The sequence below is a fragment of the Apodemus sylvaticus genome, chromosome 1 (assembly GCF_947179515.1).
Source record: "Apodemus sylvaticus chromosome 1, mApoSyl1.1, whole genome shotgun sequence".
Lineage (NCBI taxonomy): Eukaryota > Metazoa > Chordata > Mammalia > Rodentia > Muridae > Apodemus > Apodemus sylvaticus.
In genome coordinates, this window is record NC_067472.1 from 20,656,115 (window position 1) to 20,800,293 (window position 144,179).

General features: G+C 42.5%; 2 protein-coding genes and 2 pseudogenes across 9 annotated transcripts; 1 reads left to right on the top strand and 3 right to left on the bottom strand.

The window, feature by feature from the left end:
• Nucleotides 1–9,044: 9,044 nt before the first annotated feature.
• Nucleotides 9,045–78,339, top strand: Blnk (B cell linker). 3 transcript variants are annotated; one of them, XM_052186114.1, is made up of 17 exons: nucleotides 9,045–9,305; nucleotides 31,482–31,547; nucleotides 35,833–35,882; nucleotides 40,353–40,393; nucleotides 42,158–42,314; nucleotides 44,799–44,962; nucleotides 50,219–50,300; nucleotides 51,190–51,261; nucleotides 58,206–58,275; nucleotides 59,420–59,447; nucleotides 60,229–60,271; nucleotides 63,353–63,437; nucleotides 64,240–64,271; nucleotides 68,148–68,224; nucleotides 69,494–69,577; nucleotides 71,277–71,432; nucleotides 72,132–73,191. In XM_052186114.1, the coding sequence occupies exons 1-17, from the start codon at nucleotides 9,259–9,261 to the stop codon at nucleotides 72,192–72,194; spliced, it is 1,317 nt and encodes a 438-aa protein (XP_052042074.1). In that variant the 5' UTR covers nucleotides 9,045–9,258; the 3' UTR covers nucleotides 72,195–73,191. The 3 variants fall into 3 exon arrangements, with proteins under 3 accessions (XP_052042074.1, XP_052042064.1, XP_052042083.1); XM_052186104.1 differs by lacking the exon at nucleotides 72,132–73,191 and adding an exon at nucleotides 77,963–78,339 and having other exon boundaries at nucleotides 9,049–9,305; XM_052186123.1 differs by lacking the exons at nucleotides 9,045–9,305; nucleotides 31,482–31,547; nucleotides 35,833–35,882; nucleotides 40,353–40,393; nucleotides 72,132–73,191 and adding exons at nucleotides 40,931–41,383; nucleotides 77,963–78,339.
• Nucleotides 78,340–86,421: 8,082 nt separating this feature from the next.
• On the bottom strand, nucleotides 86,422–111,677 carry Znf518a (zinc finger protein 518A). Of its 6 annotated transcripts, none has more exons than XM_052186153.1 (6): nucleotides 111,564–111,677; nucleotides 110,350–110,415; nucleotides 109,030–109,107; nucleotides 96,118–96,262; nucleotides 93,255–93,336; nucleotides 86,422–92,880 (listed from the first exon to the last, which is right to left on the bottom strand). In XM_052186153.1, exon 6 carries the CDS (start codon nucleotides 92,748–92,750, stop codon nucleotides 88,293–88,295), a length of 4,458 nt encoding a protein of 1,485 aa, XP_052042113.1. In that variant the 5' UTR covers nucleotides 92,751–92,880; nucleotides 93,255–93,336; nucleotides 96,118–96,262; nucleotides 109,030–109,107; nucleotides 110,350–110,415; nucleotides 111,564–111,677; the 3' UTR covers nucleotides 86,422–88,292. The 6 variants fall into 6 exon arrangements, with proteins under 6 accessions (XP_052042113.1, XP_052042105.1, XP_052042097.1 ...); XM_052186145.1 differs by lacking the exon at nucleotides 111,564–111,677 and adding an exon at nucleotides 111,286–111,487; XM_052186137.1 differs by lacking the exon at nucleotides 110,350–110,415.
• Nucleotides 94,867–95,509, bottom strand: LOC127687499 (60S ribosomal protein L17-like; annotated as a pseudogene).
• Nucleotides 111,678–113,225: 1,548 nt separating the features above from the next.
• Nucleotides 113,226–113,585, bottom strand: LOC127676751 (ATP synthase subunit g, mitochondrial-like; annotated as a pseudogene).
• Between the last annotated feature and the right edge of the window lie 30,594 nt (nucleotides 113,586–144,179).

The window sequence follows — 144,179 nt, forward strand, 5'->3', positions numbered from 1 at the left end:
AGATGGGAGATAAAAATGTCTTTAGAACATCTTCATCTCTGCCAGGCCAGTCAGACTAGCAGTGACCTCCTGGACTCATTTTGAGAAGGACAGATTACCTCATGTGCAGACGCAGTTCGTGGACCAGTTTTCCTGGCCACACAGTTCCCCATGCTGTAAACTATTAGGATTTCAAGCTAGGTGGTACTGGCATAGGCTTTAAATCCCAGCACTCAGGAGGCAGAGGCAGGTGGATCTCTGTGAGTTTGAGGCTAATCTGGTCTACAGATCCAAAAATGGTCTAGGAAGAATCTTCTACCCCACCATGCAAATCATACCTAACCAACAAACAATTCCTGAATTACTAAGATCATCTAAATTGTTTTTTTAAACTATTTATTGTTATATGTAAGTACACTGTAACTGTCTTCAGACACACCAGAGGAGGGTGTCAGATCTCATTATGGATGGTTGTGAGCCTCCATGTGGTTGCTGGGATTTGAACTCAGGACCTTTAGAAGAGCAGTCAGTGTTCTTAACTGCTGAGCTATCTCAGCAGCCCATCTAAATTGTTAATACCACTTAATATCCGGATCACTATAAAATCTCTGCAGTTCTCTCGAGTGCTCTCGCTAGCTGATTTCCTCGAGCCAACACCCAGATTAGTTCACTGCGATGATTGTACTTGATTGTCATGGCTCTGAGTTTGGTGTAACTTTGAACATTTCCTCTTGGTTTTTTCCTTTCCTCCTTCCCTCCTTTCTTTCTTTATGACCAAGTAGTTGCCTTGTAGAATTTCTACATCTGGATTAAAAACAAAAACAAAAAAACACAACAAAACAATACAATACAAAACAAAACAAAATACCCCTACCACCATTATTGTTTTCTTTTAATGCTACAAGTTTTTCTTCTATACTCTTTATTTCATAAGGATCTCATTTCCTGAGTTGTCTTATATACTGCGTGCGGTCTTAGAGTACTGGTTAATTGCAACCCTTACACTCTCCGGATGCCCTCAATTTGGATTATTAACTAAGGGTTCACTCCTTGGGAACTGGAAGGTTAGATCTGAGCATTAACCGGCCTGAGAGTGAGTCCCCCACTTACCGCCAGGCTTGGTTACATGATTTAACCCATCAGTTCTCTGCTCTGTAAACCTCTGCTCTGCAACCGGCCAGAAGCCTCTGGGATGCGACTCTGATATGTTGTGCTGTTGTTGGGTTATGGTGTCTTCCCAAATATTTCACATTCTGGCTTTGGCATTAATTGCTGGTCTTTAACTTAATCTGTTTTTCATTTAAGGTTGTGCAATGGTGGTTTTACTGGAAAGTGAATTCAAGGGCTTTGTGCATGCTAGGCACACGTGCATGCTACTGAGTCATATTCCTAGCCCCCTCTTTTTTTTCTCCCCCCTCTTTATTATTTATTTTTTCTTCTCCTTTTTAAATTCCTTTAAAGATTTATTTGTTTTCTTTTTACCTGTATGAGTGCTTTGTTTCTGTGTATATGTGCACACCACGCACATACATTGCTGTCAGAGGCCAAAAGAAAACATCACATCCCTTAAAACTGCGAGCTGCTGTGCTGGGAACCCAACCTGGGTCCTGTGCAAGAGTAACAAGTGCGCTCAACTGCTGAGCCCTCTCCAGCCCTCTTCTTTGTCTTCTTTTGAATCAGATTATTACAATAAAGGAAATTGCTGTCTGGAAATTGCTCTGTAGAGCAGACTGGCCTTGAACTCAGAGAGATCCACCTGCCTCTGCGCCCTGAGTGCTCACATTAAAGGCGTGTGCCACCATGCTGGCACCTCGGCCTTCTTTTTATTTTCCATTCTCATACAATTCATTGGTTTGCCCAGGCTAGCTCAGAACTCTGTAGCCCAGTTATGTCTTAAACTTATTGTCTTGCCTCAGTCTCCCAAGTATGAAAGATTACAGGCCTGCACCGCCAAGCCTCTCCGTGATCTCCTTATTCCCTCGCTCATTTTATATTTATTTATTAGCTTTCTTTTTCTGTTAAGAATTGGGGAGGACTTTTAGGTCCTTCTTAAAGTGCTAGAACAAAAGCTGTATCCTTTTCAAAGTTCTAAATAATCCAACTTTATAAATTTCTAGCTATTGGAGTAAATGAAACAATTATCTCTAATATTAGCAACTTTTAAACTTTTATTATTCTGGGCTAGTGGATTATTGATTGTCTAAAATAGTCATTTATTCCTTTTGACATCCAAATTGTCCCCAGACCTCCTTCAGTGTGTCCTCACTGGGGAGTTCTGTGAGGGAAAAGAAAAAACAAGATGGCTGCACTTCCCTTCCTCCCCGCCCTAGCCTGAAGCCGGCCTTCGCTTCAGCCTGAGTCCCGGCCTCTCTCTAATAGGGAGTCTGCCTTCTTCTTAGTGTGATTGGAATTGAGATTTTTTTCATGTGTCTGACATTTGGAATAACCTTGCCTCTAAAGCCGCTTAATGCTTTATGCAGGCTGATCATTTTTTTTTTTATTAAATTATAATTCTAAAGGCTTATGTTCTTTGGGGTTTTTTTTTTTTTTTGCTTTTATACTCTAAATATTAATTTCTACCAATTTTTATGCCAGCCATATATTAAAACTTTCACTTCTAAAGTCACAACAGTAGGCCAGCACACACACACACACACACACACACACACACACACCTAGGCCTTTTCAATCAAGAAGGATGGCTTGGGTAAGAAGTCCAGGGGACGAGTCAAGTGCCATCAGATAAAGGTAACAGAACACTAATCAAAGCTGTAGCACCTGCTGCTGATGCCTTCTCCTGGCAGACAGAGCCTCAGTTCTTAGAGGACCCTATATTATCTCAGCTCCCCAAGTCTTTCATGTATCCACCCCATGGCCAAAGGACTCTGCCTCCCCACCCTTGCCTGCTATCTGATGCTGGGAACCACCTTGCTTGCCTGGGGCTCCAAAGTATCTGTACCCCACTGTTTCTAGTTTGCTAGTTTGGGATAGTGACTGGACCACATGACTGTTGAAAGTCAGTGGGTATGGTATTTGGTCAAAGAGATGGTCACTTGCTGACCAGTAGTGAGGCATAAGATGGGTCGTCAGGGAGAGCATCCTAGAGGGCTGAGAAAGGCCTGCGTCCTAAAGAAGGGCCTGCTGAGGGAAGCCAGAATGTAAAGGTGAAGCTAGCTATAGGAAGTAGCAAGGATCTATAACCCAGTGAATGCTTACCCCGGAGGGGAAGCAGGCCAAGGCAGACCTGTGTCACCAGAGACTCTTGACAAAGTGTCTGAGTGCAGAAGGCAAGAGTCTAAAAGTTCTCCAGGGCAACATCAGGCTAGTACAATGCTCTTTCCAACATGATCTTGGACCGACGCAATGGATAGAACCTGGGGGTTTGTCTTAACTAATTAGATGCTACCCTAGGTCAGTCAGAGACAGAATGCTGAGCTTTCTGAGCAGATACAATAGAGGACCCACTTGTTGACAGAAAGTCAAGCTTGAGCTTCAAGGAGCCTCGCTCTTCTGCTCAAGCCACACACATTGTGTCCTTCTTCCTCTTCCTCTTTCTTCTCCCACAACAGATGTGAAGAGGCCGCCAGCCCTCAGCATCTGCCGCTCTTCCTTTCCCGTCGGTGCCCTTCCTGTTCTTTTCCAACCTCTACTTCCACTGTCTCACCCAGGGTTGCTTAGCTGCCTCCATTATCTCTCACACCCTTGGTTGGAACTAGTTGAGAAGGCCAGGTATGGCTGACCAGCGGAAGTTCCTGCCACAGGAGCCTGTGTAGTCAGAATGCAGCCATGGCTGCTGCTGCTGCGGGCTGACAATGACCTTCAGGAGTGATACTCTCCTTCCTGAAGAGCAGTCTCAGTCACACAAGAGGAAGGACAATGGCCTTAATGAGGTTGTTGAAGCCCAGCAACCAGACTGCACAGTGCCAACAGCGTGCCTTGCCTGCTCTGTTGGTCTGTTTGCCTAAACTGGTTCAGGCAAGGAAGTTCAGTCAGAGGGCATGCGCCAGAGCAGATAAATGGAGCTCACCTGCCAGGCCCTCTGAGGACTTGGGCTCTCTCTGAAATTCCCACCTAGCCTCTCTTTAAGATGTCTGAGAAAAGAGAACCAGGGACCTCTCTTCCTAAACTAAAGGAGTGTTCCCCAGGTGCTAACTAGGTTTTAGATGCCTCACCAATGTTCAGGTGTCTGGGCTCTCCTTGAATCCCTGTCCTCTAAAAGAGAATAGATGACATCAAGGACAGTAGTAAGTGACAGTAAGCTCTCAAGTCTGTGGTTAAGTTGGTGCTAGGACAAAACCTTCTATCTGCATCACAGATCTATCTTGCAATGGGAAAAGCTCTTTGATGGGCAGTTTAGACTGTACACAGGCTTGGATTGAGTCCCAGCTCCTCTGTGGACAAAGGATAGCACTTTGAACCTGTTCTTTAGCTTAAGAATTGACTCTTCATATGTAAAACCAATGTGACTGTAGTACAGGAAACACAGAAAGTGCTTAATAGACACACTGCTGTAGTTGTTACCACAGAGGAAAAAAAAAATCACCCAGGACTGACTGGAGCTGACGGGAGCTGTCTGGGCCGCACCCTCGGGCTCCCACAAAGCCTGCCTTCTTATTCGCAGGCTTAACTCTCTCCTGGAGCTCATTGGCGTTCTGTCTAAGCTCCACCCCACACTTACCTGGCCACAGCCAGGTATGCCCCGCCCCATAGACCTGGCCCACTATAAAAGGGGCTACTTGCCCCTCCTCTCTCTCTCTCCACCCCCCTCATCCCACTCTCACCTCTCTGCCCCTTGGGCTCTCCTCCCCTCCCCCTCTCTCCACATGGTCATGGCTGGCCTCCACTACTCTCTCTCTCTCTCTCTACCTTTCTCTACTTTCACTATACCACTAACTCCCAACCTCTACCCTGAATAAACTCTATTCTATACCATGTCTGTGTGGGTGTGGTCCCTCAGGGGGAAGAGGTGCTGGGGCAAGGGCCCACCTGGGCACCCCCTTCCCCCACACCACCGTGCCACACTCCCTTAACCCCCCATTCTCTCTTCTTAAGCCCCCTTCATTGATGCATTGGCCTTTCAGAGCTACTTTGTGTTTAAGCATGCTGTCTTGTCTTTCCTCAATAATTCCAGGTCTGTATTATTTGTGTTAAATATTTAATGGCCATGAATCAGATTAAATAATAACAGTAAAACAGATACTAATGTCCAACACTTGACTTGAGAAATAGGATGTGGGGTCTGGGAAGATAGCTCAGTTGGTAAGATGCTTGCTGTGGAGGCGTGAAGGCCCAAGTATGGCTTCCCAGGACCTAGATAAAAAAATTCAGATCTGGTGGCACACTTGCTATCCTAGCTGTGGGGAAATAAGCAAGCAGAGGAGGTTCTGGGGTTCCATGACCGGCCACCCTCATGTAATTGACTCAAGGCTTGGGGAAGGACACAGTTCATATCTTGGTAAGGGACCTTGTTCAAAAAGTAAGGTGGACGGTACCTGAGGAACAGTGCCTCATGTCCTTGGTCTCCACACACACACTCACCCTCCAACCCCAAATACACACAAAACCAAGGAAGATGCTCCCATTGTCTGGCAGGCCCGTGGGCTCCTGAGCCCCAAACCTATTCTCTGGAAGTCGTTCACCTGAATTTTCCTTATTCCCTTCAATTATTTTATCATATATGTATATATATTCAATATAATTTGTTAAGTGTCTGACCTTAATGTAAATAGAACCATGCGACATTAGCCTTTTATTTTTATTTAATTTTTAAAATTAAAATAAAATATAATTTTAATTAAAATATAATTTTTAATTAAAATATAATTTTTAATTAAAATATAATTTTTAATTAAAATATAATCTCTTCCTTCTCTTCCTCCCATTTCCTCTAACCCCTCCCATTTTCCTCCAGTCTTCCTCTTATATCTATAGCCTCCTTTTCTTTGATTATTGCTATTACACACACACACACACACACACACACACACATATATATATGCAGTTATATAAATGCAACTCGCTGAGTCTGTTTGTGTTGCTTGTGCATAAATGATTGCAGCATTGACCGCTTTGCATTGGATACCCAGTGGAGAGGCGTATCCTTAGGAAAGGATAACGCGCCCTCTCTCAGAAGTCACCTACTGAACTCCATGAGCTTTTCTCCCTAATGCATTTAGAATGTTTACTGATATTTCCACTGTATGGTCTTGTTTAGACAGTCATTTCTAGGAGGCATTAACTTCTTTTGAAAAGTTTTGCTTCAATGTTCCGTGTATGTGTGCTCACATGTTCCACCTGAAGGTCACAGGTGACTCAGAGTTCTTTCTATCATGTGAGACCTGAATAAATTCTGGAGTCAGTCTTAAGGCACGTGCCCTTACCCACTGAGCCGTCTTGCAGGCTTGTACATTTGCTTCTTCAGTTTATCTTTATTGCTTAAATTACGTTTTAAAAACTGGGGCTGGAGAGGAAGCTCAGTGGTTAAGTTTAAGGGCATCTGTGTTCTTCCAGAGGACCTGGATCTGATCCGCAGCACCCACATGGAGGCTTACAACTGAACTGTTTGTACCTAAAGTTCCAGGAAATCTAGTGCTTTCTGTTCTACCCCCCTTCCCCAGAAGTATTCAAGCAGATGCATAGACATACATTCAGGCGAAGCACTAATACACATAAAAAATAGTAATAAAATACTTTTAAAGAGAAAAATATTATTTTTGCTCTTTACCCACAGTGATACAACTGGAGCTCACTGGTTTCCAGTTAAACAGTGTTTGTTTATGTGGATATGGCGCCAATTATTCACTGTTGTTCTGTGGATGGACAACTACCCGGGGCATTTCCGGGACTGGGTTTTTGTTTTTCCAGTTAGGAACTGGAAATTGAGCTGGCGTTCGGTGGTGCAGCACTTGCAATGGCTTGCCCAAGGCCCTGAAGGAGGGAGCAGTGGCACTTCACTGAACGCTCTGGCATGTGACCTTGGTTTATCAGCTTAGAAATGCCTTACAGACCCTATGACCTACCTTCGCAAATATGTGCACCATATAACACTAAACGCTATCCAAAGTCATTGTGCTTTGTGGCCCTCTCGGTGGTGTACGGGAATCATGGTTGTTAAAAGGCTGTGTCTGGGCATTTGTGTTAAGTTGGTGATTCAGTCATCTCTGTACGTGCTATTGTAAACTGGGCCTGGCTTCAAGGCCTAGGCTATGGAGTCACCCTGTGTGGTCTCACGCCATTAACAAGTCAGCAGCTGAGATTTGGTAACGTTGGTTCCCATTCATGCTCAGGTCTTCTTGGCAAGCAGTGGCAGCAGGAAAGCCGCTGGCTCAGGCCTGGATCGTTGGGCTGAGAGACGCCACACACTCCACACCACCCGGGGCAGGCCTGCACACACCAGCCTGGAAAAGCACTTTCTCGTTTTCATCGGTGTTGGGCTGAATACAGTAAAAAGAAGAAAGACAAGCGGCTGTAAAAAGAAAAAGCAGAAGTATAGCCCTCGCCCCTCTCTTCTTTCTCTGGGGAAATAAGACGTTGCCAGGCCAGGTGCTAAGCAGAGTTGGTGGAAAGGAAAGTCAGCAGGTCAGCTGGGAGCATTTTACCATAATTCAGAAGGAACAAAAGGCTCTTATCATCCCCCTGGCCAGACTCTCCTGACCCTTGATGATGTCATACAGGTTTTTCATGTTCTTTTCTGCTAAGAGCTGAGAGGGGCGGGACAGGGAACTAGATCTCCTTCAGGATATATTGCAAGAAAACCGTGCAGCCTGATTAGAGAAGGCCAGCAGCTACAGGAAGCAGGTGGTCGCATTTTTCTCATGATGACCTACTCTCCTGAAAAAGGACCTCCTCACCCTTCAACCATTCTGAAGCATCAGCTCCTGGACATCCTGAAGAATGGGAAACTCAGATATAGTGCATGAATGTGAGCAGTCAAGGAGCCAGGAGGACAGGAGGACTTCTGATTGAACGAAGAACAGGAGGAGGGGGAGGAGGCGGGGTTGGGGGAGGAGGGAGAAATCCATTTTTGCTCTCCATCTCTTGTCCTCCCTTCTCTGCCTGGTCCTCCTTCCCGCTCTCTATTCAGTCAGGCCTTGGAGCTCTAACAGGAGAGAGAACTGAAATCTCTCCAATTTGTCCCCCCCAACCCCCATGCGTTCTTTAGACCCAGATCCACGGCCCTTTGATAATGTTCAAAACATAATCTCCTTTCACAGAGATGACTAGGACTTGCCAGGTGGCAGGAGTAGGGGTATTCAGGTACAAGGGGAAGAAAGAACACCCCCTCTCATTTTTTTTTAAATTCTTAACCCTAGCCTGCCTTCTGCTCTTTAACTCACAGATAAATCAGAAGGCAGAAGAGTTGGGGGGAGGGGGTCTCCAGGACTGTAGCAGAGCTGTCCGGATAGGGTCAGTGGCAGGTGCGGGACCTCACTGTGCTTGGGATACCCCAACACCTGACAAACCACATTGGGTCCGATGAGGGGCCAAAGACACAGAGGGTCGGAGGGTCGTTAGGAGGCCTCAGGCAGATGCTGCGTGTAGGGAAGTCGCTGGGCTCCTTCTCAGCCGACTTTTTAGTACATCCTGTCTTTATTTGGAAACGTCAACCTTTGGCAAGGCAGCTCCACACTGTCACCTTTCTCTACCCTGAGTGACCTTAACCTCTCGCAAAGAGTCACCCATCCCATTTTAAATGACCACTGCTGTGACCTCGGAACCATAGACTGTCCATTTCTTGTCTTAGTTCTCTAAGAAGAAAAGGCTAATCCATGACTTTATGCAAATGAGCAGAAAGCCCCTAAGAGTCATCCAGATCTAATTGATTATTCAGCTTTTCCTCCTACCTGAGAAGTGGCCAGGTGACTCTGGCCATCGACTGAAAGCACGGACTACCTAAGGTTTGGGACAAACCGGAAGTAGTGCTCAGCCAGGAGCTTATTCCAACCTGGCAACAAACCTGGTCGTAAAAGAACTGCTGGGAAGGGATTTGCATGCCCAATAAGGTTTCACTACCGAAGTTTACACAACGCGCGGTAATCAGCCAGGCCGGCTGACTCCCTGGATCACGTGACCACGTAGAAACAAGAAACTTGGCGATGCGCTCCGGCGAGTTTTACTTCCCCTGTGTAGGGGTGTTTGCCAGCAGCCTGTGGTTGCTCTCAGAAGTCAGTTCCAGGGGCATGAGCTCTTGAGGCCAGAGCCTTACCATGCTGCTCTGCAGGAAGTCCAGGAACTGCTGACATCCCCCTGGACAGCGACTCACGTCCCCTCTCAAGAAAAATGGACAAGCTGAATAAGATAACTGTCCCTGCCAGCCAGAAGCTGAGGTAAGATTTTCCCTTCGGATCCTTATTTCTCTTCTTTCCCCCTTGACGGCTCCTCCAGCGCTCAGAGGCACCAAAACCATGGAATACTTGACCAGTTCTAATTGGTTAGCAGTGGCTATGGGGAAGTAGATGGGGTTTTTAAAGAACTGTGTAGGAGGAGTGAAGGGACCTGCTTTGGCTGGTTTTTGCCAGGGCTAGGACAAAGAGTGAAGCTCTGGAAAGGCAAGAAGATAGAAAATTTGATGGCCCACCTGCGACCAACAGCCAGCTTTCTGAGTCTGAATAAGACACTGCTGAGGAGGGGCTTGTCCCCTGCGTGGAGAGCGTTCATGGTCACTGACAGTTATTCTTGTTTGTTTCGTGGGTGTTTGTCCTAAGTTTATTGGGGGAACTACGTGTCTTTCCAATGTCCTCATGATTATGTATTTTAAAAAGTGCTTAAGGGCCAGTCCGATGGTTCACTGGATAGAGTGCTGACTGTGCAGGCCCGATGACCTAAGTTCCATGCCCACAACCCAGATAAAAACGGAAAGAGAGAAGCAACTCCACGAAGCTGTCCTTTGGCTCCACAGTCACTGCCCTGCACATGCGTGCCCTGACACATCATGCCCACACACACTTCACACATGCACACGCACACAAAATAATAACAATTTTTAAAACAGCTTTGGCAATTTAAAAAAATTATATTTTTTTCTTAGTATATATACTAAGAAAGAAGCCAGCAGAGGCCTAAGGCATAAGTCAAGAGACTGTGCAAAGATGACTCCCGAGTTTTTGAATTTGAAGAGCTTTGCCTTTTGTAGTGTTGCTGATGACTTTCAGAGGCTGGAACTCCTAAATGTTCAAGGGTATATTATATTCCATGTGCAGACTGGAACTTTGGCCTTTCATGAGGTCATACTTAGGAGCTGGAGAATGGGAGATTCTGAGACAAATGACGAGAAAAGACGTGGAGTCGGTAGAAGGACAGTCTTTCACAGTGTCACATGGGTCTTCTCGCTCTGAGAGGTTTGGTAAGAGGCAGACTGAGATGTACTAAGGGGTCCAGACCAGCAGGCAGCATCTGCTGGTCAGCCATTTTACAGAGCATGCCCAAGAGAGCCACAGAGCGTGTAACATGGAAGTCAGAAGGTCCCACAGGGACCCTACGTCTTTTGCTGGGCGTCTCATGGAGGGGAGGGGTGGAGCGGAGTCTGTGGAGACAAGAAGGTGCCACAAACAAGATGATGCTTCGAGGATTCAGCCTTTGAGAGGCAGCTGAGGAAAAACAGGTGGGGAACTGAGGGAATAGGTTATGTGCTGAATGGGCTATTACCTCACACGTACAGGCCGATGTGAGCGCTGCCTCAAATGTGGGCTGGTGAGGAAAGTCCTGCCCAGCAGAGGCTACGGAGTGGAAGGTGGACTCCGGGAAGTTGTTCCTGTCTGGTGGGGCCAGCTGGAAAAGAGCCAGTGGTGGGTCCAACCATACAGAGTTGGGCAGCGGCTGTGCTATTAGAGAGTGACCAGGATGGATTGCATAGGGGAAGCTGAAGGCACGGATTCTGGGGGTGCTGGGAACTTAAGGATCCCAAGTATCTAGAGTTAAAGGCCCAGCGGTGAGAAGGGACAAGCAGAGAGAAGTCAGCAGCTGGTAGAGAACTGACAAGGTCCTGTGTCGGTCGGTCGGGGCTGCTTCAAGCAGAGGCCCAACGGGCTCTAACCTAAAGCCGCCCAAAGGCTCAGAACGTGCTCCGGGGAACCGAGATGAGAATCGAAATAGAGCAATAGAATTTTAATCACTTTATGATCCCTCCCCCTGGGACGAAGTCCAGTCTAATCATGGAGTGGGTGGCGGACATTATGTAATTATATTATAGGCTAGAAGGCCACAATTATCTTGCAGTTAATCACATGCTATGTCCATCTGCTGAGAGCAAAGCATTGTACTAAGTTGTCTGCACGGGCTTAGCCCGCAGTCAGCCTGGACCTTTGCAAAGAAATGCGACTGTAAACAAAACAATTCAAAACATCATCTAAAATATTTTCTGTAAATACGTGACACGGCGAGACGTTGTCAGGGGAGAGCAGTGGTCATGCTGTTAGAGGGCGAACAGAATGGATTGTATAGAGGAGACTGAAGGCATAGACTGTTGGGGTGCTGGGATCTTAAGGATCTCAAGCATCTAGAGTTACAGGTACCACAGTGAAAAGGGAGATTGTGTGCACTCTCCTGACTGGTCAATAGCAGTATAGAAGGTTGCCTAGAGACTTAATGTGGCTCCAGATTGCAATGTAAATGTGGAATGATGTTTGGATTTTTTCAAACTCATCGGATCTTATAAAGGAATGCAATCAAAGCAAAGCCAAGCAGACAGGAGTGATACAACAAAACCACACAGTGAGTATTCTAGTCACGAAAGGGGATCAGTGGCGTGACTGGGATCCAGGGGCCACATGTCCAGGTCTGGAGGGAGACTAAGAGAGGAAGGGATACGTAGGAAGAGAAACAGTGAACCAAGGAAACAAAGACAGGTGGGATGGAGGGTGTGTGTAGGGGATCCTCAGTGAGAAAGATGGAAGTCTCCCAAGGAACCCCAGGAGGTGCTCACTGACAGATCTTGCATGTACCGGAACGGAGGCAATAGAGGTGACCAGGAAGGCATGCAGCCATGTCTTTGTTAACATAAATCTCCAGACTTTCATTCCTTTGTACTTGGGTCTTAGCCATGATTTCCCTTGGAGTTTTAGAAGATAATGACATCATCACAAACTCCTCTGAGGCCTGGGTTCTCAATTCTTCAACATCAAACATCCCTAGCGGCACACAAGTACCACGTCGCTGTGTGCGCATTTGGGAATCTACAGCCCTGAAGAGCTCTCTGGCAGCCATTCTCTTCCGGTTACCGTTACTAACCTGAAAATGAAATTTTACATTTTAAACAGCTTCCCCGCTGGCGGGTCGTTTGTGCTTGCGTAGTTCCCTCTGTAGCACACATGAACGCATGCGCATTTGTTTGTATCGGTGGAGAATGTCTTTGACAGAAGGCTGATCAAGACACCAGCTGTCAGTCTTTCTCTTATTGGTCAGAGGATATAGTGTTGGTTTTGGTCAGACAAACCAAGGTTCTTTGTGACTGTAGGCCAGTGTACTTAATTTCCTTGGCCCCTGTTTCTTCCCCTGTGAGATGACAAAGGCTATAATAATAGCACCAATGCCACCGAGCTATTGAGGGAATTAAATCAATTGTCGCATGAAGCAACTGACACATGACCCCAGCACCATAATTACTGGGTCCAAAAAAAATAATAGTTATTAATATAGCCATCATGATCATGCTTATTAATTTTATAACTTACAATTGACTTTCTGGATATAAACAGAAAATTTTATGCTGGTCCTTGGCACATCTCCTGTGGGTTTCATTTCTTCTTTCTATTTAGGACATTTTTTGTTATTGAGTCTGGCATCTGTAACATTTAGCTTTGCGTGGATTGTAGACATGACAGACATGTCTCTCAGGCCTCTGTCTGAGTGGCCAGTGAAACTGCTCAGGACAGCAGGCTCTGTCACAGGTGTCCAGGCCTTGCTGGCTGGGGTCTTACCTTGGGATTTTTCTCTGACAGACTCTGGGACAGTGCTCTCCCTTCATGTCCTGAAGTTTTCCATTAGGGTTTTCAGTTCCTTGATTTTCCACATTAAGTTCTTTAGAAACCACTTCAGCCTTCTTTCACCCGTCCGCACCTTCCTCCCTCCTCTTGGGCCCTCCCTGTTTCTGACAATGGTTTCGAGAGCAGCCCTAATTCTGACTCATCCTCCTTGCACTGTCCTCATGCCTACTCACCTGCCACACCCTGCAGTCTTCCTTTATTCCACTTCTATCTGGGTTCCCAGCTTCCACACCATCCAAGGAAGGTCCTCACCATCCCATGCGTCCCAAAGTGTCTGGTCTACATCCCTCCATAAAGCAGGTGATTTGGTTTAACAACTCCCCAGTCTCCCCATAACCCTGACCTCTTATGACCCTGTATGGGTGGCTGGAGGGGGCAATTTCTGAGACACACCTTACATTTTTTCTAAGCTACTGTGTTCTCCTTTGAGCCTCGACAAATACTTCTAACGTATTCAGAAGAAGGATGGGGCTGACTCCAAAACTCTGCTTTCAATTTCCAGTTACCAGCCTTGGGTCCCAGAGAAGTGAGGTGTTTTGTCTCAAGGATGAAAAGACCAGGCTAAGGAGATGCGGGGCTGATCTCATACACTCGTTATCTATCCTTTAATACCTTAGTCACTTATGCAAATCTCCAGCAGTGTTTTGGAGACAGATTTGCAGGGATCCTCCCTCAGTCAGCGTGGCACTCCCAAAGCTATCATCTTCCTCAGGAGCACCCACCAGGCTATAGGAGTAGATTTTGAGAGTGCAATTTTTTTTCTGTCAGATTTTTACCTGGCACTCGGATATTTCCCTCCCCCTATAAAATGGCTCGTTGCTTTGCTCTTATTAAGGTCTCTTGAAACGGTTTATCTGGTTTTATGTGAAGGATTCAGGTCTACCTTGTGTTAAGTGGGGTGTTCAGGGCTGGTGGCTGATCCTAGATCCTACCTCTAAACTCCAGAAGCTTCAAGGCTCCTGCCCTCTGTAATCAGAGCCTCAATAGAGCCTTTAAGCCTGCTCCACCAGACCGTCACAGGTGCCTCTCTCAGACACCTGTGACTCTAGGCTTACGATTATCCCTCAGTAGCTCCTCCTCATGTTTCTGCATTTCCCCCTTTACATTCTGACAAAATGCATGAAATGTAAAAGTCACCATCTGAACCCTTTACAAGTGTACAGTTCAGTAGCATTGGGTGCGTGCGTACATAATCTTGTGCAACTGCCGACGTCGCCATCCGTCCCCAGGACTCTTCGGTTTGCAAAACTAGAACTTTGTGCTCACTAAGCAGTAGGCTCCCACTGCCCTCCCACTCGGGAACCACGGTCTACTTTATGTCTCCTCAGGGAACCGCAGACACCTGGAATCATGCCGTGTTGTCTTTCTGCACTCACTTGCTCTGCTTAGTTTAATGCTCACGGTTCACACGTGCTACAGTGGGGACATCATGTCTTAATTACCCTCGTTGGTGGGCAAGTAGCACTTGGGGTAGCCTTGCTTCCCCAAGTTTTTGCCATGTTGGATGATGATGCTTACAGACTCAGGGATGGATTACTTTTCTCATCCTACAACCTTGCTGGATTTCCTAAGTCCCCAGGGACTCAGGATCCTAGGGACCAGTACACATTTGGTGTAGGGGGTTGGGGTTGGAGTGAGAGAATGATAGCTATCACTCCAGAACTGTAACCTGAGAGGGGGTGAAATTCCATCCCTCCTCTCAAGGGTCCCTCCAAGAGAGTGGGAACACCTGGGAGGTGACACTGGGGCTGTCTTCTAGGTCTCACGTGCCCTTTAAGCTCCCCAACTCCATTGTGAGACAGCAGCCTATGTGCTGGCTGATGTTGGGTCTCAGGTATGTGCAGCTACTAAGAACCTTCTTTTGGGGAATGCTGTCTCTTGACAGTGTATGAGACTCTTTATTCGTGGCACATCTTCTGTCCCCAGGTCTCCACCAGTGTATTAGTCACTTCTCGCATCATTATGACAAAAATACCTGACAGAACAACTTAGGTGAGATCTGGTTGCTTTTGTTCACAACCCAATCATGGTGGGAGGGTATCGCTTGGCCAACGCTTCGTCAACAACATTGGGCACCTGCAGTGTGGCTTGGATACATCTTGGAAGATCAGGAAGCAACAGGTTTGGGATAGAACCAAGAATAGATATTACCTTCGAGGTCTGCCCCAGTATAACCACTTCTGCTGGCTAGGCCATGGTTCCAAAAAGTTCCACAGCCTTCAAAGACATCATCAAACACATGAGCCTATGGGTCATTTAACATGTAAAGTGTGATAACTGGAGTACATTTGTCTTTCTCCCTTCTTTCCCAAGTTTTTCCACAGCTGAGAGGTGTTTGCTTCCTGAAGGTGTCCTCCTCCAGGTCCCTGTCCCATTCACCTGACCCACCCTGTTGGCCTGTCTTCACCTCCTCTCTGAAACAGAACACTGGCAGCTATGCCTGCAGCCTTAGTTTTCATTCTGGTGTTCTCACAACTCTCCAGGACTGTGGAGTAGGCCTTTAAAATGCCATTTCCCTCAGACCAACATGTGCTCACCAATGCCCATTCCAAAAGCAAAGAAGCCAGGGTAAGAACACTGGGCGTGCCCCTTCTTGGGCTACACTTCTCTGTTGACCACTTGCCTGATGAAGGGACCTCAGTAACCCAGGAGCATCTCTGCCGCCAGGAAACTTATCTGGGGCCCCCAGACCTTCTTCAGCCTTCTCTCCCTCATATAAAGAAGGCAGGATACATGCAGCCAGGCTACTGATCTTCCTTGGGTGCATGGCTACATACACTGAAAGACCTGAATGTAGGTTAACATGTTGTCACAGGCTCTAATAACTGCAAGTGAGAGGTCTTGTCATTTTATGCTGGACCCTGGCAATATGAGCCAATGCTGGTCAAAGTGTCTATGTAGTGGCATACCTGCTTGCCTATGTAAAGATGTGGTGTCTACAAAGAAGCAGTGAGGCCCGCCTTTCCAGGACATGAGAGGCATCTCTCAAGCCCCTTTATATCTCAGGTAGGACAGCTGAGACCAGAAAGACAATGTCATGCATGTGTGCAAGTTAGAGCTAACAAACCCACCTCTAACACATACACCTCCGTGCTGCCATTGATGAAGAGGAGACATAGGCTACCCACCATCCTTTTTCTCCTTCCCTTTCCCTGAGCCATGTACTGACCCACAGAATGTTCTGGCTTAGTCGGTGTTCTATATATACCCTAGACAGATGTTTTAAGAAGCTAAAAGGGATGGGCTGGACAATCAGCTCAGTGGTTAAGAGTACTTGTGGTTGTAAAGGACTGGGGTTTGATGCCCACCACCTACATGGAGACTTACCACCTCCTCAGGCACGAGGCACACATGTAGTGTACAGACATACAGATGTACATGCAGGCAAAACACTCACACACATAAAGTAATAAAAATAAAACTAAATTAAAAGGATCCTGCTAATTTTCAGAAATCTCCAGGGAGCTAGACTTGGGTGTAGTTACAGTTATCACAAACTTTCAAGCCTAAACTTGAATTCCACTGACTCAGGTTGAGTGGTATCACACACCGATGTGTTTTACAGTGACTGAGCCTGCAGTGGTTCCCATTGTCTGTGGGTAAGTTATAATTACAAAGAGCATAGCTGGCCTTACTTGCAGGCCAGGCATGCATCACCAGTGCAGTATAATTTAGGAGGCGCCCTGGGAAAGTGTCTTTGCTGTGATGGAAAGAGAGTTCACATTGGTTGGAATCAGGCAGACCCAGGACTGTCTGTCTGCTCTGTACTAATTAACTCACAGTCTTTGAAAATAGCACTAAATCCATTTAACCTTGGCTCATCTGTCTGGAAAATAAAAGTAATACTGTGTACTAATAATATACAGTTTATAACCGGGCACTGTAACAGTGAATAAAAAAACCAATTGTGGGAATATCTTCTTCCTCCAAATAAACACCAACCTCAACTTCCCTATTGCATCAAATTAAGTCCATAGAGCTGTCCACAGTACACATCACTAAGTATAGAAGCTACGGATTCTCACTGTTCGATACCAGCACCAGCCAGGAGCCATTTCTCTGATAGCTAGCTTGGACCCAGAAGCAGATGCTATGCCCCTGCCTCAGGCACAGAGATTATTTAGTAAACAACGATTATGAGTTGAATGAACAGAACACTGCTGTGGATAAGGAGGTCAGAGGTGAAGACAGAGTTCCCTGGTAGAAGGCTATGCCTATGGATGTTAGAACAGAAATTGAGGCATCTAGGCTTAGACATAGAATGAATATTTTCCCATGTCCCCACACATACTTTAAGCCAGTGGTTCCTCAACCTGTGGGTTGTGACCCCTTCGGGGATTGAATGGTCCTGTTGCAGGGGTTGCCTAGACCATTGGGAAACAGGGATATTTACATTATGATTTAGAGCAGTAGCAACAAAAGTAACTATATGGCTGAGGGTCATCATAGCATGAAAAACTGTATTAAAGGGTTGTAGCATTAGGAAGATTAAGAACCACTGTTTTAAGCTATCTGAGAGCTGTAACCCTCTATACTCAAAAGGTCAAGGCAAAAGAGTCACAGGTACAAGGCCTTGTTTCAAAATAAAAAATGAAAGGAGGACCTGGGGCTATAGCTTAATGATAGAGTACTTACCTAGCATGAATGACCTTTGACCCTTGATCCTTGACCCAATCTCCACTCCTGAAAACATCAATAAAAGCGAAATCCATACTTGGTTTAGGTATAAAAAAATATGTAGTAAGAAGAATAAGGTTTGTATGTATATACAAACACATATGTATATACATATACACATCCATATATACATACACACAAACACACATACACACCAGGAGACAAGAAATAATTTCTTTCTATGTATGTGTGTATGGTAGAGTCAAGCACATATAGGAGAATATACTTTCTTTCATAAATTATTATTTTATGCATGTGTTTTGCCTCCATGTATGTCTGTGTCTTACTTGCATGCCTAGTGCCGAAGGAGGCAAGAGAAGGTATCAGATCCAATGGAGCTGGAACTACAGATAGTTGTGGGCATCCATGTGGGTACGGAAATTGAACCTGGGTCTTAAAGAAGAGTAGCCAGTGCTCTTTACCATGGAGTCATCTCTCGACCCCTGATAACTATATTTTCAAAGGAGAAATGGAAAGCCGAACATGGCGATACATGCCTGTAGTGCCAATACTGGACAAGGTGAGGCACTGAGGCAGACAGAGAGTTCAAGGCCATCATGACCTACATAGTCAATTCCAGGCCAGCTTGGGTTTTATGAGCTCTTGTCTCAACAAAGCTAAACAAAACAACCAAAATACAGAAAAGAAAATGGAAAGTGGAATGCTAAATTGGTAGAAAACTAAACTCTACATACATGTGATTTGTAAAGGTTTTAGTTTAAGCATGTATTAATTGTATTAAGTAAAGGGAAGACTTCTGGCTCTATAGCATATCCCCATTCAAGGATCTCAAAGTTGCCATGCCAACCACGGATGGCTGGGCCTGTATGCCTAGTGCTGTATTTTAAGGTGAATGTTGTCATTTCTTAGAATGATAATAGCACTGCTGGGGGGTGAGCTCTGTGGGAGAGCCTTGCCTGGAAAGTTCTAGACCCTGTATTCAGTCCCCTATCACACAATCACACAACTCTTGTACAATCACATACAATATCATACAATCACACAGTCACACACACACACACACACACACACACACACACACACACACAAAGCTATTCATTAAATACCTCAAAAGTAAATTGAAGAAAGTATTATGCTTTAAAGCTGTTACTGACTGCTCTGTGCATCTGGATGGCGGCAGTGGTTGTAAGACCTTGTGAGTTTACTAAACATTGCCATATAAATGGTGATATCGGCATTGCCTGTGTTTTGCTACAATCAAAAGCTTGTTTGAGCCAGAGAGACAGAGAGTGATTAAAGGAACTTGCCAAGCTGATTGAGGTCCATTCCCTGGACCACATGGTAGAAGGAGAGAACTGATTCCCAGAGTTGTACTCTAATCTTTACACAGCACCATAGAACACATGAACATTAATATGTGTGTGTGTGCATAGATAGATAGATAGATAGATAGATAGATAGATAGATAGATAGATAGATTTTTAAAAATTGATAATGCAGTCTATTTAAGGGGTCATGGTCAAAGTTTTCTTTGACCAGTTAGATATTACTTCATTTTCTTTAAATGTATTCCTTTGTCTTGTGTTGTGTGTGCATATGTGTGAGTTTATTGAAGCATATATGACTTAACATGTGTTTGTACATGTGTGCACATGTGTTTGGAGGCCAGAGACCCAAAGCCCCAAAGACCAATGTTTCATGTTTTCAATTGCTTTCTATTTTTACTGTGAGTCTGGGTTCTCACTAAACCTGGTACTCAAAGATTGAGTTAGACCAGGTCGACTAGCCAGCTCCAGGGCCATCCAGTCTCTGCCTCTGTAGTTCTGGGATGACAGGCACACCCACTGTACCTGCCTTTGTTACATAGATTCTCACAGGTCATACTCAGGTCCCCTTGCCTGAGCAGCAATAACTTTATGGAGTGAGCCTTGTCCACAACCCTAATGGTATTCTTGATGGACGTTTCTTCAGGCTTTTTGAGAATTGCAAAGTTTCTTTTCAACCTTCTACTCCCCGCAAACACATAAGATGTTCCACAGTGTCTCTCTTTTTAAGTCAGATCCCAGAAAGAAAAGCTTAACTGGGTCAAATGTTTTCAGGACATAGGAAACTTATTATTCAAACTCGATCTTTACTCTAAACAGCGCTTTGAGGGTTAGCTGCAGGAATGAATGCTCGTCAAGCAGGTGGCAAAACTGTGCAATGCCGTGTGCTCACAGGCAAGATTCTTTTTCTGCGGTTGAGTCAATAAAATTTGTTTATGTTAGCATTCATTAACCACATGCAATGGGTTTTGTTATGAGATTCACACACGCACAGACACACAGCATTTTGATAAGTATACTTAAATATTTTTGTTAACACATAATAATTATATAAAATGACAGGATTTATTCTGAGGTGTTCACACATGTATCTAATGTACTTTGATCATAGGAAGGGTGAATTGAATGAATATCATCCCTCTGTTACCCATTAAGATAGCTTTAAAAAGGACACACTCAAATTCTTTGAGTATATTCATTTCCTAGAAAAATACTTCTAGAATATTCTAGAAGCAGGTTTGAATGACTACTTGGCCACCTGCTTTTACAAACAAACAAACAAACAAAAAAAAAAAAAAAAAAAAACACCAAAATTCTAGCTACTTTGATTTAGAAACTCTGTTTTGTTGTTGGTGATGGTGATGGTGGTGGTGGTTCTGAGGTGGTAGTGGTGGTGGAGGTGGTGGTGGTGGTGGTGGTGGTGTGTGTGTGTGTGTATGTGTATACTTCTAGAATATTCTAGAAGCAGGTTTGAATGACTACTTGGCCACCTGCTTTTACAAAAAAAAATAAAAAATAAAAAAAAAAAATAAAAAAAACACCAAAATTCTAGCTACTTTGATTTAGAAACTCTGTTTTGTTGTTGGTGATGGTGATGGTGGTGGTGGTTCTGAGGTGGTAGTGGTGGTGGAGGTGGAGGTGGTGGTGATGGTGGTGGTGGTTGTGGTGGTGGTAGTGGTGGTGGAGGTGGTGGTGGTGGTGGTGGTGGTGTGTGTGTGTGTGTGTGTGAGTGTGGTTGTTTTTGCTGGTAATGGAGTGTTCTAAGCTTCATTAGATAGCACCTGGTAGAAACAGTGAGTATATGAGAATTAATTAACAGGTGTGGCCTCCCTCTCTATGGACGCTGTAGCCCTGAAGTCACCAAGGGCTTCTAGCCACTGAAGTCAGGAAGAGGAAGAACCGTGCCAATTTTTGTGGTCATATCAAGTAGAAAATTTTCCAAGAACATGTTGAAGACAGGATAGCACAGGTTTTTGGTCAGCCTCTCTCTCGATGAGGAGAGTCCCCCAGCCAATCTGCTCCTGACAGGGTAAATGGGATCAGAACTTTAAATAAGATACTTGATATTGGTAGAATCCTCTCTGTTCCTGATTGTACCAAGTGCCCAATTTCTGTCTGTTTATAACCCGGCTCAGCAGTGCAGACACACCAGCCACCAGAAGCAAATTGTTGTAGATGTCCGTGGGAAAACAGAGAAGGGGAAGGGTGCTAGAAACATTTGTGATCTACTTTTCATGGTTAGTGGCTGTTAGCTGTGAGGTATGGTCAGGCTGACAGGGGCTTTATGCTCCAGACACCACGGGGTCTTTCTGCCCAGGCTATTAAGTAATGGTGCTTCTTCCAGCTTCTGTGCTCAATCACTATCAACATGTTCCAGACCTGGAGAGCCCCACAACATCCGTCTCTCACACACTTCCCTCTCTCCTGACCTCCCACTGTCATCTGCCTCTTCCTCTTTTCTTCCTGCCCCTCCCCAAAGGCTGAGATGCACTAAGAATTCACACTCCCCTCCAGCAAAAATGCTTGACCTTGGGAGCCAATAACTGGCGGGGGGAGGGGGGGAGGCGACACATGCATCCCCAGTATGACTGCTGGGCAGGTAGGGAGACTCTATGCCATCTTCAAAGATAGAATGGAGGCTGGCCACAGAGGCTCACAGTGAGGCTGGTCACCTCCCCAGAAAAGGGCCCAAGTAGAAATAAATTGGGGTGCCGTCCAGTGCGGGCACGGGCTACACACTTTGAGGTCACATTTCAGTGTGTAATCACGTCTTACTAGCAATAGGACTACGTGAATCCTTCAACTTCCCTGATTACATGTTCTCATCTCTAACAATGGGGATCCCATGGCAGTGTGAATATGTTTTACCCTACTGTAGATGTATAAGATGGTGAAGAATGTTCCTGTCGCTGGACAGTTATGGCACATGCCTTTAACCCCAGCACTTGGGAGGCAGAGGCAGGCAGATTTCTGAGTTCGAGGCCAGTCTGGTCTACAGAGTGAGTTCCAGGACAGCCAGGGCTACACAGAGAAACCCTGTCTTGACAAAAACAAACAAACAAACAAACAAACAAACAAAAGAATGTTCTTGTTATGACAGACAAAGGGATAAAACCAGGAGCTACACATTGAGGTTTCAACACAACACCTGGTGCATGATACAGAATGGATGCCAAGGGTTCCTTCGGTTCTGGTTCCTTCTCTGAGGCTCTGGGTTGGCCTGAGGGTGGGTCAGTCTTTTAGCCTTGTCTTGCCCGGTCTATGCTTTAGTCAGAGTTCTGGGTTGGAGGCCAGGTTGGAGAAGCCGCCTCATTCCCACAGGACAGCACATATCCCAGCAGGGGGCCTGAGCCAGGTGGGAAGGAGTAGGGAGAGCATTTACACAAGAGAAACACAGCAATGTTCTGCTAAGCTAACCCTGGGACTCCCTTGTTTTTTTGTTTTTTTCAAGATCTCCCTAGGGCTTAACTCTCTCCCTTGGGGCAAAAGGAGATTGACCAGGAACATGGCAAGGTCTCTACTGCTTCTAAACTTCTATGACTTCATAGACCAAATAAAAAGCCTGAGTTTCAAAGCTAGACAGTCTGGAACAGCACCCGACTCCATCTAGGCCTCAGTATTTGCATCAATAAAATGGAATGAGAACCCTAAAGGTCTACTATGGCTACCCTGCCTTAGAAGAAACCACCAAAATGTCCCAGTAATTACACCCCATTGTTTAAAAGGAAGCAACCGTGGGTGCTGAGTTCACAACCCTAAATATAACACCATCGATGCCAGAGGAAGGTCAGGCTGGAGGAGGTGGGCATGGGGAAGTTGAGGCCAGAATATGGAGGAAGGAGGTTAGACATCAAGGGGGAGAAGTCCGTTGAGGGATGTCTGCGGCATGCAAATAGCAGAGCAGTCTGTTTCAGGATGGAGGGTCAGGAGCCAGTGATGTCTCCTTTGAGTCAGAAGTCATCCGAGAGGAATTTGTGTAGGACTCAGAATCCTTGGCTTTTCTCTGTGTCTCTGCTCTGAGTTTTCCTAGGCCAGAGGATTTGGGCAAGCCTGGGGAGTGACCCCTGTCCTGCACCACAGAGGACAGGATCTGTATTCAGTTTAATTCTGGATTCCAAGCTTGGCCAGTTCCTTGAACTGTGGAATAAATAAGATGAGCAAACAACAGCAACAAATCGTGACACCAAACCTCAAGGAGTGGGTCTGGAAAAGGAAATAAATCAAGGTAAATGGTATTTTGAGCAAAATAAAAAACAACAACACACACACAAACCTCACTAAGAACGAAATATTGAAAATTGAAATGTGAGGCCAGAGAGATAACTCACCAGTTAAAGCACCTGCGTGCAAGCATAAGGACCGGAGTTCAGATCCCCAGAGCCCGTGAGAATACCCAGGGGGCACTGCGGCCCAGCTGTAATCCCAGCCTCGGAAGGCAGCAGCAGGGGATCCTCAGAGCAAGTCTGTTGCAAGAGCAGCCATATTGATGAGTTCTAGCTTTGAGGGACACTCCTCAGTGAAGAAGTTGAAAGAGAGAGAGAGGATGATCCTTTCCACATGCAACAACATGCATGTACACACAAGTTAAGTGCATGCATCACACACAGAAAAAAAAAAACTAAATGACGGCAGAGAGTTCCTCTTGTCAGTCTTTCTGCCTCAGACTCCAACACGGCACACTGAGCAGAACTTTAACACCAGAGATGTTTTTTTCTCTTTCTGTGACAGAACTAAAGCCATGGCCTTGTGTTTCACACGCTCTACCTCTGAGCTCCCTCCCCAGGGTTTGTTTTTCTGAGACCAGCTGGGCAGCAATGTTACATTTGAAAGTTGTCAGCCTGAATTCCTAGGAGGAAACCTCACAGCCTCCTTGTGCCTCCAGTGTGTTCACTATTCTGGGTGCAGGCTCAGCAGAGAGAGATCCGACTGGCCACCAGTGTCCCCTGCACATAATGTCCCCGTTGTCCACGTCCCCCCCCCCCCCCCCCATCATGGCACACCCCAGGAAAGGTCTCTGAGCACTTCCTTCTGCCTGGGACTCTTCTCAGCATGAGCCTGTAGGAAGGTGTCCCGCCGCTGGTTAGCCTCACTCTTGACTGCCCCCATTTCCGGTTAGCCTCACTCTTGACTGCCCCCATTTCCGGTAAGCCTCACTTACATCCCTCTTACAGCAGCCCCTGTCCTTGTTGCTGCTCTGAGTTTCCCACCAGGCCCCAAAGGTCCCAGAATGATCCCACCTCTGAGCCTTTGCACTTCCTGTTCCTCCGAGTGTCTGGCGTTTCTGTTCATATGACTGGTGACAAAGCATCAGCAAGCACAGAGAGAACGCAGAAGCTTCAAGCCTGAAGATCCTAGCAGATTACAAGCTCCATTGTTTCCCTTTTCTATGGCTTCCTGGAAGATTTTTTTTTCTAAATTAAATGTGTATTACAATTTAATTAAAAACTAAAATGTGAGCTGGGGATATAGCGCATGCCTAGTATATGTGGGCCCCATGTTCAGTTTCCTCCCGCCCCCACATTGAAAAATGGAAGTTCTATGAAAATGATAAGTAACATCTTAAAAAAAGAATCTGGAGTCAAAAATATTAAGCCATGTAAACACTCATATGGGAGCAGAGATGCTGTCTCAAAACAAAGGCCGGGACGATGGCTGAGCAGGTACATTTGTTTCTTACCAAGTCCTGGGACTTACAGGTGGGAAGGGAGAACCAACACACCGAAACTCCGACAGACCTTTTAATTTAAAATGTAAGCTTAAACCAGGCTATGGTGTGCATACCTTTAACCTTGGCACTTGGAAGGCAGAGGCATGTGAATCTCTTTGAGTTAGAGAGGTCTACAGAACAAGTTCCAGGATAGTCAGGGCTATACAGAGTAAACCCCCCCCCTCTCTCTCTCTTACACACACACACACACACACACACCTTTTTTTTTTTTAAAGATTTATTTGTTATTATATGTAAGCACACTGTAGTTGTCTTCAGACACTCCAGAAGAGAGCATTACAGATGGTTGTGAGCCACCATGTGGTTGTGAGATTTGAACTCAGGACCTTCAGAAGAGCAGTCAGTACTCTTAACCACTGAGCCATCTCTCCAGCCTCGAGACACACAAAACTTTAAACAAATATACACAAAAGCAGTTTGAAACATACATTTGTAGTAAAAAGTAGTAAAGAGATTGGATATGCCTTTTACACACAGAGACAGAGAGACAGAGACAGAGAGGACCACAGAGAAAATATTACTCCAAATTAATCTTAGAAACAAGTAGCTAGAGACACCCCACCCCCACTTGTATCAGCACAGAGGTTCTAAGGACACTTGAGATGGCAGCTTCTACAGAGATCATGGTGAGCTCCAGTAATGATCAGTCAAGCTAACCGTGTCCAGCTAGGTTCCGTGGACACCGGGGAGCTACTGCAGACTCACGAGGAAGGGAATACTAGCCAGGTGGAGTTTGTTTGAGATTTAGAAACACAGACTTTGAAGACAGAGTGCAGGGGGCCCTGGATCCTGGCACAGCACTTCCCAGGTAGGGAGGGGCACTTAGGCCCAGATCGGCTCAGGTGGCAGGGCAAACCTGAAGCTGTGACATCTAAGAACTGGAGCTGAGGCTGAAATGGATGAAAGGAAATGAATATATCTGCTCTTAGCAGGATTTGCTCTCATTTGAGACTCTTAATCCAAAGACCAGACCGCAAGGGGATTTTCTCTGATCTGGTTGCTTTGCATTCAGTCTTCTCTGGGAGAGAGAAGTGGAGCAAATACCAGCATGTGGTGTCCCCTCTCCATGGTCCAGTGACTACAGTGTGAGCTGAAAGGAAAGCAAGAGACCACACACACACACACACACACACACACACACACCACCTTTGATAGGCTTAAAAATATGCTTGGGGCAGATACTACTGTCCTTTTGAATCCTCTTCTATATTTAATAAAAAGATAATGGGTCATGAATCTTGTAAAATGTGAGCTCTCTTGGACTCCTGTTTGGTGACTGGCTGTATCTCAGTACAGCTGCTCTCCTCAGAGCCCCTCACCTTGGCGTCCCATAAACTATCTTTCCAGAATTTGTTCCACCCTTGAATGTCTAGGGATGTTCTGGTGGTCAGTTGGCTCTGTGTGGTCCTCCCCAGTGTGTTTTCTCAGACCCGATCCCCAGAGTGGAGGAGGGGTGGGGTGCACAAAGCTCTTCTACCCTGATAATGTTGTCTGAGGTTCTCAGCTTCAGCAGCACACTGGAAACACTTGAGGGTCAATGACTCTGGGTTCAGTGGTCTGGAGCGAGGCCGAGGTATCAGGATGATTACAAACTCTGCATGACTCCACTCCCAAGCTTAGTCAAGTCCCCTTCTTTAGCTTAGCCTATCTTCCCTGGAGAAGTTGTAATGAGATCAATTGCCCATGCACTCACCAAGGAAGACAAGATGGTATACAATGTCGGTGGGCTTTGTGGCTTGTGGGGTTGACCTTGCTGCTCTGGGACCCAGCATTACCTGTTGAGCTTAGGTAACGGAAGACTGCAGGCCACCAGCGGCCAGAGCTCTCCCCTCCTGTTCTTCACACATTTAAGATAGACAGGGGTGGTGTGCTGTTGACTGAAACAGGAAGCTGTACGCTTTCTGTCTCCTGGGCAATGAAGTATCACCTCACTTCAGCTAGAATGGCCACTAACAAATTGCCAATAATCAGCTTTGGTGTCCTTGGGGTGGTTAAACTGAGGCAGGCAGCAGATGTGGGTTAGTGCTTAGAGCTGCTGACAGGGCTTGGTCCAGATAAGGATGGGACCTGCTGCCTAGAGCAGCCAGTGATTAGAGAAATTACTCAGCAGACTTTTCTCTGAGGGAAGAAAGCTTAATTTACTGGCCGGGCACTCCCTACAGCCAGTGAGAAACTGAACTTAACTCCTCGGGGCCGGTAAGAAAGAAAAGGAAAGAGAATTCATGTACACATATACATATATACACATACATTGAGTAAATGAAGCAAAGGCATATCTAATAAACTCACATATAGAATTACATACATATATGCATACATACATATAGACAGACAGACAAGCACATATACACTCATACATAGAACGAATGGAGCAAAGCACCAACTTTCAGGCTCCAAGCATCTCTCTCTCTCTCTCTCTCTCTCTCTCTCTCTCTCTCTCTCACACACACACACACACACACACACACACACACACACACAATTGGCGAATGGAACAAGCTCCAAGACACACCCAGACAAGCTTGACATACATACACACATACATACACACACACACACACACACACACATTTGATGGATGGAACAATGTTTCAACAACTTTATTCTTTCTCCTATGGTCTATATATCCAAGCAAAGTCTTTCAAACAATATAAAATTACAATGTGATTACATCCTAGTTTTCTTTTTTTTCAAGATATTAATGTTTTCAATGTTTGCTTTAAGAAATCAAGATTTCCATAGATGGGAGATTGCTACATGTTATAAGGCCAACTCAAAGAGCAAATAATAGAAAACATAATTGGCATAGAGCAGAAGTGACAATAAGTTTGTAGAGACCAGCTAAATGACTATTGCCGAATTTTTAGAACACCTTCCCCACTGGTACATAAACACTTCAAACTCTCAATCATTCCACAGAGATCATATGGCTGGCTTCAACTTGACTAACTTAATAATTACAAAACATATATCAAGAAATTCCCCCCTCCCAACGTGTTCGAGTTTCTTTCTCACTTTTTTTTTTTGCCTGCTTTTTTCTTTTTTTTTATATTCGATATATTTTTTATTTACATTTCAAATGATTTCCCCTTTACTGGCCCCCCACTCCCCGAAAGTCCCATAGGCCCCCTTCCCTCCCCCTGTTCTTCCACCCACAACATCCTAGTTTTCTTCTAGTGACTATGAAAAAGAAAACAATGTGCTTCCCCAAAACCCTTACAAGAAATAACATTACATAGTACAGGTAAAGAAAACATATTATTCCCCAAACTCACGTACAAGCTAAGCAACTTGTTACAGATTAACAGTGTGAGCAGGCAAGTGACTTTTCCTAGCCAGTTGCTCTTAGTGGCAGGCAGCAGCTGTGGTTACAGAAAAAGGATTGGTTTATCATCTATCTTTAAAGCTAATCTTAAAAGAATCACAAATCTAAACTTATACATAAAAATCAGTCCTACCTACTTTAAATCCCCAGAATGCCTATCTACTCATCAGAAATTCTTATTAAATCATATCAAGAAGATGAGGGCAAATATGGGTATTAGAAATCAGTTGTCACCTGTCCAGCCTCAGTGAGAGTCACATCAGCCAGGGCTGCCATTGTCCTTGTTCCCTGACCATAAAAGGTCCCAAGATTAACTAATAAGAGTGTGACTTTCTTTTCTGATCTCCAAATTATTCCCTAAGATTTTCTATATCAGAGCCAGTGTCAAAAACAGCTTAACTTAGCTTTACTAACAATTTTTTCCCCAAATGTTTTCTAAGTGTGGCTAGAAATCTATACATCTCTAAGTTCTTTCCTAGGGTGGTAAATGAGTCATAAATCTGCTCCAGCAGCAATGCTGAAAGAGATCAAGGCCTATTGTGAGTGCCAGAGATGCTGCCCAGTGAGGGGCTGGAGGCCTCCTTTGAGTTTTCATACAATTCTTAGATGAAGAGGGATGTGAGGGCAGCGAGCAGAGCAGAACACCATGGAGTCAGCCTGGAGTCCTCAGGACACGGGCCCCTCAGGGTCATGCCACAATAGAGGTGAGCCCGTTGAGGCTATGCTAACCAGCAGGCCAGATCCCATGAGTTCAAAGCCATCCGTCGTTCCTCCTGCATGGCCCTCACCATCCAATGAAATGGGATTGCAAGGGTGTGGAGCAAAGGGAACACAGTATGGTGGGAATAGACTGTGGGAGTTAGTATTGTGGAAAGTAGTATGGAAATCCCCCCCCCCATATTATATCAGAGAAATAAAACTACCGTACGATCCAGTGATCCCACTTTCTTGACGTATGCTGAAGGAAATGAAGTCATTTGTTGAAGAAACAGCTGGGTTCTCATGCCTACTGCCCATCTCCATTGGAGCAAAGAAACAGCAACCGGAGTGCCCACAACCAATGAGCAGAAAAACAACATTTGATGATACAAGTTATAGAATATTATTCAGTCATCAAAAATGTAACAGGGATGGGCAAGGAAGTGGAGAAAAGGGGCTGGAGAAAGGCTGATCAATAATTAATAAAATTATAGGGATTTTTCCTTTTTTCTTATTGAAAATAGATTTTGTCCATGCAATATATTCTGATTATGATCTCTCTCCCACATCTCCTCCCAGACCCTCTCCACCTCCCCACCCACCCAAATCTGCACCCCGTCTTTCTCTCTGTCACTGTAAGAAAGACCTAAACTCATCTAAAAAAAAAAAAAAAGAAAGAAAATAAATAAAATAAAAGCCAGAATAGGAAGGAAAAAGAAAAAGAGCATAAAGCATACATAGACAGGGACACACACATTTGCACACACAGAAACCCCATAAAACACAAAATCAGAAACCATAATATATGAGCAAAGACCTATAAGGTAGGTATAAAAGTGCCCAGACAAAGCATTATGAGACAAAAACCTCCCAAAATATCAAGTTTGTTTTTTGTGTTGGCCATCTACTGTTGGGCATGAGGTCAGCCCTTAAGTGTGGATAATTAGTCTGATAGTACAAATAAGTTCTGATATTCTAGGAAAAGGGGAATTTTGTTCCTACCATAGTGAAATGATAACTGTTTAAGGAGATCTGTAACATATGGCCTAATGTGAACCCCTGCACAATGCATACGTGTATTGAAATGCTGCATGGGCCCCATACATACATTCAACCTTCATGTGTCAGTTGAAATAAAAATACATGATATTCATTTTTAATTGACTCAAAATTGAACGTACTTCTGGGGCATCATCCCTAGACATACGTATATGAAGTAGAAAATACAAGGCCAAGATGGCCTCAACCGTGTAAATTAGATGTTTCTCTGTGCATCAGCCTTGGAAGCTTGGGCAGGTGTTCAAAGGAATGCTACTAGTGAAGACTGGAATTAAGACAAGCGTTTTTAGTATTGCTTCCACAGTACGGTCCGTGGGATCATTACACAGCCACACGTACTAAACGGGTCTACTATTACAGAACCTTGCTGATGTTTCTTTCACGCTGCACCCTTTCCGACCTTCAAGCCTGCAGATACCATTGCTTTTTTATCTTCCATGTAGTGTTCCCTTCTCCCCAATGTCAGGTACACACTTGGAATCAGGTAGCACATAAACTCTTTGAAATGGCTTTTCTTTTTCACTTGGCATATATTTTAATGTAAAATAGTCATAGGTCACACTCCATCACGAGGGAAGTCAGGACAGAAACTCAAGGCTATGGTGGTATGCTACGTACAGGCTTGCTCTGCATGGCAAGCTCAGCCTGCTTTCTTAGAGCAGCCAGGATCACCTGCCAGTGAGCTGGGCCTTCCCACATCAGTTATCAACAAGGAAAATACTCCCAGGCTTGCCCACTGGCCAATGTGGTAGCCATTTTCTCAGCTGAGGTTCCCTCTTCCCAGATGACTGACTCTATCTTGCTTCATGAAGCCCTTGAGCACACTAGGCAAGGGTTCTACTATTGAGCTACATTCACAGACCCAGAATTGTCTATCCAGTGATGGGTGTGGAACCAGCATGTGCCTTACTACCAAACAGCATCTCCAGCTTCAGCCGTTCAAGTTACAGTGCCCAATGTCATTATCTCCTTAGTGATTTCTAGCACACCCATTAGAAATGACAAAGTTGCCCTGGTGGTAAGTTGTAGTGAGAATTTTGGTTTCTTAAAAACCCCAGTTATGTTATTTGAACATGTTTTTATCTTAATCCCGGGTGTGAGGTATGGGACTGCTTCAGATTATCCACTGCAGCTGACTATCTGCCTTGTGTGTGCTCCGGCAGGGGTGTGATTGTGCTGCATGCAGATAGTTTAATTCTGAGGACTCTGGAGACGGCATAAATGCCAGAGACCAGAGAGGGACAGGAGGGTTGTTCTAAAGGAGGAGAAGGAAGAGAAGGAGGAGAAAGAGGAGGAAGGGGAGGAGGAAGGAGGGAAGAAGGCAGAAGGAAGAAGAAAAAAGGAAGAAAGTTGCCGCTTCCCCTCTGGGGCTCCGGGTTGGTGGTGTCATGGTTCATGAGTGATCAGAAGCAAACAGCAAAGTGGCAAGAAGAAGCTGGAGATATCCTGACTATGAAGATTAGACTTGTCCCACAAAACCCAATGTCCCTCGTCAGCAGGAAGTAGTTTAAAGACACCTACGTTCCCCTCCCCCTTCTAACTTTCTTTCTCTCCTACCTAATGTTGGGGAAGAGGGTTGGAAGAGAGGAAGAAATAAAAGAAACTAAATAAAATAGCTTAAAAAAATATTCACACAGCAGTTTGTGATTCAAATAGGACCAGCACCTTTTATTGATAAATGTATAAATTATACTGCTAAACTTAGCCTAGATGTTAATATTTTTATGCTTGTGATTTCCTTTTTACAGACAGCTTCAAAAGATGGTTCACGATATTAAGAACAACGAGGGTGGAATAATGGACAAGATCAAAAAGTAAGTTGGTCGTTATTATTTCCATGTAATAAGTCAGTCGGTGCTGAGTGGAGAGCCAAGCTCTGTCAGCCAGTGGAGACTATGCTACCTCTCCCCTTCTTACTAGGAAGTGAAGTGGAACTCAGAGCTCTACCATCCGCATCTCCCGGAGGAGGGATGCTGGGTCCACACAAGGTGCCTAGCAGAAGAACCACTTGGATGAGTATTGAGCTGAGGCTGGGGGAATAAAACTGGACAGAGCAGGAAGAGCCCAGGCGCCTCAGCCTGGCTTCTTTGGTTCAGCGTTATCTAGAAGCTGCTGAAGCAAGCACGCCTGGCTTTTTGGTGGCGCCATGTCACTGGTCTATAGTTTGGTTTCTGCTTTGTTAATTGTTGCCCTTAAAATCACGTTTCATCAAGCTCTTGAAAAAGCAAAGACACAATCCTGAGTTTTCAAGTGCAAAAAACAAACACCCCCACCCCCACACCCCCACCACGCAAAAAACAATACAAGTTAGGCTGGGTATAATGTCACTCAATTGAAATCCCAATTATTTGAGAATTTAACTCAGTTTTAAAACACAGGGTCCTAGCATGTATAGGACCCAGGTTTCATCCCCCTCCTCAAGTGTGTGTGCACATAAACACACACACACACCACAGAAATTGTATATATTTCTTGCATTCACTATTCAAAGTCTAAATCAAGATGAAAAGAGAAATAGCATTTAGTTTAGTTTGTTTTTTGAGATAGGGTCTCACTATGTAGCCCGGGATGGCTCTTCAACTTATAGACCAGGATGGCCTCAAATTCAAACAGAGGCACCCATCTTTGCCTCCTGGGCAAGTGCCATGATTAAAAGTATTCGATATCACATTCTGCCTAACGTTCAACTCTTAAATTCACCTTTTATTTTATTTAAATTAATGTAATACAAATTGACCATGAAAAAAGTTCACGGAATTTGAAATGTCTCAGGACTGCTCACTTTCTCACAGCCCCTCTCTGAGCCCCTCACCCCAAACGAGCACCATCCAATGTGCTATCCCAGGGGATCGTGCACACTTACCTCTCTGCACTTAGGCAGGCATGCACATGCCAACACCGCGAGTGCTTACACACAGGCATTTCCATCTCAAGTAGCACCATGGTGCATATTTGGCTCTCCTAGCTGGTGGTGGTGGTGACGCCATGGCCCTCCTCATTAGCATGAGACGATAAACTATAGTTTTTCTAAGTACAGCCTAGTAGTCTACTATAACTGTGTTAGGATTAAGCAAACCAACTACAGATCGGTGTGTGTGTTAAAGGGGAGGGTGTGAGTTCTAACTGATAACGTCTCTGCAGTGATAGTTTCCTATCAGTCAAAATTCCCTAGCCATTCTTTTCCATTCCGCTGTCAGAGATAATACTCCCATGTGAGTTTTCTCAGGCTTCAAGTGCTCCATTAATCTGAACTCTTGAAATAAAATGTCTAAGTAGTGTTAAAGTTTTAGCACTATTGCCAAATTTCCCTCCCCCCCCCCCAATTTTATGCCAACAGCAGTATAGACCTTTCATTTTTCCGTGTCTGTAGGACAGTGTGTTCAGTCTTCTTTGATCGTTTTTAGAACCTAACCTGTACAGGAGTCTCAGCATGCATGGGCATTGGAAGGCAGAGGCTGTGGTCCTCTGTGAGGGGAAGGGGTTGTCTTCTAAAAGAGGACAGTCTCTGTCCTGGGGCTGGCAGATGTGTGAGGTCATTTCTGTTTATCTTTCCACAGTGGAATCTCTTTCCCCACACCAGCCACTGTCAGAGTCGCTAGCAATTGTGGCTTGCTCCAGCGGCCAGATTTGCAACTCCAACATTCTCAGTGGTGTGAGGTTTCTCTCTTGTGTTCAGTCATATGACAGAAGCCATGGGCAGCTCATGATCCTGACAGTTTCTATTTCAAACATTCTTTCTACAATCCCTAGTGTGTGTGTGTGTGTGTGTGTATGTGTGTGTGTGTGTGTGTGTTATGTGCACACATGCACAGGCACGCAGAAACAAGTCCTGGATTTGGGGTGCCCCCCTCTATTGCTCTCCATTTATTACCTTGAGACAGGGAATGTTACTGAACTGGAAACTCACTGCTTTTGCTAGGCTTGGCTGGCCAGAGAGCTCTCAAGATGTGCCTCTCTCTCTGTTACCAAATTCTGTGGTTACAGAGATACACAGCCATGCCTGGCTTCTTATGTGGGTAACAGAGACATGATTTCAGGTTGCCACGGTTGCAGGGTAAATGTTCTTACCCTGACTCCCGAAGCTTCTCCCTAGCCTCTAGAGTGCTTTCCTTGATGAGCTACATTTCCAGATGGTGGAAAATCTGGCCCCCACAGCCATTACCATGGAACTCAAGGACTCCTTGCCTCAAGGGAACTGCAGTTGGGCTCCCTTGTGACACTGGCCAACATTCTCTCTTGAGAGGCGGAAGCATGGTTGAGCACACTGTTTCCTCTATCACAAAGACTGAGACACCAACTGCTGGGTTTAGTGTATAGCTGCCCAGCTACTCATAACTGTTAAAATACACCTTTTATTCCTGGCTTGTGGTCTGCACTGTTTTTTTATTCCCTCTGTCTGTCTGTCTATCTTTCTGTGTGTGTTGGATGTACATGTTTGTATGGGTGTGTGCACATATGCAATGAAGGTGCATATGCATGTGTGTGCATGTGTATGTGTGTGTGCGTGTATGTGTGTGTGTGTGTGTGTGTGTGTGTGTGTGTGTGTGTAGGTTAGAATCCCATGTTCCTCTCCCTTAGTTTTCTGAGACAGGGTCTCTCACTGAACCGCTGAACCAACTAGACTGACCAGCAACTCCCTGAATCTTCCCCTGCCCAGCCACCAGCCCTGGATTCACAGGCAGGCACACCACACCCATATTTTATGTGGGTGGATGCCACATCCAAACACAGTCCTCACACTTGTGCAGCACGCTCTTACTGACCAATCTCTCCATCCTTTTTCTTTTTAAAGATTTATTTATTTATTTATTTATTTATTTATTTATTTATTTATTTATTATATGTAAGTACACTGTAGCTATTTTCAGAAACAGCAGAAGAGGGCATCGGATCTCATTACAGATGGTTGTGAGCCACCATGTGGTTGCTGGGATTTGAACTCAGAACCTTCAGAAGAACAGTCAGTGCTGTTAACTGCTGGGCCATCTCTCCAGCCCCCAATCTCTCCATTTCTTAACTTTGCCTTTCATTCCCAGATGAGTTGAGCTGTTAAAACAGTCTCCTCTTCTGACTCGGGGATGGCAGTGGATGGTAGCTGGCTGGAGCATTTTGAAATTTTGCTCTTCTTGGACATCACACCTCCTTTTGTTCCTGTTTCTCTTCCCTTTGATTCCTTTGATGATCTCTTTGTAGACTTCATCACAAGTTTATTTCTGTGAGAGTTGTTAGCTTGTGAGGAGAATGGAAGCAAAAATAGATACTAAAGCCTGCAGTGAGCAAGGGAGGGTTCCAGATGAAACCAAATACTGTTATTTTTACAATCTGCAATTTTGGTTTGTAAGGAATTTTTTGTATTTCTAAAATACACAATTATTTTTTTTAAAAAATGCAGTAGATACATAATTACTACCATATATACTGCTTCTATAAAGGAAATAATATTTTAGTAATTAAAGGCCACTGGATAAAAGTTTTATATGAGGTGCTTTAAATTTCATTCAAGAAATCACTCTCTTAAGTAACATGGGTAATTATTATTAATTGGTAATTTACTATAAACCTTCCATCTTGAGATGATACTTGCCTATTTGTCATGGTTTTGTTTTGTTTTGTTCCATTGTTGTGACTAGAACCCAGGGTCTTTCACATGCTAGGCAAGTACTCTACTACTAGGCCATAGCCTAATTCCCACTTGTCATGTTTTGAAATGGTGAAAATGATTTTTGTTCAACCTATGAGTGAAGTAGTTATTATTGATGATTTTTTCCCTTTTAAAAAAAGTATTTATGAATCATTAAAACACAGTTCATCTTCTCTTATTGCCCTGTCATCCAATGAGAACTGATCTTCCTTTAAAGATCACTGAATCAGTGTTAACTAGTCCTTGGCCTCACAGAGCCCTTCCATGTCTCAGCCTGACTTAGGCCAAGTCATAAGCTTCCTGTGCACTGTGGAGAATATTGGCTTCAATAGATTACTAAACTCAATGTAAAGGGTGCAAAAATATGTTCAGGTAGTTGTCTATCTCTTATCTCTATGTTGACTTGTGCCCTGAGCCTTGGCAACACTGACCCTTGTTCTACCGGTTCTCATCCACAGGCTAAAAGTCAAAGGACCTCCAAGTGTTCCTCGAAGGGACTACGCACTAGGTAAGACTACTTCTAAAACATATTAGCTGGCTTTTGTCTAGTACTTATATGAATTCCTTGTGGAGGGAATTACGCTGTACTCATTTGAAAGCAAAGGATGCTCAGCCTGATTTTAATAACAACTATATCAATGGGGCCTTTAACTACAGTGTAAATGAACTCTGCCCATTCATCCACTCACACATTCACCTATCCATCTACCCATCCACCCCTTCACCTGTCCATCCAACTACTCACCCATCCATCCACCTACTAATCCATCCATCCACCTCCCATCCATCCACTCACCTACCCATCCATTCATCCACCATTCATTCTCCTATCCATCCATCTATATGTCTATGCAGCTATTTATCAAACACATCCTATGTGCCAGGCATATATAAGGTATTAAGTAGGAGCCATACTTATAAGTGACTTATAGTTTCCCCTGCCACAGAATTGATAGCCCTAAAGGGAAGATGGATAATGATAGAAATATCTACAATTTCATGTAGTATGGAAAGTGCAGTCCTGTGCAGTACATAACAGTGAGAACTAATCTATCCTGCACAAAAAGCTATGTAAGGAGTCAGATGGCTCAGTCAGTACAGTGCTTGATATGCAAGCACGAAGACCCAAATTTGACCCTCAGAAACCACATAAAAAGCTGCGCATGGTGGCATTTATGTGTGGTCCCAAGACTAAGGATATGGAGATAGGCAGTGCTTGGGGCTTGCTAGGTAGCCATTCCCTGTGAGAGACCCTGTCAAAAGCAGCAGAGGGATCCTGAGAAATGATACTTAAGACTGAGCTCTGAGCACTCCCACACCTGCACGTACACAACTCCACTTCAACCAGAATCAACTTTGGTTGCAAAAAGACTCCTCTTGAGATTAGATCTGCAGCAATGGTGATCAAAGTCACGTCTCCACAACTTTGTCTAGAAGAGACAGAAGCTCACACTCTCAAGCATTTAGCAAGTTTATATAGCTAGCCATGGAATTCCTGTAAAGCATGAAAAAAAGAAATGGGGATTTTGTCTAAGAATTCAAAAATCTACCTAATCCATAAGTCCAGGAAACCTTGGCTTCCTAACCATGGTTAAGTAAGAATAAACCATTCTCCTCTTCAAAGATGGGGAAAGGAAACAATTCTGACCTTTTTAGTATCCAAACAGGAATGGTGGGGAAATCATGGAATGGTGGATTCTTGTGTGTAAGAGGTGATTCAGGCCAATATCTAGCCTGGACGTATTTCCACCCCCACCATTGGTACCCTCACAAATAAGATCACCTCCCAGGATGGTTTCCAGACTTTACTTGATCCCTGAGAAATGGACAGCCCTTACAGGATGTAGGTATTACTCCTCTCCAATGTCTCCTAATGGCCACCCAGTACAAGCTCTGAAGCCTCAAAAGGCAGTAACAGAGCTGGCCTGTGTAGCGTCAAAGCAGACAATTCAGAAGTGACGTCACTTGAACAGTTTATTCTGTAGAATAAACATCTGCAGGTGCTGCAGGTTGACCCACTCAACAAATAGTTTGTCCTGGGTGGCAGTGGGCAAAGTGCTTGCCATAAAAGTATAAAGATCTGGGTTTGGGTCCCCAGAGACCACAGAAGGCTAAATAGTGAAGCAGTCTGTGACCCCAGCACTCATAGGACAGGATAGGAGCAGGGACAGAATTCCCAGAAGTTCCTAGGACAACTAGCTCAACACGTACACACATGCACACGCACATACACATGAATGCACACATTTTTAAAGATAAGTAATTTCCCAAGCATCATGGCTGCTATGGAAAATAGGAAGAAAAATGAAAGGGTACAGTGGCAAAGAATCAGATGGGAAGGATCTCTCTGAGGAGGTGACATCTAATTCAAAGGCTAAGGGACAAATTGCAAGCATGTCTGTCCCTTGTAGATGAACCAGCAGCATTGGAGATGACAGACTCAAATGCTGGACCTCAGAGTCAGTCCTCAGAGGCCCAACCAGCTATAAGAGGACATCTCTCATGGTTGTTTGGTCATCCCTTCCCCATGGCCGCCTTCTTCTGTTTTCTTCTTTGGAAGAAAGATAGGAAACATCTGCCATATTTTCATCTTTCTGCCTAAACCACATGCTATGGGACTCTTTGTCGAGCCCCACCAGTCCTCCTCCTTTGTGGAAAGGGCACGCCTTCACCCGAGTCCCACTGATTCCACCTTCAATCTTTCCTCTCTGTTGCCATGGCTATAGGTCAGACCCTTACCATTTCTTATTTTGTCATTGGACAGAGCTTCTAAGTGGCCCTCAACATCTGATTCCATTCCTAGTTCACTTCCTCCAGCAGAGACCTGACCCATAATACAGTTCTCTTCATCTTGGCCCCACTGAAGACTTCTGGCTCACCAGAGTACAGTCTCAGGTCACAGGGCTACTGACAAGGTCCTCTCATGTCTAGCCACCAACTGGATATGTAACTGTGGGCATCACTTCTGCTCAACCTTGTCATTTGAGGAATGAAGATCTGCTGGGGTTTGGTCCTGATGCTACAGCGAGCCTCTCTGACATTGGCTTTGGGAATGTGTGTCTTCCCATCTGCAGGACACCAGACGGTGTTCTCTCTGACCTCAAACACCTGATCTTTTCCTGAAATGTTCCATTTAGCCTTTTCTTGTGTGGCACTGGGGCTCAAAGTCAGGACCTCATATATGCTAGGCAAGTGCTTTACATCTGAGCTATAGACTCAGCCCTTCCACGTAGCCTTGATATCAACATATCTGGGTCTCTTAGAACACAGGGATATGGCTTGCTTCACAGTCTGATTTCTAGTTTGGTGGCAGCAGTCAGCTGGGAACTTGTTAGGCATATTTGCCTCCACCCTGCACCCAACTACTGAGTCAGAATTAGCAAGAACTCCCACATATTAAAGTGAAACAACCCTGCTTTAAACTAAATCCACCCAAGTTCCCATCTTAAGAATCAGTCCCATGCACTTTGCCAACAGAGCCTGCTCCCTTTCTTTGCCCCACCCCTTAATCCTTGGAAACTATCCTTTCAGCAAAACCAACTTCACCACTTGCAGTTGTGTCTGTCCTCCTTGTCCTGCCCTCCCCCACACCTAGGTATCCATGACCCAGGGGCGTTTTAAGCTGTTGCCTCTATGTTTTGGGGGTTTCCATTCAACTGCATGCTCCAACTCAGAAATCGGTCCTAGAGCTTCTCAATCCAGGGACTCTCCAGGGACTTCAAAAGAAAGTTACCTAAAGAGACAGGCAAACAGGCAGGCAGACCTACAAGCCGAATCCAAAACCTCTCCAAGTTGCTTTTGGTTATTGGATGCAAGGAGACACAGTAAAGAAACTGCCAACCTGACTGCTCCAGGGTATGATTAGGGGAAAGGTCTTATTGTGCATAAGAGAAATAGTCAGGGGCATCTGGAAGAGTCCAGAGCGGGGGAGGGAGATAGGCCTGGGCTATCTGCAAGGGAAGGGGGGAGAGCTGGAGAAGAGGGAGGAGTGCAGGGGTGGGTAGGGAGAGAATCGTGCAGGGGTGGGTAGGGAGAGAATCGTGCAGGGGTGGGTAGGGAGAGAATCATGCAGGGGTGGGTAGGGGGAGAATTGTGCAGGGGTGGGTAGGGAGAGAATCGTGCAGGGGTGGGTAGGGAGAGAATCATGCAGGGGTGGGTAGGGAGAGAATCGTGCAGGGGTGGGTAGGGAGAGAATCATGCAGGGGTGGGTAGGGAGAGAATCATGCAGGGGTGGGTAGGGAGAGAATCATGCAGGGGTGGGTAGGGAGAGAATCGTGCAGGGGGGGAAATAATAAAGAGAGCAGGGATCTGAGGCAAGGAAGGCCAGGACAGGGGCTAAAATATATCAAGGACTTAGGAACAGGGCTGTGGGAGTCTGGGGGTCAGTCTTAGCCTACAGCCACAGGTAACATGTCAGTGGAGAGCCATTGTCCCTTCTGCCAGAGGTAAGGAAAAAAAATCCGCTCCTTTTGGCAAATGGGAACCAGTTTTACAAGTTCCTGAGAATTCCCGGCTCTTATCTAACCACCAGAAATCCCCGCCCCCTAGAGTCCAGTTTGAGCTGGACCTAGACTCAATTTTGGACTGAGTCAGTGGGCCTACCCTTTGGGAGGGGAGTGGGGCACCTCTTGGACCTGACAGTTATGGAGTTTGTAAAAGGAAAAAAAAAAAAACAGAAAAAGGACAAGTGTAATGTTCCAGAAATGTCCCTTGACAAAGGCAGGTCTAGATAAAGGGCCCCACTATTCTATTCCTGTGGGACTTATCTTTTGTGCTTTTGGTTAAGCTTTCTGAGAAAGAGATGGGGAAAAAAATGACAATATGACTGTCATTACTGTTCAAGGCCCACAGAAAAGCGGCCACCCTTGGTGCCTGTGGCACCCAGCTCAGGGGTCTGGACAGTACATGTGCCTATGGGTCAGCCAGAGCTGGCCAGCTGGATTCATGCTCTGTGCTCTGTGTCCTTCTCCTGTTACAGACAGTCCTGCGGATGAAGAGGAGCAGTGGTCAGATGACTTTGTGAGTGTTTGCCCCTGGGATCAGGAGGGTGCCAGCCTCTTGGGGAGACCTCCTAAATGGCTTCTTTCTGAACCACATGCTGGAGGTGGCAGTGACCTCTGACCTTGCTTACAGCTGACTTGACCCCGTGCTCACCACAAGCCAGGCCAAACACTTTTATGTGTGCAACCTTGCTTTATTCTACCAGAGCCCTGGGAGATAGATATTCTAACCCCATTCTTTGAGCTCACAGACTCCCCAAACCAGAAGTAACACATGCATTTCAATGGTCTGTACTGATAGGCATACTTCCAACCTAAGCTGTCCACTGCTCTCTTACCCCTGACACCAGACAGGAGACCTACCAATACGGAGAGTTCATGCCAGAGCTGGTACACACATAATCTCAGCACTTGGGAGGCTGAGGTAGGAAGATGTGACTGACTGTTTAAGGCCAGTCTGGGTTACTTGGAGAGTTTGATGCCAGGTTACTAAGCAAGCAAAACCATATTTTTTTAAAATGGAGTTAATAATTGGTGCAGGTGCTTCTAGAACCAGAAAGGAACATTTCATTAACTTGCAGTTCCCTAACTCACACCTGGGTCTCAGAACCAGGCTGTCAGCTACCAAGGGACCTGCTATGACCAAAAGAGCATCAGTCATGCATCCTAGGACACAGTGAAAAAGAGGGACCTAGCTGTAGTGACCCTGGCAGGTGATTTAGCAGAATAAGCTGTCACCCTTCTCCAAATGGCCCTGTTGTTTGAAGGGGCCCTGCAGCCACACCTGATGGGAACCGAGTCTTGCTGAGACCGTGCATCTTTAAAGTTCTCTTTAACATACTTACATCCAGCCACAGTGTACCTTCCACAATGTTACCATGCTCTGATCTGAGTTTCAATCTGTGAGGAACCCTACCTTACAGAGAAGAAAGCAGAGGTCAGAGGTCATAAGGACAGAACTGACACTTCCATTGTTCCTCGCCTGAATGAGGACTCTGAAAACTTTCAGGCCAGTGTCTAGAATCGAATCTGTGTTCGCCACCTGGAGTGGATGTGGTCTTTAAGACAGCAGTTCCTCCTCCTTCAACCGCAGAAAAAATGAAAAGAAAAATAAGGGGAAGGGTGATCTCATTGCGGGTCACTGGGGCATGAAGTTCCTCCTAGAACCTAGGGTAGCGGAAACCAGAGTGTCGTGGCTGCGCCCCCTGCTGGCCTCAGCGCAAGATCGCATCTGCGGCCGAGAGGGAGAAGACCGCTTTCTAGCAGAAATAAGAATTTGAAAGAAGGCAAGGATATCAGAGAATTTGGAGGGAGAAAGGGGAGGGGGGAAATGGTGTTATTATATTATAATCGCAAGAAATAAAAGAAGTAAACTTTATAAAGAAGTCCTAGAACGAGGAACACAAAGTAGAAATTAACCGGGAGAGTAGGGGCTGACCTACCCTGAAGTTAAAAAGCCAAGATGAACAAGGGTTGGTTAAATTCCCCTAGCGGTTATTTTTACTTTGATGGGTCTCTGCTGCCAATAGTATGAAACACAGGCTTGTTCCTAAGGCATTTAGGCCAGACAGTGGGAGCATTATAACACGGAAAGGAGACAATTGTCTGTCTCTGCACTGGAAAGTCCTGTGTGATCGTGGTAGAAGCTGTGGAGCAAGCTGATGCGAACGGTCTCCATCAGGGTCCGCTTCCTGTCCTCTGCTGCTAGAACTCCTCCTGCCTCCTAAGGCGGAATCATTAGACAGCACCCGCAGGGGTACCAAACACATGCTTACATTTGCAGGACAGTGACTATGAAAACCCAGATGAACATTCGGACTCCGAGATGTACGTGATGCCCGCAGAGGAGACGGGCGACGATTCCTATGAGCCGCCTCCCGCCGAGCAGCAGACGCGGGTGGTCCATCCGGCTCTGCCCTTCACGAGGGGCGAGTATGTAGGTGAGGCCACTGTGGACGCTGGGACCGCAGGATGGGGAGACGACCGGCAAACATAGCTGCTGCTTGAGGGTCCCCTGCCTGTCTCCACTCTCACTTTCGAGCAGCAGTACAGGAGCGGAGCAGGCGCACAGTGGGGTGGGGGCAGGGGGCGGGGGCGGGGATAGCACAAACGCGCACAGTGGGGTGGGGGCCGGGGGTCGGGGGTCGGGGATAGCACAAACGTTATGGCTTTCTCATTTTATGGGGAGCATTTTTCCCAGGTTGGAAGCATTGAACAGATTCTCTGAACTGATAAAGAAGTGTACCCTAAGGATTGCTCTCCCTGCCCTCCCCCTCCCCAACCTCCCCTCTCCCATCATAACCCATAGGAAGTCAACCTAGACATTAGTTCTGTTTCGCCTGAGAACTCCGTCATCCAAGGCAATGCAACTTCAGAGAAACCCACACAGAATAACGGTGCCCTTCAAGGACCTGAGTGTCCACCGAAGCCCCTTCTTTATTCTGTTTCAGACAGCTTTGCACACGGGCCATTTAGACTGTGGATGTCCACTGGGGAGGGGGGAGCCTTAGTCAGTGAGCCTTGGACCTACAATCAGTTAGATCAGTTGACACTGCACAATCTGACTTTGAGGCATGCCTTTGGTCAAGAAGTCTGTCATGGTAGCACAGGTCTATAATCCTAGCTGGTGGGTGGGGAGGAGGCAGGAGGATCCCAAGTTTCAAGGCTGGGCAACTTAACAAGACCACACCTCGAAATAAAAAGTTAAAAAAAAAAAACATAAACAAAACAAATGACACCAGGCTGGCAGTGTAGCTCAGTGGTAGAGTTCTTACCTAGCTTGTGTAAGATATCAGGAGGAACAGTAAAAATCATTTCTGTTCTTGTCGTAGCAAGGGACTAAGAGGTTCCCTGAAGGCAGGTGTATTGAGTGTGTTCATAACCAGGGCAGTGTTTGCATGTGCGCAGAAAGAACATCCTCACAGCTGTCGGCAGCCTCTCCGCAGGGTACCAGTTGATGCTGGTTCTTTGTTCCACAATTAGCCTGTTGGGCCCTTACTCTGGCCAGAACCATGCTCGGCCCTGAGCATTTAGCAGTGAGCAAGGCAGCAATACTCTTGCTATGTTCTATATATCACAGGGCGCTGCTTTGTTGTTATGGCTTTTTATCCCTGTCAGTATTGTGGAACAGGGATGCATCTTCACTGTATAGAGCAAGAAGAGACTGCAGGCAGGGAGCTAACTGGGCCAAGGTTATATAGGTGCTGAACTCAGGTACGAACTAGGCCTCTCAGCTCCATAGCTCCTAAGGGGCAGGCCTTAAGCCCCGCCCCATGCACTCCCCCACTGGATGTGGTAAATGTTTTTGTTCACCCACAGCAGCGATCCAGAGAGGGGCAGGCAGTATTAGGTGCACAGTGCAAACCAGAAGCCACGACTCAACGTTTTGCTACTTCTCATGGGTTTAATTAAACATTGCGTTGAAAATTCTATATAAACACCAGCACCTGTGGGGAGGGGCATACCTAGTTGTTGCTAAGAAATTGTGGGGTGGAGCTTAGACAGAATCCTAACACCAAGAGCAGCAAACAAATAAAACTGGCAAAGCAGACGCCCTAGTAGTGTGAGCACTGTAAATGTGACATTGGCCACATACCTCAGACAATGAAGAAATAAGTTCTGAGAGCGAGGAGCACTGAGAAAAGCACACATAGTGTCGGGGTGTGACAGGCAAGGTAGTGTCACAGGAGGAAGCAGGACAACCAGCAGTGTGCTGCAAGGCTCTGCACTGCCTGGGATGGGAGAGGCCAGGGCATCCTTATGCTAAGAACTTCTGAGAATTCTTCGGTCCAATCAGAAGGCAGCTCACAGCGTCGCTGGGCAGGCTGGGTATCTGAAGCCCTCACGGAGCATGATGGGATCAGATCCATTTATTAAGCAGAAGAAACCCAGACCCATCCGGCACTGGAGCTCTTTCTCAGATTCCTGCTCAAAAGGATAGTCCTGGACAAAGCAGGCTCGCCTGGTTTCTCCAGGAGTTGAGGGAAAGAACGTCTCGGTATATTCTGGAGGATGTAAAACCCATCACAACAGATTGCATCCAGAAGTCCAGAGTAGGACCACTTTTAAAGCCCCGAGATGTCTCCACTGTAAATGCAGCTGAGAAGCAGACGCCTCGCTTCCACGTGCTACTCCTGCCCACAGTGCTTAGTAGAGTGCTGGGCTCTCGGCTCTCCCAACCCCATAGGCTCTTATCATCCCCCTCCCAATGAGGTCTTGGGGACCTTCTGCTAGTTAGCACACAGGTAAATAGACAGTTGGCAATTGATGCTTTCTGTCTACCTGTTGACTTGTCTCCTTTAAGAACCACGCTGATCCTTTGCGGCTAGATAGACGCCTCTGGCTCTGTGTTTTTTTAGATCCCCATGACGTCCACACAATGAATGACCCAAAGCCTCTTTTGTGTTGTCTTGTGTTTGTTCAAGATAATCGATCCAGCCAGCGGCACTCTCCACCCTTCAGCAAGACACTTCCGAGTAAGCCCAGCTGGCCTTCAGCAAAAGCAAGGCTGGCCTCCACCCTGCCAGCCCCCAACTCTCTACAGAAGCCTCAAGTGCCCCCCAAGCCCAAAGACCTCCTTGAAGATGAGGTAAAGTAAGCTTAGGAGGAGAGCTGTAGGGACTGGGGAAGTAGTTCTGGAATGACCTCCCTTCCTCTAAACCTTGCTGGTCTCCATGTCCCTCAGGGTGACACTGAGGAGAACAGGCTTTCTCTGAAATCGGCACATGGAACCCATTTTATTCATCTCAGCTTTCCACTGATTGTGTGTGTGTGTGTGTGTGTGTGTGTTGGATCTGAGCCTCCCCTGTTTTCCCCCACAATGCCTTCACTGCTTTTACTTCTACTTCCGCACCAAGCCTCTAGGAATCCAGAGACCCACCTCATCAACCTTCCCTCTGTCACTGCCTGCTCCTTGGGAGTATTATTTCGATTGGGATTGTCGCCTCTTGAAAGTAACCCAGTGAAGTGTTCAGGTTGTGTGACAATGGCTGCCCCAACCTAGTAGTCCCTGACTCTCATGGCATTTGCGTTTTAAAAACAAAGACAACCCTTACATGGGGCCATTAAGATGCTCCTACATGGTATGTAGTCACTGATAAATGGATATTAGCCCAGAATCTCAGAATACCCAAGACACAATTCACATACCAAATGATGCCCAAGAAGAAGGAAGGGGAGGCCCCTTGTCCTGGAAAGGCTCAGTGCAGCAGTGTAGGGGAATACCTGGACAGGGGAAGCAGGATAAGGTTGATTGAGGAATAGGGAGAGGGGAAGAGGGCTTATGGGACTTTTGGGGAGGGGGAAACCAGGAAAGGGGAAATCATTTGAAATGTAAATAAGGAATATATCTAATTTGAAAAAAAAAAACAAAAGATGCTCCTACAGGAGGGCACTGAAGATAGCTCCAAGCCATTACCAGACAATCTTAGAGAAGCTACTCTGAGAAACCACTTCTTTTGAGATGCCTGCTGGTGCTAAACCAGTTGTGAAATGACCTCCATTTGTGTCTTTATATACTTTCCAGTAAGAAGACAGAAAAGAGGACCTTTTAAAGCACAGTAGTGACAATATCTAGGTCTAAATTCTTTCTGATCCTGTCAGCTCTGGGATTTTAGGCAAGCTGGCCGACCTCTCTAGGTCTGTTTTCTTCCTTCCTTCCTTCCTTCCTTCCTTCCTTCCTTCCTTCCTTCCTTCCTTCCTTCCTTCCTTCCTTCCTTCCCTTCTTTCTATTCTTACTATTTTGATATTTAATAGATAGATATAGTTCTTACAGACACACACACACACACACACACACTGGGTGTCTATCATATTCTAGACTTTTTGAAGGTCAGTTTTCCCGTTTCTCCTGAACCCCGAGTGCGGGTGGCAGCAGCCCACACTGAGTCAGAGCTGCTGAGCGCATGGTAGCACAGCTCAGTTGTAAATGAACCCTTTCCTCATGTTCCATGGGCTCACTGTTCTTACAATGTATGCACACATCGGCCTCCTCAAAGGCTCCTCATGTCTCTCGCCTCTACACACTTCTGCACCTGGTTACTGCTCTGGGGATAGTGAAAGGCGGATGGCGGCAGACTTGGGGAGCGGTTTCTCAATACTCAGTCTGTCAGCCAGAGAGGTGACTTAAAGCAACATTCCTGTCTCTTTAAAGCAGGCATGGGGGAAGGGGACATAGTAGTATAGAAGAGAGAAAGGGTCATAAAACTCTTAACCCTGGGCAAATTCACTTGAAGATGAGACTTTAGGCACAGAAGCAACAGGCTGTGCCAGGATCTCCACGTTTGTCCGTCCATCTGTCCGTCTGTGATTAGCTGGGAAGGAGTTCAGTGAGTCAGGGCAGAGTTCTGCACATACCAGTCCTGCAGAGGTGGCTCAAGGAAGCCTGGACCAGTGGGAAGGGAGTAGAGGAGGCTGTAATCTGGAAGGAGCAGATGGAAAGCTGACATTAGAAAAAGGTTACATGCTGGGTGTGGTGGTGCACAGCCTTATTCCCAGCACTAGGGGGTCAGAGGCAGGCAGATTTTCTGAGTTGGATTTTTTTGTAGACTGCTTTTGGTCTACAAAAGCAAGTTCCAGGGCACCCAGGGCTATACAGAAAATTCTTAAAAATATAACAACAACAACAAAGGTTACAAAGAAAACAAACTGGCTAAAGTGTTTGCCTTGCAAGGAGGAAGACCAGAGTTCATTTCCCACAGAAGCACATAAAAAAGCACGGGTGATGTTGCTTGTCTGCAATCCCAACACTGGTGGAGACAGGTTAGGGAATGAGTCCCAGGCCAATAAATAAATAATAGGTAGATAGATAAGTAGATAAATAATTTAAAAATAAGTCAAATAAACAAAACTCATAAAGAGAATGGTCCCTAAACAATGGCACTTGAGATTCTTCCCTGCGCCCATGTCTTTCTGCACCTGCATGCACAGAGGACCAAGGCTCTGTTGGTAGAGTATTTTCCTAGCCTCTACAAAGTACTGGATTCCATTACCAGCACCACATAAATGAGGAGTGGTGGCAGAGATCAGTAATTCCAGCACCCAAGGTCAGGGTTCGTGGTCATCCTTTCCTACAGAGTAAATTCAAGGCCAGGCTAGGCTGCATGGTACCCTGTCTTGGGAGGGAAAAAGAATCTGTAAAAAGGAAAGAGAAAAGGCAAAACTAACATACACAGACACACACACACACACACACACACACACAGAGAGAGACAGAGACAGAGACAGAGACAGTGACAATGACAGAGACAGACAGAGACAGAGGCATACCTTTTTCTTTTTCTAGCACTTAGAACCTTATATATATCTAATAGTTTATGATTTATTTTGTTTGTTGTTTGGAGCTGTTTGTTTGTTTGTGGTTGTTTTCCTTTGTTGAGAGAAGGTCTGTATGTAGTGTTTGCTGTCCTAGAACTCACAAAGATCTGCTTGCCTCTACCTCCTAAGTGCTGGGCTCAAAAGCATACACCACTCCACCTGATCTTGATAAACTGTTCAGCCAGCTTTGAACTTGCTGTGTTCACAGGCTGGCAAAGTTATGATCCTCTTGCCTCAGCCTCCCAAGTAGCTGAGACTACAGATGTGTAAACCATCGCTGGCCTACTAATATCTTTGACTCACACCTTACAATCACTGAAGTTTCTCAGCCATGTGGAGGTCGTGCTACTTGCATTTAAAGGATCGGTTGATAGCCTGGGGCGATGGTTCGTGTTTACAATCACAGATCTCAAGAGGTCGAGGCAGGGGGATCTGTAGCTAAAGTCATTCTCAAATATTCAGCAAGTTTGAGATAAATCTATAATAAAAGAGATCCTGTTGTGGTTGTTGTTGTTATTGTTGTTGTAGAGTAATTACTGCTCACACTACAGCTACGGTTTTGTGGATTATTCATGGGATAGTGGAGTTTATATCAGGACCTTACAGTAATGTCTGTGGGCTCCTGAAGGGGCAGACTGTGGTGGAGCTCCATCACGTACCTGTAGCAGGTGGCAATTTCAAACCACAGAGCTGTAGGACCAGAAATGCACATTGCGAGTCTTCTCTTATTGAACAAACAGAATTTGTTGGGAGTGAGTCCAGTCTTTACTGTCATTTCCCTTTTGAAATAAAGACATCTCAGGTCCAGAAGTAGCATTATTCTAAGTAGATTGCGTTCTAGATGCAGTAGACAGGATGACGCCCGTTGAAGGTGAAGAAATGAGAAATGACAACTAACCAGAGAGAAGGAAGAACTCTAAAAGAGGAGTGGAAAGGTGGGAGGGTGGGCTGTGGCTGTGGAGTGCTGGAAGTGACTGGGTTCCAATCCTGTAGCTATTGCCTTGTGCAAGCACTGTGTCCTCTCCATACCTCAGAGCTGGTGGTAGTACCTACCTGACAAGGCTGTTAAAATGGCTGAACAAGGTAATGTGTGTTGGTTTGTTTTTCTGCTCCTGGTAAATTTCCAATCAGTCTACCAGGACAGTTTAGAAAATCCATCTTTAAGATCTAGGTAGAGCATTTGTATTTTCTCAGTATAAAAAAAATTTATCCCTCTGTACATTTGTGGTCCACTGGTTGTTGACAAAGACCAAGAAAATTTAATAAAGAGGTAACTGATTAAAAACAAGTAACAATGCTAGAAATAAATTCATATCCACATGCAAAATGTGAGAACTGGACCCTGTTTCATACCATAGACAATATCAACCAGAAGTGGATCATAGACCCAAATGTAAGACATGAAACTATTGGGCTCTTAGAGGGAAAAAGCATAAGTGTCAATCTTTATGGCCTTGAGTTAGGCAACGGTTATTAATGACACCAAAACACAAATATAGAAAAAAATTACACAAATTAGACTTAAAATTTAGATCTTTGGACCTGAAGCAGTACATCAAAAAAGCATGAGCAAGGCCCATTACACATGCCTGTAATCCCAACACTGGGAAGACTTCAGCTCAGTGCTTCTGTATGCCACATAGTGAGACTCAAAACTGGAGAAAAAAAATGCAAGTCATGGATCTCATATAGGACTTAATATCTAGGACAGTCAAGGAACTAATATACCATAACAATAAAAGGCCAACAACCCAATTAAAAGTGGAAAAGGGTATTAATAAGCACCTGAAGAGATGCTAGGAAGCATTAGCTATCAAAGAAAAATGGATCCAAACTACAAGACATGCCTAGCATCGTACTAGGTATTTTAGAAGCCCAGAGATTAAAATACTCAAGCATTGGCTGAATACTGACATAGTGGTCTGAATGAAAATAGCCCCCATGGTCTCAGGCATTTGAACACATGGTCCCCAACAGGTGGCACTGTTTGGGAAGGTTTAGGGGGCGTGGCCTTGCTGGAAGGAGTATGGCTTTTGGGTTTTTATAATCTCACTCCCACATCTATTTAAGGCTCTGTTTCATGCTTGTGATTAAATATGTGAATGCTCAGCTCCCTGCTCCTGCTACCACCTCTTCTGTTTGCTATTGTGCCCACCCCCAACCCCCTGTACACCATCATGGACACTTATACCTCCAGGACTTATCCCTCTAGGCCAAATAAACTCCTCTTTCTATAGCTTTCATCTGCTCCTGATGTTTTATCACAGAAAACACCACTGATATTTTCTTTTTTCTTAAGGGACTTCAGCAGCCATGAACTTAGCATTCATGGAACAGAGTCTGGTAGACAAGCCCCTGTAGATACAATGGATAACTAAATGCCAAAAGGTACCCCATTGTAAGCAATTTTACAGTGTGTGACTTACAGCCCATTAAAGCTTTTATAGACACAGAAATTTCTTTCTCCCACAATTAACTATGAATATGCAACAAACATTACACGTTCTCTTCACTTCTATATTTCCTTTAGGCTGATTATGTGGTTCCTGTGGAAGATAACGATGAAAACTATATCCATCCCAGAGAGAGCAGTCCACGGCCTGCTGAGAAAGGTAAGTGTTTGGAGTTTGGAGTCCTTGAAAACTTCCAGCAGTTAGGGGCTACCCGGCTGCTCAGCAAGCAAGCCCTGGGGAGGTCAGACCAGACAAGGGCTGCTCCTCTGTAGCCACGCCCCCTCTGGCTAGCCAAACTTCTGCTTCAGAGCCTTATTCCTTCCTCCATGTTCTGGGTTTTATTCCCTGGTTATGACAGCACTGGGTATGATCTTAAGCTTGCCTTTACTCAGAATGGTTCTCAATAGCTCTCACTGGACTGCAAGAGCTTTGTATGAGCTTGAAGACCAAGCCACCCAGTGAATAAAGCAACACCTACACATCACCTCTCTTCTCTCCTCAAACAACCTCAAAACCCAAGGGAATTTGTGTATGGAAGGGAAGGAGGCATGATCAATTTGGCATCACCATGGTTAGGTTTAATATACTTTTGATTAAAATGAAACAAAGCAAAACTTTGTCTCTCAAACCTCCAGGAGCTGATATTCTGATCCAGTATGTGTTTTAACAGATTATCTTTATTTCATTTCTTGGTTTTTCAAGACAGGGTTTCTCTGTGTAGCCCTGGCTGTCCTGGAACTCACCCACCCTGTAGTCCAGACTGGCCTCGAACTCAGAAATCCTCCTGCCTCTGCCTCTGCCTCCCAAGTGCTGGGATTAAAGGCGTGCACCACCACTGCCCAGCTATTTCATTTCTTTAATCACTAATAAGTACACCCATCCCTGAGCTTCCCCTAAGGAGATTTATTTGAATAGCTTATGGGATTAATGGGGGTCATAGAATCTCTGCAGATTCTCTGCTTTGACTGATCACATTTGTGTCTACAATAACTTTCCTCAATGAAACAGGTCTGCAATCTCTCTGCATATGCATGTTTGTGTGTTTCAGCCCCCATGGTGAATAGATCAACCAAGCCAAACAGCTCCTCAAAGCACGTGTCGCCTCCAGGGCCTGTTGCAGGTTAGTAGATGTATGGTTTGGTTTTGAATCTGTTCTGGAAGGTATGTACAATTAAGATCATACATGAACAATCACCTATATCCCCAAGTTTCCTAGGACAGGGAACAAAGTCTTAGTCCATGCCCACAGGCTTCCTGGAAGGGCCTGACCTCCTCTACCCACTAGACTGCAAAATCATCTCCCTAAACATGATGGGTAAAAATATCCCCACGTAGTATCAAGTATCTCTGAGTTAGATTCAACTTATAGCTGGGTGAGAACCATCAATTTAAACAAACCATATATCTTAGTCCATAGGGACTTGTCTCCCAGTAAGGGTAAAATCTCTAGATGGTATTCAGCTTTTAGATGGAAAAGATACATAGAATTTGTATTTCTGAGCTTTCTCTAAGTTGGTTAGGATTTATCATTGGAGTACCTTGCTGGGCCAATCCTAGCCAAGGTATGCTGCAAGGATCATACAGTGCAGCAGATCTCACACAAGAGACTTATTGGCGTGTGTGTGTGTGTGTGTGTGTGTGTGTGTGTGTGTGTGTTGGGGGATACAAAAGGATGTCTTGAAGCAGAAATGTGAGAAAGATAGAGGCAAAGAGACAGAGTGAGAGACATTTGACATACAGAGACTGGGAGACAGGTGGCTTTTAAATGGTTGGTGACTAGGGAGGATGTAGTTGCTGGCACTGAGTCTCTGAGGGCAGGATTGGGTGGGGGGATGGAAACACCTGTTTTCTAACAGGTATCATTTAAAATTGTATTCCTCAAAACAAGAAAAGGTGGTGATTGAACATACCTTTAATCCCAGCACTCAGGAGGCATAGGCATGAGTTTTAGAACAGACAGGGCTACACAGAGAAACCCTGTCTTGAAAAAACCACCAAACAAACAAACTAACAAACTAGATAGATAGATAGATAGATAGATAGATAGATAGATAGACAGACCCTTAAAATTTACAAATCCCCAAAAATGTGAAACTTGAACTTCACACTAATGCAGTCAAAATTGTTGCAGAATTGCTGGGTGGAATCTTTTGTGTGCATGCCTCAAAATACAGGGTGTTACATACTTTAACAACAACAACGACACAGAATGCTTGCAGAGAGCTGGAACTCTGGAGGCTAAAGTGCTGATTCTGGGGGCAGGGTAGGAAAACAAAATGTTGAATGTGAAGTTGAAATAGAGTGATGTGCAATACACGCACGGAAGCAGGATGCACACGGGACAGGACACGCACGGAAGCAGGACACACACGGGACAGGACGCACACGGGACAGGACACACACGGGACAGGACGCACACGGGACAGGACGCACACGGGACTGGATGCACACGGGACTGGACGCACACGGGACTGGACGCACACGGGACAGGACGCACACGGGACAGGACGCACACGGGACAGGACGCACACGGGACAGGACGCACACGGGACAGGACACACACGGAAGCAGGACGCACACGGGACAGGACGCACACGGGACAGGACGCACACGGGACAGGACGCACACGGGACAGGACACACACGGAAGCAGGACGCACACGGGACAGGATGCACACGGGACAGGACGCACACGGGACAGGACGCACACGGGACAGGACACACACGGAAGCAGGACGCACACGGGACAGGACGCACACGGGACAGGACACACACGGGACAGGATGCACACGGGACAGGACGCACACGGAAGCAGGACGCACACGGGACAGGATGCACACGGGACAGGATGCACACGGGACAGGACACACACGGAAGCAGGACGCACACGGGACAGGATGCACACGGGACAGGACGCACACGGGACAGGACGCACACGGGACAGGACACACACGGAAGCAGGACGCACACGGGACAGGATGCACACGGGACAGGACACACACGGAAGCAGGACGCACACGGGACAGGACGCACACGGGACAGGACGCACACGGGACAGGACGCACACGGGACAGGACACACACGGAAGCAGGACGCACACGGGACAGGATGCACACGGGACTGGACGCACACGGGACAGGATGCACACGGGACAGGATGCACACGGGACAGGATGCACTGAAGCCCTGACAATGAGTTCCTAGCTGAGGAAGTAAACAGCAGCTGACGCCCTAACCTGCACCTTTAAAACAAACACCTTTACGTTTCTTGCTCAGGACAGAGAGAGACTGAAGCTGGTTTTGTTTGTTTTGTTTTGTTTTTCCTTCTACATTTATGCGTGTGACACACCACCCACCACACTTCTCCCTTACAGTGTCCCAGCCAAGAGCTGCACTCTTTCAGAAAGGGAGGTGAGTGACACTTACACCATTGCCAGGATCCTGCTCATGTGCCCCTTGGCCTGGCTGCCCTGTGGGAGACCTGAGGACCTGGCTGGTGAAGAGAAGAGTCTGTCTCCATTCTCCCTCACAGAAACACCCTCCATCCTCTCCAGAAGGGAGGCAAGGGTGACATGCCAGCAAAACAATATGGAGTCGTGGCTGAAGAGAGAGGTGCCTGCCTGGGTTCACAGTGCAGGTGGCCCCTGCCCTTTGCCCTCTCCGAGTCTCCATCTGTCCCACCTGGTGTTAGGGAGGTACAGAGGCCACATCTGCAATCCCTAGCACTCTGCCAGCACCCACAGACACTGGGGTATTCATCACAAGACACTACTAATAATCCTGTTTACTAATCCTTTATAAGTTATAATTTGAATATTGCAAATCTCATCCATCTTAATCTAAAGTCAATGACTTTTATGAACTATGATGTTTATAGTATAGTACCGCATTATGTAACCGTTACCACAGTGCACTGTAGAACATTTCCATGCCCGCCCAGCCAAGGTCCCTTATGTCTATTTGTATATAGTCAGTGCTAGTTCCGCTCCTGGGTCCAGGCAACCACGAGTCTGTTTCTGTTGCTGGAAACCTGCTTTTGCTGACCTTTCGTATAGACAGGATCACTCACTATGTAGCCCTGCACATCTGGCTTCTGAACATCTGGCCCTTTCCCCTCACTATCAAGCCTTTAGGCATCAGATATATTTGCTCCTTTTCCAGTGCTATTGATTCTGGCTATGTCCAACTGAATTTTAAAATGTCAGATTTATGCTGTTGTCTGATCCCCCAAAAATGAATTTGAAAAGATGACTGCCCCCATTTCACAGGGCACCTGAGACAGTGTTTGTAAGAAGTCACCCAGACAGTTTGGTGACAGAAGTAACTAGAATGCTGACTTCCCTTTTTTTTTTATTGTCTATTTTCTTTATTTACATTTCAAATGTTATCCCCTTTCCCTGTTTCCCCTCCCCTTCCCAGAAACTCTCTATCCCCTCCCGCTCCCCCTGCTTCTATGAGGATGTTCCTCTACCCACCCACCCATTCCGGCCTCCCCACCCTCAATTCCCCTACACTGGGGCATCTATTGAGCCTTCATAGGAACAAGGGCCTCTCCTCCTATTGATGCCTGACAAGGCAATCCTCTGCTACATATGCAGCTGGAGCCATGTGTACCCCTTGGTTGGTGGCTTAGTCCCTGGGAGCTCTGGAGGGTCTGATTGGTTGATATTGGCTCAGCAGTTAAGAACACTGGCTGTTCTTCCAGAGGTCCTGAGTCCAATTCCCAGCAACTACATGGTGGCTCACAACCAACTGTAATGGGATCCGATGCCTCTTCTAGTATTACTCATATACATATAATAAATGAATGCTGTCTTCCTAATGCAAGACCACATAGGTTTTTGTTGTTGTTGTTGTTGTTTATGCATTTGTCAAGGGACAGAGCATGCGCATGTCATGGTACACATGTGGAGGTCAGAGGACAGTTTTGTAAAGTCAGTTCTCTCCTTTCCCCGAGAGGGTTCTGGGGACTGAGCTTAGGGCCTCAGGGTTGGCTGCAAGCACCTCACTGGCCCAAGAGCATCATGGCACCTCAGAGCAGAGCCCGAAGGGCCTCCTCCTGTCTGCTGGCTAAAAGCTGGTGTGGGGGTGGGGTCTGCCCTTTTACCTGCTTCCTGGGTTTTCAGGCATGGCTGCCTACTCTGCCCTGATGTCTTCTATCGGAGTATGTGTGGCTGGCCTGTTTGCAGTGTCAACCTTAATGTTCAGTATTACTCAGCAGTTGGACAATCACAGCGGGACTCGAGCACCATGGTTGGATGACACCAGTTTATTTTCATGTGACACATACAGCTTACTGTATGTAAAGGGACACAGTTAAAAAAAAACTGTTGATGTAACTGTCCCATTATTGGGGGAAGGTTTTCATTGTGAGTTAGAGAGAAAAAAGTATCCAGAGGTGCCTGGAAGAGTCCAGAGCAGAGAAAAAGAGAAACAGACTGGACATGGCCAGAGCTAGGGAAGCAGGGAGAGGCAGAGAATAGTGGAGATGTTAATAGATAGAAAATGCAGCACACATGTACATGTGTGCATGCACACATACATATGCACACACACATACACACCCACATACATACACACATATACACCCCCACTCCCAATACACATACCCCCACAGACTCCCATATATATATATATATACACACACACACATACATACACACATGTACATGTGTGCATGCACACACACATATGCACACACACATACACACACACATACAAACACATACCCCCACAGACTCCCATATATATATATATATATACACACACACACACACACACACACACATGCACACATATACACATACATATACACCCCCACTCCCACATACACATACCCCACACACACACATACATACACACACACACACACACACACACACACACAGGGCGCGGGTGGGGAGTGTTGTTGAACAAATCAAGTAGATTATAAGAAGGATAAGTAGGTAATGTGGGGTGGGGGAGGGAAGCCCTGGATGCCAGTGTGGTCTTTGAAGTGTGTAGCAGCTACTTCTGATACTGAGGGGTCCTGGAGGCCCGCATGGGCCTTGTTGGTATGCTAACAACTGCCTTAGGTGTATGTCTGTGGACAGCCAAGGGAAATGACTCCAAGCAGGTGGGGAAGGGTGGGGACCGTCTCACACATTTCTGAGGAACAATGGCTATTATCTAACTGCCTGGAATCCTTCTGCCATCCAGCCTGAGCTCATTTCTGGATATATGGACAGTCTGAGACCTAACACTTAGAAATGTGGTTCTCTTTCTTACATGTTTCCTAAAATTGTATCTAGGTCAGGCAAGCCATAAGTAGGAGCAGTACTGGAGAAGGCACGCCTCCATAGGGTGCTGGTGAAGGCCCAGAGCCATCTGGACCACCCACTCTGGCCTTTAGTGACATTAGCACCCAACTCAGCCAATACTGTGTGAAGAAAAAGATGGTTGAGAGAATAGCCCTGTGGCCAGACTTTCAATACTTTCCGAGGCCTTTTTCTTCAGGATACATGAGGAGAGTATGGCTCTCCTTCTGGATACCTTGCACGGAGCCTGTGAGCGCCTCTCAGTGCTTACCACAGGTCCTCAGTAGTCTCCAGTAGTATTTGGTAACTGATTTCTGTGTTTACAGTAAAACTATAACACTGGAGGGGGCAGCAGATCTGGCCCAAACTTACAGAGTATCCCCTGCATGTCCATTAGGAACCGGAGACCGCTCTATATACTAGTCTCTTAGTGAGATGATTATTCGGGGCTTGGGAGGTGTCTCAGTGAATATGGCACTTACTGATCAAACAGGATCTTGGATCTGAGTTTGGATCCCCAAGCACGCATGTAAAAGGTCAGGCGTGAGCATGGATGCAACTACAATTCCATCACTGTGAGGAGTAGAGACAGAGGGTCACTGGGGCCTGACGGCTGCCAGCCTACCTCCGGGTTTAGTCAAAGACCCTAAGAGGGATAAGGCAGAATAGTGGAGCAGGACACGTGACACCCTCTTCTGTTTTCTTCTCGCACACACACACATACATGCGTATATACCACAGGCAATGTTTATTCAGTTCACTTTGATCCAATAAAAAAGTCTCATCACGAACCTCCTGCTAACTGAGTGGTGTCCAAGAAGCCACGCATGTAGGGAAACTGTCATCTCTCACTACCTCCTTCATGTTGTCTGCTTTATTTTAAGGCGGGAAGGTGGGGAGGCTATGGATACAAGGTCAAGGGTCCCTTCTATGACTTCAGGAGATTTGATGGGGGGAATGGCCTTGAACTTGCCCATGAGTCAAAAGAGATCTTGTTAGAATGGCATTCTGACCTACAGCCTGCAACAGAGTTTTTTATGTTAGCATGTTTTCTTTTTGTGTGTGTGAGCGACTGTGTGTGTGAACATGTGTGTGTGTGTGTGTGCATATATGTGTTTTGCATGTGTGTAGGCACAGATATATGGATGCATGTACACGTGGAGGCCTCAGATTGATCTTGGGAATCATTCTATATTGTTCGTCCACCTTGTTCATTGAGGCAGTCTCTCTCAATCAAACCTAGAGCTCATCAATATAGTTACTCTTTCTGAGTTTCCTTTTTTTTTGGGGGGGGGGGGGTTTGGATTTGGTTTTTTTGAGACAGGGTTTCTCTGTATCGCCCTGGCTGTCCTGGAACTCACTCTAGACCAGGCTGGCCTCGAACTCAGAAATCTGCCTACCTCTGCCTCCTAGAGTGCTGAGATTACAGGCGTGCGCCACCACAGCCCGGTGCTTGCTGAGTTTCCTATCTCTCTACTTTCTAAGACTGGCATTACAGGAAGCTACCACACCCTCTTGGCTTTACATTGATTCTGGGGATCTGAACTCTGGTCTTCACACTTGTGTGGCAAGTGCTTCAACCCCTGAACTGTGCCCCGGCCCCTGTATTGGCATTTCAAATTTCTCATCACCTGTGCCCACTGGTTTGTCCCTTGGCTTCAGTGGTGCCAGACATGCACACTTCAGTAAAAATGACACAAAACACACATGTCTCTGAAAGGTGTCCTTGAAGGCGGGACACAGTGACTGACTCTCTTTTGTGCTGTGCAGGTCGAAACAGTGGGGTCTGGGACTCCAAGTCATCTTTGCCTGCCGCACCATCCCCACTGCCACGGGCTGGGTGAGTACTGATTCAGGATGGTGGTTCTGAGAGATCTGGGAGTGTGGGGCTGGGGGGTGGGGTGGGGTGGGCAGCCTCTGCCCTGCAGACTCCTGTTAACCGTGTCAGCCTTCTTGTTGGGGCAGCCATTAACATTGCAAATGAGGAGTCTTGCTTCCCATAGAGTCAGATTTAGCTACATTCTGAGTTCATTAGCTCACTGTTATCTGCACAGCACCCCAATTTTCAGCAAATGATAGCTCTGAGATCTCCAAAAAAGGTTCCACTTTTACTTTCTGCTCCCTAGTTTTATTTGCAAGTAATGTGTGGCCTGTAAGAGTAGACCTGGCGTCTGAACATGCACTGGGGTGCTCACACATCTGAACATGCATTAGGGTGTTTTGTGGGATATAGGATGCTTATGAGATATGAGGCGGCTTTGGAAACTTCTGGGTGAATATTACAACATGTTATTAAGTGACACCATACTAGTTATTTTTCTATTGCTGTGATAAGACATTATGGCCAAGGAAACATAAAAGAAATATTTAATTCGGGCTTAATTTCAGATGGCTACAGATCACAGATTTGAATGCTTAGGGAGTGTCACTATTTGAAAGAATTAGGAGGTGTGGCCTTGTTGGAGGAAGTGTGTAACTGAGGATGGGCTTTGAGGTCTCAAAGGCCACACCAGGCCCAAGTCTGTCTGTCTGTCTGTCTGTCTTTGTGTGTCTCTCTCTGTCTCTCTCTGTCCCTCTCTGTCTCTCTCTCTTTCTCTCCCCCTCCTGCTTATAGGATCAGGATGAAGCTCTCAGCTACTACTCCAGCGTCTGCCTGCACACTGCCATCCTTCCTGCCATGATGATAATGGACTGAACCTCTGAAACTATAAAAATGCCTCCAATTAAATGTTTTCTTTTATAAGAATTGCCTTGGTCATGGTGTTTCTTCACAGCAGTAGAACACCAAGTAAGACATTTAATTCAACCCTTCTCTATCTGTTGAGAAGATCAGCACAATTAAATCCTCCATCTGTCCCTGTCTGTCCTTTGAGAACAGTCTTGCTAGCCACTGTTTTCACTTCTATGGTTTAGGTCTAAGAAAAAGATGGTAGTTCTATTTCATCTTCCTCGTGTTTTAACAAGGCTAATCTTTTATTCCCCAGGAAGAAATCATCGACCCCACTTAAGACTGTAAGTTGATTCTGCACTTGAGAATGTTCACATTTTCTGCTATATCTATTGATATCCACTTTCTTAAGGTCATCAATGCATCCCACTGTGCTTAACATAGCAGGCTTAGCAACCGAAGCTGCTGCCTAGACAACCAGAGAAGCTTCTAACGCTCGGGCAGCTGGGAAGATACCACTTCCTGGGCCCTGATCCTTGCTGGAGTCTCTTGGTCTCCCTCCATGCGTACATCAGATGATAGAGAATGTGCAGGCATCCATGCCTGCATCCCTGCGGAAGGCCTCTGTCCACTTCCTGCCTTGTTGATCCCAGAGCAGCTGACAGACTGCTCTGTATCAGATAAATAGCCACAAGTTAAACTTGACTTCTGGCCAGAACAGGGTGACCCTGGGCCAGCCCATGATGCAAGGCAGCCCAGCTGGACCCAAGTTTACTCTAGAGCCTGACAGTGACCATCACTTCAGATACACAGAAGGTGGGACCATAAGACCAAACCCAGATGTCCTCTGCACAGGCACTATTGCCTAGAAATGGCTGAGGGGGTTGTAGTGTCCATCAATACTGTTGATAGGTTAGGGATGTCCCCACAAGGAAATGGACTGCTCCTCCATGAGACAAACTCATCCAGTTTTCAGTGAATGAAAAGGTTGGGCCAGAAACTGCCTTAGCTTCTTTGGCATGCCTTAGAGTAGCCGCAACAAAGCTCTAACAGTAGATTTAACAGTGCTCTGGTTTTCATCTCCATCTTCTGATTTGCTGACTTGCCTTTTTTTTCCTAACATAGACTCCTGTTCCTCCCCTACCGAACACATCAAATGTTTGTGAAGGTAAATGTATTTATTCTGAAGGTTAAGGATGTACTCTAAAAATAATTTTTCAATTAATAATATGCATAGAAGCTCTGAATTCTGAATTTCCTTCATTATCTATGAGCCAATTGTTAATATAAAGCCAACTCTTCTAAGCGATGGGTGGGTCTGTGTGGTGGTAGTGAGCAGCAGCCTTAGCTTAGGAGCCGAGCTTAGCAGGCGCGGGCTGTGGAGGAAGCTGCAGCATCCTTGACTCTTGCCTATTGCCTATGGCCACAGCCGGCTAGAAAACAATATGGCAGTATCATGTCTCAGAATGAACAGCTTAGGCAAGGCAATGCATTTTTAAAAACTGTTTATTTAAAGTTCTGTTGCTAAGCTTTCAAAGTTCAAATACCCCTTGCGTCCATACATCTTCCAAGTCTTCTCTGCTTTCGCTTCACCATAACACACACACACACACACACACACACACACACATACCATGCTTTTTAATGACCCCATTTTAAAAATTTCTATTTGAAAAGCATGAATGGGGACTGGAAAGAGAGTAAGATTCATTCATGATGTCGACACTTAGAACACAGAGGCACTGAAGTCCTGCCCTCACCCGATGTTCACACAAGGCACCCTGTGCCAAATCACAGTGCGTGTCCTTTCCCCTGTCCTAAGTCAGTGTCTGCACAGAGCACTCTGGTGTCCCTGCTCTTTAGATAGCGGCTTTTTGCTTTCTTCTGAGCACACACGACAGCTCTCCTGTCTGTTTTTACTGCACTAATAGGACCCCCACCCCCATTTTATTTCCCTCTGTTTTTCCTTTCCCCAGGCTGTTTCTGCGCCCCCTTCCCCCCCCCCCCCCGCCTCCTCCTCTGCCTCCCTTTGAAGGTTTCCTGTTCTCCCACGCACACCTTGCATGCCTTTCCAGTCTCCCCAGCCTGATAAGCAGGAGCAGAGCAGAGTCCTAGTGACCTGGGGGCCTCTGTGCAGACTTTAAGGCTCCAGGAGTCTCCAAAACCAAGTCTGCTTGGGAGCCCTTCTCAGAGGCATCCCACAGAGGGGTTGAGCAAGCAGCTTTCTTCAGACTCTTCCCAAGAGCCTAGGCAGGGGCCATCTCAACACAAAGGGAGGTGAGCAGCCTCCTCTACTCGGGGGAGGAGACCTCAGGACTGTGAAAAACAGACAAGGAAATTAGCAACTTGAGACCATGCAGGGCTTTATTGGGGGAGAGGGTTACTCTGCAAGAATTATCCGCCAGTGGCTTGCTTACAAGCTGGGGTGTAGGTTGAAGTTTCCTTTTCCAGCCTGCATTTGGCCATTGCTGGGTGGCCAGTGAGTAGTCAGTTCAAAGAATCTGAGATGACATACAGAGCGACGCAGGACTCGGGGGCGGGGCTCAGGCAGGAATCCAGAGAAACAACCCACTCTAGTTCTAGTTCTTGGATGCAAGTGGGTGCAGGGAAGAAACTGCGGATGGGACTGACCCAAGAGGTGGTTAATGTTTTTATTGGAGAGATGAGAGATGACAGACAGAGGCATCTGGAGATGTCTGGAGCAGAGGGAGGAAGGCTGGGCATGGCCGGGGCTAAAGCAGCAGGAGAAGAGAACAGTGGAGGATGTGAGTTAGCAAGAGGTAGAGAGTTAGAGAGGCAAATAGTGAGGATGGCCAGCTCCAGGAAAGAGGGGGAGCTGGGGTGGGGGAGGGGCACTGGGCTGGGGGAAGGGGTGGGGGAGGGGCGCCGAGATGGGGAGAGGGTGGGGGAGGGGCACTGAACTGGCGGGAAGGGGAGAAGGCCTGGGATGCCAGTGTGGAGTGTGAAACCTGTAGCAGGTACTTGGGATACTGAGGAAACCCAGAGGTCAGCATGGTCTTTAAGATCCTGATAGGGACCACAGGTAGCCAGATGACTCCTCTGGCAGATAGGAACCAGTTTCACAAGTCCCCGAGGAATGCTGGCTTTTATCTAATCGCCAGGAATCCTGCTGTCCAGCTTGCACTCATTTCTAGATACCTGGACAGTCTGAGAGACCTAACAAGCTCTGGAAATGAAATTACTGTAATGATGGGGACTGCCACAGCTCAACCAAAACGGAGGAGGTTTTACAAGAAGGCAAGGCCCTAAGAGTATAGAGGCGATATAGTATGGTCAGAGCTTAAGGCTGCTGGAACCTAATGTGGTTCCATTGTGTTCCTTTGGGGATTTCTGCGTTTTAAATAAATGAGCGTAAAACCAGCATGGCAGGTCAAAGAACCTGGCTACATGATTGAAACACCTGTAGAGTCAAGGCTGCCTGAATGGCTGAGTCCTCGCTGTTTCTCTCCTTCCTGTAACTTTTTGCCTTTCTCAATGCCTCACTAGTAAAGTTCCCTACAGGTTTCAACAGTCATTCCCCATGCCCTAACCCCAGAGATAGGGCCTCTCTGTGTAGCCCTGAATGTCCTGGAACTCATTCTATAGACCAGGCTGGCCTTGATCTCAGAGATCATCCACCTGCCTCTGCCTCCCAAGTTGCTGGGATTAAAGACATGGGCTACCACCACCTGGCTTCAATACTTTTCTTAAGCTTAAATGTTTATGCCTATTTTCTCCCCTCCCTCCAGAACATGTTGAGATCCAAGTGATATTCACATTTGAGGGTGACCTAGACTTAGATTCAGTTAATTTTTCAAAAGGAGTAGATCATTCATAAATCCTAAGATTTTACGCTCATCAGCAATAAGTTACTTATACCACATCTCATGACTAATCAAGACACAAGAAGGTACGGTAACACCTGAAGGAAGTCTGCACAGAAAGCAGAGAACAAGTTACACAGAGGCTGTGGAGCCTGCTCATCTCCTGGAACCCACCTGTGCTCAGGCAGTTAAAGTCCAGTACCCATGGGCTCTGTCTCCATGTAAGCTGCCGGAGGAGTTAGCATCACCTGTACCACGCAGAAAGGCAGTCTTGGTCCTAAGAGTGTATGCGCCCCAAGAGACTGACGCATACACAGACCAAAAACCCCTTAGAAGACAGGAGAAGACATCGGCCAAAGAGTTTTTATTTGGGGCTGTGGACAGAAATTTCACTTTAATACTAATGTGAAACTCTTCTAATCCAGAAAAGCCTGTTCCTGCTGAGCGCCACCGAGGGTCTAGTCACAGACAAGACACTGTACAGTCACCAGTGTTTCCTCCCACCCAGAAGTGAGAATCCTTTCTTTCTTTCTTTATTTATTTATTCATCCATTCATTCATTCATTTGTTTGTTAGTTCTTTAAAAAATATTTTCATTGTGTATTTATGTGTAGATGAGAATATGTGCTGCATGTGTGTAAAGAGGCTATCAGAGGCCCTGGAGCTGGAGTTATATGGTTGTGAACCATCCAATGTGGGCTCTGGGAACTGGACTCAGGGCTTCTGCAAGAGCAGGAAGCACCTACTTCGCCCACCCTTCTGTTTGTTTGTTTATTTATTTATTTACTTACTTATTTGTCTATCTTTCTATTTTTTAAAGATGGGGTCTCACTCTGTAGCCCCAGCTTTCCTGGAGTTCCTTGTGTATGCAGCCAGGCTGCCCTTTAATTCAAGTCCCTCCTTCCTCAGCCTCCAGAGTACAAGGATAATAGATCATGAGCTAGTACTTCTCCCAGTACGAGAATCCTCCCTTTACGGACAAGTTTCTTCTTGTTGCTATGGGAATTCGTTGTCATGCAGGCTCGCACAGGGAACCAGTGTCTCATTGCTTCTTAATTAAATCTGGAAAGCTATTAAGCAGCTTATGAGACTGTAGAATCTCAGAGAGCCATTCTTTAGGTTACTGGTGTCATCTAACATATAGCACTAAGGTCAAGGCTCCTCCTTTATCAAAGCTAAAGGGGAAAAAATCTTGGTTCTCTAAAAGGTTTATTGTCCCTTCCATTTTTAAATCTAATAATCCTTTGGTGCAGTTTATCCAGATTTTGTATTGTGTTCTGCCTTTCATGTAACCTGCATTTCTTCCTTTCAGACCTGTCCATCAAAAGCCTGTACCCCTGCCAAGTAAGTACAACGGGGTTATGACTGCCAATCACAGGTGGAAGGTAGGACCAGGCATGGGATCAAGTGGTATTGTCACTTCCACTATGCCCGTGTCTTATCTGATTCCTTGTCTGTAAAATGGGGCAAAAAATATTTCATAGTGTTGTTTTGAACAGTAAATATTTTTTATCTTTTGTATTAGATGAATATTTACTTATCAATCAGCATCATTTAAAAAAAAATACAATGTAGCTATTTTCAAAACTCAGATTAAAATACCCAGAACAGTGCTTGGCATCTAAAAGATTCTCAATAAATGATAGGTATTTCATATAAATCTGAAATATATTTTAATAAACTCCACATATATCTATAAAATGTACCCTAAAATGAGAACATGTTAATTAACTGTATAATTTTCTCAAGGTAAACATCACCTTAAAACTACACTTCTTTCAACAAGGCCACACCCACTCCAACAAGGCCACACCCACTCCAGCAAGGCCATACACCATAATACCTCTCCCTATGACTCTATGGGGTCCATGTTCATCCAAACCACCACACTCAGTCATGGTATTTTATCTCAGCAAGAGAAAAGTAAGTAGGCAGTAGGCAGACATTTTTCTTTTTATCAAACTGTTTATTACTCAGTCAAACAAGAAATAAAGAAAAGAAGCACATGGGGGAAAGGGGCAAGGCACATACAGAATTTGATTGGCAGAAGGAATAGTTGGAAATAAGATGACAGGACAGGTTGGACAAATTTAATAAAGAACTGAATGTGGTAGGATGTTAGATACCTGAAAGGGGGCTGGGGTAATAGTGTAAAGTTGGGTATGCAGGGTCTTTTCATCACTCTCTATGTATTTACCCTCATAAGATAGAAAACAAAGGAAAAAGAAGAGCCATTGATAAGCCTTCATTATATACTTCTTATTATTACTATTATATAAACTGTTATCATATACATTTATCCTGCATATGGTATGTCATAAATATATATTTTTTCTGTGTTTGTAACTATTATTTTTGTTGATTTTATTAATTATTCTCTTATATATTTATATTTTTAGTACATTAAAGCTTCATGTACTTGGGTTATAAGTACTCATAATGTCACAATTTGGCGAATTACACAAATTTGCCATGATGGGATTAACCTCAGAGCTTCATGCATATAGATAAGTGTTATACCGTTGAGCTATATATGGAATATGATGTTTTATTAGTCATTCAATTAAAATACAGAATTAAATCTGGAGAGATGGATTAGAAGTTGGGTTCAGTTCCTAGCACCCACAAAGGCCTGCAACTCCCACCCCAGGGAGCAATGACTTGTTGCATCTGTGAACACCTGAGCTCTCTCTCTCTCTCTCTCTCTCTCTCTCTCACACACACACACACACACACACACACACACACTTAAAAATAAGACTTTTTAATATATACATATATTAACCAGATAAGTCAGGCTCACAGAATATAACTACTTTCGCTCTTCATTTTCTTTCAACTCAATGTAGGGGTAAAAAAGAAAGCAAAACTCTACATGTAATTTGGAACATATTCTAAATAATAAAGATTAGCCATTCAAATAAACAAAGTAATTGTGATTTACAAAACAAAACAAAACAAACCTTATTCTTGCTTCATAACTTGATTTTGTAGTGTTAATTACACTTTTGGTTTACTTTAAATAAAATGAAACTCACGCTAAGTAGTTTTTCTGTTAATTCCAACAACACAAAGTGAAAATGATTTGTCTATAGAAATTTAATTTTTCTGTTTAAAAGGCGTTATTTTATCTTTTGTTTGCCAACTGGAGTTCTTCTCCCATTTGTCCCTGATCATCTCTCCGCATGTGCCCGCCACTGCCTGGGCTTAAGGAGAGACTGGGATGAATCAATGGCCTTGTCCCGATGGAAGTTATATCATTGCTGGAGGAGACAGGAGGTGGGGCAACAGACAGGGAGAGAAACAGCCTCAAAGTAGGCAACCCTAAAGTGCCACAGAAAGCAAGGTGGGGTGGGGTGGGCGGGAGAATCTGGTGGGGACAGTGAGAGCCACCATTTTAAATGGGGTGGTCTGGAAATGTTTTCTCTGACGTGGAGTACCCAGGTCCTGCTGGGAAAAAAAAATGGAGCAAAGATAGCAACATCCCAGCACACAGCCTTGACTGTGAAAGTGTTAGTCTCCGGTACTCCGCTGACTTCCTGGCCCTCAGAAATCAGCCAGCACTGTGTACCAGGTTCCCTGGGGAAATCAGACCAGTCTCTCAACTGCTGCTCCATCGGAGAGTGCTGCTTCTACCTGCCCCTGAAGCCACCTCAGTGAAACTGCATGAGGTTCATTGCTCTCAAGAGCACTATGACACACAATGCTGTGTGGTAAAGTCGCTTATGTCCTTTATGTTCTAGGAAGGCAAAACATTTTGTTGTCATTAAATATATATATTTCCCAAATGACTAGATCCACACACATCAGGCACAGGAGAGGGAGAGAGAGAAAGAGAGAGAGAAAGAGAGAGAAAGAGAGAGAGACACACACACAGAGAGAGAGAGACAGAGACAGAGAGAGACAGAGACAGACAGAGAGGACAGAGACAGACAGAGAGAGAGAGAGAGAGAGAGGGAGAGGAGAGAGAGAGAGAGAGAGAGAGAGAGAGAGAGAGAGAAAGAGAGAGAGAGACACAGAGAGACAGAGACAGAGACAGAGAGAGACAGAGAGGACAGAGAGAGAGAGAGAGAGAGAGAGAGAGAACAGAGACAGAGACAGAAAAAACAGTGTTTTCTCTATTTCTTGTGTCTCTATTAGTGAGACTATAAACTTGAGGGAGTTTTGTTTTAATGCAAGGATTCTTAAACACTTTCCCTTTGAATCCACTTTTAATACATTTAAATTTCCCTGGAGAGTCAAATACCTTTTGTTTAAACATTTCTTCCTTCTACTAATAAGTATATTACAAATTAAAGCTGTCAATGAAAAGATATGGTGGGGACATGCCAAAATACTTTATATGTGTTCATGAAAATTATCCTGCATAATAAAATAAAAATAATTAAATATTTTAATGACAAAAATATAACACGTTTAGCAAATAGGCATTTTCAAAGCTGTAGGTTAGAGCCAGAAAAAATAAAACCTAAATAACCTATTTAAAAATTACATTGGATTCATTATACACTAACATGGATATTTTTATGAAAACTATTCCAAACTAAATATACATGTGTATGTTGGTATGTATGTGTTTGTATATCTCTGTGTGTATATATGTGTGTGTGTATGCGTGTGTGTTTGTGTATTTCTGTGTGTGTATATATGTGTGTGTATGTGTGTGTGTTTGTGTATTTCTGTGTGTGTATATATGTGTGTGTCTGTGTGTGTGTGTCTGTGTGTCTATGTGTATGTGTGTTGTGTAGAGTGGCACTGGATTAGATTTTACAAATTTTACTTACTCCTAAAACAGGGTCTCACTGTGTAGCTCAGGCTGGCCTTGCACTTGGGATCCCTCTGCCTCAGTTTCCCTAGTAGCTGGTGTTACAGCCTGCATTACCAGGTCCAACTTGACAGAACTTTTAAATTCTAGAGCCAACAGTCTGTTGCTATGCTTATTCAAATAGATGAGGAAAACCTGGGTTTTTCAAAGATAAGCATTTGCTAACAACAAAGACCTCTCAAACATCTGGAAGGATCTTGACGATTTAAAGGGGTCCTGACAACCCTCCCCACCCCCCACCCCTGACCCCTCCCACCCTACCCCACCCCCCATAGCAGTCCTGAGGAGTTTTCAGCTTTGTGTGTGTCCCAGGGAGCTCATGCAGTAGTGAGACATAGGTACTGTAACTGTACAGAAACTACTGCAGATTAATGGAGTCTCCAACTCTCTTCCAGGGTTCCCAGAAGGGGGCAGCCCAGCTGCAGATGGACCGTTACCTAGCTTCCCATTTAATTCTACTCTTGCAGACCAGGTAGGGAGAGCTTGACATTGTTGGACTATTTCTAGTGGATCTCAGGAAAGAGCATGTCTTCTGAGAAGACAGTTTGGAGTATGGCTCAGGAGGGAGTCCGGATTTTAACCCAGTTGGTTCAATGGATACAGAATGTCCTGTTTTTTTTTTTTTTTTTTTTTTTTTTTAAGTGACTAAGAGACCTCGCCCATTTATTCTATTCCAGACGCCCCAAATAACAGTGTTTCTTTAAAACAGGGAGAAAACGTGTTGTTTTTGTTGTTATTTCTCTCACATTTATTTAAACTTTATGATTTCCTCAAAATAGTCCTGTGGGGGGCTTAGGATGTTAAAGCCTGTATCAAACAGAGCAGCATAAAGAGACAGAGAAAAAGACTCTGTGTGCCCTTGAAGGTGACGAGTGAACAAGTATCCTTATTTGTCAAAATCCAGTCAGACAATATCACTGAGGCACCAGTTGACTTGGAACAGTGTTTGTTGTTTAAATGGGGATATAAATACCATTTCCAACCCCTCTCCCCACCAAAAAACAATAAACAGAAAAAAACAGAATAAAAGAAAAGGAAAAGGGAGTGTGGTGCTGTCTCTGTGTTTATAATCCCAGCACAGGAGAGACAGAAACAGGAGATCCCCAGGGCGGGCTGCTAGCCAGCCTAGCTTAGTCTTACAGCGTCATCCCAGTGAGTGATGCTAGTTCAAAAAGCAAGGTGAACAGCCCCGAGGAGCAGCATCATATAAACACCCATACACTGAAATTATGAAGCACTCTATTAAACATGAAGAATAAAGGCATGGGCTGGAAAGATGGCTCAGCAGTTAAGGGCACTGACTGCTCTTCCAGAGGACCCAGGTTCAATTCCCAGCAGCCAGCTCACAACTGTGTGTTACTCCAGGATTTGACAACCACACAGAGACACCCATGCAGGCAAAACACCAAGACACACAAAATAAAAACAAATACTTTTTAAAAGAATATTAGCACAATGACAAAAGAGTATATAATTCATTCAGGAGGAAGATGGTTCAGGAATCTCATGAGGTTCATTTATGTTTTAAGACTGAATTTAGCAGCTTAATGCCAAATGGGAATGAGCTAGCCGCATAATCTTTGTGGCTGGCCAAAGGAAGCCTGAAACTCATTTTGACATTGCTGGTAAAGATGTAGATTATTGTTCCCATCTCGGTTTTGCACTTAAGCCCCGAGGTTAAATGTTTATTTCCTTTGAGGACCAGCTCACGGTTCACTTTCTCGATGCTTTCGTCTCACAGGAGGCTGAATTGCACGGTAAGCCCTGGTATGCTGGCGCCTGCGACCGCAAGTCTGCCGAAGAGGCCTTGCACAGATCTAACAAGGTTGGAGCACCTAAAAATCCCACATCGCGCCATTACTCCACCTAGCAGTTGCAGGGGTTAGGTGCAGGGGCTGTTTCCCTGAGCCTCCTCCTCTCCCGTGAGCACCCGCTGCTTTGTCCTTCATCTAGAGGCTCCAGGGGCTTCGCCAGCCTCAAACAATAGAGAGAAGCAGGAGGCAGGGAGGTCTGGGAAAGACCGGATGCTGCAGAGCTCAGCCTCAGAGGCAGGGAGGACAGGCTGTTTTGAACCACTCCCCACTCATGGGACTTACGATATGGATAAAGGCAGAAACTACCTGCAAGGTTTTTGTTTGTCTGTTTGCTTGGTTTGGTTTTCTTATGTTTTTGTTTTTGCTTTTTTGGAGAACTGGGGACAGATGGGACAGTGGAAGATTAAAGTTTCCTTTTCACTCCCTCTGTTCTCCCATTTTTTTAAAAGCCTAAATCCCTGTCAGAATGTCACCAATCAGCTGGTGAGGATATTTTTTGCTCTGCCTAGACAGAACTCAGCAGTAGACCAGGAGAAGGCCATCTTGAAGGCTGTCTCCAACAAGTTAAAGTTTTCCTCAGTTTTTGCTTCTTTCTTGTCCAACCCACTCTAGTTAGGGAAAAAACTGACACCCACCCCACCCCTTTTTTGGGGGCCCAGTGCAGCACACCAGAGAAGGTGGCCCTGGAGGGAGACTGGGTTGGGGAGAGGGCATGTTTTGGGAGCAGCCACAACCTGTTTGTATGGGCCAATCACACCCTTCCCTTCTTATGACTCACAGTCTGTTTTGAACCAATCACCGTCGACCTCTCTAGCCGGTCCTCCAGGGGAAGGGCCAAGGAGGAAATGGCTGCAGGGCTGCCCAGAGGTCAGTGAGGTTCAACCTTGCACTCTCCAGCGAGCCCTGGTTGACCACTCCTCAGCCTTCGGAGCCGGGACAGTCAGCCGCGAGGTTTTCAGAGTTGTCCCCGGGCCAGGCCTCTGTCACCCTAGGGTGGTCATCACAGTCTGACCCACTCACTCCACTGCAGTCCTCTTTAAATGCCTTGGCTGTCTCCATGGCTTACCTCGGGTCACACATTAAATCGATCCTTACTTAGTCTCCGGAAACCTTGTGAATTTTATTCCTTTGTTTCTGAGATAGGCCTTTTTGTCCTTTTCTTCCGATTCATTCCTAAGGCTGAATACCAATTTTTACACTTCTTCCTATCTTTTGGGTCCTATTTTGTCTATAATTTTTTAAATGTATGATGCTAAGCTCGTTGAATGAAATATTTAATACATATTGAATTTTTTAATAGTTTTTCTACTTCAAAATAAGTCTACCAAGATGAGCGTTTTCTCCAGCTAAAAGCTTGAATTCCCAGCTTCTCCTTTCTTACAGTGTAGATTTTTACCTAAGGAACTTGCCAACATGGGCTCAGCTCGAGGGACTCTAGGTTTGATCTTCCCGTGTCCTTTTGCATGTTTCTAAATCCCAGAGAGCACAATACCTCAGTTGGGACATTAAACACTAGCACGCAGCTTCACGCAAGTTTGTCTAAGTACCCGTTTTAATAAACAGTATTCATGGAAAATAATAAAACAAATTCTACCCTATAACAAAAACCATGGAGCTAAATAATATCCGAAAATGATAAAATACTCTTCACAAACTCATCTCTAGCTTAAAGAAATGTCACTAATACTGTCACTATGCTCTACCAAACAGGACGGATCATTTCTTATTCGGAAAAGTTCTGGCCATGATTCTAAGCAGCCGTACACACTAGTTGCGTTCTTTAACAAGCGAGTATATAATATTCCTGTACGGTTTATTGAAGCAACCAAACAGTATGCTTTGGGAAAGAAGAAAAATGGTGAAGAGGTTAGTAGCCGTTATTTCTCTATTTATTTCTTTATTTTCTTATTTTGAGACGCAGTCATAATATATAGCGTAGGTAGGCCTAAAAATCCCTAGCCTAGGCTGGCCTTGAACTCATAACCCTCCTGAGTACAGGATTGTGGGAAAGTATCACTGTGACTCGCTGGTAACTTCCCTTTAACTCAGCTCTGTATCTATGTATTGAACACAGTGGCAGCATGCTCAATTAGGTGCCCGAGACAAAAGAAAAGAGTAAGAAAGTACTTGGTCTTAGGGTTGTATATATGTCATAAGTAGAAGATAAGATGAAATGTCATGTTTTGAAATAGTATATAATGTAGTATATGATGTGTGCTGTGTAATAGTATATCCTATGAGAAGTCAGAAGAAAATATGATAGTTATGCCAGTATTTTTGTTTAACTTTTAAATTACATATGTCTGTGTGTATGGTGTGCATGTGTGTGTGGGGGGGGTTGTGTGGAAGCCCAATGCTAATATTTAGGAGTATTTCTTGATCACTCTCCACCTAATTGCTTGAAGCAGGGTCTTTTGATTGAATATGACTACTCCAGCTAGCCACTTGTTCCGGGTATCCCCTGGATCTGTCTTCTGAGGGCTAGAATTCCATGCAGGCCACTATGTCTACCTGGCATACTTATGGGCGCTGGAGATCTGAACTCCTATATTTTTGTTTGCACAGCAAGTGCTTTGTCCACTGAGCCGTCTCCTCATCTCCTATTTCCACCTGGTAAGGGAAATCTGATATCATTATTAGTCCAAGAAAACCTATAGATGAAAGTTGAAATGCCAAAGCCAATCAAAGTTGTAAGAGTCAAGGTCATGAACTAGCGTTCCAAAATCAAGGCCTAGGAACTCAACTCTGGCCCTGAGTTAGGTGACCAGGGAAGTACTTGAGAATTCAGAACTTGATCTGAAACATTAGGCTATAAGTCTTGGGCCGAGATGAGCTTATGTAATGAAATACATAGGCCTTAAATAACCAACAGAAATGTCATTAATTCGGAGCAAAATAGCAGCTCAGTGTGTTTCTGTACAGCTAGCCTGTCCCCATAAAGGAATCGTGGAGTGAGTGTGAGGAAGAATTGCCCATTGTCTTTGTCAGTGATCTATCGCCGTGAGGTGACACGATATATGACCAAGGCAACTCTTACAAAGGAAAGCATTTAACTGGGGTCTTGCTTAAAGTTTCAGAGGTTTAGCTCATTCTTACCGTGGTGGGGAGCGTGAGGGGCAGTAACTAAGAGCTATGTCCCGATCTGCAGTTGAAGGGAGCAGTGCTGAGCCTAGCGTGGGGCTTTTGAAACCTCAAAGCCCACCACCAGTGACACACTTCCGCCAAGTGCACTCCTCCTTGGCCTTTTCAAATAGTGCGACTCCCTTATGACCAAGCATCCAAATGCATGGGCCTAAAGGTGCCAATCTTCTTCAAACCACCACACGCATGAATGGTCCAGAAAGGAATGCTTATTCTCACCTTGAATGATGGGTTGAATTTGAATCTGTGGAATGAAAGATAGAGGAAGGAAAAAAAAAGGTAGAAAGGATGGTTTAAACAGAGAAAGGAGCACCAACAAGGTTCTAATGAAGAGACAGATGGGAATGAGAGCAAGTAGCACTTACCTGCATGGCCAATGCTTGGGAAGATGAGGCTAGAAGATTGTGAGTTCAAGTTCATACTGGGCTTTAAAGTGAAGATCTACCTCAAATTTTAAAATGGAAGAAGGAAGGGAGAAAGGAAGGAGAAGGAAGGAACGGAGGGAAGAAGGGGGAAGGGAGGGAGAGAGGGAAGGAGGTAGGGAGGGAAGGAAGAAGGAAGAGAGATAGAGGGGAAGGAAGGAACATTTTTAAAAGGTATTTTCAAAATGAGATAGACCTTTCCAAACCCAGCATTGTTAAAAAAAAAAAATCATAATTACTGATGCATCTCTTTTTTCCAGTACTGAGGCACTGGGTATCTCTTATCCACTGTGCTTTTCCAGACCTGGAGTACAATGGCTTACTTTAGTAGATGCTACATGAGTGAATTCAATTGTTAGTTGAATAGTTATAGGCAAGATTTTTTTGTTTTCAAAAACAAAATTGTGGTTAAGACACACAGATCAAAATTCTATCATAGACCTCTTGGTTATGTTTAGGTTACAGCTACAACCCCACCATCACCATATGCGCACCCAACCCCCCATCCCCAGCACTGGTCACTTATTATTTCTTGGTTGTTTATTATAGTAGCCATCTTAATGGATGCTCTGTGGTATCCTCTGGGATGATTAGTAGTGCGCAGCATCTCTTTATGTGTTGATTGGCCACTTGTACATCATCTGTGCAGAAATGTTTATCACACTCCTTTGTACACATTCCAATCAAGTATTCCAGCTCTTGCTGTTGTTGGGTTTGCCTCTGCCTTTCTGGTATTAAGGTTGTGTGCACCTTAAAAATATCCCAGCACTTGGGAGGCAGAGGCAGGTGGATTTCTGAGTTCGAGGCCAGCCTGGTCTACAGAGTGAGTTCCAGGATAGCCAGGGCTATACAGAGAAACCCTGTCTCGAAAACTAAAAAACAAACAAACAAAGGTTGTGCGCCATCATCGCCAGCTCTGGGTTTGGGAATGTAGGAACATACTCCCCATTCGTTACTTGATTTTTGCTCTCTGACAGATTGAATTTTATGTAGCCTCATTTATGTAACTTGGCTTTGATGCCTGTGTTCTTTGTGTCACATCCAGAAAATCATCGACAAATCTAATGGCATAACGTTTCTTCTCTGTCTTTTCTTCAAGGGTTTTTATAGCTTGAGGCTTTAAATAAAGTCTCGGGTGATTAGAAAAGACAAGTCTTCCCTGAGTTGTCTGAGAACACTAATCAAGAGCAGAATGGCATTGTCTCTTTAAAAAAATTGTCATTAAATAACTGTTGTAGCTTATTCCTCAGCCCTTTGGTTTCTCCTAGCTTCGCGCTTGCTGCTTAGGGTTCTGCTTCTGCCCTCAGGGTCTTCAGGCATCTTTGTGCAGAGGTCCGGAAGCTTATCCAGGAGGATGAGTTTGCAGGATCTCCAGCGACTTGAATGCCGGAGACTTGAATGCCGGAGAGAAACAGCCTTCTCTGAGCCAGTTTTCAGTCTAACAGCTCTCCTTTATTAGGGGTAACAATATATAAATCTTGGAGTGGGTAGGGGGTTTTCAGGGTAAGTGTACATTATTGGTTGTTGGGAATGCTTCATTTGCATGAAGAGGAATTCCAAGTGCTTGCTGGACTACAGGCTGCGTCCATGCAGACCCAGAGCAAGGAGGGAACAGCCCTAATTGCTGCCCATCTCAGGATGAGACACTTCTTGAGCTCACCCTTGCTCCAGACTGGCTCCCCTGGTCGCCCGGCCTTCCGGCCCCGCCCTGTACCAAATAAATGAGTGTATCGTTGCATTTATCACAAAAGAGTTTCACTGGCAATAGTAAGAGGATTGGATGATGGAAGGACTCAAGATAAACTTACAAGTTCCTGCCTGCTTCCCCCTGCTTGTAAAACTTCCACTCCTGCTGCAAACTGTCTTAAAAGTCTCCTTTAACTGTGGTTTTTTTGTTTTGTTTTGTTTTGTTTTGTTTTTTTGGTTGTTGTTGTTGTTCTTTAATCAGTGTTAGGAAATAGCAGAAATGCTGACAGGACAGACCCAGGAGTGCTTCATTTCCATGGCTTCTCAGGGTGTAGCTCACCTTCCAGAGGCATGAAAATGGGGAGCTGGGAGCTGTCCTTTTCACTGGTCCTGAAATTTTCTTGTATAAACTGAACTCTCAAAGAGACTGAGAGCTTCCTTGCAGGGAAAAAAAGAAAGAAAGAAAAAAAAAAACTAAGAAAGAAAAAAGCCACACTACTCAACAGGAATTCCTCAGTTCCTAAGAACCTTCTTCTCTACCTCAGAATTAATAAGTCAGCACTTCACACCACTCTCAGCATAACTAGCCCCTGGACTAAATTATTATAAAGGTGTCTGGCAATGCTAAGAAGTAACTTTAAAAATCTCCTTTAGGGGCTGGAGAGATGGCTCAGTGGTTAAGAGCACTGACTGCTCTTCCAGAGGTCCTGAGTTCAATTCCCAGCAACCACATGGTGGTTCACAACCATCTGTAATGAGATCTGAAGCCCTCTTCTGGTGTGTCTGAAGACAACTACAGTGTACTTACATATAATAAATAAATAAATATTTAAAAAAAAAAAAAAAAAAAAAAAAAAAAAAAAAAAAAAAAAAAAAAAAAAAATCTCCTTTAAATAATTTGTAAGAAAAAAAGTGATGTTTTCAATATACTGAACATAAAAACAGGAAAATGAAAATTTGGGCTGTCTAAAACCAACTATGCATATGTTTTCAAAGATTGTTTCTCTACTTCTGTTTGTATATTGTGTGTGTGTAGCCAATAAGTAAGCAGTTTATTAATTGTTTACCTTTTCATGCAGTTGTTTTGGCCTGCACAGTACAATAATCTCATAGCTTTGACAACTGCTCTATTTTATTGGCTCTGTTTTATTTTACGAGATGTTGAGCTATTGGACCAGCTGTTTTCTGTATGTCCGTGGAAATCTCAAGTACACTGAATTAAATGAAGCTAAATAAAGAGAACTGGGGGAAAGCAGCAGCTACACTATCCTGAGCTCATCTTTATTTAAAGCACAAATGTGCTCGATCAATTCTACATCCTGTCTCAAATAATTCCACCTCAATTTAAATCTTCTCTGTTTCTCAAGTTCAAAAGACACGTTTTGAAAGCTTGAGTTCATTATCAAAGAGATTGTGTTAGCTCATTTCCTAGCCTTTCTTTTTTTCAAACTTTCCTGACTGTATTTGGCTTAACAAGAGTCTGGGCCTGCTTCCGCTGCAACGAATGGATCCTGGTATTTCTGACAGAGGAAGTCCACTGGTAATTGCAAGAGCACCAAGTGACTGCCTCAGGGGAGGGAGTAAAGGTGGAAGCGTCTGAGAGCCCTCCCACAGGCCTCTCCTCCACAGGCCATCACTCAGATGGCCAGATGCTAAAACACAACTATTTCACATAAGAAGCTGTCCAGTGTTATGAATATATTGTTATTCAATATGGTGATCTTGGAAGTCATCCAAATGATCAATAAAAATTTTAAATTGCTTTGTTTCCTAGATAGCTATCTGTACTTAACAGGCTAAGGGACACAATGAAGTCAATAGATACCAATTCCATAAACCATGTGACCCTTTCAGACCAATTACTTTAAAAATGATAAACGTACTTACTGATGACTATACACTTTTGTATGCATAATGCATTTTGTTTCAGGGTCTGTGTTATAATCCGTTAATCTTTCATTTAAAACTTGGATCATTTTTAAAACAAACTTTTTGACATCCTTGAATGAGACTTATAGACATGGGACATTCAACTATAGAAAGAGTAACACATATGATGAGAATATAGCAGGAGACTCCATTATTTGTCAATGAATTACCTCTAAGCTTACATGCAGCCAAGTATAGATAGAAATAAGAGGGCTCATAAAGCTCCCCTTTCTTGTTCAGAAAAGAGAACAAAAATATGAACGTATCTAGGAAATAAGTTTTCTAGTACTGAATCCTGAGTAACTTATTATATCATCGTGTTTCAGTTTGCTTCCATCACCATAACAAAAATATCTATTGTAATCAACTTATAAAGATGAAAAGTTTACTTTGGCTCAGTTTTGAAGGTCTTAGTCAACAGTAGATTGGCCCTCTTGTTTTTGACCCTGTGGGGAGTCAGTATATCACGGTAGAGTGAAATCAATCGTGGGGAGGAAGGACCAGGGTGTCCTGATCTCCCCGAGGGCACCTCCAGAATGAACCAAAGACTTCCTATGAGGCTTGCTTCTTAAAGGTTCCACTAAGTTAGCAGTAGTGGCACTGTGGGAGCCTAGCTTTTAACACATGGGCTTTTGGGAGATTGTCAAGATTTGGGCAACATTGAAGATAATTTATGTTTTGTGAGGGATATAAAAAAGTCTACCACATGGCAGTTTCAAGTAAGCAAATTTTAAAATATTTATTTTTTTTTCTTTTTGGATCTTCAAGACAGGCTTTCAAGGCACGTGGCTGTTCTGGAAGTCACTGTAGACCACACTGGCCTGAACTCGGGGATCATCCTGTCTCTGCATCTCAAGTGCTGGGATTAAAGTCATGCACTACCACACCCAGCTCAGAAGCAAATATTTTTAAAGCATTCAGTAAAACATTTAAACAAATCTTACATCATAATCAGTAACTTGTCTAAGTAGGTATTGTAATTGAAGCTGTCTGTGTGGCTTTGGCTTCACTGAATATAGGAAAGTCCAGAGCCTACCACCCTGCAGGGTCCAGGCTTTGTTAAAATAGATGAATACTTCCGAGCAGAGTGTCAGTCCATCAGCCCTGCCCCAATAATTGTGACCAACTTGAGAAAGTGGGGGGAGATTGGGGTGGAGAGAGGGCATGGAGAAGACATAAGCAGAAATTGACCTTCCATGTTTTTCTTTTCTTCTCTAGTACTTTGGAAGTGTTGTCGAAATCATCAAAAATCACCAGCACAACCCCCTGGTTCTTATTGACAGTCAGAATAACACAAAAGATTCCACGAGATTGAAATACGCAGTGAAGGTTTCATAATGAACAAGACATCATCAACCCCGCTGTTCCAGACATTTCCTCTCTTTCTTCTTTTGAGAAAACTTCATATTCTGGCTATGAATCATCAACAGTAAGAGAGAAAAGATGAATGAAGTCACTGAGACTTCTTGAATGAATCCACTCCTTCATAAGATGTTCACACGAGCTTTCCTATCGTCCGACCTGACGAAGTCATAGCTGAGGAGGTTCGGTTATTATGCTACTAATATTGTCCAAATAAATGTATTTAAAAGAAACAGGTGTAATGCATTTTCAGTGATATAAGAAAACAATGCTGTATTTTTAAACTGAGAAAATTATACTCTTGCATACAATGGAGCTGCGGGGAGTTTAGGCCCTCACGGCAATCACTGTACCTGAATATAGTGAGGCTGTCTGCTGCTGATGCTTGGTAATTATATCTTAGTCAAAGTCTTTGTTTTTCTTCTTGAGAGAAAAAAAGAGAGAAAACAGGCTCTCACTGTGTAGCTCTGTGTGTCCCGCGACTCACTATGTAGACCAGGCTGGCCTCAAACTCACAGAGATCTATCTGCCTCTGACCCTCAAGTGCTGGGATTAGAGACATGCACCACGATGCCCAGCTTTAGTTCAACCTATAATGTGTAGATTAGAATGTAAAAGGTAATGAGTGAGCGGCATATACAGCAGGTCTGTGTGGGATGGGGTGGAGCAGGTCTTTCTACGTGGCTTCTGTCCACAGGAGAAGAATACAGGAATGAACTTTCTAGTTCTTCTGCCAAACTGTGTTGTTTGCTCTGCCTATTGGAAATAACCATTCTCTCTTTGAGCTGAGCATCTATTAGATGGAGGCCTAACTTGGTATGAGTTTGAAAATGAGATGGTAGACCAAATGGATAAGCCAGATGCTAGAAAAATACTTTGGAAAACACAGCAGGCAGACAGGTATTGATGAATATAAAGGATTTCTTGAGGGGTTTTTTTTTCTGTTGCTGCAATAAAACATCATATCCAAGGCAACTTACAGAGAAAAGAGTTTCATTTGGCTTACAGTTCTGAAGAAACAAGAGTTCACCATGGGTTTCTTGGAGCCAAAGCTGGGATTCATAAGGCAGTCTCTGCAGAGGCATCCTCTCTGTTTCCAGTATTAGGAGAAATATCGTGCCTAACATTCCAACCTTTCTCCATCTCCCAGAAAGAGTCCCTTAGAGGGTAGGTGATCCTACCTGCTTCTCCAAAGCCTTCCTCTGGGGGTGGAATTCTCAGCGAAGCTAGGAAACCCTCCAGGAGACCCCATCAACCTTGTCTATCACTGTCAATGCTTAATAAGAAATGGGTTTTCCCAGAGAACTTCCCGGGCAAGCTGGCTGATGGGATGGGAGAAGAGGGAGTAGACATCACAGCAACTGAGGGCCACACCTCAGACCCTGTTGTCTGTTTCAAGGATGTCAGCAGATTGCAGGTGTGGAGACAGGAAAGTGGCAAGCTTGTGCCAATGTACAGCAGAGATGGGAAGGTTGGGCCTGTTGCCATCAGGAGCCTGCCCTGGCCTGAACCGAGCCAGCCACCGAAGAAACTTCATGACTCTGAACTCTGGGAGCTAAACTACTTTAGAGAAATGGGGCCAGGTTTTCCCAAGAATAGAAGGGATTGATGTGAAGCAAAACTAGACATAGGCAAGGCATAACTTCAGAACTGGACTGAATTAAAAATAACTTTCAGATGGTGTGAAACTCAACCTCTACTTATATGTGAGGTTTCATAGCAAAAATTTAAAGGTTTTCTCCCTGAAGATGAGTTGCAGTGAATGTGTCTGACAGTAGCTGCATCTAAGCCCAAGGTGAGACAGGATTGGCCTCAGAGCTAGGCCGTCCAAGATCTACTGCTTACTGGTATGCTGTCAGGTGTGCTCCTTATCTCTGTATCAGTTTTTACATTTGTGAAACTACTTCTTTCTAGTAACGACACAAGAACGAAGTAAGCTACTTCTTTTTTTATACAAATACAACTTGTGCCTATTAAATATTAACTCTTAGCCACCTAGCTAAAATCTCATTTGCAGAGATAAAAACTGATCTGTGAGGTGAGCAACTTTCAAATATATCTGCTTAAAACTGCTTGTGGACATTTATTTCCATTCCATGTCAGGAAGACACCTAAGATTTTTCTCTGTATCTGTGGGTTTAATTTTATTTTTTTTTTTAGAAGCTACAAAGTTAGCCATTCTCTTTTCCCAAGAAGAAAAGTACGTTTAGGTACATACACCAAAACCTATTAGTTTTCTTGAGGTTCCTGCATCCCTTTTCTATGGACAAAACCCCCAAAGATCTAAGGCTTTAGGGCTGTGATTCAAATCCTTCTTAAACTTTACTATATCAAAATGGCTGAAATACTACACACTAAAGACCTGAACATCATTTCTCCAGAGTGAGAAGGCAGGTGCTGGAAGTTAGTAAAAGGGCTCTCCAGTGATGCTTCAAATACAATCCCAGCCTCTGTGGCCACAGACTGTGTGAACTTGGCATGCCACACCACATCAAATGGAGATGGTAATGCAATTTATCTTACAGGATTGTTCAAAGAGTGTATTAAAATTGTAAAACATTCAGGAGTATGGATTATCACTGATGTAACCAGTCAATAGTCACTGAGCCTACTGTGCCCCAGGTGGTACATATGTCAGGCCCAGGAAGTATGCTGATAAATCATCTTACATTTTTTTTGAAAGCAATCAAATAACTTCCCAGATATTTCAATTCATCATTCTCACCTTTCAAAAGCATCAAATGGGATTTTTAATCTTGGAATTACTGCTTTTAAGGATATCCTCTAATAAGACAAACATCGAAGGGAAAAATGCAAGTAAAATAAAAATACTAATAAACACTTGTTATCTCAATTGCAGTATTTCATCTTTACCCATCCCCAAGTTTTTTTTTTTTTTTAATCTTACCATTTTCTCTTTCTTATCCATATGCAGGCCATTTAGACCTAGATTGAAATCCTGCTGCTATATATTTTCCAACAAGCTATTCAATGAGTTTGTTGTTTCATTTGGCTTTGGAAGCTTTTATGAGGGTATCAAAATCCCTGGAACAAAGTCAGTTCTCAAAATATGGGGTCATCATAGATAAAGATTCAAGTAACCCAAGGGGAAGTCTTGAGTAAAGGATATAATTCAAAGGCTGTCACCAATAACTTCCTGTGGGGAGACCGAGACTTAAGCAATAGTGAAGAGGGGCCAATGAAGAGCAGCTGGGAAGGTCTGAGGAACAACACCAGGCAAGAGAGCTGACTGCATGTGGAGGGCAGAGAGCTGCAGAGGAGAGCCACTGCCTGTGGACTCCATGTTTCAAACGTGGATGATTTAAAGAATGAAGTCCTCTGACAATAGGAGAAAGGTCTCCTTCAGAGGTGACTCATTCAACAGTCTTAGCCACACAATACCCAGAGAGGAGTCAAGGACAAGTCTTAGAACAGAATGGGCCAGAATACTTCCATCCGAGTGTGTAGAGACTTGCCAATTGAGAAAAGCTGCTGTGTCGGTCTGAAGAGAAATTTAGAAGTCTCTCTCTCTCTCTCTCTCTCTCTCTCTCTCTCTCTCTCTCTCTCTCTCTCTCTCTTTCTCTCTCTCTCTCTCTCTCTCCCTCTTTCTTCCCCCTCTAGATTAAGGTACACAAAGAGCTGTTCAAATGTTAGCATGAATATTGGTAGGTTAACATAGTTTTTTAGTTTTCATGATGGCATCAAGAAGTAGTGTTTTCTGAAGAATTTGTTGTTTGCTGACAGTAAAGGAATCCAGCTGTGAATGGAGAGGCTGGGGGCAGCCTGCCACTAGATGAAGCCAGACCTGCTCTGCTGAGGCTCCACACTAGTGGGCCACTATCCAAGAGGGACGTGGAAGAAAGTTTGTAGAGAAAGGCACTCCAGGCCTTCAAAGTCACACAATACTTTTGAGACTCATCTATATCGCTGTGTGTGTCACTAGTGTGTGAGGATTGATGAACAGTATTTGTTCTGTGGATCAATTGTTGTTCCATCCAATTGGTAATTCCATTTGGCACTAAATGGACTGTCACATGCATGTCTTAGTGAGGATATGCTTTCATTTCTCCTTGGTAAGGATACAGGAAGGTAAATGTGGGTCATGTGGAAAGTGTATGTTTTGCTTTATAAGAAATTGCTAGGATATTTCCAAATTGGATGTGCCACAGAATAGGCAATGTGTTTACTTGCTTCATACCCTGATCAATACTCGATATTAATAGTCTTTTCTATTTCAGCCATTCTACTAAGGACTTAGTAGTATCTTATTGTGACCATAATTAGCACTTTCTTAGTGACTAGTGACACTGAGCATTTTTTCATCTGTTTAGTTTATTCAAATACTTTGTCTACTTTAATATTTAGATTTTTGTTCCTTTTAGTTTAGCTTAGTTTTGTTTCAAGACAGAGTTGTTTTGTTTCAAGACAGAGTTTCTCTGTGTAGCCCTGGTTGTCCTGGAACTCACTTTTGCAGACCAGGCTGGCCTTGAAGTCACAGGCTTACATCTGCCTCTGACTCCTGAATGCTGGGATTAAAGGTATGTGCCACCACTACCTGGCAACATTGAATTTTTATATATGCATGCATGTATGTATGTATGTATGTATGCATTATCTCACTGTGCCATGTGCCACCATTGCTTGGCAATATTGAGTCTATTTATTTGTTTATTTTATTTATTTTATTGAGGAAGGGTCCCACTATGTAATCCTGGCTAACCTGAAAGTTTCTGTATGGATTAAGCTGGCCTCAAACTCATAGATCCACCTGCCTTTGTCTCCCAAGTGCTAGGATTCCATAGATCAAGCTGGCCTCACACTCATAAAGATCCACCTGCCTCTGTCTCCCAAGGGTTGGATTCTGCCCTGTCTAATACTGTGTTGTTTTAATAAATGCCACAAATACTTTTATTTTCCAGATACAAGTATCTTGATAGATATATATTCTATGCATATTTTATTTTGCCTTCCTGTAGAAAACTTGAGGTAATTGTAAAACATCCATTTCATAATGCTGAATTTGATTTACTAATAAAGCATTAAGGATTTCTGCATGTGTGTTCATAAGAGACACTGTTTTTCTTCAAGTTTGTTGTTGTTTGTTTTTCGAGACAGAATTTCTCCGTGTAGCCCTGGCTGTCCTAGAACTCACTCTGTAGACCAGGCTGGCCTCACAGAGATCCCAAATGCTGTGATTAGAGTGAGCCATCACTGCCAGCTCCTTCGAGTTTTATATCAGTGTTAATGTAAAAACCATTGATTGGACAAGAAAAAGGTCCTCTCTCTGTTTTCTAGCAATTTCTGCAATATCAATGAATGTGCTGCTTCTGATATCTTACTACCCAGCAGAGCCATCTGGCCTGGGGCTTGTGGGTTGTGAAGAACAAGCTCAACTTCTCTCAGAGATATGGGATAGTGGTTTTGTGTATTTGTGTATGTGTGTGTGTATGTGTGTGTTTTGCTAATTTAGGAGGAGGAAGTTACTGTCCACTTGGTCCTGTGCCTGTGATAAGGTAGACACACACACTGTCATGACTGAAACATGTGGTGGGACAAAGCTGGAGAGGGGTGAAGCCTTATTCTCTTCAAGTCTCTTCTCCCCAGTGACCTAAATTCCTTCTGTTATCCCTAAACATACCATCACCTCCCAGCAGAGCCACAAGTTGCTGATAGAACCTTTAGCATGCCTTGAGGGGACAATTCCAGATACAAACTATACCACAGTCTTTCAGGCTGAAAGGGACAATGGAAATAAATTAAACCTACCCAAAGGAATGAAAATGACACACAAGTACACTCACACACACATTTGACAATGTAAACACACTTTTCTTTGTAAGGTCTTTTTCTTCTCCTGATTTGAGACAACTCCAAAAAGCAAATATACATCTATAGAAAACCACAATTTACTGATGTGCTTTATAACAAGAATAGTGTGAGACGGGATTAAGCTGCAGAAAGCAAACATTTTGTTACTGAAACTGAAATTAATCTGAATTTGATGATATAGGTCAGGCCTATAACCTCCTGCATGAAAAAATTTTATGTTTTGTAAGAGTGTTGTTTTGTTTCTTTGGGTACCATAGCTAAGAGACATTTGCCTGAATGAAAAATCACAGGATATTTTCCTGTTTTACATTTTTTGCTTACATTTAAATCTAGGATTGTGTAGCAGATTTTGCCCTTTACTCTGCCCTTTATTCTGGACTATGCTTCAGGTTGTAAAGTCTCTAATTTTCAAGTTTGTTGATTCTTCTACCAGATTAAATCTCCTGTTAAAATGCTGGTATTTGGCTTTAAGTCCAAATATTTCATGGGAGATCTTAAAAATTTATTATGCTTATTGGATAAGGAATTTTCAGTTCTTTGAATTGCTTTCCTTTAGGTTTTTGAACATTCTTATCAATGCTGCTCCTCACCTGGTTTCTAGCGTAGGCTTTCCCATGATATTTTTATTTCTATATTTCATAATTTATAATTGAAATTGGACATTTTATGTAACGCTTTGTACCTGGATCCTTCTTCCTATAATCTTACACACATACACACACACATTGTACCTGGACCCTTCTTCCTATAATCTTACACACACACAAACCTCAGATGTGCTACTTTGTAGTGATTTGGCTGAGCTGATTTAGAAGTCTAGTTCTTATTATTAAAGTCCCCCGAACCCCTGGATTTTTTAAGTTTGACTTTCTTAGGAGTTGCTCTTGAATTCCCATGTTTAGTGGTCACTCCTCTGCATCTGTGAGGTTTACATTCTTTGTCACAAAACCCATGTGCCCTTAAGACAGCTCTCACCTATTAGGGAGTTTATAGATTTGCCTGTGTTCATCCAGAAACTTGCAAGCCAGAATCCCCCTGGTCATTCCTTCTAAATTAGAGCCTGCATGTGAACTGATTGGTTTTCTTAAAACTCCTGTGTGATACCTGTTAGTATGACCCACAACTGTTGGCCTTTCCTACCATTCTGATTGCCATTTTTAGCAGTATTCTTGAATAGGAACTGCTCATGTTTTGAATATGGAAAAGAACTGTGATGTTTTTAAGACATCACTTTCGCTGAAATAAAGACTAACTTAAGAACTTTTTTTTTTCCTGTGTAAGGGTTATTTCCAAAAAAGATGGTGGAGTAGGTGGGCTTGGGACATGCCGTCTGTTCCTCCAAATATAGGACTTTGGATGCCTATATGCCTTTGGATGTTAGAACTCCTAGCTCTCTAGACTTTAGATGTTAAAAGTACCCTGGCTCTTAGGCTTTTGATCTTGGACTGAAGAATCCCAGCAATTCATAGGCTTGGGTTCTTGTTCTGAGCCACATTACCAGTTGTCTTTGAGTCTCTAGTATGCAAGCTATTTATAGGGTTTCCCAGACCCCCTTATTGCAGAGGCCAACACATCCAACAGAAGTCAAATACTTATACCTTGTGTTAGTTCCATCTATGGAGAACCTAATAGACTCAAGATAGGCAATAGGCTAATTTTTGATGCTCACTCTAGCATTCTTCTGAACATCTTTGCTTATGGAACTGCAGGTTGAGGAAGGAGTTACAGGCAGGGCAAAACTGAGGAAAATATAGTCAGTGAAGTTGAGTTGCCCACTGAGAAATACTATTTATTTCTTAGACTAGCTTTTCCTTTAGATGAATCATGTAGACAATTTTGTGCCCTTTTCTATAAATGGGTCTGTTCCCTTAGTAAGTGGTTTTAGAACCCAACACTCAGTGCACATCTTATAATTTTGAAGATATGAAGGCTAATTATCAATATTTTGCCCTTCTCTAAATGTATACCTTCATTTTGCTTTTTTTAAAAATCACATATATGTGGACATTTTGTCTGCATGTATATCTGTACACATGCATGCAGTGTCCTTGGAGAATAGGAGTCAGAACCCATTGAACTGGAGTTACAAGGGATTGTGAGTCAACACATGGGTGTTGGGATCTGGAGCTGGGTCCTCTGTAAAAGCAGCAAGTGCTCTTAACCAGAGCCTCTTTCCAGGCCCTGACATATATTTGGACTGTTGGGATAGCCTTTTCTCTCTCCTAGACACAAAAGGGAACCTATTCATAACAACAAAGTTCCTAAAGATCAAAAGCTTTCCCAGCAAAGCCAAGGGCACGTTATGCTAAATATGTTTCTCAAAGTTCAAATATTAATTTCTGAAGAAAAAGAAAAGCCCCATGTTTATTCTGTAGTCTTCTCAGACATTAAATAGACAGAAGGGGAGGAAGAGATTTCCCATCAGACTTTCCACTACATTTTAGCTCAGTTTAAAAAAAAAAAAAAGAGAAAAAGAAACTCTCATGTAAACACAAGCTTAAGTTTAATTGAAGAAAACCTTCAATAACAATGAACAAGGAAATTAACAATGCTTACCATTCTTTAAACATCATGTACATTATTAATATATACTGTGTATTTTTAACCAATTCCACTCAGGCTCAATTCAAGAAACAATTATTACAGGTTTTATACAAAAAAATACTCCACTAAGAAAGTAGATAAACTGCACAAAAACAGTACAAGTATAATGTGCATAGCAATATAGCTTGAAGCATCTATTTATGGCTTTGTTTAAATCAAAACTATTAGGGGGATGGGCCCATTTAGGACCTACTGTTACAGTTGGCATGTGTAAACAGTTCATATCATTTTTAGGCACTTGCTAACAATAGTGTTTAATCCCTGAAAAAAATAAAATGTATGTCCCCAACCAAAACAAAACAAAAAAATGTCAGAAATAAAAACCAATAAAAATAACATGGGTACAGTCCTTTTTTTTTTAATCACCCACTTTTATTAATGCATGCAGAGAACTAAAAAGAAAATACTTTTTGTGTCATAAACTTCTTGTGCAAATTTACACAATCAAGTACAAAAATATGTACATTTTTGTTATATACAAAAAAAGCCCTGAAATTTTGATCCAATCAATGAAAATGTCATTAACATGTATAGTAACAAAACAAAAAAAATTACATAGAACATCATCTTCTAATATAACTTCATTATCCAATAAGACAAAAAAATTGATGCAAATGTATACAGTAAATGGACTGTTATGAAAATATCCATTTTGAAATTGTTGGGCATGTCTCTTAGGAATTTTTCAAGTTTTATGAACTGCTACTGAGTCCATCATTAATGCTTGCTTCTCTATTTTCAAGTGCCAACTATTAACACTATTTTGGGTTGTTGGTCTTCCTGAAAATGGTCTATCCTAATGTGGACATGTTTAGGTTAGAACAGTAATTAAACACAAGCAAAAATATAATCTGCTTTGTTAACCTTTCTTCAAAATATTATCTCTGTAAAAATAGTTTTAATTTTCAAGAAAAGCCATTCCCTTTGAAGTGCTTCTATGTTCTTCTGTTCATTTTGAGGGGATGCCAACCGAGGGAGATAAAAAAAGTCATTTGGTTATGGACACTTCCAGTGGATAAGCATACTTCTGTGCAAGGGGATCACTGGAAAATAGGACCAAATTCAGGAAAATGTTGAAGTTCAAGTGGATTTTAGAAAGTGTGTTTCTCCTCTGGAGATTGCCCCACTTGCTGCAGTGATCGAGACAGCCACAGGAAAGGGCAATCATCTTGAGATGGCATTCCAATCTGATACAAGGCAGAGCAACACCAACAGGATTTACTTGCCCGAAACTATTCAAGCACTATTTCAAGTTTAACTACAGTTCAGCAAGATGTAGCTTCAAAGAACATTAATACCTTTCAAATGACCTATGATAGAAAGTAACTTTATCTAAGCTCAGTCCATCTTTACGAGTAGTAGGAAACCATTTGTGAGAAGATTCTCCACCTCCAAAGAAAATCTTGTCAGCTCTGTAAGGCTTGTGGGAGAAGAAAGGGAATGAGGCTGTCCACCATTCCCTTCTAGTCAGTCTCTAAATTCAATTGGGAAAACTCTTGTCAAAAATTTCCTTACCCTTACTGTCCACAGATGCATCTTTACACAACTAAATCAAGGTCTGTGCTAATTACTTTCTTTCAAAACCTATGTTAACTGTGGTATTTCCTAATACCACATATAAAGCTTTTGTTCTTCCACAGAAATATAACCAACTCTTAGAAATGTTTAAAACTGTACCAACATAGAAAATGCCTGAATTATACCAATACATTTTTTCCTTCTAGGCTATCTTTTCCTTGGTAATCACAGTAAGTTATTCTAACATATTCCAATCCCGAGTAGCTTCCACTAAATGTCTCTGTCCATGGCCAGCCCACACATCCTGATTGTCAAAAACTCTACCACAGAACCAGCAGTTAAACTTAGATTTCAAGACATCTTCGGAGGTAGTTTTTACAATCTGGTAATTATTTTTGCTTGTCTTTTTGAGTGTTAGTTTTAGCACAAATCTTTCTTTCACAGAATTAACAGGTTTAAGCATTTTTTGTTTCTTGGAAAAGTCATTGTATGTTGTCTCACAAGTGTTGGAAACTGGTTTCAGTAAAGCATTAATAGTTGCTTGGGACAATGAAACCTTTAGTACACGTCCATTAAACTTTGTGATAGTTTTCATTACACGTTCTACTTCTGGGGCATCTGCATCAGGATGGTTCAAAACCACAACTGGTTGGTTTCTCCTAGGACATTTCACAAGCTGTTTGGAATTAAAAGGGAAAAGTCTCAAAGTTCTACTAGAATCCTTTGGAAGCCTAGGTCTGCTAAATGCAAATGTTTCCTGGACATCTTCAGCATTAGCCCTTTCTTTACCCTTTCTATGCAATGTTGACTTTTTCCTTGGAGGTTCTTGGTAATTATCAATGTACTTTCGTTTACAGTTTCTGTTTCTAGATACAAAAGCAGTTTCAGAATCTTGACTTATACGAGTTTTAATTTTTGCAAACTTATTTTTACAAGTCTTTCCTTTATTAAAATTTCTCGCAATTGTACAATTTGCTTTACCTCTTAACACTCTTGTTTCTGAATGCTCACTGATATATACTGGTTCCTTAGAAGATCCTGGGCATGCTGCAGTAGAAGAAAGAACAGTTTCATTTGCTGGCATCAAATCATGCACTAAGACTGGTAAGGCATCTCTAGAAGATTCTGGCTCTTTCTGCTCTCCAGTTGGTTGAGGTGGTATAATCTCCTTCTGGAATGAGGATGCAGAGTTGCTAACTGAAAGATTATTAACAGCACTCATATTTAAAACAGGATTTAAAATCCTTACAAGTATTTTCTGTGGTACTCCTGCAGGTCTCTTTGGCTGAATACGTTGGTAGGTACTATTTTGGACTAACTTAGGCTTAAGCAATTTAGTGTTATTTGGCATCATACATTTAAAAAATACAGCTTGTTTACCATCAGGCATGAGGGTATAGAAAGATGCTTTTGGTAAATTTTCATTCTGTTTTTTTACTGTATTCAAGATATTCATCTTAGGGCCCTGCTGCTCAGGTAGAATGTTAGCAAAAGGAACAGCTTTCACTGAAGAACTTACTGATGTTTTAATAATATATGAACCTCTCAATGGCAATGTATTCTCTGAGCAAGTTTTCATGTTCATACAACTGCCAATACTAGAACAAAGTCCAGGTGTAAGACAGTTATTGTTGGATTCTGCCTTCAGAAAAGGTGTTTTGCAAGGTTCCTTAGTCACAGTTCCATAACTATGAACATTCTCAGTCTTCACAGTGGGAACACCTTCAGGTTTCCCATTATTAACTGCCAAAACCATTCCAGGTTTCTTGTTTACAAGGAGAGTAGCAGGTACACTCTGTGTATTAACCAAAGGAACTGGTCTTCCAGAGAAAACATGCAATCCAGATTTGTTAGCAACATGCAGTGGTATAATAAAACCTTTTGGAGTTTGAACAAACACAGGATTCTTCTGTTCTGAGGTTAGAAATGGATTCTGAACATATACAGGACCTGAATGGTGTGTTGTGGTTCGGAGTTTGTCTTTTACAAGCTGCTGTGTTATTATAGCATCTGATTGAGTCTTAAGTAATGTGATGATACTTGGAATTTTATTGGTCACCTCTGAATCTCTCACATCTTGTAATACTGACAGTACTTGTTTTTCTTGTCCATTACATTTTGAATTCAGATCATTTGCAGGCACAGTAACACCTACACTAGTAGAAGGAACTGGGATGATGTCTTGCATTTGGAAGTCTTTTGAAGATTTTATCACTTCTTCCTCGGTCTTTTTAAGTGTTTGGTCACTATCAAGTGGAAGGTTTTTACTTGGAATGTTATTAGAATCTTCCTTTATATAAGATTTTGGTTTTAACGTATCTTGAAGAAACTGGTTTACATCAGGTGGCAAAAATTCTGAAGCCTGCTCACTCTGGAGAGAGAACACAGATGTGATCCGAGGCATTATAGGGGAGCTGGCACTGGAAATGTCATCCCATTTAGGTTCTTCAGTCACATTCAATAAATTTTGGTTTTCATTAGTGAAGAGGCTCTGTTCATTAAAGTTTTGTGTTTCATCTAAATTGCATGGTTCTTCAATTTCAGTTTTTATTTTTACAGTTCCACCTAAAGGGCTGACAGATGCTAACAGGCTATCTGAGTTGGAGCTCTCCTGTCTCTTTAGTGGCGAAGCTGTGTCACTATCACTAGTTGATTGTTGAGTAACTGTTGTATTCGAAGATTCCCTCTGAAGGTTTTCACACAATGTTGCTCTTGAACACCTACGGCGTTTATTATTTACCTTTGAGTAATTATGAAAAGGTAATGATCCTTGGTTAGAAAACTCAAAAGAATTGGAGGATTCAGCAGGTAAATCAGAATTGACATAATTAATGCAATAATTATGCATATCTCCAGAATTGTACGCATTTGGCTTAGTAGTAAGGTTGACTTTATCTGGACTGTTGATAGAGGTACCTAATGCGTCTGGATGACTCTGAGTATTATGGTTTTCCCACAAGTCAACATTATCTCTTGCTTCAACTTTTGTAGTCAAACATACTGATGTAGTAACTGATTCTGATGTAGTAACTGATTCTGATGTTGTTGGCAATGAAGATAAACGTTTACTGTCATCTACCATCTGAAGTATATTATTCTTTTCAGATATGAAAGCTGCTTCCTTTTCAGAAACTACTTTCCTGGAAAGCACAGGAGATGAACATGAAGGTGGAGCTGCTTTCACAAAAGCTGTGTCATTCACTTTGTTTGTTAATCCAGTTGCAAATCCAGTGTTGTCCACAGCCTGTGGTGACAAATTAGCTGTACTATTCTTTTCTTGGTTCGATTGTAAGGCTGGTGAAGGTAAAATCTGCTTATTGGCAGGCAACAATTTTATTACGATATGCTGTCTCCCATCTACCATCTTGAAGCCCATAAACTTAGCACTGTAGTTAGCAGGAATTGTTATCTTATTATTTCTCACCAGTAACACTGTAGGTCCTTGTACAGCACTCAAGATACTTGAAGTAGCACTTGCTCCCTCATCAGCTTTATTATATTGCCGAGAGGATTGCACAGTTGCCTTTTCTGACTCTGATTCTATGGGCTTATCACCATTTTCACAGTGCTGTCTTTCACCGTTTTCTTCATTTACTTGCTCTTGACTCTGGTCTTCAGATTTAGTCTGTGTTTTGCTCACTATATTAAATGCTTGAGCATTTTTCCCTATACTTTCCTCATTCCCACTGGTAATTGTCTTACGTTTCCAAAATGTCTTTGTTGGACCTATTTTGTATCTTTTAAGTATCAGTTTAAGTCCTGTTGTAGTCTTTGCCACCCTTTTATCATATTGGTCTCTTTCCAGTTTTTCTTTTGCATATAAGTGTTCTTTATGCAAGGTTATAACATGTCTGACAAGTTGGTCTTTATGAATGGCACCATAGCTACAGTAGTGACAAGTGAAGGGAAGAGTACCAGAGTGGACACGAAGGTGCTTCTGAAGCTCTCCCTTGGTAAAACACAGGTGATGGCATTTTCCACATTTATAATGCACTTCTTTATGTCTATGAATGTGCTGGACAAATGTGCCAACATCCTGGGTAAAGAATCTACACTCTTCACACTGAAAATTGCCATTAACACAATGTTTAGATGTGAAGTGTTTTGTCAAGTCCAATAAAGTATATGAACGTTCACTGTTACAAATATCACATTTTACAAAAGTGTTCCTATGGGTTTTTCGGTGTTGTTTAAATATCTGGAAGTCACTTGCTGAAAAACTACACATTTCACAAGGAAACGAAGGTAATTCACCATGGTGCCACATTTCAAAGTGTTTCTGCAAATCATTTGGACTATACTGAGTACTGTCTTGGCATTTGGAACAACTAAAGTTGAGTATTTTTGCAGACATATTTACAGTCTCATCTTCAGCTCGCTCAGATTTACAAAGCAGGACACACTCCTCAGCACAGCTTACAGTTTTTACGCTGATAGATTTCCTTGCAGTCTGTGGTTTACTCTGAAATAATAATCTGTATTTTTCAACTTCATGTTTCATTAAGATTTCATTTGGAATATTTATCTTGGGTAAACAGATGTTCACATTTTTTAGTTCATAATGAAAACTAGTTTCTGAAATTTTTGGTGTAGGTATTGATCCAATAGTATCTGCTATCTCATTTCTTGTATCCAATTTTTTCAAAGTAGTTTGTTTTTCATCACAATATAGCTGTGTCTGTTCAAATGGCATGATTTAATTAAAAAAAAAGTCCAGTTTCTTTTGTTCTGAAAACTTGTGAAGTTATTTGTGATTTAAACACAAAATAATACTGAGCTGTAACATCTTCAAAATAATCAGGATTTTCCTCAAATCAATTCACCTATAATTAAACAAAGAATTGAAAATTTCATCACAAAATTAAAAGTAAATTTCATATTTTTAAGTTCATTCTGAATCAACAAAGCAGGAATGCTAATCACATATACTAAAGACACAAAGACCTGATCTGTTAAGAACACCCAGGTTTAAAGGTGGCTTCATCTAATAACATGAACAGTAGTATCACTTTAGCTTTTGGTATCTTTCCTTCACTTAGGTTAGGCACCATGTGATGCCAAAATGACTGGTCAAGTTAAAGTTAACACCTTTCAAGGTCCAGACTTAATGAAAGAACATATCATCCTCCTAAAGTAGGACAGTCTTGGCCCAAATTTTCTTAAGTGTGATTCCCTACAGTTTTATGAAGGACCATACCTGATTACAGGTCACTCATGAGAGCCAGAAGCAAAAAACACCATCAAGCATGAACTGAAATTAGCAACTACTGGATACTTCCCTAGAAGAAAACCAGAGCACTGTTACCAAATGGTAGGAATGTACAAAATAAATGCAAAAGCAACATAAATACATATATAAGATTTTGTTTGTTCTTGCATAAAGTATTACCACAAGATTTTCATACCTTGACTTTTTTTTACTGTTGTATTATAGACTTCTTTTTAAGAACACCAGCATAAACAGATTAGATCCCCCTTCTGATGGCTACAGAACATTTCACATCCTTACTGCTGGTGGAACTTTACCCCAACTCTTTTGCTACTACAAAGGCTGTTACAGGCTCTGACCAGGGAAACAATATCTAGGGTGCATCAAAGCTGAGCTGCTCATGACTGGATGACTTTGTTCTTGTGTTTTGTCTCTTGTAATGCACATATTAAAATAAATAAGTAAGTAAACAAGTAAATAAATAAATAAATGCTAAACAATAGTTCCTTTTAAAAGCTAAAACAAACCAACAAAAACCAAAAGCAGCTACAGGAACTCTACTTTCATCATATTGCACAATAAATATTTCTGAAGTATCTCTAGATATAGATTTGTCTTCATCCTAATACATATTTCTGCAGTTCTAAAAATTCCTTATATCCAACAAAATTAGAAATATACACTGGAAGTATTATTAAAGAATTATACACATTAATTTTTCTCTATAATGTATAGCCTGTATTTATTTTTTGTGCTTCTTTCTGAACAGAAAGACAATTGTGTTCTATGAGTAACATGAGCTAAATGTGTATTTACCTTTTCTTCATATAAAAGGGATTTAAATTGAAATGACTGTTAGTAGAAAATTACAATATACTAAAAACTCAAAACATAAAGAAAAAAACAATATAATATATAAGCAAGCTTCCTACCAACTATTTTGGTGCATTAATAAAGTTTCAAAGCAAGATTTTCAATGATAATATTAATAAGGAAATTTTCATCAAAGTCCCTATTTGATCTGATAAGCCTATTTATGGAGAGCAAACTAAGTTACTGACTCGTAAACTTTTGAAATAGCAAACCTAGAATGGGATGTTTAAAATGTTAGTATCGCCAAAAGGGGGTGAGAGAGAGTTCAAGGAAGGTCATATGAAAGGGATGGGGGCCCTAAAAGAAGAAAAGCTATTGAACGTAACTACAACTGTTGGGAAGCCAGGATATAAGAGTGTCTAACTGAATGCTCTCCTTTATCCAGACAGAACTTAAAGATAATTCAATAATGATTAGTTACAAAAGTGCTTAATTTACAAAAAAAACCCCACCATTAGCTTTTAAAGTTGATAACTGTCAATTAATGTTAAATGTCAATGTAGTATAGTAAGAGCTCATATACTTCAGGTAGTTGAGGGCTTGTAATTTGCTCTTAAATTCCAACTTTATCTGAAAGATTTATCTAAAGCACACCCATTGTGTGTAAGCAATACCACCAGAGAATAACTTAACACTAGAGCTGCTACTTCTGGGTAATAAAAAAAAGAAAGAATAAACTATGTTATAGATACCTCAGGTAACATAAGGACAGGAATTTTATAATTTGACCCCCCATCTATTAATTTTTTTTTTACTTTATCTGCATTTATTTTATGCTGAATTTATTCCCATGCCATGAGTTTTTGTTTCTTCAGTTTCTTCTGGGATATCTTTTTCTTCTATACAACTTCCCCTTCTGGCTTTGGAACAATCTGTTCCTTCTCAGTGAGGATCATCTCAATGTGGCAGGGGGAGCTCATGTATGGGTTAATCCGGCCATGAGCTCTGTAGATTCATCAGCGCATCTCAGGTGCCTTGTTCACCTGGATGTGTTCAATGACTAGAGAATGTACCCCTAAATCCTTAAGTTCAGCATTACTGTCTGCATTTTTAAGCATGTGCAGCAAAAATTCAGCACTCTTTTCTGGCTACCGTCCCTGTGTCCAGTTCCACTGATTGACCTTGGTGCACCTACCGACTCCACCATTATACCGCCGGAATGGCACACATTGCTTCTTTAAGGTGACATCCTTCAGGTACTTGGTGGCTTTGTGGATATGCATACCCTTGATAGCTTGGACAGTTTCCCGGAGTGTTCTTAAAGTGAACGTGAAGGTTTGAACCTCTTGATTTGCATGATTTTGTGGGGTTCTCTGGGTCAACAGAGTAGCGAACCATCTTTACAGGTCACCTCTGGCCGCTTACAGGAAGAGCTAAGTTAATTTTTAATTTTTATTATAATTAAATTTCCATCTCCACCAATAAAGAGTACTGGTTTTAATGTGCTATTTAAATTATGGTTCTACTCACAAGTTTACCAATGTCCTAAGTCACTGAAATAAGACACTTGTAAAAGCAGTAAAATAAGTTTTCTACATAATAGCTAATAAGACTATAGGCTTTCTTCCCTCTACCAACTGACAAATGAAGTAACAAAAGAGGAAAAAAAATGAAGATCTAAAAACAAATTACAAGAACGTATTACAAAACATTTGATAGGAAAGGACCTAGTGAAAGGCAGATGTTCACTCACTAACAACCATCATTTAAAAAGAAAAATGTTTGTGACATTGTGTCTAGCTAAATTAGCTGTGTTGACCAAGCTAGCCCTAAATTTTTAGGCTCAAGCAATTTTTCCACCTCAGCCAATGAGTAGCTTGAACTATAGGTTTAAGCATCGAATACAGATACTAACCACCATTTTGAAAGAGAAAGAAGTCCAATGGGAGACACTCATCAACAAATATTTAACAAAATATCTTTTATATCCAAAGAAAGGAAATAAGAAAAATGTGCCCCCTTTACCCACTAAACCTACCTTGGGAGAGCTGGAAGTGTGAATGAAAGATCAGATTGGAGCTCTTTAGATGAAAGAAGGCTCAGGCTGACATATGAGAAAGAAGGAATCCAGAATTCACAGCTGAGTCCAGAAGCCAGGAAGAACGAGGAATTGCTAGTATCAACTGTCAGGAGACATAAAATGAAAATTATTACTAAAAACAAACTTTCTGCAGTAACAGCTATTTTCCTCTGCCCAGTACTGTATTTTCTTAAGTTATGTGAATATCAGAAGAAAAAAAAAAAAACTCTCCAAATTTCACCTTTTCTTCTAATTAAAAAACAAACAAACAAGAAAATCTTGTTTTATCTCATTTCAACTACTGATATCATTAGAAAAAATAAGCAGGGGCTAGATATGGACCTTTAATCCCAGCACTTGGGAGGCAGACAGATTTGAGTTTGAGGCCAGTCAGGAGCATAGTGAGTTCTAGGCTGGCCAGAGATACAGTGGGGCCATGCCTCAAACAAACAGGTAGGCAGGTGTGTGTGTGTGTGTGTGTGTGTGTGTGTGTGTGTGTGTGTGTGACAGACAGAAAGACAATAAGCTACAAGAAGCAGAAATAACTAGATAAAGTGATGTGGGTGGGTAGGAGGAAGGAAGGAAACACTTTATTCAGAGAAACTTTTTTTTTCTCTTTCTTTTATCCAGAAGTGACTATACTGAGTTAGTACTCTTAAAAAAAAAAAAAAAAAAAAAAAAAAAAAAAAAAAAGAATTTTTTTCTTTTAAAAATCAAGTAACTTAACACTCCCTACTCCATATCCCCTGACCTTACATGGAGGCTGGGAGACTCACCCCAGTAGATACCTGGAACCTGAAGTACCTAAATCCTGTATCTAGTTATTTTCTTACATATATCTATGATGAAGCTTAACTTACAAAACATAGTAAGAGATTAACAACAATAAAATAGAATACTGTTATAATAAAAAGTATGTAGTTTCTGTTTACTACCTTCCTGATATACATTCAAAATTCTTCTGGTATGAAGCCTGAAGATACAATGCTCCCAAGGCAAGGTAAATGATACAGACAGTGGCATAGCACTGCGCTACTATACTGTAACTGGGTAATATGATACATCAATATCAAGCTACCTTGGTATCAGTGTACCTCCAAGTGACTAGCAGGTGAGGTAGCATAAAACACTATGGGCAGGCTAAGAAATAATTCACATCACAGGATGTACAGAAATAGACTTTAACACTCCACTTAGAGTAGCATGATATTAAAAATGTAAGAACTGTTTATTTCTGGACTTTTCTATTCATCATTTTCAGGCTATCACTGTTCAAAATGGAGGAGTTCTATAGTTGGCAATTACAGTAAGGAAAAAACAGCTAATGTTATAAGGGAGAAAAAATAATTTTGAGGTTAAAAAAATAAAAGACTTGAATTTTTAAAATCAGTTTTTCCAAAAGCTAGGTAAAATTACCAGTAAGAAGAAAATAAAAAACTCAAAACATAACAGTATTGGCTAGCTGTAAGTGCTATTATATATGGAACATGAAACAGACATTTATAGAATTTTCAGAGGAAAGGAGAAACCCAAAAGTTTATTCTATGTCTAGTAAATGTGACAAAAAAAACCCCCACAAAGATCAAGAGACTATATGATAAAATCTACAACATGTAAGTAAATATAAACAGCATTACTAGTATAGTTAGGAAAGCAGAAAAGTAACATATACAATATCAAATACATAAATTCATGTGGGCTGGGCTGGTATCCTGAGCAGACCTTGGGTGCAAACTCCGTAGCCAGTCCCACAACACCCAGAGGAAGCTCCACTCCCAAGCGCTTTTACATGCCCAGGATCCCAGGATCTTGGCCATACCAGGATCTCAAGATCCCAGAATCACAGATTGACTCTGAGGAATTCTGACACAACTAGAATAACAGGAAGGAGATAACCAGATGTGGAGAGGCAAGCATAAGAACATAAGCAACAGAAACCAAGGTTACTTGTCATCATTAGAACCCAATTCTTCCACCATAGCAAGCCATGGGTACACCATCACACCAGAAAAGCAAGATTTGGATCTAAAATCACTTCCTCATGATGATCATAGAGGACCTTTTTCTTTTTCTTTTTTTTTGGTTTTTTGAGACAGGGTTTATCTATGTAGCGCTGGCTGTCCTGGAACTCACTCTGTAGCCCAGGCTGGCCTCAAAGTCAGAAATCCACCTGCATCTGCCTCCCAAGTGTTGGGATGAAAGGCATGCGCCACCACTGCCCAGTGATGACAGAGGACTTTAAGAAATAAATAATAATTCCCTTAAAAGAATACTTGAGAATACAGGTAAACAGTTAGAAGCCCTTAAAGAGGAAACAAAAAAATCCCTTAAAGAATTACAGGAAAACACAATCAAACAGGCGAAGGAAATGAAAAGAACCATCCAGGATCTAAAAATGGAACTAGAAACAAATCACAAAGTGAGACAACCCTGGAGCTAGAAAACCTAGGAAAGATATCAGGAGTCATAGATATAGGATAAGATATAGGAGTCATCAGCAACAGAATACAAGAGATAGAAAGAGGATCTCAGGTGCTGAGAAAACATTGACACAACAGTCAAAGAAAAAAAAAATTGCAAAATGCTCCTAACCCAAAACATCCAGGAAATCCAGGACACATTGAGAAGACCAAACCTAAGGATAATAGGTATAAAAGAGAGTGAAGATTCCCAACTTAAAGGGAATGTAAATATCTTCAACAAAATTATAGCAGAAAACTTCCCTAATCTGAAGAAAGAGATGCCCATGAACATAGAAGCCTACAGAACTCCAAATAGAATGGACCAGAAAAGAAGTCCCTCCCATGACATAATAATCAAAACACCAAATGCACTAAACAAATAAAGAATATTAAAAGCAGAAAAGGAAAGAGGTCAAGTAACATATAAAGGCAGGCCTATCAGAATTACACCAGAGAATATGAAAGCTAGAAGATCCTGGGCAGATGTCATACAGACCCTAAGAAGACACAAATGCCAGTCCAGGCTACTATACTCAGTAAAACTCTAAATTACCATAGATGGAGATAACAAGATATTCCAAGACAAAACCAAATTTACACAGTATCTTTCCACAAATCCAGTCCTACAAAGGATAATAGATGGAAAACACCAACACAAGAAGGGAAAAAGCAAAAAAGTACTTTTTCGACAAACCCACACAAACATAATTTCACTACTTACAACAAAAATAACAGGAAGTAACAACCACTTTTCCTTACTATCTCTTAATATGAAAATTAATGGGCTGGTGAGATGGCTCAGTGGTTAAGAACACTGACTGCTCTTCTGAAGGTCTTGAGTTCAAATCCCAGCAACCACATGGTGGCTCACAACCATCTGTCATGGAATCTGACACCCTCTTCTGGTGTGTCTAAAGACAGCTACAGTGTACTTACATATAACAATAAATAAATCTTTAAAAAAAAAAAAAAAAAAGAAAATTAATATTACCAACATTTCTTAATCGGTTGAAGTTCAAAAATATGAGGAATTAGAAATTAGTTGGCTGTCACCCAGTGGTCTCCTAATTGCGGCAATTGGAGAGATATGTCCAATATTGTACAATCCATATACACTTTCTACTTGTTTGTACATGACAGTGTCTTGCTGTGTACCACATAATGGTCTTGAAATCATAGTTCTCTTATCTCAGACTCTCTATAAGTAGGACTGTTTGACGTTTTTACACTATACTATAGTTTTCAGAACAGCTTACATATTTCAAAAATATTTATACAGCCAAAAGAAACATAGACAATTAATTTGGGAGGTGGCTTGAAAGAGAACAACAAAGAGTGAGTCTAAATGTTTTGCTTGATATTTATAATTATTGTTATCAATTTTGAAAAAGATGACCTTTTTCTGAGATGAATGCTTTTCAAAACCATCACAGCCAATGAACCAGAATCTTATCCCCACTTTATGTCTGTGCCACCCTCCAAGCAGAACCATTGTTCATTCAAACAGTTGATGAATGACTTCATGGATATACACAAAACATTTCTTAAATGAATGTAACCTGTTCCCTGTGGGCTGATAATGATGACAATCACTCAAGTCAAATAGCTTTGACCATAGCAGAAAATCTGTGTCCAAATAATTATGCCTACAACTCTCCTTGGTGCAGAGTAACTGTCAATTCTTAGCTTAGCTACTATGGAGGTAAAATTCTTTGGTGATGTGGGGAACATTGAAGTATAGCCTTACTACAATGAACTCCAATGTCTAAAAATTGTTCTTATTTGGGGTTTGTACCACAGTAAGAGCCAAGATTTTAAGTTCTACTAAAAACAAAACAAACAAACAAACCAAAAAAAAGACTTTATCTTCTTATGTTCATGTAATAACATGTCCATTATTTTTATGACTGGTATAAAAGTGTTAAATATAATAAAAAATAAAAATTATATAAAAAAGAAATTCATGTGGAAAAACAAACATCTTGTCAGTGTAGGTATTATAAAAAGAAAACATTAGATGCTGGAAAGCAATCAGGCAGTGAATGACAAGAGCACTTAGTCTGTGGCCTACAGTTGGTAAAGTTAAGAACTGATCCACCTTACACTGAATTATCTGACGACTCAGGAACTGCAGCAGGAAGCAGCAGGAAAGCTAAAGCAAAGTGCTATCTGGAGAGAGCTGCTTGAGACTTAGATCTGATCCCTACCTAGTCTGTCACATATGAAACTGTTCTTCTCCCACCACAGTAGAAATCTAAAGGTGTATTCTCTGCAGGGTAAAACAGAAAGTCTAAGTGAAAGAGGCCACACTAGGAAGAAAGTGAGTATCATAGCAAAATTAAGAGCATTTCATTAACCATTCACAAACAGACACAAACCTCCCCTCATCCACTTCCTTTATCCATAACCTCTAGTATTGCTCCTAGACTAAAACAGTGTTACTTAAAATATGATCTGATGATGGTTCTTGAACGGTGTCACCAGCCTACAAGACTGGTATGGACAGCGGGTGTTTAGGAAAAAACCTCTGTGGCCTTGTATCTCCTCCTCTCCTCATGTTTTAAATGTCTTCTTCTAATTCTTTATGGTTCATTTTTACTATAGTTTAAAAACTACCATTCTACAATATATTGGGGTTTTAAAAAAATCGTGCCTTTTCCAGTCAACTTAAAAAGCACTGAGCCAGAATGGGACAGACCAAGCCCATACAGAGCTCTCCAGAGTGGGGATCAAATGCTGTGTTTATTAACCCATCTATCAATTCAGACAGAACTCCCATCAGCTTTCTAATTATTATCAAACAATTCAAGGACTGATTATTAGACATCTGAGGCAATCTCTAAAATTAACTCAGGATTCAGACCAAATAGAAGGAAAGAAAATAACTGCTAATACAGACATATATATATGAATATACTCCAATTTTGAAACCGATTTTCTAGGTAAATAAGCTATAACAAAAGGTACTGAAGAACAACAAGAACAACAAAAAAGTTTTTTGGAAGTAGGAAAAGGGTAAATAAATACTGGAAAAAATGGTACGTTCATCTAATCCTAATTGTTTGTAAGGCAGAGGCAGAAGGATGACAAGCTTGAGACCAGCCTAAGTTACATAGTGAGACCATGTTAAAATAAAACAATCAAAGTATAATAAACATTCTGAAAGGCAGAAGGGCTGGAAAGCAAATGAGGTTAACTTCTCTGACACTAGAGCAAAGCAGGCAAACTAGGTAAGGCTGAACCTTAGGTAATGTCTGTTACCCCAGCACATTGGAAGCTGAGACAAGACAACTGCTGAATTAATAGTCAGCCTAGGATACAGAGCAAGATCTGTCTCAAAAAGGAAAAAAGCAAAACTAACCAACCAACCAACACCAACCTTAACCCCATCATCATCATCATCATCATCATCATCATCATCATCATCAACAACAACAACAACAAAAGGTATCTTCTAGGTGAGAAGGCTAGAACCACAGAGTTCTCAACACTAACCAACAGGAATGCAAGAATAAAGTTAAATCACATAGAGAAGTCACTGAAATAATTTAGGAGAGGGGTTAATACCCAATTTCCCTTTCTATCCTTGAGGATGTACTAATACAAGTATCCCCAAACCACCTAAAACTGGCACACCTCTGGCTCTGCCTTCCAAGTCCTGGGATTACAGGCACTGAGCCATACCTCTTAGTTTAAAATAATTTTTTAGGGGTCTGAGAGATGGCGTAGTTGAGAGCACTGAATACTTTTCTAGAGGAGCAGGATTCAAATCCTAGCACCCAAATGGCAGCTCACAAACATCTGCAACCCTAGTTCCAGGGGATGCGACACTATCTTCTGGCCTCTACTGGGATCACACATGCATCTAGTACACGTACATACATGCAGGTAAAACAGTAAGAAGTTTCTGAATGCACAACAACCAAGCATTAATTTAATAATCTAGAGTGTAATGAATTTAAGGTGTCTCCATTAGCACTCACCTTTGTTACATAGCCTGACCTTACCAGTTTTGGTTCTGAACACACAACATGCACACTTGTACTTGTATATGCTCAAGTCTCACAGTGCCAACCAATGCTGCCTGAAACATCTCAGTTCAGATTTAACAGTTTATGAACTACAGTTTTCACTGTACATACAAAACTTTCTACTTACAGAAATATAATGATTTAATTAGAGAAGACAAAAGCTTGTAGTATTTCTCTTATCATTCCTCAGTGCTTAATTAGTATTATCTTTAGATTGTATTGGGTAGAATACATAATTTCAAAAACTGTTTGAATCGCTAACTTGAGTTTTATCAGCAGGTAAAGGCCACTGCTGCACAAACCTACAGTTTAATCCCTAGAACACAAGTTGAAGATGGAAGGAGAGAACTGGCACCCATCAAATTGTCCTGACTTTTACATACACACACATACACACATACACACACACCAACCCTGCACAAAATAGTAATAGTAACAGTAATAATAATAATAATAATAATAAATTGTTATTATCATTTTAAAAATTATTTAAGTGATTCTTGAGCTGGGATTAGGACAGAATTTCTAATAATTTCTGAAGAAGCCCTAAGTGTACTTCTGCTATTATATATCTATATAAAGTGGTGTTCTTGGCACTGAGTATTATAAAGTCAAAATATTGATCAACCATTAAAAAAAAAAATCAGATGCGCCCTGCAGTATAAATTTTCAGCTAAATTGTAATTCTTTATATAAAAACAAACAACAGACACATCCACCATACTAGTATGTAAATTTGTTTTAGTCTTTGCTAAATTATAAAACTATATGTATACCAGATATATAAGTAAAAATACTTGTTTTAAAACAAGTGTTTATGACTCACTACCAGTAAATATTTAATTTGTATGCCTATTTTATAAACCTATTTTACCCAGAGTTACATAAAATTTATTGGGCAAAAAGGGTCGTGAGTGGAAAAAAAATTAAAAATTTACATGGAATACTGGTTTTTTGTTTGCTTCTCTGTCAGAGACAAGGTCTCTCTCCATAGCCCTGACTATCCTAGAACTTACTACATAGATCAGGCTAGCCTTAAACTAATAGAGAACCACCTGTCTCTGCCTTCCTAGTGCTGAGATTTAAGGTGTGCACCACGACACCTGGCAGAATACTGTTTTGTTTTGTTTTGTTTTTTAGGAGTAGTGTAGGGAAGAAAGGGCACTACCACCACGTGATCCACAAGTAATTTTAATCTACTTAATCTTCAAAATATAATTTGCACCCTCACTCTCCCCTTGCTATCCAATGCCATCACCTTAGTCCAGTTACTATCAGCTCTTACTTGAAGTAACCATTTTTCTAAGTGGCATCCATGCTTCCTGCTCTACCACATTCTTCTAAACATGTTCTCTAAGGATGGAGAGATGTTTCAGTAGATAGGAGCAACAGCTGCTCTTCCAGAAGACCAGGAGTCAATTCCCAGCACTGATATGTTAAGTCACAACTATCTGTAATTTTAATCCCAGGAGATCTGACATCCTCTTCTGTCCACTATGGGCACTGGACACAAGTGGTGCACAGATACATATGAAAAGTAAAACGTATTCTCTCAGTAGGAGCTAAATAATCTATCAATATAGGTCACAAAGTTCCTGAACCTGAACCTTAAGTCCATTTAGGCTGATCTAATAGGATTCTATAATAGCATACTATAGAGTGAGCAGCTCGGAAATAGTTGAAATCTATTTCTCATGGTTCCAGAATCTGAGAAGGCCATGATAAAGGCACTAGCATTACTGTTATCTTTCTAGTTTGTAAATGGCAGAGAAATAGCAAAGAAAGTCCCTAGGGTCTTTTTAATAAGGATACTAATTTCATTCATGAAGAATCTATCTTCATAATCTAATCAATTCCCAAGGCTTGACCTCCTAATGCCATCACATTGGGGAATTAAGATTATTCAATCTCTAACACCTCAGCACTTAAATTTTAATCGTTTTTCAGGGGCCTGACAGAAAAAATAATACCTGAGGCTGGAGAAATGGCTCAGTAGTTAAAAGCATTTGCTGCTCTTTCACAGACATGAGTTTAGTTCCCAGCACATGTATTAAGTGACTCACAACCACCTGTAAGTCCACCTACAGGGTACAGGACACTTCTGGCCCAGAATGGGCACCTGCACTCAATGTGCATACCCACATGCAGATATGTAAACACCTAAGCATAATTTATAGCTATTAGAAAACAAATCTGTATTTGTAGTTATTAAAAAAGGGAAAGCACCTTACCTTGCCTTCCCTATTCATTTTCATTTCATGCCAAACTTGCCATCTGTAAACATCTTAGCAAGCCACCAGTCTCCTAGATCCTCACTAATTTCTTGTTTGCATCACCTCCTCAGTAAGGCCTTCTCTTCTATAAATTACCCCCTCTTCAAAAATAAATAAATAACTCTATTTTATGCCTTTATTAAATTTTTATATGTTAGTACTATTTAACTCTCTGCCAATTTATCTTCTAACTCTACACTATGGCATGAACTAAATAAGGACTATATCTATAATGCTTTTTGCTGCTCCACCAACATAGTGCTGGGCTTGCAGTAAGCACCAAATCAGTGCCAGTCTTTTGCTCTAAGTAACAGGAGTACAATAGGGAAAAAAGGACAGATAAAAATCCCTCCCCTTGTAGAGCTAATATTCTACTGTTCAGACAATAAAGGACACTGTTATTCTGGTCCAAGGGGGGCAAGAGCAGATAAAACAATTGGGGAAAAGGAAGAACCAGAGTGTTGTAATTTTAAATATAATATCAGGAAACTCACTTCAAATGTTCTTATGGGGTATGGATCAGTCTGGTCTACAAACTGAGTTCTCAGCCAGCCACGAATGCACATTACAACACTGCCTATAAATAATAAACATAGAGAAAGAAAGGAGAAGCTGAGAGAGCTAGCATTCTAAGTAAAGAAATATTAAGTTGCAAGATCCTGAGTGTGCAGTATACCTAACATATTTCATCTATCAGTACTACTGGATCAGAAAGCATGAAGAGAAGAAATATAGAATCAAAGATATAACATGGGGACAGAAATAGGGCCTGAAGATGCTAAGCAATCTGGTTTTATTCTGCATGATGGGACATGAGCTGAATTTTTTTTTTGTTTCTTCCTTGCAAGTGCCTTGAACATGTTAGGCAAGTATACTCCCATTAACCTACATTCCCCAGCCACTGAAATACTTTTAAAAGAGACCATCTGGGTTATTATATAAAAAGTGTAAGATTTTGGAGAGATATGAAAATTATTGAAGAATTAATTTAAAGGCTATTATAATCTTGTACAACATAATGACCTCACAGAATCTAGAAGGTATGGTCAGGTTCTGAATTCATTTTGAAGAAAGAACCTATAAGATTTATTGGTCTATCTTCTCTGATATAGAGATGTAACAAAAGCAACTAAAACTTTCAACTCCAATAACTAGAACCATGATCTACTGTAAGCCATAAGTATTGTAATATAAATAAAATATATGTCAAACATTTACTGAAAACTTTTTATAAAGCTGTAGAAATAGCAGGCAAATGCATCAAAAAGTCAGTTATATCCATGCACAATTCAAGATGTCTCTGACATTCAAGTGGAATTATTTAATGAGTACTCCACAGAGGTCTAGCTACAAGATAAAATTTTAGTTGTCATCAGGATATAGCTGTTTGTATTTATGTACTTCAGTCATAATTCAATCACCAAAACATAAAACAGGTAAGTTCAAAGCCTAAAGCCTCAAGAACAGTTAGTGAGGTAGAAAAGAAACATCCGTTGATTCTGAAGCTAAATGGGAATGTGATATTCTATAAGAATAAGGTAAATAAAATGGAATTAATCAATTCCATTAAGTGAGTTAAAATAGAAATTACCACTGGTTTTAAAGTCACAATCACCAGGAACAGTGGCTAGAACAATTTAGGAGGAGTTAATAGAGAAGGCAGAATCATATAGGTTTAAGAAAAAATATGAGAACAAGACATAGGAACAAAGCTGCTGTACAGACAACTCTTTGTGGGAGTTTACCACAAAAGATCTATGGGCAGAACTGAAACATTGGGTTTTTGTTTTTGTTTTGTTTTGAATAAGCAAGCTATAGTATAAATGAATATCTATGAAAATGATCCTAGTAGAAATTTTTTAAGTTGAGGATAGAGGAAAAAATATGGTAACAATGACCTTGGTAGATCAGCAAAGACGGAGTACAGAATAAACTGGAGTCATACTTAGAGTCTCATCACTTTTACCTATGGAATAAATTTGGCTAATAGCCGGTTTTATAAGTTTCACTGAAAACACAAGTCCAAGACACACTTTCTCATCTACGAATGAAAGGTAGTCTATGACAGCTGATAGCAGTTTACAGAGGCCATATGACCCACACAGCCTAAGATATTTGCTATCTTCATTTACAAGAGAAATCTGCAAACCGTGGTTAACAATCTTAAACTGTTAATCTTAAATTTAAAGGTCAGATAATCTGGCTATGAGAAAAAGACATGATCTTAGATAACATCAGCATCTAATAAACAGGTGATAAAATAACTTTTATATCTTTCTGAGTACTCAGATCCAGATGAAAAAATTTATTCCTTTTCCTTGCTTTCTTTTTCTTTTTTTGGAGACAGAGGCTTACTGTGTGGCCCTGGCTACCTGGAACACACTATGTAGACCAGGCTGGCCTGGAACTCAGAGAATCTCCTGACTCTGCCTTCTAAGTTGAGATTAAAGGCATGACCCAGCATGCTCTTCATGAGATGAATTCTGTAATTAACCAAATATTTACTTAAATTTCAATTCTTATCTTGGTTATCTATTTTGTTATCTACTGCCATATCACTTTTGAACTGGTTGTATATCTAAGAGAAGTATAGTATTTATCTGTTACTAAGGGATTTCTCAAAAAGGGTAAGGTAAGAAAAATCAGTAATATTTAAGAAACAAACTATCATTCTAAGTTAATTATGACTATTTGTTTATTGAGGACCTGGAAATTGAATTTAGAGACTGACAGGCACATGCTAGGCAAATACTCTACTACAGAGATATAGCCCTAGCTCAATGACCTTTTGTTTAAGTTTTCAAAGTAGACACAACAAAGACCTTTACCACACTAAGTAACTGTATACCATTTAGGTATACTTCATATGTAACATCAACAAAATAGCATTAATAAATGTCTATAGAGCTAATACTTAATTTTTACCTATTATTACTTCTTGAATGAGACCCCTGTGAAGCCTAGGCTTTCAAACTCAAAAATAGTCCATTTTCCTAACACTCAAATAGCAATACTAATCTTAGCATTCTGCCAAATGTAATAATCTAAGTTAGTTTAGTAATTGTGCTGCAATTTCTTATTTACTTTCACTAGTCATGATATCTTCTACATAAGAACACATCAAACATAGTTTTAAAAATTCTCTGTATTCATCATTATTTTATGAAGGAACAAAGTACCATGGAAATCTAGCAATACCTCGAACATGTTTCATAAAAAGGAGCTACTTAAGGAAGGAACACAAATGATAACCTTGTATTTGAACTTTGTTGTTCTATTCAATAGTTGACATTAAATTCTAAATAAATCAAAATCTATACCTTTGTGAAAAAAGACCCTGAGAGGAACATAATCTATTGGTAAAGTTCATGGAAGAACATAGTTATGATTGCCAAGTATTTCAGTATATGCACAATGCATTTAGAAATGAGCATTATGAAATATCATGGCACCCATTTTAAAGATTCCAAGACCTAAGTAACACAAACAAGTGAGAGACATATTTGTGTTGTGAGTAGATTAACCATGCTTTTGAATAAGGGTACAAAATATTTTCTAATACATTTTAATAGCTCTCCTTATAACATCATGGATTTGTTGGATTTTGCCATTCTTTTTGTCTACATCAAGACATTCAGATACTTATCCAGGTAACCAGTCATAATTCTTTAGTGATTCTCCAGTTTCTTTTCTAACTTCAAGTAGATAACCATTAATCATAACGTAAATATATATTATTTTTCTTTAGGTGCACTGACTAGCACTTGCCAAAATAAGGCATAGACTCTGGCCATTTATAGAGCTTTGAAACCTGTTTCTACCATATTTGTCTTTATTGTTCACTATCCAGAAGCCCTGTATTTAGTATTACATGTTAAAATCATCTTTGAACTCTGATAAAACAAATGAAACCCAAAATTAGTTTTTTGCTTGCATTAAAATAAAAACTTCTGGAGAAATTCCTTTTATTTTGACCAAAAACAAAACTCTAAAGTAACTTTGAAAATTCAGAGATACGTAACTATTCATTGTATTTAATCCAATATTAAAACACATGAACTTACAACTTAATAAATCTATCTACCCAAGTGCTCCAATCCATACCTTTCTCCCAGGAACAAAGGCACACAACTTAATGCTTGGACAATGCCACAATCAGGTACAGTGATCAAGAGATGATATCTGGAAATGAAAACGAAGATTTTAAAATTTTAACAGCAAAAGCAAAATGCTTTTATCCTTGTCATTTACACTTCATATTTAAGTTAGGCATGTTAATTCATTTTTAAGCTCCTCTGTACTTGGGCATCAGTGTAAGATAACGTGTCATAACTTGTACAATACAAAAGTCACAACTCAAAAGAATCTGTTTAATACAATAGCATCATTTAATACAATAAAAGGAAAACTGGTCTGGCCCTAGCCAAATCGCAAAAGCAGAACTAGTATTGCATCTGACTCTGAACCATTTATCCGCCCACTGCAAAAGCATGTTAACAATATCAATGCTCACTCAATGCTGGTATCAACATCCCACAATTGCCTAGGATGTGAAGCCTATAGGAATTAATAGGCTATACATGAGAGCAGACAACAAGTAAACATTTCAAATTTTGTAAGAACCCTTTTCTCCATCTTATTGACAAAAACCTTTTGAGTACCTGAAGAATGCAAGATTAAATCTTGCACTTAGCCAGGCAGTGGTGGCACACGCCTTTAATCCTCCTAGCACTTATGAGGCAGAGGCAGGCGGATTTCTGAGTTGGAGACCAGTCTGGTCTACAGAGTGAGTTCCAGGGCAGCCAGGGCTACACAGAGAAACCCTGTCTGGGGGTGGGGATGGGGGTGGGGGAAGCTTGCACTTAAAAGAAACCCAGAAAAGTAGGAAGACTGCTCTCTACAGGGCACAATGCTTCAGTGAGAGTAAGGCCCCAAAATTGCAAAAAGTAGCAATAAAAGTGCATTGAAAGAGCATTGTAAGGTTTTGTTTTTTCAAACTATATTTAGATTGAAACTTTCTCATTCAGAATATTTCAAAATGCAGCAGCTTTTGGAACCAAACTATACTACTTCCAGGAGATATCCTAAGATGTGAAGGTGTTACAATAAAACCCTCCAGTATTTAAGTTTATTTTCTGTGAGCTCACACAGACATAGTCATTGTAGTTGCTATCTTTTTAAACCTTTTAAACACCAGAAATATAATGTTTGAATTGGTAATTATAATTTGGAAAAAAAATCCAGTAAAGAGTAAAGTCTACTATGCTTACCTATCCAATAGAATGCCAATACCCCTAAATTGTTAATATGAACTGTCCCTTATGAATTTATAAAGAAAAATACAGCTTTGTTGAAGGATTATTAACAGATCTGCAGCTATGTTTAAAATTTTATTAAAAATGTTAGGGAATTACAGCAAGTCACCTTAAATGTTCTCTATTTGTTCTGACCACACAAATTCTACAGCACACTCAAATCAGACCTGTTTTACTGGGGTGAAAAAAAAGCAATTCAATTATTATTAGCAAAATGTGTTTTAAAAGAACAGACTTTCAAATTAATGATGTTCCTACCATGATGTGAGTTGTTTTCGCATTACATCCCTGAGATAATCACAGACAGTTCAACATTCTCATGAATTCCTTAAAAACTGACACCCCTCCCCATTTTTAAGACTTTTGAAAAAAATAAACTTACAAACACTAAAAACCCCCAATTTAAACCCGAATTTAAATTTAAACTGACCCTTAACTTTTGTTTTCTAAACTTTGAAGTTGCATCTGTTCCATTGGTCTAGATAAGAGTTAAGACACATTATCATATATGCATTCAGACCGAATACTTTTGAGTTACCAAAGCCATCTAACTCAAGACACTACACACTTAACAAAGAGGACACCATGTTAAGAACAGATTCAAGATGGACCCTACGAGTGACAAGAAGCCAGTTACAAAGAAATCTATCTGCCACTGGGTGTGGTTGGGGGGGTCTACAAAGAGGAGCACTTTTTTGCCCAACTCTGGGGGCGCGCAGTGCGTGCGCCTGATAGCGGGGAGTCTCTGCAAGGAAGAACCCCCAATAGCCATAGACTGGGCCCATAGTAGGGATGCCGTCGAGGCGGGCCAGCGAACCTCCAGCTCGAGGGGTGCGGACTGTCCCGTCCCCACCAGCCGCGGAACCCGACGAGCGATGGCTTCGCGCGCCAAACGCCCCCGCATCGCCCCCAAACGCCGCGCCCGATCCGCCCCCTTCCCCGGGGTTCCGCGGACCCTCGGACGCGCGGAAGTACACCGTCGCCGCGCGCGCGCGCCCAAGTCCTCGGCTCTGAGACTGTGGGGAGCTCTTACGGACGAACTTACAACCAGCCCAAGCCGAGGCGACAATGACCGGCCCTAATGGCTAGCAAGAGCCCCGGGTTAAAAACCAATGACTTCTCTAGAAAACTTTGCGGCAAGTTGGCCGGAAGCGCTGAATGGACGGGACTATTTAACATGAGCTTCCTATCACAAGAGGCGGATCCCCCAAGACCATTTGGGGGGAACCCTGGCACCCCACGAATTCGCCCTTGGTCCCTTGCTGACTCTCTGTGCGTCCCGACATCCTAACTGGTCTTGGCGGCTCCGCACACAGGGAATACCTGTCGTGGTCCTCATTGCCTGCGAGTCCCAGATGGCGGCCATTACCCCTCCATCCGGGTATTGCCGGAAAGCCGAGCGCCGCGCTGCCGGCAGCGCACGCTGCGGCGGAGGGATCCGCGCTGCACCTGAGGCGAGCGGAAGAGAACGGCGACCGGAAGGGCCCGCGCCTCAGCCTCACGAGAGTAGGCCATGGCGCCGAGTCCACGGCTGACCTCTCCGTGGGGCGCCTCCCTGCGGCTTGGCTCACCGCGCCCCCTCTACTCACCAGCAGCGGGGATCCTACTGCCGGGGGAAGAGCGGGAAAATGGCTACTGTTCTTTCCCAAGTAGACACCAGAAGCAGGGACTGGTGTGCTTGGCAAGCCTTGGGTGACCGGAAATGGCCTCAACCCAGAGAGTTTAGGCAGCCCGGTCTTAGCCAATGGAGGCTTCCCTGTACTTACTCAGATCACGCAAACTCTGGTAGCCCTTGACGCCCTAGGCCTAGGACGAAGCTGCCAGCCAAAGCTCTGGCCCACAAGGGAGCCAACCCCGGGTTCAAAGGCGGCCCCACCGGCGCCCCTGCCAGGGCTGCTCTTCTGCCGACAGACGCGAGACGCCTCCTCCCGGGCCTGGAGGTCTCGTCTGCGCGAAGCAGGTGCTCTCCGCGAAGGAAACCCTTGCACTCACATCACAGACGCAAACATGGAATCCTTGCCCCCAAGAAAAGAATCCTCCCCCGACACCACCCAAGAGCCGTACAAAGTTCAGGCGTGGCTCCCTCTCTTTCAGGACGTTTTTAGAAGCCTACTAATCTCACTTAGTCAATAATTACCTCCCTTAAAAGAAAAAAAAACAAAACCACACACACGCGGAAGCACTGTGGAAGATGCTGCCGTCAAAAAACACGAGGCGGAGGGATATAGCAAAATATTAAAAATCGAACCTGAGAATTTTGACTTCAACTGTGGGCCGTAGTTTTTTTTTTTTTTTTTTTTGAGGGGGCGAATGCGGGTGGGTGGGTGGGTGGGTGGGACTGTGTGTGTGTGTGTGTGTGTGTGTAACCTGAGTAACCCCTGACAGGCACAGATTTTCCTTAAAACCAATTGTAAAACTTTTAAGAAATTCTCGTTTTCTTGGGATATGCTTTTGGATACATTGACCTGTTGTCACGTGGACTTTACCCTTTTAAAAAAAAAAAAGAAGGAAAGAAAAAGAAAAACGCATGGAGAAGCCCTAGTTTTGGGGTGGTGTGTTGGTGTACAACAGTCCTCCCACAAGAGGCAAGCTGAAATTCACACAAGAAGTACAAATTTAACTATAAAACTGAAGGTGAAATCTATTAATATTAAAAGGGCATATTTGTAACCTATGATGATGTTTGCAAAAATAGATTTTCTTTGCGGGGGGGGGGGGTGCCTGAGACAGTGAAATAGAGCCCTGGTTGTCCTAGAACTCAATTTGTAGAGGAGGCTAGCCTCGAACTCAAAGAGCTCTGCCTGCCTCTGCTTCCTGAATGCTGGTAGATTTTCTCCTTAACACAATATGTTCATTGCTCCAGAAAAGAGGACAGACATTGCTGAGGAGAGAAGGGGGAAAAACTTGTTTGTTTGTTTGTTTGTTTGTTTGTTTTTTCCATACCTAGTATTTTATTTAGATAGCAGTCCCTTTACACATGGTCCAAGAACATTCAAATAAGAACTCAAATAGGAAGTTAAAGATTGGTCTTCAAACATCATAGCCAACAATGCCACGTTTGCCAATGATCTCTCCAATATAAAACCATATCCACACCTCAGTGGCCATCAAATCATTCAGCACAGCTTCCTTAACTGGAAGGTGTTTGAAGTTACCAGTTTTAGCACTTTGAATTATTTTTTACCATACTATGAATAGCTGTTGGGATTTCACCAGGGGTTGGGAGGAGAACCAGCTCAACCTTGGCAAATTGCCAAAATGAGTCAATCAAGGCTTCGAGTAAGTCACAGCAGCAGCCACTATGGACGGTGCCTTCTCCGCGAAGTTATGGATGAACTTGGCCATGGTCTAAGGTGGAAGGTATGTCTCCCAGAACCACCGGCTGAATCTTGTTTTTTTAATAGAAAAAAAAAGTTGTTTTGGGATGTGAGTAGTTAGTTTTGTTATAGTTTTTATAATTTATATGACAAAAATGATGCATCATCATGCTCTGAAGTATTCTCATAAAACTTTATTTTTACATATATATATATTCACCTTGAAAACCTGCGTTTGTGCTAGAAGACTCAAAAGTATTCATTGCATGCTAAATAAGAATGTTGAGCTCTCTCTTTCCCTTGCCCAGTTTTTTCATTCCAATAAAACTCTTATTCTTTGCTCTTTTAAAGTTCTGAACACTGAAGTTAACAAAAGGAGTGAAGCAGAAAGGAAGATGAGATAGACTCTAAATCTGCAAAGAAACAAATACTCAAGAAAAGATTCTAGAATGTTTCATACCTAAAGATAGTTTGGGATTAGGATAATCGTATCAATGCTTTCAGGGATAGGTGGCTCTGAAGATGAACCTGGTATTACTAGCACGTTCTCATAATAAACCTGGTGGTGACAGTCCAAAGCTTCCTTCTTGCTTACAAATCCTTTGTTTAAATGTATTATTAATTCAGGGTCATTCTATAAAGTGGGTTAATATAAAATAATAAATAAATGGGTATGATGCATTTCACTTTAGGCATTCTGTCCTCTGAATCTTATGACATCACATCATAATGTAGGCAGCTCTCTTAGTTCACAGACAAGTAAGTATAGTTTGGTACACCATAAGCACTTCAATCATAATGAAAAAACAGATGTTTATTTCTTTGTTTGTTTTTCAAGACAGGGTTTCTCTGAGTAGCCTGGCTGCCCTTGAACTCTCTCTGTAGACCAGGCTGGTCTCAAACTCAGGGATCCACCTGGCTCTACCTCCTGAGTGGTGGGATTAAAGGTATGTGCCACCGGCAAGACGTTTAACTTAATTTAATTCCCAAGATTTCATCTCTTTCTATTAATGTTTCAACTCAACCCCTCCCACACTGCCCCCAACAATATAATTTAACGCATCTGAATGTGAACAAATTAGACATAAAGAACGTGGGTGATCTAATATAAAATGGCCATACTCCTTGATCAAGGCTATTATGTGTTGGTCATTAATGACATTCTATAAAATGGTAGCTGAGCTTCAAGTGGTAATTTCCCCACTGTTTTCTTTCTCCTTTTTCTTTTCCTTCTTTCTTTCGTAGCCAAATCCATTCTCTTCACCCTTTATCGTCGTGGCTCAGAGATGAGAAGATGTTGCTGTCTTAGCAAAGAGCTCTCAGTGTTATTTTCAAAGTTCATTATCTGATATCTTTTGAGAGGAAATTCCCTTGAACACCTATTTATATGCCACAGACATGAATATGTGTATTATATTAAAACAGACAAAGACAACTGGGATTGAGAATAAAAATAAATTTCATGAAACCTCAGCAAGATGGGAAGAGATACTGCTATTGCCATATAAGTTATAAGAGCAGCCCCAATCTTTTTAAATGTATGTGTTAGAATCTGCAAAGATCTTCCTAGTACACGACGTCGCTTCTGCTGCTGATATACAAGGTTAAATCAATGGGAAGTAAAGGAATCACACAACTCTGTTCTGTGGGCATTCTGGTTTGTTCCTGTTCCCTCTAGCTCACTTTATACAAGGTTGAAGTTTAAGTGATATGTGCATGATAAAGGGAAACTACTGAAAATTTCATGAAGTAATAAGTAATTTCATGTTTGGTCTGCGGTACTCATGGCTTAGAGAAAGGAAACGACTCATTCATAGGAAGAAATACAGACAGAAGCAAGAACTGTTATCATGAGCTTAGGACTAATCAAAGAGGAGATTTTTTTTTTACAATGACGTGTTGATAGATGGATCAGAAACAGAAATCCTCAGTAATTTTGTGAGGTCTTGTCTCTCAACTCTGACTTTCTTCATTTCTCTCTTTTTAACTGGGACTAAAAGGACTTCGTTTTCAACCTGATCTAAAGAAAGAGCAAAACTTCCAAAAATTTAACAAGTAAAAGAGAAAGATAACAAACCAAGAAGCATATGCTTTCTGAAAAGCTAGGAAGATCCCTGAAGCTTGCTGGCCTAGCGGAATCCTTGAGCCTCATGTTCAGTAAGAGACTGTGTATCAAAAACTGAACGTGAGAGCAAAGGAGGAAAGACATTTAACATCAACCTCATGCCTCCACCGACACACAGACACGCGTATACTCACATGCATGTCACATACATGCAGCCTTTCTCTCTCTCTCTGTCTCTCTCTCTCTGTCTCTCTCTCTCTCACACACATACACACACACACACACACACACAGTGGGGGAGGGGGAGATTTTGTAAAAGAGATGGAAGTACAGATGCTACTTATTCAAACAAACAAACAAACAAACAAACGTTAATAAGGGACAGTTTGGAAATTTGAAGACTTAAAATATTTGATAGTAAGAATTTCCAATATATAAGTGTAAAGACATAGATACAGATACAGATGATACAGCTATAGATGATATAGATACAGATAGAGTTAGGTTTTAGAAGTGTGCTACTTGAGATATATTGTAGTTTTACAGATGAGATGATAATTTATTAGAAAATTATTTCACAAGTAAGAGGAAGACATAAAGGAAAGCATATGGATGAAAGATGAAATGGTTGTCTTTCTTGGTAATAATTGATCATTCTTGGCACTAAATAATGAGACAGAAAGATATTTAAAATTATTTTTTATTTTAACATAGAAAGAGAGAACCTGAATGACGTATTGTCTGGTAATATTGTATTTCGCTGATTTTCTAACAGGAAGGGAAAGCACGACTGTGGCAGAGAAGGAAATAATGGAATTTGGAGAGATGGCTTGGCAGTTAAGAGCACTGGTGGTTCTTCCAGAGGGTCCAGGTTCAATTCTTAGCAACCACATGGACAATCATCTTACAACCATCTGTAACTTCAGTTCTAGAGAATCAGATGCTCTCTTAGACATGCACACAGGTAGAACGCCCATACACATAAAAATAAATAAAAATTTTTGAAAAGGAAGAGATTTGCTTGAGAATAAGTATTACATAATAAATCAACTGAGAGGGGAAAAATATCTGTAGCCTGTGGTTTTCACTTTAACTGGCCAGGCCACCAGACAGCCTACGTTCATCAGAGATAAGGAGCCAACTGCATCAAAGGGGCCTCACCTCAAGGCAACAGATAGAAGCTCACCAGATTTAAGTGAAAAAAAATAATGATCTTAGGGATCCTGAGATCCCTATTTCTGTTGCTTTTTTCAAAAAATCCAAAGCAGCAGAGTAACTAGAAAACATATATACTATTAGTATCCCACTCTTAGCTCAAAGTATAACAGAATTCAAACATTTACCTCAAATATATTAAGTTTAGAAGACCTTTTTTTTAACCTAGACAATTATTGGAACAGAAAGATTAATTTTAAATTAATCATGAACACAAACCTCACCTTATTCAGAAGAAGACTTATAAAAAGACAAGCATCTAGAAATAATTGTGGGAGTCTAGCAAGGGTGTAAGTACCAGGGGACTCTCTTCCTAGTCAGGAGCTGTTGTCAGGATCTGATGATGATGTACTATTTTGAAACTATGAAGTCCACTGACAGCTTACAACTTCAGAGGAAGTCTTGTCTAGACTGACTGCTAGTGATTTTAGTCCATTTCAGCTCCTAGCTTATGCTGGCTTCTGTGGTCCCTTTAGGAAAATACCTACATCCCTGATCCTGGAGGAAAAGCCAGGATATGCAGTAAGAAACAAATGCTTGTTCAGCACATGCCAAAGATCAGTATTTTCCTTAATTTCCTCCATCCCTCTTTTCCTTCCATTTTATGTTTTGTGGCAGTGGTGGTTGTGTACACAGTGATTCATATATATAAGACCAAGGCTATATCCCCAACCTGGCTCTGCATCGAGACTACTTTTAATCACAGAGATACTGACATAAAGGGAAGAGGCTTTGTTTCACAATGGTCGCACATACCTGCTGCAGGCCAAGGTTGCAATACCATCCTCTGCAGAATGAAGGTGAAGCTACTACTCAGTGTTCAGGGCATTTAAAGGGCCCACACCCTTCCCTTCCTTCCATTTTTCTCTTTCCCTCATTTTAGGAAGCAGACGTTAAAAAGTTAGCAGCAGAACACTAAGACAGCAAGAAAAAATGTTTAAATGCAAATAAATGACAAAGTTGAGGACACCCCCTCCAGTGGCATCTTAGAGACTGTAAAACACGTCTGGAATTGCTAAATATAAAGAAGACAGGACTATCCACCTAGGACCTCACACCTAGCTAAAATAACAGGGCCATGGGGGTGGGATAAAGGTATTTGCCACATAGGAAGAATAAACAAGCTTAACTATCACCTTCCTAGCCATGCTGAACTTTGCCAGAGGAAAGTCAGCCTGGAGGTAGGGTAGGGGGTGGGGTAGGGGGTGGGGGACTGGGGGGGGGTAGGTCACAGGTTTAGCAACTTGTAGATTTCTGAAATTTACAATGTTATTTCAGAAAATTAATCCTTCAGGGGAACTTTATCTTCAAACAATTTGATGCCAACACTGCAACAGCCAAACGATTTGGAGTTAGGCTTGGAATTTGGTGGGTGAAACACCTTATTATGTTCAGAATAGAGGTAGGAAAACTGAGTGTGCACGCTACTAAAAATGTATATCCATAATTTATATCCCTAAGGATTAATATAATTAAGGATGACTACTTAAAGAATAGACATAGATCCCACCATTTCTAATCCAGGAGCAAATAAAAAAGTAATGATGTCTTCCACCCAATGTGAGAAAGGGAAAACATAAAAACTTAATAATGCTACAGTACTCCGATAAAAAATAATCTAAACACATCAATAACCATTTTAACAGGTTAAGCTTAGACAATGCATGACTGATTCTGAGACTGAGTCTCCAAAACAAATACTATCTCTGAACTATGTATAGGAGAAAACCTAAAATAAAAGTATGAACTCTGGAAGCAAAGGACAGAAGACATACCAGGAAACGGTGAAGGAAAATGAGGTCAACTATTTAAAAAGGGTGCAAAATGTCATTTAAACACCACAGCTTTATTGGGGATGAAAAATAGTCAATAAGAGTAATAATAAAAAGAACAATCTATTAAGAAAGTATCAAAATCCTGAATGTATACATAACAATGTAAGATTTTTTTTAAAAAAATTATTTTATGCATATGAGTAATGCACCGTAGCTGACTTCAGACATACCATGTGGTTGCTGGGAATTGAACTCAGGACCTCTGGAAGAGCAGCCAGTGCTCTTAACCACTGAGCTATCTCTCCAGTCCCCCATAATTTTTTCTTATAAAGCAAAATCTAAAAATTAAATGAAAGCAACTGAACAGTCTATACATAATCCAGGGAGATCAGAGCACCCATCTGTCAGGGACATATAGGTCTGGAGTACAAAAGATTTGTGTAGCAAAACACAAAACTGGATCTCATGTCTACATTCCTGCCTTTAAACTGTGCACAGAAAAACAAAATATTTACAAGATCATAGCTCACTTTGAGACAGTCTCACTACACTTGCCCATGCTGATCTTGAAATGGCCATCCTCCTGCCTCTGTTTCTCAAGGACTAGAGTGCAAATGTGAACCACCAGGCCCAGCTTAAATGCAATTTTTATTTTCCTTGCTCTGTATTGCCTGAGCACATCCGTGGGGTCCTGTGTAACATCTCAGTCTATGATTGCAATGTGCATGATAGCATTCCGCTTTCCTCCAGCCGTGCTCTCCCACTCACAGCTTCTAAAAATCTCCATTCCACATTCAGATTGGTATTTTAAGCTTCCACCTAGGAGAGAAACAAGAAGCAACTGCTTTTCTGTGTCTAGATTATTTCACTCAACACCATCCTATCCAGCTCCATCCATTTTAATGCAAAATACAGGATTTATTCTCTCCTATAGCCAAATAATATTCTTTGGTGTGTGCATACCACACTTCTTTATTTGGACACCTGTTGATGGGCAACTATGTTAATTCTCTGTCTTACGCTACTGTAATAGTGGGGCAGTTAACATGAGAATCCAGAAACCACTTTGGTGTGTAGATTTCATTTCCTTTGGAGTTATGGCCTGAAGCGGGGTAGCCAGATCCTATAACAGATCTACTTGCACTTTTTGAAGCAATGTCTGTACTGTTCTCCATAATAATAGTTACTCATATTTAATGAGTATGTTTTTAATGAGTCTCATTTTTAAAAAATTTCTTAAATTTTATTCTGAGTAGGTGTGCATGTGGGGGAGGGGTCAGAGGGAACCTTTGTGGAATTGAATTCTCACCGCACCTGTGTGTGCATTGGGGGATTAAGCTCAAGTGGCCCGATTTGTGTGTGACAAGTGTTTTGCCTGCTGAGTCATCTTGTTGGCTCACACTTTTTCAAAGTTCCCTTTTCTCTACAACGTCACTAACATTTGCTCTCTCAGGTTTGTCTCTTTGTTAAACAATAAACGTTCTAACCAGGGCGATAAACTTACTCTCCGTAGTTTGTATTTGCATTCCTCTAACAGCTAGTGACATTTTTTTTTTCATACATTTATTTGACCACTTGAATTTCTTCTTTGGAAAGTTTCCACTCAAATCCTCTGCCCATTTAAAAAAAAAAAAAGATAGAATGGGGGTTGGCTGTTGGATAAAGTTGTTTAGCAAACATTTTATTCCATTCCATTAGCTGTTTCTTCACTCTTGGGATACATTTCAAGACAAAAAGTTTCAGTACATTTCCTAGAATTTATACCATGTGAATACCATGTCATCCCAAGGTCATGACAAATAAGTAAATAGTTATATATCATCTGACATAGTGAAACTTCCTTTAACATCTTAAATAGTAACCAAATTCTCCAACTGAGGACCCTAGACATTAAATATTTCAAACACAGTAGTAACATATAAATACCACAAAGTTTTAAGAATATAACCATTAAATATTTTTGTCATTTGAATATAGTTCTAAAGAAAGGATAAGTTTTAAAATGAAAAACATCTAAAGTTATATTTGATGAGTTTTCAGAAAGTGCAGTCCCACCTGGAGGAGGCAGCTCAGTGGGAGAGTGTTTACCTGGCACCGCACATGGCTCTAGGTCAGACTCCCGACACCAGACAGAGGGGAAAATACAAGCTGAGGAACGAAGTGTGTTGATAGTGACGTCATTGGCTCACATGTGTATCTTGTGTACATCTTCCAGGCCTGTATTTCCTCTTCTGTGTTCATTTTGTTATATTTTCCTAAAACATGCATCTTTTCCTTAAGTGCTAACTTCACTGTTATTTTATCATTTTCCTATTTGTAGATGTTTTATATCTTATTCATTGGTACTATAAGTTGATATCTTTCTCTGTCTCTCTGTGACTCTGTCTCTGTGTCTCTGTGTGTCTCAGTCTCTGTGTGTCTCAGTCTCTGTCTTGGTCTCTGTCTCTCCATCTCTCTCTCTCTCTCTCTCTCTCTCTCTCTCTCTCTCTCTCTCTCTCTCTCTCTCTCTCTCATCTTAAGCACCCAAAGTTTTAAGCTTGCTTATCCTGTTCTGTAGAGCAGGCTGACCTCGAACTCAGAGATCCACCTCTCTCTGCCTCTTGAGTGTGGAATTAAAGGTATAGGTGGTGGTGGACCACACAGTTACTGATTCTCCTTATTGAATATTTCACTCATTTCTTCCTTTTACACCATATGAGCTTTCCTGTTTTCTGCTTCTGGACGCTTTCGTGAGTCCCTGAACTCACCCATTTTTATCTCTTTTCATTATTCATACATGTAAAGCTAAATTCCTTCCTAAGCACTGCATTAGCTGTTTCAAAATATTTTCTAACTTTTATTGCAAGTTTTTTTTTAGTTATTTTATTTATTTACATTTCAAATGGTCCCCTTAACAGTCTGCCCTCCACAAACCTTCCAACCTATCCTCTTTGCCTCTAATGGGTGCTCCCCCATCCACCCACCCAGTCCCTCCTCATCGCTCTAGAATCCCCCTACACTGGGGCATCAAGCCTCTACAGGATCAAGGGCCTCCCCTCCCACTGATGCCAGATAAGGCAATCTTCTGCTATGTATGTAGCTGGAGCCATGGGACCCACCATGTGTTCTCTTTGGTTGGTGGTTTAGTACCTGGGAGCTCTGGGGGGTCCAGTTAGTTGATATTGTTCTTTGTTTGGGGTTGCAGTCCCCCTCAGCTCCCTCAGTCATTCCCCTAACTCTTCCATTGGGGTCCCTCAGTTCAGTCCCATGGTTGGCTGTGAGTATATGCATCTGTATTAGTCAGATGCTGGCAGACCCTCTCAGGGGACAACTATACCAAGCTTCTGCCAGCAAGCACTTCTTGGCATCAGAAATAGTGTCAGGGTTTGGTGTCTGCAGATGGGATGGATCCCAAAGTGGGGCGATCTCTGGATGGCCTTTCCTTCAGTCTCTGCTCCATTTTTGTCTCTGCATTTCCTTTAGATAGAAATAATTCTAGGTTAAAATTTCTTAGATGGTATTCCTTTAATCCTTGGGGTTTCTTTTGAAATATATAGCTTAATATCTAAACCCACAGGGTTTCTTTGATTTTTTTCCTCTGTTTCTTTTTGTTATGGATTTTGAGCACAATTCTATAGTGATCAGGAAAGGTATTTCTCAGAAAAATCTAACTGTCCTAATTTGTTGAGATTGCTTTACAGTCTTCGATATAGTCAATATTGGTAAAAAATTTTGTGTGCTTTTCAAAATAATGCGCATAAAAGGTAAAGTGTCTATAGATGTCACTTAGGTGATTCTGAATCAGTTTTTTTCTTCTAGATCTTTATTTTTTAACTCTGTTCTCTTATTTACTAGGAGAGTATGTACAGGGGCTGGCAAAATGGCTCAGAGGCATTTACCACTTAAGCACGTTTACCCAAGTGTGATCCCCAGAATCCACATAATGGTGAAGGAGGGAATCTACTACACAAAATGTTTCTCTGACTACTATGTGTGTGCTATGACTTTGTCCTTCATGTACCTCCTGCACACGTGCATTCAGTAATAATAATAACAATAATATCCAATATATACACATATACATATAGTTAGTATATGCTGATAAAAGGTAATGACATTTCCACTATGAATGTAGATGTATCTTCTTTTATAACTCTGTCCTTTTGCTCTGTACATTTTGAAGTGATGTTATTATGTTCATACAAATTATTATATCCTCCAAGTAGACAGAATGTTTTCCTTTATGAAGACTTATGTGAAGATCTACCTGCCTCTACCTCCCAAGTGCTGGGATTAAAGGCATGTGTCACCCATGTATCTTTTAGTATAAGCTTTCAAGTAATTTTTTCAGTGTTTACTGGTCTGAAGATGTATTTGCTTTACTTTCAATAATTCATTTTTCTCAAACAGCAAATAAGGTATTTTACATTGTCTCTGGATTACCCTGTTTCTATTTAGATATCATGACTATCTCATTTGTGTTCCACTGAAGACTTTTTTAAACATGAGTTTTGCTTTTAAAGCCTTGTTTATTAATTTTATTTATGTGTGTTAGGTGTCTCTTGCAAAGTTATGCAACACATATGTACAGGTGACACAGAATCTGGAAAGTATCAAATCTCCTGGAACTGGAGTTACAGGTGGTTGTAATTGATATGGGTGCTGGGACCTGAACTTGGGTCCTTTGAAAGAATAGCAAGTGTCCTGAACCACTGAGCCATCTCTCCAGGATGAGTTTTGCTCTTAACCACTGCCACCTGTCACTTTCTACCTGTCTGCTTTCAGCACCTTGGCTCTTACATCTCTAGCATGGCTTTGAAATATGTCTTGTGATTATAGTTTTGATGGAGAAGTAGACCTTTGTTCTTGGTGAGATTCCTGTGTTAGCGATTTATAATTACATTAACAATTACTTCAAGCTTCACAGACTCAATCATTTATTATTTTATTACAGTTCGTATGGGTAAGCGACCCAGGAGCAGCACTGCAAAGTGTCTCGAGCACTGTGTCACAAGAGTAGCGGCAGGTGGGGCTCACTAGAAGTGCCATCACAGCTTGACTGTGTTTAACGATCTACTTTCAAGTGTCTTCCATGCCAGGCAGGCTGTTGCCAGGTGGCTCCTCTGAAGCATCCCTTAGCTCTGCCAGGATGTTGCATGTTCCCTGGCATGGCAGCTGGCATCCACCACAGTAACTAATCTGTGAGAACACAAGGTGCAAGCCACCTGTCCTTTATCACACAGTCCTGCTCCCCACCCCCACCCCATCCCCATTTCCACTCTGTCACTTGGGCTGCAGGGATCAACTGCTTTGGTTCAGGAGAGTCTGCTAACTGGACACCTTCTCAGTGGCTACTTACTTATTTCCCAAATACTCCTCCCCAATTATTCATGTGCCTCTCGTGTGGGAAATATAACCACTTTCAAATGTATCAGCACAGTATGAGCACAAAACCCCCAATTTTATATCTAGGTCTTATGACTTATCTTGGGGAGTGTCCAGATAGAGCACCTAAGATAGGTCATGGAAGTGATTAGTAACTAGTGAGCTTCCCAGGGTTACTTACAGGAACATAGGTAAGAGGTTACTTACGGGAGTGTAGGTGACTCAGAGCAGGTACCTAGCCTACCCCACCCCCACCCCCACCCCCAACGAGCGAGAATTCAGCTAAGAGGTTTCTTTCTTCTCCGCTGGAGCGGAGCCTACCTCAGCTTGGCTTCTCCCCATGGGGCTTCTCCCATAACTTGCAGATGACTTAGCTGCCCAGAAAAGTCTCCTCTCCCCAGAAACTGTTTCCTGCTTCTCCAACCTTGAGGGCAGGGCCTTGTGACTCTAGTAATTTCTGTTACTTTCTAAATCTTAGGAGTCCCCCCTCTTTCCTCCAGGAGGAAATGGCGACAATTGGCTGCACAGGTGTGGATGAGGCTTTGTTGTGAGATCCTTAATAAACGCTCCTGGAACCAGGTGTAGTGGCTCATGCCTCTTATCCTTGCACTTGGGAGGCAGAGGCAGGTGGATTTCTGTGAATGTGAGGCCAGCCTGGTCTACATAGTGAGTTCCTAGACAGTCAGACCCAAGTACCTTATCTCGAAACAAAACAAACCAACCAAATAAACAAACAAAAAACCTAACCTAACAAATAAAAGCTCCTGGGTATTGTTCCTGTTGATCCGAAGTCTTGTGAACAAAGAAGAAAAATTGTCTGTGACTCCCAGGCCAAGCAGAGACTGGGTAGAGAAGTCCTGGGTGACCTGGTATAGATGCTTAGCTTTGCCAGGTGGAAATGGGCAGAGCATATGGTCTACATAATTCTGATTAACATCTGGCCACAAGATAGTTTTAGTTAGATTCATTCCAAATCACCTGGCCTCACTATTGGAGCTATTGGTTCTTCCTTCTGAATTAGCTTTTCTTTTTTGTAAAGCACAAACTTGTACTTTGAGTCCGTGAAGCTCTTCACAATGAAGTTCATGGACTGATGAAGGGTTGTTACCTCGGTGGTACAACACTGTCTTTTCTGCTGTTCTTAAGTCATTTCCCAGTAAGCTATTTTGTCTGATAGTATTTTTAATAGACAAAGTCTTCCAGAATATCCTATCTCTTCATTCTTCACCTCTTGTGTCTTGTAAGATGTCTCTCATGAGAACATTAAAGATGAATTGTAAAACCTGAATGTGAAGCTTTTCATCTAATATTTATCCCTAAATGATTATGCTACTCTATTAAACTTAAACTTGCTCTTTTGTGTGTGAGGGTATATGTGTGAGCATGCACATGTGTGTGGAGGGTGTGTGTGTGTGTGTGTGTGTGTGTGTGTAGGTCAGAGGATAATCTTAGGTGTCTATATGGACCTTTTGCTGGAGATAGGCCTCACATTGGTCTAGAACTTGACCAAGTAGGCTAGGCTAGCTGGCCATGAGCTCAGGAATTTGCTGTCTCACCTTTTATTTCACTATCCCTGGGGTTAGCAACTGTCTGTTATCATGCCTAGCATCTGATGTGGGTTCTAAGGCCTTCAGATAACTAAGGCAAACACACTATCTACTGAGCCATTTCTCCCATTCCTAAACACACTCTTCCTTCTAGCCTTGCTCATAATTAATATTGAGCCAATATTATCCTTGTACAGCTTACCTATCATATCCACATATTTCAGAATTTGTGATTGTAAAAGAAAAGGGCTCCTGAGTTCAATATTATAAAAGCAACTTTTATGCTTATGGCTTCTGCATAGATCAGACTCAAAAAAATGCATGGAGACGGCTCATCTCTGCTCTACAGCGTTTAGATCCTTATTTGGAAGACTGAGAACTGGCATTTTGAAGTCACTAGAGATCTTGCACATGAGAGAGAGAGACAGAGACAGAGACAGAGACAGAGACAAAGAGACAGAGACAAAGAGACAGAGACAGAGAGACAGAGACAGAGAGAGAGAGAGAAAATGTGTCTCTGTGTGTGTTGTTTTGGTATGTTTTGTCATATTGGGGTTTTGTTTGTTTGTTTTTATTTTTTTTCCTTTTTAACATAGAGAAAGAACATAAAGTTAGGTGGGTAGCAAGGTGAAAAGCATCTTGAAAGAATTGGAGTAGGGGGAAGATTATGACCATAACACATGGAAATATTTTAAACAAATTACTTTTAAAACTAAAATTTTAAAAGAAACCTTTCATAAGCAGCATTTCCTTAAACAACACACCACGCTGTTCCTCAGGTCTCATTCATTTTCTTCCTAAGAACTCCCAGCTGTGGTTCAGTTTTGAATTCTTGAAATGTCTTAAAACATACTGTTTTGTCATTTGACGTGAAAGGCTCTTGGACTACAGGATTTCAGGTTCAGAAGGAGGATGTGACTTTGGCTGATGTATTGATTCTTTCTGTGCTTTCTGTTCTCTTATGATTAAGAGGAAGGGTGACTGCAAACTCCTGACGCTTGTTCAGAGACTTCTAGGAGTTTTGTGTGCAAACATATAGGGTGACACTGTCAGCACAGTGGGCATCTTTGGGTATCAGTTATTCTCTCTCCTCTTACTCCCCTTCTGCTGCTAACATACCAGTGTATCGATAATCACAGATAGCTGAGCAAGACTCCCTTTGCTCCATCCAGATGGAAATCATGAACAGGCGAGCATCATACACTTACAGGTTAGGCTTTGAACCTAGAGATTTGCTGCTGCCAGGTTTGAAAGCAAAGACTTATAGTTCTACCTGATCTGGTCCAAAGATGATTGGTTGTTTTAGGCTTTGAGTGGCAGTAGCCCAGCACCCAGAAGCTAATGTGGCAGCTCCTAAGCAATGGGTAATAGGACATTTGCCTCTTAACTCTGTTGGCTTTCAAGAACTCTTCCAGAAACCAGGGTCTGGAAGTTTCTGCCTGCAGTTTCTTAAAGCTTCTCTGCCTTCCTTGGTCCCAGTTTTGCTGATTTAGTTCCCCACTGTGCTCCTGAACTTCAGTAGCCTTTCATAGCTGGTGGGTGGGCTTGGGACTAAAATCTCTAGGAGTGCTAGTTTTCCTTGCTAGTTTTCCTTGTATAACCAGCTCAGACTATCCTAGCTGGAAAAAAAAAACCTGCAAGAATCCAATAAAAGAATATTTAGAAGCCAGGTACAGTAGTGGACACCAGTAATTCCAGCAATTTGGAGGCTGAGGGAGGAGGAGGGTGAGTTCAAGGCTAGTATGGGCTACATGATAAATCCTATGGCGGTGGTGGGAGCATTGGGAGAAACCTTTCCTGAGGCCCAGTGTTGCAAAACTGGGTGATTGGGGGTGTTAGAAGAAGGTAATTTTACCAAACACAGCTTTGTGTGTGCATGACTTCCAATTTACCATCCACAGCTTACATATACCCCTATCAGATGCCTTATCTATGAACCAATCAGAAGCCTCACATGGCAATCACTAGCTTTTGCTGAGTCAGTGGGGGAGGTGCCTCCCTTCCTCTCCTGAATACAAACAGCTGCATGGTGGACAAGATTCATCTAGGGCTCCCCGAAGCCCACTATTGCCTATTCCAATTCCACCATTAGTTTCCTGGAATGGTTGTGGTTGGAGCAAGTTCTGAAAGAGCAGTTGGACCCTGGCATCAGTCATAGTTAACAGTGGTCCTTGCAGCTGGAATAGAGCTCTCTCCATGCCATGGGGTGTTCAATCACGCTGGACTGCCCTGGGCAGGTCAGTCAGTTGCCAAGGAAGAGTGCATGACTAACATCTCAGAGGCCAGGGCAAGCAGGCTTTCATACAAGGGCCAGATGGCCCATTCTTGACTCCTGCTCAGTCATGGGGGAAAAAATCAAAGGATGCTTACGATAAATAACTAAGAAACAATATTTTTAACATTACCTGATGATGCTGAACCCCTCACCATTGGCCCCTCAGGAGGGTTGGCTTTTTTGGATTTGCCTTAACCGATGATAATTCAACTACGCTTCTCAACAATTAAATCTTTCATTTCCAAAACCTGTAACTAACTTACAAAATACCTTACACTTGTCTGTGTATTAAATTTGTTTGTCCTTAAGCTGGGAACATGCATTTTATATGTTAATGACGCATCGTCAATTCCCTGTTTGCTACCTCTGTTTGTAGTTCATGATTCTTAACTGTCTACGGAAAATCGACAATGAACCTACCTTCAGAGCTGTGATTTCTTGCCTGTCTTGAATGACATCTTCATCGTAAAAGATAGGAAAGTAACTCATTAGGGGTTGCTGTCTGCTTCCAGCAGGAGTGGGTGTATTATGAGGGTCTTGGGGTAAGGGGTTGTTACCTAGGGGTATTGACATGAACACATTAATTGTTAACCTGGGAGAGAAGAGAAAGAGAAAGTCACAGGCGATTGAAAAGTGAAAGTGTCAGCTGGGCGTACCAGGGCCTCCTACCTGAAAGGGGCTGGTGTCTAGAAAGTGAAAGTGACAGGAAGAAGAGGGCCACAGCCATGGGGACAGAAAAGCAACAGCCACAGAGGAAGAAGACAAAAAGATCAAATTATATTAAAACAGACAAACATCTCCTGTCAGCATAGGAGGAGCTGTGGGTTGTGAGTCCATGATGGAACTCTGGGTACAGATTCTAGGGTCCTCACCTTTCCAGACTCCTTTTCTCCATCAGCAGTTTCACCTGGAGTCATCTTCCAGTAATCCCATTGAAGGGCTTGCCCTTTGTAACAGTACAACATCCTGGGATGAGCAGAGAACAGTCTCAGGAACGAGCCACAACCCCTGCTTTCCTGATCAACCTAAGCTCCCTTGACCCTTCTTTGGGTTGGGTAGAGATGGACAGCCAAACGAGATATCTGAGTTTCTGGTTTTCTGGATGGCTCCACGCTCACAATTAGTAAAATGAGAAGTATTTATCCATAGCCAGTTCCTTTCTAAAAATGAGATACCTGCACTGTAGCACTTGAATATTTTGTTAATATTTTATTACTTATGCTCTTACTGTATTTGTTCCTCATCCTGTATTCCGAAGATTATAGACTGGATTGACACAACGCAGTTGCTTGACAATGTTTACTAAGGTTATGGAAATGGTTCACCGGTTAATGATCTTTCTGCACAAGCATGAAGACCTGAGTTTAGATCCTGAACATCCGTTGAAAACCCAGGGATGGATGCAGGATCGTGCAACCTCAGTGCTTGGAGGGAGGGAGAGGGGAAGCTCTCCAGGGCTCACTAGCTGCCTGGCTAGCCAAAAAATGCTGAACTTTAATTCAGTGAGAGACCTTGTCTCAAGGGAGTGAGGCTGAGAACAACAGAGCAGAACACTCAGCCTCAAGTTCATGTTTGTGTTCACCCCCCCCAAGACACACACCTCTTGGATCCATAAATAAAATTAAAAAAGAAATTTGGTTAAAAATTAAATTCTGAGGAATTCTAACACTCCCAAAAGTGGAGGCAGTAGGATCAGAAATTCATTGTAGTCTGGCCATTCTTCATTACTACAGGAGATCTCTCAGGAAGAAAAACTTGGGACTTTCAACTCTAAAGAAGCAGGGACCACAAGAAAACATGAACAAGCAGATTTCTCTAGATAAGCAACATTCAGTTTCTCCATCAAGACTTCACCTATCCATTGCTTTGGATTTTCTACTAATTCAAGCCAAGCAGGCTTTCTCTGCTGGAGTCTCATCTCTCTTCTTAGGCATGTCAAAAAGGTTCTAACCCAACTCTCTCACTCTTGTGGTCCACACTTGATGCATCATTTACCTTGATACACTGTGGTACAAATGGTCAGTATCAACATCGACATAGTGACTCTCCATCCCCTCTGCCAAAACTTCTTGCTGTTCCATTTCTCCTACTCTTGACATTTCTCAGATGTGAAGATATTTCTCAAAATATCATAGTTTCTCTAAAAGCTCTGGTGATACACAGGCACTTCTCTGAGTAATGTCACTGTACTTAAAACAGTGTAGGGAAGTGGATAATACTCTAAAAATTCCTACTCCCCTTATCATCTCTGAAATCGTCTCTTAAGACTTGAAACTTGAGGCTGAAGTAGGAGGACGGCAGCAAGTTCAAGACCACCACAGGCTACAGAACACTGGGTCTGTGGGGACTATATTACAGGAACCTGAGAGGCAGGGGAGCAGGTGATACTGGTAAAGTGTCCAACAATTATGAAACCAATCTTGAACTGCCATGAATGTTGAACAGAGAGCGCAAAATTGGTCAAGGGTCCCCACGTACTACACTTTGCCACATTTGCATCAACACAGGTTGTTCCAGACAGTGGAAGGGAAACAGATATAAAGCAAACTGGTTCCTGGGAGGTCTCCTCTGACAGCTGATCTTTAGAATATGGATTCTCAATGGATTTGTTGAAAGTTACTTAGACTGTCTAGGACACTTTCACCAACCCTTCTGACCTCTGCCCTTCCTCCTTAACTGTTTCAGACAGTGGGATGCCTCTTGGAGCCTCCCCTGGTTCTCCCCCCTTTTTTTGTGATGAGTATTCCCTTTACATACAGATTTTTCTCTACATTCACTCTCATCTTTAAGATTTTCCCCCTCCTCAGGAGGGTCAGACTTACATAAAGAATCCAGATCTCTTTGGATGCATGTGTTTTGTCAGTACCTCACTTTGGCAGTTCAGAGTTGCTGCACTGTAATGCTGCAATATCATTGTTTGTTTACTATAATCAGCAAAATAAAGCAATCGTGAAAGTACAATATGCTGATAGAAGACAAAAGTTTTATTGTGCTGACTCTGAAACAAATTGCTTAAACCACAGTTTCCCAAAGTTTGTTCCCCAATACCGGAAAGTACTATACCCCCAATGAAACCAGAATAAAATAAAATCTCTGATTAAAATCATGGGTGTGTCCTTGGGCTACTATGCTTAAGAAATGCTTGCAGAGGCAACAATCTATGATGACAAAGAGTAGGAATTTAAGTTTCCCAAAAAGGGAGTCATCATGAAGAACACAGTATCTGGTTTAGATCAAATACTACTGGTATGGGCTTAGATTAAGTCCCTTGCTTTTTTCAGTCTTAGTTTCTCAAAGCATATGAAATAAAAATAACAGCTTCTGTCTCTCGGATTGTTGAACAAGCACATCATGGTTGGCTGCTTTAAGCTCAGTGACTGGACTTGTGTATTGGGCCACGCTCCTCCTACTGCCCGGTCCCATCAGCAGAGCCAGATTGCACCCACTTCCGGAGGCCTCTTCACCTCAGGCTCCCTCGGTCGAGCGCGTATCCTTCCGCGTCGCGTCACTTCCGGGAGCCTCAGGACGTGGCTCAGCATCATACCCGGATGTAACTGTCATGGCCGACGTCTGTGAGCGCTCGCAATGGACGTGGAGTCAAGGGCTGTCCGAAAGGCGTTTAAAATTAGGGGTTTTGAAGCCTGTTACGTAGAAACAATGGACGAGACTGCCGCGAGGCAGGTGTCCCCTGGCGGCTCCCACACTGCGCTCCCGCACTCCTGTCAACCTGCCAGGCTTTTCTAAACAAGTTGCTCCCCCTCGGAAGGGCGCGGCCCACTCAACGCCTTCCTTTGATCCTTTCGCAGCCCAGGCGCTGGGCGAGCATTGGCTGGGCGAGCATTGCGGCCGCATCCTACGGGAAGAGGCGGGCAGGACGCCTGGAAGAGGTGGGGGCGCTGAGGACTCGCTGCGGCGGCGCTAGGGACCACTCACTGAGTGCGACCAGGCGCCTCCGCCCTCCGGGGTCCTGGTCAGGTCTCAGCCAAGATTGTCCTTGTGTATTGGGCCACACTCAAAACAGCCTGCCCTGCCCTACATTTCTATTTTCTGAGTCTCAAGGATGGGTTGTGGAGACATCTGATTGGTTTCAGAGTTCTAAAAGAAGAGAGAGAGAGACAGAGAGAGAGAGAGAGAGAGAGAGAGAGAGAGAGAGAGAGAGAGAGAGAGAGAGAGAGAGAACCCAAATAAAAGGAAAGAGTACTAGTTTATAATTCAGAATTCATAAACAATTCCACAGGTTGAGTTGTGATAGTATTAAAGATGTGATTTTAAAAGAAGTGTCCTTGTAAAACAAGAATAAATATGAACATTTAGGAAAACCTGAACTCTGCTACTGCGGTGTGTTGCAAGAGGAAAATAAGTGAGTTCCTCATAAGGTGGTTGTTGCCAACGGTTTCTGAAAATATTCTACATACATTCATTTTAATTACATTTTTCTTTTAGCAGGACTGGGGAGTCCTAAAGATCTTGTCACCAAGTAAGCAGGGACAAAAAAAAGCAGGTGAATTGATTATATTAACAGTTCTTAGTAGGTAAACTCATACCAATAGGATTAAAATCTCAGTTAAAACTTTTCTTGCCTGAAATGTTTAATATAAGACAGATTGTAGCTGCTACATGTATAGAAACACAAATGTAGAAATTAGTACTTAAGAGCAGGCTAACTTCACTTGATAGTGTTGTAATTTAGACGGTCACCCAAAGTCCCACAATTTTTAAGAGATGACTTGGAAAACGTTTTTTAAAAGTAATAATAGCAAAAGAAAAGGGGAATGACAGCCATGACCCATTTTCAGACTATCCCACTACTTAACACAAAACATGAAATTAGGAAGCACCTTGAAAAACAATTTTTTTCTTTTGTTTTGAGACAGTCTTAAACCATAGTTCAGGGGGCCTGGAATTCAGTGTCTCCCAGGCTGACCTCAAATTCACAGCAATCCTCCTGTCTCAGCCTCCTTATATTTGAGATTTTTATAATTTTTCTAATTATGTACTAAGTGCAAAGCACTAAGTAGGTAATGAATGAGAAAGTGCTTTAAATTAGGCCACGTAAATCACAATCTGTTATTGTGCTTCTGACCGAATTATGTGTCCTGACATACTTTAATTACCAAAGTTTGTGTTTATATGTGTGTGTGTGTGTGTGTCGGGGGGGGGGGGTATATACTCACATGCAGTTTCAATTTTTTGTTTTGATTTAAATTGATTTTTTTCGAGACAAGGTTTCTTTTTGTAGCCCTGGCTGTTATGGAATTCACTCTGTAGACCAGGCTGGCCTCAAACTCACAGATCTTCCTGCCTGTGCCTTCAGAGGGCTGGAAATAAAGGTGTGTACTACCTTGCTTGTTTCAGTATTTTAAAGAAAAACAAAAGTGAAGTATGTTTATATACTGTATTTTGTTCCGTATATTATTGAAATTGTTATTTGTGCCTAATAAAAGTGTTTAGTAATTTGATCACAGGTAACCTAGCTCCTTTCTGTTTGTATGATTTCTTGAATGTAAGTCTTCTGGGTCCCTGGTATGGTTTCTGAACAAAGCAGTGTTGAAGTGGTTATTTTTGTTGTTGTTTATTTGTTTAATTGCTTTAGTTGGAACACTAATCTTTGTATTGATTTTTTTCATTCTTGCAGTTAGCTACAGGCCTCGTGTAATGCCTGTTAATTATGAAGTAGTTGAGGCTTCCTTTAAATTATGTCCTACTAAATATAAAATTTGATCATAAGGCCTTGTCATTTATAGAAGACTCACCATATGCCAACCTCTGTTACTGTCCTGTAGTGTTTTGTTAATATTTATGGCAAGTTTATGTAAAGTGGTCTTTCAACAGATGAAGAAAGGAGGCAAAGAGGGATTTGCCCATGGTCACAAGACTAAAGCCATATTCAATGTACCTTCCCCCCTTTTTTCTTTCATTGTGTGTGTGTGTGTGTGTGTGTGTGTGCGCGCGTGTGCGTGTGTGTGTGTGTGTGCGCGCGTGTGCGTGTGTGTGCGCGTGCGCGTGCGCGCGCAAAGGCAGATATTGGAGTCACCTGTCTTCCTCAGACACTCTCCACCTTATTTTTTGAGGCAGGGTCCCTCACTGAGCTTAGAGCTCATAGATTCAGCTGACTGGCTGACCAGTGGGCTCCAGGGATCCAGTGATCTCTGGCCCCATAGACCATTAACAGCTAACAGGAGGGGGCCAGGCCCTTCCATCCTCTACTTGGCAGCTGGTAACTGCTTGTCTCTGAACTCTGAGGGTTGGAAAGGTACAGGTAGTTTGCTATGTTTCTGAACCTAGTATCAGAAAAGAGACAATTTGCAAGCCCCAAATTATTTGTTAAATTAGGCTCTGTGTCCTAAACCAATAGGATGGGAAACTTGGAAAGAGGACAAATCCTGGACTATGGGAAAGGGAGGACAAGAAGTCCCCACAACCGAGGGACATTACAAATTATTATCTTCCAAAAATCAGCCACGTTCCTTTTCTCTCTGCAGAGTGGGATACTCAAACCTGCTTTGTTTTCACTAGTCTCTTGGGTTTACCATCTTACAACCCACAGACTGAACCCATGGCTTTAAACATACTAGGCAAATTCTGATGTCTTTCTTTTATCTGACATCCATTTCCTCAAAACTGAAAACAGACCCAGACTCAGTTTTACCTAACCTGATTTGTTTGTTGGGAAAAATTTAAAAATTTCTAAATTTTATTATTCTCACATTTAGCAAATTAGCCCATGAGACCTTACCTTTAATCTTAATTCATTTTAATTTTTTGAGACAGGGTTTTGCTATGTGGCTCACACAATTCTTGAATTTGTTATATAGCCTTGACTAGCCTCAAACTCCTGGTAATCCTCCTGATTCAGCTTCCTGAGCACTAGGATTTCAGATGTACACTACCACACCTGGTGAAACCTTTTTATTCCTTCAAATCTTGAGACATCCAGAATCCTTACAAGGATCTTTTCCTATTGAGTCTGGGATTTTCTTCTAAGCCCTCACACTGATTCTGTAAGTTTCTCTGCTTCACTTGTGCTCTCTCATCTATGGCTGTCTGACTACACCCTAGCTGTGATATCTCTGATTCCCAGAAGGCCCAAGTTTAAAAGAATGTACATCTTAGATTTAGGCAGCTTTCCCATCTTAATTATATATCTTTATAGTCTTTTATTTCTGTGTTGTGTGGTTTTGATATATAGAAGTCAAGGTTAAAAAAGAAAAAAGCTCTTGCTTGGCATAGTGGTGCAGGCCGGTAACTTCTGTTCTTGAGAGGCAGGCATAGGCATTCAGACTAGCCTTCATTACATAACAAGATTCTGTCCCCAGAATAAAGCAAAGCAAAACAAACCAGAAGCTTTGTGGTGATGGGATAGTGGGAAACGTTTCTACCATTCTCACGATTAGACATTAGCACAATGCCTGATACGCAGTAAGTTCTAGGTAAAGATTTGCCAACTGAAAAACCGTGCTGGTACTCACTAACACGAGTGGTGGGAGGGAGGACGATCAGGGATTTAAGGTCAGCCTTAGCAACAACACATTGAATGAAGTCCCTTCTGAAAGATCCCCCTCCTAAATCGCTAAATTAATTAAGCAAATCCTCATAAATGCATTTTTAAAAGTTTACACTTGGCTTTAATTTTATATAAAATATAGTATACCAAAAGGGCAAAAGTAAGGCTGGAGAGATGGCTCAGCAGTTAAGAGCACTGGTTGCTCTTCCAGAGGACCTGGGTTCAATTCCTAGCATGGCAGGGCACAACTGTCTGTAACTCCTGTTCCAGGCGATCTGACATCCTCACACATGCAAACAAAACATCAATGTAAATAAAATAAAAATAAATGTATTCTTTTAAAATGCAAAAGTAACTGGGCCTAGTAGCACCAACTTATAACCCTAGATCTTCAGAGGCTACAACAGGAGGATTGCAAGTTCAAGGTGATTTGAAAGTCAGTCCAGACAATTTAAAGACTCTCTCTCTCTCTCTCTCTCTCTCTCTCTCTCTCTCTCTCTCACACACACACACACACACAACACTGGAAATGTAGCACTTGCCAAGCATCCCTCAGTCCCTAGCTTTAACATTGGTACTAAAGTGGGGTGGGGAAAGGGGAGAGGCAGAAATGGTCACGCTAATTTTTATTGTTGTTGTTCCATTTAGAGAGCAAACACTGCACTTGGGAGATAGCTCAATTGGTTGTGTACAAAAGACTTATTCTTGGCAGACAACACACACACACACACACACTCACAATTGTATTTACACACAGGCATCTACTCACTACAGAAAGGGAAGTCACAACAGATTACAGTAAGAATTTCAACAATATACAACTTGGTGAAGCACTGAGTTTTTGCTAGGCCTATTGACAGTAGAGTGGGTGAGGGTTACTTACAGGGAGCAGGGGTGACTCAAAAGCAGCTGCCTCACCGAAAAGCAAGGACTGAGGGAAGCAGGAGAGCCCTGCACAGCTGCTGGAAGGCTGGAGAGGGAGGCTCCTCCTCTCCACAGTTGTTTTTTTCCCTTGTTTTTGCTCTGGAGGGGTCCTTGAGACTCAAGTTTCTGTCCTTCCAGACATGTGACTTCCTGTTTACCTTCTGAGTCTCCTGAGTTTCTACCTTTCTCCTGGAGGGACTGTTTTAAAATGCTATAGTACAGTTGGTTAAAAACAAGCAAGCAAACAAACAAACAAACAGTTCTTTCTTTGTAAGGGTGAGGACATGGGCTCCTGCTCCAGAATCCACATGGAAAAGCCTGGGCGGGATGCTGGATGTTTGTAATCCCAGCACTGGGGAGGCCGAGACAAGCAGATTCCTGGGACTCTAGCCAGACATCTGTTCTGCTCTGTGAGTTCTTTTGTGACTGAGAGATCCTATCTCTAAAAGCAATGTGGACAGCACCTGGGGAAATGACACCCAAGGTCATGCTTAGCTCTCACACATTTGCACACACAAGTACAGGCACATACACAGAGAGCACATGTGTGTGTACATGTTCATGTGTGCGCATGTGCACGGTGTGTGTGTGTGTGTGTAAGTGTAAAGGCCAGACCCTGTCCACCTTATTTTTCGAGGCAGGGTCCCTCTCAGAACTTGAAGCTGACTGATTCAGCAAGACTGACTGACGAGTGGGCTCCAGGGATCCAGTGGTCGCTGGACTCCTGGTGCTGGGGTTACAAGGCATGCCACTGTGTGCAGCTCCTCTGTGGTAACTGGGAATCCAAACTCAGGTCCTCAGGCTCTTTACCAATGGACTCATCTCCCCAGTCCCCCCAAATAGCATTCTTTTCATCCTGATGACATCAACCATCTTTTGTCCCTTAGAGGTGGCCTTATGCCGGTATATACAGACTCCAACAAGAAACTCAACTGATTTTATTTTCCAGCTGGGTTGACAGCTTATTACATTCTTGTATCATGGAGATGTGTAAACTTACAAATAGCATGGGAGTTTTCTGTGTTCTGAATTTTAAAAACTACAATTGAAAGATACTTTGAGAGTGTGTGCATGGACAAGTGTTCCGATAGGGGGTGACAGAGACAAGGATGCCCCAGCCTCATTAGTGTGCGCCTCACCAGGAGGTCTGTACTTCTGTTAAAATGAGAAGGGGGCTCAGGAATTACAGTAGGACTGCGTGTAGATGGTTCTCTGCAGATAATCTGCTGCCTGTTCTGTGTTTCTCTAATCTCACTCACTCGTTCTCATTCACTCGTTCTTTTTAACCTTGACAGAAATTGGTAAATCTAGGAAAGCTGATGATTCTGTCTAATGGCCACCTGCGGGACCCTCTCAGAAGACATTTAAGGCTTTGCTTTTATCACAAAAGGGATGGATTTTTGGTTTGTTTTCTTGGCTCCCCCCCCCTCCAGATGGAAATAGGCAATGCCCTTGGTATTGGCAATCCTAAGCTCCAGAGACTTAGAGGGTGGGCCTTGGAACCCCGAGGCTTGCAGAGAGGCCTTGAGGCCTAAGGTCTTTCAAAGCCAGAGACTTTGAGCTGTGGGTACTCCAGTAAGGGGCACAAGAGGCCTTGAGTGCCCGTGGCCCGACACCAGCAGCTGGAGTTACAGTGCACGCTGCACACACTGAGCCTAAGCTCCTAAGCTTTGCTGGCCCCCTGGGCCCCTTCCCAGTGCCCCTTCATGGTCTCTTGCCTTCCATGATCTTACCTGTCTGCTGCTTCTTTACTGAGCAGCAGCTATGGTCATCTGCAGTCCACACAGGCTCTACTTCCAGCCACACTCTGGAACTCTTTAGCCTCCTCTTAGCTGCCGTGTTGAGGGGTTATAGCTTGGAAGTCGGGAGGACTTATAGCTTGGGGGGGTCTCTCTGATGCAACCGTCTCAGCTGCTAGCCAGAATTTTGTCTATCTTTTGTCTTTTAGCCATCCCCTCTACCCAGGATAAAGGACTGGGAGATGCTTTGACTGGGGGGGCTGTGCCTGAGGAGGAGCCTCCTGGACTGGCCCAGGGAGACTGAAAAGCACATGGATTACATCATCCGAAGAAGGGTATGGCATGCTTGTGCACAGCTTCTAGATCCAACAATCCCAAGTCTTTAATGTGTACCAATCGTGAGCTTTTCCTGAGTCACCCAAGGAAGCCATCCTCCGGAGTTCCTAAGGAGAATCGCTACAAGATGGGCGGGGTCTCCTGGAGCTGGGTCGAGCTGCCTAGAACTGCTGTGGTTAAAGCGAGGCCTCCTTCAGCAATAGTGATGGTGGCTGCAGCCTTTAAACTGGAATAGAGATCCTCTCAAGGGATCCAAGAAATGTCCAAAAAGCCTGGGTTGCCAGGATGGAAATACAATGAGTAGCTTAAGAAAGAACTGTTTGTTCTATAGTTCCCTGTTCAAAGCAGCTGTCAATCAAGTGCCTAGTAAAACTGTTCCTAACAGTTGGGCTACTTGAAAGAAAACGATATTAAAGGATTCTTAGGATAAAGGTCTATCAGTGAAGTTAATATTCTTAACAGTACTTAACAATGTTCCCCTGTAGGGGGAGTGGGGTCCCTCTGATCTCACTTGAGAACATTTCTAGTTCCTCTGGGCAACAGCTCTTTCTCTGTAGCTGTTCTTATGTATTTAAGAAGGCAAACTTTGCTCTTCTACATAATTGAAAGGATACAGGTAACTTTTTACCCTTTGTGGTGGTTGATATTACAAACTTGACAAGATCCAGAGTCACTTAAGACACAAACTTCATATCTGTGGTAGGGCCATCAATAGTGGAGTTCCTAGACTGATTAATAGAGGACCGAACAGCAGAATCTCTCTCTACTTCCTGATTGAGCACCTGTTGTGACCAGCTGCCTCAGGTTCCTGCTGCCCAGTCTTTATTGTGGTCTCAAATTGTGAGCCACAATAAACTCCTCTTCCCTTAAGCTGCTTTTTAAGGTTTCTTCAGAATAACGAGGAAAATTACTAGTATACGATTTACCTCAGACATCATAATTTCCATGCATCTCATACTTCTCCACAATTCAGACCTGAGTTTGAGTCACTATGTTTCACCAGTAAAAAAAGACTGTGGTGAAGAGGGCGGTTCCTTATAAGCCTCTCCTTTCCTGAAGGACTCCCTGAGGGGGAAATCGAATCCTGGAGAAGAGCAGCACACCCTGAGTAGATGAGCAGAAATAACTTCACCTGGCAGCTCTCTGTTTCCCTGTCTCCATAAGAGAACCAGTCTGTCCACTCACTTCAGTGATGTAGGGACCGTGTTGCTCACGCTGGCCTCGAGTTCCGGTTTAGCTTCTCCAGGATCTGCGATGAGAGGGACACAACTCCTGCTCTGACTTCAGGGACTCTCGAACATTTCATTTTCATCCCCCACAGATTATCTCTGTGATTCTCAGAGAAGAGAGAATCCATACAACCGGCTTCTCACATTAGCACCACAGGACACTCCAGCATTCCTCTGAGGCCCTTCTTTGTTCTCTTCTCCTTTTCACCTGAAGAAGAAGGGGGAGGGGGAGGGGAGAAGGGGAAAGAGAGAGAGAGAGAGAGAGAGAGAGAGAGAGAGAGAGAGAGAGAGAGAGCGCTCCCTTTCTAGGCCCAGGCTCTGGGAGCCTTCCCTGCCTTGCCTTTTCAAGCCCCAGTAACTCCTTCATGTTGGTGCTATCACCAACCACTGGGTGCTCTGAAACCCATCTACCTTAGAAGAAAACACACAAACCTTCTCCCAGTGCTTTGTCTTTCCCAGTTCTATGCTGTGCCTTTTTTCACACCCATGGTTCATTAAAACATGCCTTTACCTACCTTTGTTTTCCTTCCCACTTGTGCTTCCTCTTAATTCTTTAGCCAACTGAAATATTTTACATCTATTAAAACTAACCACTTTTAAAGTTACTAGTTAGTTACCACATTGTTTCTAAACTCACCACATACCTCTCAGGCTCTAAGAATGACAGGATAAACACTCTTTTCTTGAAGGCTTTTTCCTTGGGCCGTATTGACAATGTTTCTTGGTGGCTAACAGTTATCCCTCTAGTCATTCTTCCTTGAGTTTCTAGAAATCTTCATTTATCTGTTGTCTCATTTATCTGTTGTCTCATTTTTATATCTCTACCTTCATAAAGCATCTGTCACACCCCAGTAAGTATATTACTTATTGGAGACTGAGAAAAAAAATGTTTGCAGTATTTAGACTCTCCAGAAAAAGGCAATCCTTAACATACACCCAAAGTTTGCTTAGCATGTGTTTTCAAGTGTCTCACAGTTATATGTCTTTGCTTTTGTTCTAGATTCTTAAAAACTGTTGCTTCAAGACCTGTACCCTTTATTCATAGAAACTTTTACAGAAACATTAAAACCTTCTCGTGTTTCTGGTGGGGTAGTTAGGGAGATGTCTAAGCAGATGAAGTGCTTGCAGGAAAGAGAGTTAGGATCTCCCAAACCTATACAAAAGTTGGGAACCTGTAATTCCAGCATGCTGGAGGTAGAGACAGGTACTCCCCAATACAAGCTGGCTAGCTAGAGTTGTTATAAATTGGCTTGTTCAAGGTACAATGAGAAACCATGCCACAATTTTTTCTAAAAAGGGAGTGCATGAGAAAACATCCAACATCAACTATACAAGTACAAACACACACATACACATACACATATGCATGCGCACATCTGTGTATACCACACATATATACAGACTAAAGAGAAAGTGTCTTAAGAAGATTAAGGGTTTAGGCTATAGCTTAAAGATTGTATAGTTGCCTACCATGTAGGTGGCTATGGGTTAGATCCTTAGCCCTGCAAAAAAAGAAAAAGAAAAGGAAAAAAAAGTTAAGTTAAAAAAATAATAAGGAAGATTGTGGAAAGTGGAAATGAAGACAGTTGCATAAACTGAGGGTTTGGGCAGCAGACATATAAAGTGAGGAGACAAGTGCTCCAAGGTATTTTCGAGAAGGTTTTTATTGTGGACGTGAAGGAGAGCAGTCAGAGGGATCTAGCCGAGTCCAGAACAGGGAGAGAAAGTAGTACACTGAACACGGCCAGCAGACTGGACTAGGCCATGGGTATGAGGGGAGTAAGAGAGGATGAAGGAACGAGTCCAAAGGAGACCACAAGAGAGAGGTACAGGATCCACAGGCAGGCAGGCAACAGACAGCCCCTGCCCACAGACAGCCCCTGCCCACAGGTGGCCCCTGCCCACAGGTGGCCCCTGCTCCAGTTGTTGGGGGACCCAGATGAAGACCAAGCTCATGTGTTGCATATGTGTTGGGGAAGCCTAGGTTAGCCTGTGTTCACTCTTCGGTTGGTGATTCAGTCTCTAGGAGTCCCCAAGGGTCCAGATGTGTTGACTTTGTTGGTCTTCCTGTGGAGTCCCTTTCATCTTCAGGTCCTTTAATCTTTCAACTCTTCTGTAAGACTCCCCGAGCTCCAACTAATGTTCAGCTGTGGGTCTTTGCATCTCTTTTTATTGGCTGCTGGGTGGAGCCTTTCAGAGGACAGTTGTGCTAGGTCCCCATCTGCAGGCATGACAGAGTATCATCAATAGTGTCAGGGATTGGTTGTTGTCCATGGAATAGGTCTCAATTTTGGACAGTCATTGGTCGGCCACTCCCCCTGTCTCTGCTCTACCTTTGTCCCTGCACATCTTGTAGACAGGACACACTTTGGGTTGAGTGGGAGAGAATGTGCCTAGTCCTGCAGTGACATGGTGTGTGTGTGTGTGTGTATGTGTGTGTGTGTGTGTGTGTGTGTGTGTGTGGTAGTGGGATGTTAGTAGGGAGTGTGACACCCAGAAGGGGTGCTTCTCCTCCTCAAAACAGGAGAAGGTGGAATGGAGGAGCACTTACATGAGGGGGTACTGGGAGGAAAGGAGAGGCTGATTCTAAGTTGTAAAGTGAATAAATTTTTTAAAATTAAGCAAAACAAAACAAGAAGGATATCCAATGGCCTCTAGAAATAGAAATGAGTCTTCACTGACTTAGAAAATCCAGGGCTAAAGATGAGTATTTTCTGCAATTTCTTTCCCTAAATTAGCCAAGGACTAAACACAAGGCCACAGTCATATTATTCAGATAATTTGTTTTCATCAGAGGAATCCCTGGTTAAAAAAGACATTTGTCTCTTCCCTCGTCTTCTAAAATCAGTACACACCATACTCAATCCCTTAAAGACGAGGAAATGGAATGATAGGCTAACTTTACTCTAAGATGAAGCTGAGTAGTATCTTGCCTTCTACTAGAACAGAGAAGGGGTTAGAGAAGGGGAGGAGTGATTCCTTACTGGATGAAGTTATGTCCAGTTCCTGGTGTTGACATCTTGCTGTCACAGTACTAAGCTATTTGTGGTCTCTCTGGGCATTATCCCTATATGTCCTCCATACTTTACTACTCCTCCATGTTAAATGGAAGCTAAGACGACCTGGCTCTATATGTCTAGCAAGATATACTATTTAAAAAGGGGTCTTCTAGCTAAAAATCCCAGGGTAGGCTTCCTGGGGCCATTAGTTATAATAAGAGGAAAAAATACGTGAGATTCATGTTTCATTAGGGACTACTACCTAGAGCCAAATAGTTATGCTCTCTTGTAGCAGATTGCCGGTAACCCCAAATCACAGACAAACATAAAAATGGAAGTATATGCCATGAATTACAATTAACATGACAACTGGACTGTATCAGAGAGTCAGGAAATCCTTCTAGAGTCATGCTCAGCAGAAATCTGAAGACAGGAGGAAATGTTAAGTGGAGGAAGAGGGAAAGAAAGCACACCCTGGATGAAATGGGCTGAAACAGACAATATGGAAGAGAACAGTCAGATGGAGGAAGGACTGGAGGGAGAGTCAGGAGGAGAGGATAGTGAAGCTAGCTTTGAACTTTAAGATCATCTTCGCTACAGTTGCACAAAGGCCTGCAGTGGGCCAGTGAAGACCTAAAGGAGCAGCCATCCAGGCCTTAGACAACAGTAGCTCTCAGTAGTTGATGGACAGCTGGAAGAACAAATTGGTAATAACCTGTTACTGATTTGATATGAATGCTAGATTAGACTGATTATACCTTTTTATAGTAATTTAGCAGAAACTAAATTTTAGAATTTCTTTTGGCAGTGGAATTATTGGTTATAGAAAGTATTCACGAGCATGAAGCTTTTTAACAGCCTCACAGTGAAGGTGGAAGGAGCCCTGAAGATGATCTGTTTATTGTTCTCTGAGAGATATATGTACAAGCACGCCATTCTTTAGAAAACCAAATAGGGAAAGTACTTATTGTTAGCCACATTGGAGATGTGAAGGTTACAAAAATATCTGTATGAGTTATAATGTTTTTGGCTACAAGAAACAAAAACCCAGAGTCAAAGACTAATACAATTATGGTGATTTGAATAGGAATGGCTCCCATAGTCTCATAGGTTTGAATGCTTGGTCACCAGAGAGTGGCATTATTTGATAAGAAATAGAAGGTGTGGCCTTGTTGGAGTAGGTGTGGCCTTGTTGGAAAAAGTATGTCCCTGGGGGTGGGCTTTGAGGTTTCAAAAGCCCAAGCCAGGCCCAGTGTCTCTTTCTTCCTGCTGCCTGTGGATCCAGATGTAGAATTCTTAGCTACTTCTCTAGCACCATGTCTACCTGTGTGCTGCCATGCTTCCTGTCATGATGATAATGGACTAAACCTATGAAACTATAAGCCAGCCCTAATTAAATGCTTTTATAAGAGTTTGTGTAGTAGTAGTAGTATCTCTTCACAGCAATTAACTTGAAAAATAGAAACTATGGATGGAAATGTATGTACATACAGGTTCAGGGTATGTTGCTGCTATTCACTGCTATTCACTGTGATATCATTAAAGAGAGGTTATCGCCACTGTCTCTGTCACAGGCCCCACAACTATCTAACTCCTCCCCTAGCATATGACACACACACACACACACACACACACACACACACTCTAGGG

Excerpts from the sequence above, each read along its gene's own strand:
- Znf518a (XM_052186137.1), bottom strand. The coding sequence starts at position 92,750 with ATGCCATTTGAACAGACACAGCTATATTGTGATGAAAAACAAACTACT.
- Blnk (XM_052186104.1), top strand. The coding sequence starts at position 9,259 with ATGGACAAGCTGAATAAGATAACTGTCCCTGCCAGCCAGAAGCTGAG. Across the intron at positions 40,394-42,157 it reads AGCAGTGGTCAGATGACTTT|GACAGTGACTATGAAAACCC; the intron begins GTGAGTGTTTGC and ends TTACATTTGCAG. Across the intron at positions 71,433-77,962 it reads AGAAGAAAAATGGTGAAGAG|TACTTTGGAAGTGTTGTCGA; the intron begins GTTAGTAGCCGT and ends TTTCTTCTCTAG.